The sequence below is a fragment of the Gorilla gorilla genome, chromosome 2, assembly GCF_029281585.2.
Source record: "Gorilla gorilla gorilla isolate KB3781 chromosome 2, NHGRI_mGorGor1-v2.1_pri, whole genome shotgun sequence".
Taxonomy (NCBI): Eukaryota; Metazoa; Chordata; class Mammalia; order Primates; family Hominidae; genus Gorilla; species Gorilla gorilla.
Window position 1 is genome coordinate 46,563,920 of NC_086017.1, and position 144,179 is coordinate 46,708,098.

General features: G+C 41.7%; 1 protein-coding gene and 1 pseudogene across 1 annotated transcript; both read right to left on the reverse strand.

Annotated features, from left to right (window-relative positions):
- Positions 1-44,732: 44,732 nt before the first annotated feature.
- Positions 44,733-94,750, reverse strand: DCLK3 (doublecortin like kinase 3). The gene is made up of 5 exons (XM_055381781.2): positions 94,386-94,750; positions 67,100-68,976; positions 51,345-51,477; positions 47,818-47,985; positions 44,733-45,330 (listed from the first exon to the last, which is right to left on the reverse strand). Exons 1-5 carry the CDS (start codon positions 94,465-94,467, stop codon positions 45,137-45,139), a joined length of 2,454 nt encoding a protein of 817 aa, XP_055237756.2. The 5' UTR covers positions 94,468-94,750; the 3' UTR covers positions 44,733-45,136.
- A 2,938-nt stretch (positions 94,751-97,688) lies between these two features.
- On the reverse strand, positions 97,689-99,019 carry LOC101145765 (60 kDa heat shock protein, mitochondrial-like; annotated as a pseudogene).
- Between the last annotated feature and the right edge of the window lie 45,160 nt (positions 99,020-144,179).

The following is a 144,179-nucleotide window of genomic DNA, read 5'->3' on the forward strand; positions in this document are numbered from 1 at the left end:
ATAATAATATATCAATATTGATTCACAACACCATGATCGAGTGAGTTTTATTCCTGGGTTGCAAGGATGGTTCAACATATGCACATTCAATAGGTGTGATTTACCACATAAACAGAATTAAGAACTGAAACCATATGATCATCTCAACAGATGTGGAAAAAGCAGTTGATAAAATTCAGCATCCCTTTGTAATAAAAACTCTCAACAAACTAGGCTTTGAAGGAACATACCTGAAAATAATAAATCCATGCATGACAAACTCACAGTCAACATCATACTGAATGGGGAAAAGCTGAAAGCATTACACTTAAGAACTGGAATAAGACAAGGATGCCCACTTTCATCACTTTTATTCAACATAGTACTGGAAGTCCTAGCTAGAGCAATCAGACAGGAGAAAGAAATAAAAGGCATTCAAATTGGAAAAGAGGAAGTCAAATCATCTCTGCTGATAATATAATCTTGTACCTAGGAAACCCTAAAATCTCTATCAAAAGACTCCTAATCTTGAGAAATGAATACAGTAAAGTTTCAGGGTACAAAATCAACATACAAAAATCAATAGCATTTCTCTCTCTCTCTTTTTTTTTTTTTTTTTTTTTTTTTGAGATGGAGTTTCACTCTTGTTGCCCAGGCTGGAGTGCAATGGCATGATCTTGGCTCACTGCAACCTCCATCTCTCAGGCTCAAGTGATTCTCCTGCTTTAGCCTCCCGAGTAGCTGGGATTACATGCATGCGCCACCACATCCCGCTAATTTTGTATTTTTAGTAGAGATGGGGTTTCTCCATGTTGGTCAGGCTGCTCTCAAACTCCTGACCTCAGGTGGTCCGCCTGCCTTGGCCTCCCAAACTGTTGGGATTACAGGCATGAGTCACTGCACCCATCAAAAATCAGTAGCATTTCTATACACCAACAACAGTCAAGCTGAGGACAAAATCAAGAGGCAAATCTCATTTAGAATAGCTACAAAAAAAAATTAGATACCTAAGAATATTTTTAACCAAGATAAAAGATCTCTGCAAGGAAAACTACAAACCACTGATGAAAGAAATTGTAGATGACAGAAACAAATGGAAAAATATCCTATGTTTGTGGATCAGAGGAGAAAAATATTGTTAAAATGACCATTCTTCCCAAAGTAAGCTATAGATTCAATGCAATTCCTATAAAAATACCAAAATCATATTTCACAGAGCTAGAAAAAAACTATCCTAAAGTTTATATGGAACTAAAAAGAGCCTGACTAGCCAAAGCCATCTAAAGCAAAAAGGACAAAATTAGAGGCATTTGTACTTTAAATTGTACAACACGGCTATAGTAAACAAAATAACCTGGTGCTGGTGTAAAAATAGACACACTCAACCAATGGAACAGAACAGCGATGCAGAAAGAAAGCCACATACCTACCGATCTTCAACAAAGTTGACAGAAATATACACTGAGGAAAGGACACCCTATTCAATACATGGTGCTGGGAAAATTGAATTACCATATGCAGAACAATGAAACCAGACCCCTTTCTCCCAACATACACAAAAATTAACTCAAGATGTATTGAAACTGAAACTATAAAAATACTCGAAGAAAACCTAGGAAAAATTCTTCTGAACACTGGCCTATGCAAAGAGTTCATTACTAAGACCTTAAAAGCAAATGCAATAAAAACAAAAAAGGACCAAGTGACTTAATTAAACTAAAAATCTTCTGCACAGCAAAATAAATAAATAAAAATAATCAACAGAGTGAACAGATAACCTGCAGAATTCAGAAAAAATTTGCAAACTCTGCACTTGTTTAAAGGACTAATATCCAGAATCTACAAGGAACTCAAACAACTCACCAACAACAACAAAAGCAACAACAAATAGCCCCACTAAAAAGTGGGCAAATGACACGAACAGACATTTTTCAAAAGAATACATACAAATGTTCAACAAGCATATGAAAAAAATCTCAATGTCATTAATCATCAGAGAAACGCAAATTACCACCACAATGAGATACCATCCCACGTCAGAAAGAATGACTATTATTAAAAAGTCAAAAAGTAACAGATGTTGGTGGGGATGCAGAGAAAAGGCAATGCTTATACACCATTGGTGGCAATGTAAACTAGTACAACCTCTATGGAAAACAGTATGGAGATTTCTCAAAGAAATAAAAATTGAACTACCATTAAATTCAGCAATCCCACTACTGGGTATCTACCTGAAGGAAAAGAAATCATTTTATTAAAAAGATACCTGCACTGGTATGTTTATTTCACCCCTATTCACGACAGCAAATATATGGAATCAACCTAAGTGTACATCAACAGATGACTGGATAAAGAAAATGTGATATACATATATATGTGTCTATATACATACAATGAAATATATATAATTTCATTTATATATATATACATACACACACAATGAAATACTACTCAGCCATAAAAAAACAATGAAATCATGTCTTTTGCAACAACATGGATGGATGGAACTGGACGCCATTATCTTAAGTAAAGAAATAAAAATAATCAACAGGGTGAACAGATAACCTGCAGAATGGAGAAGATATTTGCAAACTCTGCATCTGTCAAAGGACTAATATCCAGAATCTACAAGTATAATCCCATTAAAAAGTGGACAAAGGACATGAACAGATTTTTTCAAAAGAACAAATACAAATGTCTTCTTTGCTTCTTCACTGGTAATTTTTGCTTAAATAACTCAGAAACAGAAAGTCAAATACTGCATATTCTCATGTATAAGTGATAGCTAATAATGTGTACACATGGACATAGACAGTGAAATAATAGACCTTGGAGACCCAGAAAGTTAGCAGAGTAGGAGGAGGGTGAGGGATGAGAAATTACTTCATGGGTGATGGCTACACTAAAGCCTAGACTTCACCACTACACAATATATAAAATTTTTAAAGTTTGTTTTTATAGATTTAGGGGGTACAAGTGCAGTAACAAGTAACAAAACTGCACTTGTACCCCCTAAATCTATAAAAACAAACTTTAGGCCTGGCGCAGTGGCTCACGCCTGTAATCCCAGCACTTTGGGAGGCCGAGGTGGGAGGATCACCTGAGGTCAGGAGTTTGAGACCAGCCTGGCCAACATGGCGAAAACCCGTCTCTACTAAAAATACAAAAATTAGTGGGGGCATGGTGGCAAGTGACTGTAATCACAGCTACTTGGGAGGCTGAGGCGGGAGAATCGCTTGAACCTGGAAGGTGGTGGTTGCAGTGAGCCAAGATTGTGCCACTACACTCCAGCCTGGGTGACAGAGTGAGACTCCATCTCAAAAAAAAAAAAAAAAAAACTTTAAAAATAAAAGAATGTGTTTCTTTCTCCATTGGTTGGTACCTATTGGGAGAAGGTGAGAAACCCAGCAATAACAAGCAACTGTAATACTGTTTTTGTAGTTTTTCTGTAAATATAAAACTGTTCTCAAACTTTTTTTTTTTTTTTAGAAAACATGTATTCTGCTTCCAGCATCACTGATGAATCAAGTGATGTGGCAAGACCCAGGTAATTCTCTGGGTATTAGCTTCCCCCCTTCTATAAAATGATATTCTAGGTTCAGCCTTGGTTAATTAAGTCCGTAAGGGGGTGAAAAAAAAGAAAAGAAAAGTTACTGTGTATAAAACAGTGCTGCAGATTCCTTTCCTCTGTGGTATTCTGGATCCTTGCTATTCAAAATACGTTCTATGCACCAGCAGCATCCACACTTGGAGCTTGTTAGAGAGGTAGAATCTCAGGACCTGCTGCAGGTCTGCTGCAGAATCTGCATTTTAACAAGATCCGGGGTAAATAGTGTACAGGTGGGAAGCATTCTTCTAGATGGCAGTAAGGACATGGGCTCCATGCAAATGGGTCATATACCAAGAGTCCATTTGGGATCCCATTCAAAGCTGTGTATCCCCATTTAACTGCACTGGCCACTGCCATCCACCTTACAAACTTCTTTTACCCAACACCTCAAGTTCAAAATCCAAACAAGGGCCTTCATTTTTAGGTGAACTACTGTATACCACAGTTTTTGTAGCAGGAGAAATCATGTAGCTATAACTGAATTTTTGCATCATCCCCACCAACCCAAAAAACACATGGTGTGACTGTAAGCACCCAACTTGTTCACTGTGCCCACAGCCTAGAAAGAAGCCGATTTATCAAGGTAGGGGAATTGCAAAGGAGAAAGATTAATTCATGCAGGACCAGCTACGTGGGAGACCAGAGTTTTATTATTACTCAGATTAGTCTCCCCAAGCATTAGGGGATCAGAGTTTTTAAGGACAACTTGGCGGATGGGGGGAAGCCAGTGAGCTGGGAGTACTGATTGGTCAAGTCAGAGAAGAAATCATAGGGAGTCGAAGTTATCTTCTTGCATTGAGTCAGTTCCTGGGTCAGGGCCACAAGATTAGAAGAGTCATTTTACCGATCTGGGTGGTGCAGGGTCTGCAAAATATCTCAAGCACTGATCTTAGGTTTTACAATAAGTGATTTTATCCCCAGGAGCAATTTGAGAAGGGTCAGAATCTTGTCACTTCTACCTTCATGACTTCTAAACCATAATTTCTAATCTTGTGGCTAACTTATTAGGCCTAGGAAGGTAACCTAGTCCCCAGGCAAGAAGGAGGTTTGTTTTGAGTGAGGGAAGAGAGAGACCCTCTCATATTGTTTTATATTGTTTTATACTCAGTACCTGTTTTAAAAAAACAACAAGGAAGTAAAACCAAAGACAGGCAGCCCGGCACCAGGCCCAAAACCAGGCCTGGGCCTGCCTGGCCTAAACCCAGTAGTTAAAAATCAACTCATAACTCAAAAACCAATGTGATTCATAGATTCCCAACATTGTATAGAAGAACATCGTGAAACTCCTTGCCCTGTTCTGTTTCTCTCTGACCACCGGTGCATGCAGCCCCTGTCACGTACCCCTTGCTTTCTCAAATCAGTCACAACCCTTTCATGTGAAATCCTTAGAGTTGTGAGCCCTTAAAAGGGACAGGAATTGCTCACTCGGGGAGCTTGGATTTTAAAGCAGTAGCTTGCCGATGCTCCCAGATGAATAAAGCCCTTCCTTCTGCAACTCGATGTCTGAGAGGTTTTGTCTGCGGCTCGTCCTGCTACATGGGGAAAGGCTGTTATTGTCTTTGTTTTAAACTACAAACTAAGTTCCTCCCATAGTTCAGCCTACTTTCAGGAATGAACAAGGACAGCTTGGAGGTTAGAAGCAAGTTGGAGTTGGTTAGGTCAGATCTCTTTCACTGTCTCAATTACAATTTTGCAATGGCAGTTTCATGACCAAATTTACAATATACAGACCAAAATGCCTTCATGAGAACCCCAGAAAGCAGTCCTCTAAGCTTTAAGACTGCTGTTTATTGACACCGAAAGGTCATCATAAAATGTATCTTGCTACAGCTGTTGCCACTTCACTAAAGCCTGCTGAGGTCTTGCCCAGGAACTTTCTTCTTAGCCCTGCAAGAGTATCAGGTCTGCTTCTATAAACTCATGCCATCAGCTGGCCTCTCCTGAGTCACTCAAGCTACACACTCCTTCCTGCTTTTACTTACTTGAAAAGCTGGCCTCCCATCAAAACTCAGGGTCTCCTTATGTGTTACTACTCTATAAATCCAGAACCGACTTACCCTTTTCCAAGGGAGTGAAGCTTAAAAGTGTCCCAAGCCCACCAACCAATCTCAGACTATTACATTACATTCACCAAAGACATAAGCTCTCATTAAGCACATCATGGAATGCTGAACATACCAAGGGCAAGTTCAACCATGTATCCTGTCTGCTGTTTTGAAATGTTTTGTGTGTTCCTTAGATATTATTGAATGCTGTAGGAAGAAAAAGAAAAGGGTTTCCACAATCAAATAGGGTTGTGAAACTACTTGCTCCCTCGGAGAGTCACAGTGCTCATTAGCATATTAAAGGTTCTGGGTCTTCTATCAAAATGGAAATCGATTTAACCATGTTTAAACCAGCATTTCCCAAATTTACTTGGTCATTTAACCTTCTTTGGTTAAAATAGCTCAAAAAACTAGTTCAGGGATAACTGGCTTAAAAGAAATTAAAGTACAGTATTATTTTAAAATACTCATCTGACAAAGGGCTAATATCCAGAATCTACAATGAACTCAAACAAATTTACAAGAAAAAAACAACCCCATCAAAAAGTGGGTGAAGGACATGAACATACACTTCTCAAAAGAAGACATTTATGCAGCCAAAAAACACATGAAAAAATGCTCACCATCACTGCCCATCAGAGAAATGCAAATCAAAACCACAATGAGATACCATCTCACAGCAGTGAGAATGGCAATCATTAAAAAGTCAGGATACAACAGGTGCTGGAGAGGATGTGGAGAAATAGGAACACTTTTACACTGTTGGTGGAACTGTAAACTAGTTCAACCATTGTGGAAGTCAGTGTGGTGATTCCTCAGGGATCTAGAACCAGAAATACCATTTGACCTAGCCATCCCATTACTGGGTATATACCCAAAGGACTATAAATCATGCTGCTATAAAGACACATGCACACATATGTTTATTGCGGCATTATTCACAATAGCAAAGACTTGGAACCAAGCCAAATGTCCAACAATGATAGACTGGATTAAGAAAATGTGGCACATATACACCATGGAATACTATGCAGCCATAAAAAATGATGAGTTCATGTCCTTTGTAGGGACATGGATGAAATTGGAAATCATCATTCTCAGTAAACCATCACAAGAACAAAAAACCAAATACTGCATATTCTCACTCATAGGTGGGAACTGAACAATGAGAACACATGGACACAGGAAGGGGAACATCACACTCTGGGGACTGTTGTGGGGTGGGGGGAGGGGGGAGGGATAGCATTAGGAGATATACCTAATGCTAAATGACAAGTTAATGGGTGCAGCACACCAACATGGCACATGTATACATATGTAACTAACCTGCACATTGTGCACATGTACCCTAAAACTTAAAGTATAATAATAATAAAATAAAATCTCAAATTAAATAAAATCTTGGCATAAAAGTAGTTGTTTCAGAGACAAATGGCAGAATAGAAAGTCCCAGCCCTTATTCCCCAGGGAAAATACAATTTAACAATATGCAGACCAAAATGCTTTTATGAGAACTCCAGAAACCAATGAAGACATGCAGCAGCCCCAAGAGAGTGAAAGGCTATGGATAATAAGAGCCTGTTTCGCTTTATTCCTAATTTCCCCTCCCCCAAGCCAACAAAGCTCAGCTTGTCTCACAGCTTCTGGGGGGTGGGTAAGAAGAGTAGAACGTGTATCCAATGTTCTAATATTTTCAGAGAGCTTCCTGAAGGACAGGTTTCAGTCTTGACTAACTTGGAGCACTAACAGAACTGACATAGTTTGCATGCCTGGGAGCCACTAAAGCAAGGAAAAGATGAGGTGTCTTGCTGCAGCACCAAAGAGCCTACAGGACCACATAGAGAAGCTGAGACATCTCAATACAATCAGAAGAAGGCACCAAACTCATGGCTTCTCCCTAGGGATGTAGTGAGAAGAATGAGCATATGTGAGAGCTACCTAAAAGATTAGTGTCTATCTCATCTGATTCTATGTGCATACAGGGAGCTGTCATACTTTGGATGCTTGGGGACCTGAGAACAAAGGAGAAGAGAGTGGCTCATTGCTGCACCAGAGAACCTGCAGTACTGGAGACAGACACTAGAAAAAGCAAGAGATTACAAGCTCCTGAAAAACAAACTAGCAAACCTCTCTAATGGGAAACTATGTGTACAAGCCCAGAAATGTTGCATCCCCCCAAAAAAGGTTTCAAAGGCCCCCAGAATCTATAGCCAGGATGATTAGTGAGTTCTTCCCTCAATGAAGCCAGTCCATAAAGACTGGGAAGTATCACTGTTTTTTCAAATGCATAAAAGTCAGCTCCCATGTCCCCCCCACCCCAAAAATCACAAGGCATACAAAGAAACAGGGAAACATAGCCAAATCAAGAAAAAAAATAAATTTTCAGGAACCAACCCAAAGGAAATAGAGATCTATTGATTACTTGACAAATAATACAAAATAACTGTCTTAAAGAGTCTCAATTATTTATAAGACAGCACAGATAAATAACTAAACAAAATCAGAAAAACAATTCATAAACAAAATGAAAATATCAACAAAGAGGTAGAAACTATACAAAACAACCAAGCAAAAATTATAGAGCTGAAAAGCACAATAACTGAATTGAAAAATATACTAGAGGCATACAACAACAGACTTGATCAAGCAGGAAGAAAGAATTAGCAAATGTGAGAATAGATCATAAAAAATTATTGAGTCACAGAAGAAGAAAGAATAAAGAAAAATGAAGAACTCCTAAGAAACTTATGGGACATCATCAAGCAGAACACCACCTGCATTATGGGAATTCAAGGAGAAGAGAAAGAGAGAAAAGAACAGAGAGCTTATTCAAAGAAATAACTGCTGAAAATCTCCAAAATCTAAGGTAGGAAATGGACATCCAAATGCAAGAAACAGGATCATGACTAACACAAACCCAAAGAGGTCCCCACCAGGATGCATTATAATCACATTGTCAAAAGTCAAAGATAAAGAGAGATTCTTGAAAGCAGCAAGAGAAAAGTGACTCATGATGTTCAATGAAAATTCTATTAAGATTAGCAATGGATTTCTCAGCAGACACCTCACAGGAAAGAAGGGAGTGAGATAATATATTCAAAGAGCTGAAAGAAAAAAAATGCAGGCAATATACTATATCCAGCAAAACTGTCAATTGGAAATGAAGAATAAAGATTTTTCCAGATAAATAAAATGTGAGGAGGTTTATTATCCTAGATCTGCCTTACAAGAAATGCTACAGGAAGTCCTACTAGTTTAAATATAAGATTTCTACAGTAGTCCCCCCTTTTCTGTGGGGAATACATTTCAAGACTCCCAGGGAACATGTGAAACCATGGATAGTAACAAATCTGATTGCTGTTGATCGAACACATTTCTGTTCATGTCCTCTACCTACAAATTTAATGCCTTATGCATCTCAGTTAAGTACTTCTCATGAACTGTGGCCACGATTTTGGCAATTTAAGGTGCTACAGTAAAACTAGCACAGATTTGATTTTCCTTCTTCACAATTTCATGAATAGAAATTTTGTTCTTACTATAGATCTTAGCAATCTCAGTGTACAATATTTTTCTTATTAAGTTGAGAACTTTCACCTTTTCACTTAAAGAAAGCATTTTACAGCTTTTTCGGCAAATCTGAATTGCCAGCATAACTACTCTTGTTCTTCAGGTGATTATTAAGTAAAATAAGAATTACTTGAACATAAGCACTGCAATACAACAGTCATTATCACAACTGAGACAGCTTCTAAGTGACTAAGCAGCAGGGAGCATATACAGTGTAGATATGCTGAAAAAAGGAATGATTCATACCCCAAGCAGGACTGAACAAGATGACACAATATTTCATCATGCTACTCAAAACAGAGTGAAATTTAAAACTTATGAATTGTTCATTTCTAAAATATTCCATTTAATATTTTGGGGCTGTGGTTGACTGCAGGCAACTAAAACTGTAGAGAGTGAAACTGTGGGTAATGGGGGACTACTGTAGAGAGCAACTTGAAGGCATATTAAAATATAAAGCTTCTTGGTAAAGATAAATATATTTTAAAAATACAGAATGCTGTAATACTTTATTAGTGGTTGTATTAGTTCATTCTTGCACTGCTCTAAAGAAATACCTAAGACTGGCTAATTTATAAAGAAAACATGTTTAGTTCGCTCACAGTTCCACAGGCTCTACAGGAAGCATGGTTAGGGAGACTGCAGGAAACTCCACCATGGCAGAAGGCTAAGGGGAAGCAGGCAAATCTTACATGATGAGAACAAGAGGAAGAGAGAGATGGGGGAGGTGCCACACACTTTTAAATAACCAAATCTTATGAGCACTCACTCACTACTATGAGAGCAACACTGAGGGGAAACCGACACCCAGATCCAATCACCTCCCACAATACCCCACCTCCCACATTGGGGATTACAATTTGACATGAGATTTGGGTGGGAACACAGACCAAACCTATATCTTTCTGCCCCTGACTCCTCCAAAATCTCAGGTCCTACTCACATTTGAAAATATAATCATGTCTTCCCAACAGTTCCCCAATGAGTTAATTCATTCCAGCATTAACTCAAAAGTCCAAAGTCTCATCTGAGACAAAACTAGTCCCTTCCTGTAAAATCAAAAACAAGTTAGTTATTTCCAAGACAGAATTAGGGTATAGACAGTTGGTAAATTCTCCCTTTCCAAAAGGAAGAAATTGGAAAAAAGAAAGTCATTACAGGCCCCATGCAAGTCCAATTCAAAGCAGGGTAGTCATTAAATCTTAAAGCTCCAAAATAATCTCCTTTGACTCCATGTCTTACACCTAGGGCACACTGATGCAAGGGGTGGGCTCCCAAGGCCTTGGACAGCCCCTGTGGCTCCGCAGGGTACACCCCCCCATGGCTGCTTTCATGGGCTTCTGTTGAATGCCTGCAGCTTTTCCAGGCACAGGGTGTAAGCTGTCGATGAATCTACCATTCTGGGGCCTGGAGGATAGTGGCCCTCTTCTCACAGATTCACCAGGCAGTATGCCCCCCATGGGGACTCTGTGTGGGGACTCTGTGTGGGAACTCCCACCCCACATTTCCCCTCTGCACTTCTGTAGCAGAGATTCAAAATAAGGGCTCCACTCCTACAGGAGGCTTCTACCTGAACATCCAGGCTTTTCCATGCATCTTCTGAAATATAGGCAGAGGCTCCCAAGCCTCAACTCTTGGACTCTGCACAACCGCAGGCTTAAAACCACATGAAAGCCACCAAGGCTTATGTCATTCACCTTCTGAAGCAGCAGCCCAAGTACTTGGTCCCCCTTGAGCCACGGCTGGAGCTGGAGCAGCCAAGATGCAAAGAGCAATGTCCCAAGGCTGCTCAGGGCAGCAGGGCAGTGCCCTGGCTCACAAAATCATTCTCCTGGGCCTGTGATGGCAGGGGCTGCCATGAAGTTCTCTGAAATGCCTCCAGGGCCTTTTTCCCATTGTCTTGGCTATTAGTAGTTCCCTTCCTTTTAGTTATGCGAATTTCTACAGCCTGCTTCAATTCCACCTCTGAAAATTGGGTTTTTTTCTACTGTATGGCCAGGCTACAAATTTTCCAAACTTTTACTCTCTGCTTCCCTTTTAAATATAATTTCCAGTTTCAGGTCATTTGTTTGTTCATGCATATGAGAATAGGCTTTTAGAAGCAGCCAGGCTACTGTTCGAACACTTCGCTGCTTAGAAATTTCTTCTGCCAAATACCCTAAATCATCTCTCTCAGGCTCAAAGTTCTGCACATCCGTAGAGCAGGGGCACAATGCTGCCAGGTTCTTTGCTAATGCATAACAAAAGGGACCCTTGCTCCAGTTCCCAACGAGTTCCTCATCTCCATCTGAGGCTCCATAAGCCTGGCCATCTCTGTTCATATCACTATCAGCATTTTGTTTGAAACAATTCAACAAGGTTCTAGGAAGTTCCAAACTTTCCCTCATCTTCCTGTCTTCTTCTGAGCCCTCCAAACTGTTCTGACTTCTGCCTGTTACCCAATTCCAAAGCTGCTTTCACATTTTCAGGTATCTTTATATCAATGCCCCTATCCTAGGTACCAATTTTCTGTATTAGCTTGTTCTCACACTGCTATAAAGAAATACCTGAGACTGGGTAATTTATAAAGAAAAAATATTTAATTGGCTCATGGTACCACAAGCTCTACAGGAAGCATGGCTGGGGAGACTTCAGGAAACTTACAATCATAGCAAAAGGGGAAGTAGGCACATCTTACATGGCCAGAGCAGGAGAAAAGAGAGAGGGGGAGGTGCTGCACACTTTTAAACAGCCAAATCTCATGAGCACTCACTCACTGTCACAACAGCAGCACTGAGGGTGAAATCCAGCCCCATGATCCAATCACCTCTCAATAGGCCCCACCTCTCACATGGAGACTACAACTTGACATGAGATTTGGGTGGGGACACAGACCCAAACCATATCAGTGATGCATAAAGCACTTTTAATTCTGGTATAGAAGTTAAAAAACAATAACATTTTTTAAATTATGTTATAAAATTATATTAATGGGTACACAATACATAAAGATGTAATTTATGACATTAATTACATAAAGTGAGGGTAGAGAGATGTGAAAGAGTAGTTTTTGTACACAATTGGAGTTGTTACCAGCTTAAAATAAGAATGTTATAACTATAAGATGTTTTATGTAAAGCCCATGGTAACCACAGAGAAAATGCCTATAGAAAATACACAAAATAAAATGAAAAAGAAATCAAAGCATGACAATCAAAAAATCAACAAAACACAAAGCGTAGTATCAAGAGAGGAAAAGAGGAACAGAACAGCTACAAGACAGATAGAAACAATAGTAATAGTAAGTTTTACTTTCTCAATAGTTTCTTCAAATGTAAATTATTAAACTCCACAATCAAAAGACAGAATAACTGAATGAATTAAAGAAAAACAACAAGATCCATCTATATGCGGTCTACAAGAGACTTACCTTAAATGTAGACATAGGCTGAAAGTGAAAAGTCGAAAAATGATAGTCCATGCAAATAGTAACCACAAGAGAGCAAGGGTAATCATACTTATATCAGACAAAATAGAACTTAAGTCAAAAACTGTCACAAGAGACAATGAACAACACTATATTATTATTTTATTATATAAGAATTAAAGTCTTTCAACAGCAAAATAAAACAATTATAAATATACAGACAACAAATATTACAACATCCAAATATATGAAGCAAAAATTGATGAATGTTTAAGGAAGAAATAGACAGCAACACAATAATAGTAGGAAATTTCAATACCCCACCACTTTTGACAATGACTCAAATAATCAGGTGGATAATCAATAAGGAAACACAAGACTTAAATAAAACTACAGATCAATTGGACCTAACAGACATATATAGAACAGTCCATCCAGCAGCAGAAGAATATACATTCTTGTGAAGCACACATGGAATATTTTCCAGGTTAGATTATATGTCAGACCACAAAGCAAGTCTTAACAAATTAAAGAAGATTGATATCAAATTAAGTATCTTTTCTGACTACAACAAAATAAAACTAGAAATAAAAAGTAGTAGGAAAACTGGAAAATTTACAAATATGTGGAAATTAAGCAATATACTTTAACAACCAAAGGGTCAAAGAAATTACAAGAAAATATCTTGAGGCCAGTGACAACAAAAACACAACGTACAAAAACAAGATACAGCAAAAGCGGCACTAAAAGGGAAGTTTATAACATGTCTACTTTAAACTAGAAAAAAAATCTCAAATCAAAAATTTAACTTTACATCTCAAGAAACTAGAAAAAAAAGAACAAACTAAACCCAAAGTTAGCAAAAGAAAGAAAATGATAAAAATTAGAGCAGAAATAAAGGAGCAAACAGAAAAACAATAGGAAAGAACAAGAAAACTAAGAGTTGGACTTTTATAAGACCAAAAAATTGATAAGTCTTTAGCTAGATTAGCTAAGAAAAGCAGAGAGAGACTCAAATAACTAAAATTAGAAATGAAGAAGGAAACATTACAACTGATACCACAGCAATAAAAAAGATTATAAAGGTTTACTATCAATAATTATACATCAACAAATTGGATAACCTAGAAGAAATGAATTTCTAGAATATACAATCTACCAGGACTGATTTACGAATAAATAAAAAATCTGAACAGAGCTATAACTAATAAGGAAATTTAATCAATAATCGAAAACCTCCAAACATAAAGCCCCGAACTAGATGGCTTCACTGGAAAATTCTATGAAACATTTAAAGAATCAATGTCAATTTTTTTCAAACTCTTCTTGAAAATAAGGAGAAGGGAAGATTTCCAAACTCATTTTATGAGACCAGCATTACCCTGATGCCAAAGTCAGACAAAGATACCACAAGAAAGAAAATTATAGAGCAATATTTCTGATGGATATTAATGCAGAAACTTCAGCAAAATACTAGCAAACTCATCACCTCAATTGATGAATAAAAAGCATTTAACAAAATTAAAAATGATTTCATGATAAAAAATAACCATCAAACTAGGAATAGAAGAAAATTACATCAACATAATAAAGATCATATATGAAAAGCCCACAGCTAACATCATATGCAATGGTGAAAAACATAGCTTTTCCTCTAAGATTAGGAACGAGGCAAGGATGCCCACTTTCACCACTTCTATTTAGCACAGTACTGGAAGTTCTAGCCAGAGCAATTAGACAGAAAAAAGAAATAAAAGACACAGAAATTGGAAAGAAAGAAGTAAATTATCTCTGTTCATAGATGACACGATCTTATATGAAGAAAATCCCAAAGATTCCACACAAAAATACTGTTAGAATTAAAAATTTAAAAATTCAGCAAAGTTGCAGGATACAAAATCAACACTCAATAATCAATTGTGTTTCTATACACTAAAAACGAGCAATTAAAAAAATAAATTTAAAAAGAAATTAGGAAATAAGCACTTCAAGAACAAAATTAGTAAACAGTGTGGACATTCCTCAAAAAATTACAAATAAAACTATCACACGACTAGCAATGCCACCTCTAGGGCACACATCCAAAATTTGATGCAATCAGGTGCAGCAAAATCTCACAAATCACCACTAAAGGACGTACTCATGTAACCAAATACCACCTGTACCCCAACAACTTATGAAAAAACTAAATAAATAAATAAATAAGTTTTTAAAAAATCGATGCAATCCCATTTACAACAGCATCAAAAAGAAATAAAGTTAACAAGGAGACAAAAAGGATGTGAGGGTGATCTCACTGCAACATCTGTCGCATCATTGATTGCCAGGGTTGATTTGGCTGATCCAGCTGGATAGGCGGGTGTCTCTTTTCTCCCTCACTACTCCATGTGCATCTCTCTTGAAGCTGCGCACTGGTCGAAGGGGACGACCATCACCCATAGAGAACTACTGGTCTTCAGTCAAGGGTATACAAGAAGCTGCATTCTCCTGTTAGAACCTCCAAACAAGCTCTCAAGGTCCATTTGTAGGAGAAGGTAGGGTAGTCAAGCTTCCAAGACTCCAGACACTTCCAAATGAGGTGCTGCATATAGCAGTCTGCCTTTCTTTTGAAAAAACAAAAAAAACACAAGGAGACAAAAGACTTGTACAATGAAAACTATAAAACGATGCTAAAATAAATAAAAGAAGACATAAATAAATGGAAAGACATCCTATGTTCATGAATTGGAAGACTTCATTTTGTGAAAATGTCTGTACTGCCCAAAGTAATCTACCGATTCAATCCAATCCCTATTGAAAGCTTAATCACATTTTTTGCAGAAATAAAAGGAATATCCCAAAATTCTATGAAATCTCAAAGGACCCCAAATAGCCAAAATAATCTTGAGAAAGAAGAACAAAGCTGAAGGCTTCACACTTCCTGACTTCAAAGCATATTACAAAGCTACAGTAATCAAATATTTACATAATATTTTAAGTGTATATTATCATAATAACATAATCAAATATTTACATAAAGCCAAACATATAGACCAATGGAACAGAAAACAAAGCCCAAAAATAAATCCATAGGTCAAATCATAGCAAGGGTGCCAAGACAACACAACGGAGAAAGCATATTGTCTTCAACAAATAGTAGTTAAAAAATACTTAGTTAGCCAGGCTAACTAAGAAAAAAAAAATGGAGTGAATACAAGTCACTAATAACAGAAATGAAAGAAAGACATTACTAAAAATCCTATGAACATTAAAATAATAATAAAGGAGTACTATTAATGACTCTATGTCCACAAATTTGATAACCTAATTGAAGTGGATCAATTCATAGAAAGACACAATCTGTCAAAACTCACACAAGAAGAAATAGACCATTGGAATAGGCCTTTATCTATTAAAGAAATTAAATCAATAATTTATAACCTTCCAAAACAGAAAGAACCAGGCCTAGATGGGTTCACTGGTGAATTCTAGCAAGCATTTAGGAAGAAATATCAATTCTCTACAATCTCTTTCAGAAGACAGAAGCAGAGGGAATACTTCCTAGTTCGTTTTATGAGGTCGGCATTACCTTAATGCAAAAACCAAAGATATAAGAAAATAAAACTACAGACCAATATCTGTTATGAACATAGATGCAAAATTCCTCAACAAAATATTAAGAAATCAAACCTAACAGTGTATAAAAAGAATTATACACCACGACCAAGTGAGATTTATTGTAAGTATGCAAACCTTGTTTGGCAGTAGAAAACCAATTAATGCAATACATCATATCAACAGGCTAAAGAAGAAAAAACACACAATAGATGTAGAAAAAGCATTTGACAAAACCCAACACCCATTCATGATTTTTTAAAACCTCTCAGTGAATTAGGAATAGAACTTCCTCAAAAACTCTACAGCTAACATACTTAATGGTGAGAAACTGTCAGTTTTCTCACTAAGATCAGGAACAAGCCAAGGAAGTCCCCTCTCATCATTCTGTTTCAACATTGTACTGAAAGTCCTAACTAGTGTAATAAGAAAAGGAAATAACTAACTACAAATAGTAGTTAAAAAATTCAATTTCTATATTAAAAAGAATGAAGATGAACTCTTATCTTACACCAGGAAATAAAAGCTACACTGATTAAGAGTAAATAAATTAAACTGTCTTGCTGAAATAAATAAAAGAAGACATAAATTAATAGAAAGACATCGTATGTTCATGAATTGGAAGACTTAATTTTGTTAAAATGTCCATACTACCCAAAGTAACCTACAGATTCAATGCAATCCCTATCAAAAGTTCAATCATAATTTTTGCAGGAAAAAAAAGGAATATCCTAAAATTAATATGAACTCTCAAAGGACCCCAAATATCCAAAATAATCTTGAGAAAGAAGAAAAGCTGGAGGCCTCACACTTCCTGTCTTCAAATCATGTTACAAAGCTACAGTAGTCAAACCAGTTCACAGGTAACATGACTGTCTATGAAGAAAATCCAAAAAAACTCACACACAAAAAAAAAAACCCTGGAACCAAAAGGCAATTTTAACAAGGTGGCAGGATACAAGGTTAATATAAAAAAGTCAATCACTTTCCTTTATGTCAGCAATGAACAAGTAAAATTAAAAATTAAAAAATAATGCCATTTACATAAGCACCTCTTAAAAATAAAATACATAGGTATAAATCTAATAAAATATGTATACGATCTATATGAGGAAAACTTCCAAACTCTGATCAAACAAAGCAAAAGAGCTAAAGAAGTGAAGAGATATTTTTTTTTGGAGGGTAGGAAGACCCAATAGTGTCATGATGTCAGTTCTTCTCAAGTTGATCTACAGATTTAATGAAATCACAGTCAAAATTCCAGCAAGTTATTTTGTAGCTATTAACAAACTTATTCTAAAGTTTACATATAGAGGCAAAAGGCACAGAATAACCAACACAATATTAAAGGAAGACTGATACTACCTGACCTCATGACATTATAAAGATTCTGTAATCAAGACAGTGTGGTACTGGTGACAGAATAGATAAATATATCAATTTAACAGAATGGAAAGCCTAGAAATAAGCCCACATAAATATAAGCAACTAATCTTTGACAAAGGAGAAAAGACAGTACAGTGGAGCAAAGATAGTCTTTTCAATAAATGGTGCTGGAAAAATTGAACATCCAAATGCAAAAAAAAAAATAAAATGAATCTACAGACACACCTTACACCCGTCACAAAAATTAACTCAAGATGCCTCATAGACCTAGATTTAAAATGCAAAACTATAAAACTCCTACAAGATTATATAGGAGAAAATCTAGATAACCTTGGGTTTGGTGATGACTTTTTAGATACATCAAAGCCATGATTCATGAAAGGAAGAATTTATAAGCTGGACTTTATTAAAGTTAAAAAATTTTGATATGAAGGACACTGTCAAGACAATGAAAAAACAAGCCAACAGACGGGGAGAAATATTTACAAAAGACGTAGTTGATAAAGGACTGTCGTTCAAAACATAACTAAGATACTCAACAGTAAGAACACAAACAACCCAATTTAAAAATATTGCAAAGACTCTAATAGACACTTCACCAAAGAAGATGCACAGATGGCAAATAAGCATATGAAACGATCCACATCATAAGTCATCAGGGAAATAGAAATTAAAACAACAATGAGATATCCCAATTTAAAAAATAGTTGTTTCCCTGGTAATAGGGGAAGAGATGGTAAAGAGGTGGGGCCTTGAGAAGTTTAGATTCACAACTTATTCTTCCTTGAGTATTTTAATACTTAGTGGCTTTTAGGTAGAAAAATCCAGTTATTTATTTGAACTGAAAATATTTATCATAATCTTATAGCATGTACCAGAAAATAATAAGTTTATTTATTTTTACATCATTCTTTTTGTCCTTTAAAAAAAAAACAGGAAAATAAAATCCAGGAAAAAAAATATACCACAACTTGATATTCCCTTAAATGATTAAGTAGGAGAAAACACTAGGGTGGAGGGTGGCACCTAATAAGTTTTTTTCACAGTTACATCGTATAGCTGCAAAATCAAACATCAGTGAGCACGTGGAAGATTTGATTCCACCTGGCTATTATACAAGACTACTGCATGTTTTCCTTTCACTACTGGCACATTTATTAGGCCTGATCTCCCACACATTCTTATCACCTTTATCCTGCTTATAATCTACTTTGTGCTGCTCCACTTACTCCTCTCCAGCTGTTGTCCACCCTTCTCTGTCCTGCTCTGGGCCCCAGCAGGCTGGACTTTGTGGAATGCATTTCCCAGGTTCATTTGCCCTCTGGCTTCTGATTGGATTTGACAAATGGAGTTACCAGCAAGCAACTGAAGGGCAGAGGGAAGAAATTATGTGTTTATTCCCTGGCTCCGTCCCCACTGGACAATAGTTAGACATGGTCTCTGTTTTTCTACCCAAGGTCACATTGCCTTTTGGGAAGGTCCTCTCCAGCAGCTATAGCTCTTGCCAACTTCACATCACCACTAACCCTTTGCCTGTCAGGAAAGGCAATGTCTTCCCACTGATTTTGATCGTACAGTGCCTTGCTACTCTTTGTTAGTGCCCTTCACCCTATCTACATCTTTGCAAACACCTCTTCGTTAAATTCTCCTAAATTATAATTGCATGCACCATCTGTTCCCTGCAGGACTCCGACCAATCCACCACTGTTAAGATAAACTGAGCACAAAGCCACTTCAACAAAGTATTTGAGTAGCAAACAACAACTTTTTTCATATGTTCATGGAGCAAGCTCCAAGTTAGAATGAATATCTGTCTCCACATTGCATACTAGGCTTCCTAATTAATCTATCGCATCATTTCCAATTTGTGTTATGAAAGCTTGTGCTAAAGGAAACTTTAAAGAGATCTGTGTTGTGAGATCCTGCCACAGACGGCAGAGTCTGCATAAAAGAAGAGCTATTCCAACATAAAAACAGAATAGGGGTGGCAGAGAGGCCCCACTGGAGGGAGCCAGCCTTCAGCAGGTGGTGTCAGGGAGGGTCAGAACCAATTGCGAGAGGTTAATTTGGGTTGTTCTGAATGGCCGACCCCAAGAAGATAGTTCAGGATAGGTGATGCCCACAAGTAATTGGGCAGAGGAGGATTCTCATGGTGATTAATTAAAGTCTTGGCCCCTGACTCCTGTAAACTCACAAGGAAAATTAAATTTCCCACTAGATTCCTCCCCTGCCTGGGGACAGAAAAGCCCGTTGTTCAGCCCCTCAGGATGCAGGCAGGCAAAAGAATTATTACAAAAAAAATTCAATAACCTGGGTTCCAAGGGCTGCCTCAACTTTCTCTCCAACTTCAGAGCCTCCGCTAGCCTGCAATAGAGGCAGGGGGAAGAGGGGTGACTTGCACCAAGCCTCCTGCCTCATGCTGGGCACTTTACACACCTTCTTTCGTGAAAGATGACTCTCTATATTACCCCGAAGGATAGTTATACACAGAGGGAGCCACCGACCTTCCTGATGAAACAGGCATCAAGAGGCAAAGCCATCCTGGTTAATATTCCAGGGTCATAGAAGGTTATCCTGCCTTACTTAATTTATTTAACAAAATACAGCAAGGAGGTTTGGGGGACGGAAGCGGGGAAAGGATAAATAGGTGAATAGGTGAAGCACAGGGGATATTAAGGGCAGTGAAACTATTCTCTATGAAACTGTAATGGGAGATACATGTCTTTATGCATTTGTCAAAACCCATAGAACTATACAACTCAAAGAGTCAACCTTAATGTAATCTATGGGTTATAGTCAATAGTAACGTATTAATAATGGTTTAATTGTAACATATGTACCACACTAATGCAAGGTGTTTCTTGTAGGGAAATTGTGTTCTTTGGGTGGAGGGGAGTGGAAGGATGAGTATATGGAACTCTCTATACTATCTGCTCAATTGTCCTATAAATCTAAAACTGTACTTAAAAACAGCCTATTGATTATAAAATATGATGATGGTGATGATAATGCCACCCACTGAGCACCTACCCATCTTTATTGCCTTGGAGTGCATCTTGCCCTTCTCCCATCGGAGGTATAGGAGGCATTGTAGCTAGGTCTATTTGGCTGATCTGGTCATGCCAAGCATGGGGATGGCCCAATGCTAAAGTGTCCAGCTACAGCTCAGTGTCACAATATACTAAGAACTCAATGAAAAAGGGGGCTTTAGTAAACCTCCTGATGAAACACCTCTAAATTAAGGGCAAAGGCCATGGTAGCAAGAAGACTCCTCCCTGACAATATCACTAGCAGTCAGCAGAAATTGGGAAGGGCTGTGACATGCTCACAGTTATGTTTTTTTTTTTGTCTTTTAATGTGTATGTGTATCATCATGAGTGAATACTTCTGAGGTAAGAAGGAGGTAACTATATCCAGACTTCCATGATGTAATGCTTATCACGGCATTCTAAAAATGCCTTAAGATACTAGGAACCTAAGATTTTCTACGCCATTCCAAGAACCCAAGGAATCAAGCTTCTGAAAAGGGTGTGGGATTACTGTGGGTTCTCAGGAGGGCAAAGCGTGAGACCTGGGAGCATAGTGTTTTAGGGAGGTGATCCCAGGAAGCAGAAGTGAGGGAGCAAGGGAGGCAGGAGAAGGAGGAAGGCCAACAGCAGCAGGGTAAAAGGGCCTGATAGCTGGCAACTGGTAGCTGATGACAATCTCCACGGAATATCAAAAATAATCAGACCAGCCACTTACAGTGGAACAAAATAAAAGGAAGGCACCCACAATCATGACTGAACACAAAGACAAGGACACCGAGGAGCCACAGAAATAATCAAACATCTCCTTCTTTCTAATATGAATGTGTTCTGCCTCTTTATCAACAACAACCCTAGCTCCACTTCATCAGTCCTGCCTCTTAGATAAAAATTATTAAAATATCCAGTCATCAAATTCCCCTAATACCCCATTCAGCACTCAATTCAGGGAATAAAAAAACTTACTGCCTACAATCCTCTTCAAAATCACCCAGCACAAATCTACCTTAACTCTTTATTACAACTCCCCATGGTATGGTTCTCCTTCATTGCAGCAAACTGTAAACCCTTACCTTGTTTGACTTCAGATAGGTCCTGTGGCCTTTCGCTGATGGACATTTATACTACTGTGTATTTGTGAGTATATTAGTGAGTTAATCACCTATGCGGGCAACTGGGGATCAATCCCATGTGGACCACGGAGAAACTGCCTAGAAGACATCCCAGAATTGTGCTACCAGAAGATGGAGAGACTGAAGAATCCATCTGGGACTCCCATTCTCCTTTACTTGAAAGTTTCTCCTGGGGCATTAACTCCTCTACATTTTTGGATTGTGCCTGCCTGAGGCTGAGTGACCTTTCACAGCATAAGAGGACTCCCAGGGACAGGAACACAGAGAAACACCTTGAGTTGTGCTCCTAGTACACTCATTGTGGGTCTTATGAAGTGCATGGAACTGTCCACCAGACATGTCCCAATACTAGGTGGTACAAGGGGGTATGGTGCCGTGCAAACTTCTGCCACAGGTGTCCTGGTACTCATGATAATCATGATTTTACTGACACAAAAAACAAGACTCAAAGAGATTAGAAGTGTTGAACTAGGCCACATAGCTGTTTGCTCAATATTAAAAAAAAACAACATTGCTGAGGTTAGGCATGGTGGTTCACACTTGTAATCCCACCCAGCACATTGGGAGGCAGAGGCAGAAAGATCACTTCAGCCCAGGAGTTTGAGACCAGCCTGGGAAAGATGGCAAAACCCTGTCTCTACAAAAAATATAAAAATTAGCCAGGTGGCTACATGGTGGCATGCACCTGTAGTTCCAGCTACTCCAGAGGCTGAGTGGGGTGGATCACTTGAGCCTGAGAGGTAAAGTCTCCAGCAAGCCATAATCATGCCACTTCACTCCAACCTGGGCAACAGAGTGAAACCCTCTCTTGAAAAAAAAAAATTGTTTGCTAAAATTTTTCTGTCAGAGACACATTTTTGCTCTTTTTGTTAGATGCATTTCTATGATATTGTAAATAAGAGAGAATGTGTTAAGTCCCACTTCTCACCCTGTCAAGTAGTAGAATGGGGTTTGTGAGTTACCTGCTACTGCAAGCCATCTTAAGGAATATGCAGAATCACATGGAGCAATGGTTTGCAAACTCTTTTTTAGTCGCGGAACCCTTTTCTTCTTCAGGGGAAATCTTATGAGAAACACACAGCACAGATGAAAGTCCAGATCTTCCCCTACTTGAGACGTACCCCATGGCCTCAGTCAGCTTCTGAGGCCCCTCCAGGAATGCCCAGGACTCTATAGAGCACAGAAGTAAATCAGGAGTAAATAACAGAATATTGGAGTTCTAGGCACCTACACCAGGCTGACCTCTATCAGCCTGTTACACTGAGCTAGTCATGTCACCATTCAGGGTTTTGCTGCCTTATCTATGAGATGGTGCTCCTTTGGCCCTAGGATTCCAGTTTCTTTATTACATTGTAGAAATACTTCATATATCAACCTCTGATTGAAGGTTAGCCCCAACCCTGCTAACATGATTCACAGCTAATCCTACTCATCCTTCAAATACAAAATTCAACTGTTTCCATAGTCCCCATGCATCAGTAGCACCTGCTGTAACAACTACTCTCCTTTATTGTTTATTTGTTGAAACACATTTTCTTGTCCCCCTGCTACCAGCAGGGGTGCATGGTCCTTGATCCTGGGAGATTTGGGAGAAAGAATTCAGCCAAGAGACAATTAGTAATGCAAGCAAAAGGTTTATTAAAGACATAAGAGTACACTCCCAGAGAGGATTGGGCTGATGCAGCTGGAAAACAGCTTCAGGCTGGCCCAGCTGGAAAAATAACAGTAGCAGTGTCATCAAGAAAGTGTTTAAAGAGACAGTACGAGAAGAAGTCAGAGTGGGCTGCCTGAAAGACAGACTGAGCCAGTAGCAGCTAGTGCCACAGGACTCTCTTTATGAGAATCCTACATGATTATTCATGTAAGGGCATGAGAGGGTGTCACTTGCAAGCACGTTTTAGGAAGTCCCCTTGGACATGCATGCTCTGTGGTTGTCCATGCTAGTACACACATCGCATGTCTCACTAGCATTTAAAATCTCCACCAAGGGTTGTGTTTTTACTACTCTAATGGGCAAAAGGGTACTCTATGGTGAGTTACTGGAGGAGTGTGCATGCTTGACAGCAGGGAAAGTCCCTACCATGGTTATCTCCAGCAAGGGCCAAATAAGTCCCCTTCAGGGTCAGAGGAGCCCAACCACAAGGCCAGAAGCAGCCAGTGTAGCCACTGTCTTTTTTTGCTGTCAGTGGGCAGCATCTCTAGGACTTATTTTCCCAGGGACTCCCTTGCCTGCTCATTTCTGGCTGTCTGCCTATTCTAACACCCCCATGACTCTTATCACATAGCTGAACATAAGGACAAGGCTAAGCAAAATCTTCTGCTCTTGCTTTCAATTTTCCTTGGGAAACAAAGGAAAATCATGACAAAGCTACATGATTAATTGCTAAGTATACCGAGCAGAAACTAGAGAGCTTTAGGAGCCCAAAGACCCATGGACACTGGAAAATACAAGGGGAACATTTTTCAACAGTCTACTACATGGATTCAAGGGTAAAATGATATAATGTTTGGGGTTTGCTTAAAAACTCTCCAAAAACATAAAAAGCGGGAGGACTGATGTCACAAGATTGGCAAAATGTTGCTAGCTATTAAAGCTGGGTCTTAGGTACCTAGAAGTTTATAATGTTCTCTACTTTGGAATATATCTGAAATTTTTCATTATAAAAGGGTAGATTTTTATGTACACTGTGTATGATGCCCATCTTAAACATTTGGCACGTTATATTGTTTAATCTTTAAAAATGAAGAATCCAAGAGTCAGAGTGATTAAGTAATTTACTTAAAGAGTGATGAAGATAGGATTTCCCTTGAGCTCTCTGACTCTAAAAAAGGCCCCAAGGGATGGAATTTGAATTTTTCTTTGACTTCTAGGAAGGTAAAAATATTCCAGGAGGATAGCAACATGAACAAACCCCAGGATAAGACCCACAAGATGGGACCAACAGTATAAGGAGATGGTTTCACAGCTCATAAATATATATATTTTATTATCCAGTTAATACAAGCCAATTGTCTCATCACCTAATCAACCCTGAATAAACTAATAGAGGCAGATCAATGAGGCTGAAAATCAGGTATTGGAATAGAAGAACAATCAGTTTGAGTATCCAGGGAAATGAAAGTAGGACTTGAAAATACCCCATGAATTGCTCTGTCTCAGCTGTGTCCTAACTCCAATGTGAGAATGAAAGGGACAGGGTACCCTGAGGCTGGATGAGGCAGAGGCTCTGGATCCTCTTAACTTTCCTTTCTCCTTCCTTTTTCACTCCCAGCTCCTGGGCAAAAATAGAAATAAAAAATAACTTACTAAGCACTCGACAGCATGCTAGGTGCCAGGCTGGATGCCAGAGATTTGGAGGTACAATAGACCTGTCCAGCCCTCCAAGAGCTGCAAGGAGGAAGCAGACCCTACATTTCACTATGAAGCAAGAATGAAGCTTAGGTAAACAACTAGAGAGGGCTGCCCAAGGAAACGTAGGCATGTTTAAGATGTGTTTGGCTGGGAGGTGAAGGTGGGAGGTATTACTGAAAGGTAGTAGAAAAGAAGGTTATAAAGGAAGGTAAAGGATTGCCTTTAGACTTCAGTGCCAGGCAAAGGGTATTGCAAAGCCATTGAGGTTTTTTGAGCAATACAGAGAAGTATCTCATATGCATTGTGGTAGATTACATTTTGAGGGCCAATTTTTTACACCTCCCTATGTCCACACCCTTTCCCACGTGATTTTCCAGTTCCCTGTGTTGATATCAGTGGAGTGTATTTCACCACCCCTTGATTTTGGGATCAGCTCTCAAAGTTACCAATGGGATCTGAGCAGATATGTCATGAAGCTGAAGCTTGAAATATGCTTTTGTAGTGGAGTATTCCTGTGTACTTCTGCCATTGCCATAATAAGGACATGCCCTGGATAGACTGCTGACCCAGGAAGCATGAGAGACACTGCCCAAGAGACCTACAGACTTGCAGTGAGAAGTAGAGCTTCCCCAGCTATTGCAGTCAAAGCAGATCCACTCAGCCAACTCATGATACATGATACATGGGCAAACCCAGCTGAGATCAACAGACACGTCCACTAACCTGCAGATGAATGTTCCTGTTGTATATTCCTGAGATTTTTGTGGTTGCTCATTACATGTAATAGCTGACTAACACACTACCATATTTCCCTCCAAAAAAATTTAAAAATAATTTGTCAAGGAAACTAGTCACTCTGTGATCAACCATGGGCACTTGTGAGGTTAAGGCTAGGAAGTATTTCCCTCCTCTTTTTGTGGAAGGAAGGGCAGGAGAGTGCTGGAAACAACTGTGGAGAAGTCATGGTTCTGGGTAAGACAGTGTGCTCATACGCCTCCTATGTAACTGACCTAGCCTAACTCTCCCAAACCTTCCAGAAAAAAACAAATTCTTAGAAGTTAGGAGTATTCTAGAAGGTTCTAGGAAATGTTCAACCAATCCTGGAGAGTTGACAAGCAAACTGCCCTAGAAAAGTAAATATTGTAAGTCACCAAAACATTGACAACCTTCCACACAACTTTCAAACCTAAATATTTCTGAGGTTTTGCAGTTTGCATCCATAAAAAACACACTTTCATCATATCAATGGAAATTTGGTTTATAACAAATTGATCTTTTTCAGCATATGAAAACCCACATATCTGAAGTCATAATCAACATGCCCAACATGTCCTGGGTATGTCTAACTCATTTTAGTTCTCTGATTTTAAAATGTTGGCTGACCTCAACTATTTTAAAAGGTTAAAATGGTATAGTCCTCACAACTGTCAGCAACTCTGTTATTAGAAAAAAAAAATTGTACAATTTGAACATTTCAGTCCCAAGACCTTATCTTCTTTTCACGACAGCTAGTTCCAGGCAAGCTTGGGCAAAGCAGCCCTATGCATTTATTACTACCCTGATCGAGAAATTGAGGCTTTTAGCTGGTGAGAGAAAGAGAGAGAGAGAGAGAATTAGTTGTCCCCAGGACTGACATTCAAACCCTAACAAACTTTCTCTTTCTCACAGACAGAGATGAGGCAGAAATGTACCTTGAGTGCTTTGCAACCCTCTAGCGTGGCCACAGCCTCACAGCTGTCTCCAGGCCCCCAGGCCCTGTCCTTCCAGACATCCCTTTACAGCAGATGCAGCTCAGCTCACATCCTGGTTAATCCTGGAAAACATGCTCTCCATGGCTGGCACTGCCCATAGGAAGAATCAGAAGATCTCAAAGCAGCAATTTAACAAAGCCCTTCTGACTTTCAGGACTTTTAATCTAGCTTTTTATAGCATCTATAACAAAATAGACCTTATCAAAGTGTAAAAAGCACTCTTACGCTTTTTTGTAAATGTGCATAAGCCCCTCCCACAACCCCACAGCTTCCCCCAGCGTCACTCAGCATCTGAGCCCTTTCCTATCAACAACCCCATCCTCTGACCCCCGACAGCCTCAGCTCATCCCTCTCCTGCTCCCTGTCAAAGCATCAGTCCATCCCTGGGCCTGGTCCACCCACACTCTCCCTCGCTGACCTCTGGGATGGAGGGAAGCTAAGCCAAGGAGATTGGGTGAAGATCAGGGACCAGGTATGCACATTTAGAGCTTATCCATGAAGCTTGTCATTGCCATGAGCAAGAATATCTTGTTATGATGATATAACCCTTATCTCGTCAGACAGAAATATCCCATTTTGAGAGACTAAACGTAGCATGGCAGAAAATGAGAAAGATACCAAACACAGATTGTCAGGGAAAGCATTTATCAGAAGCCAATACAGTTCCAATCCCTCAGGTTTAGGGTCAGGGAGAAGGATGCAGGCCCAGGCATTGTTGCACCTAACTAAAGTCAGTCGCTCCCTGATCACAGCCAAGCTAGCTCCCCAGGCCAGACACACAGTGTCCCCTGGTGACAAGGATAGATTCTCTCCTCGCCTGGGGTAAGAGGAACATGATACTGCCCACAGCACCATATCCTGGTTCCTTGATGATGTGCCAAAATGCAGAGCCTGAAGACACCAGCAAAACCTAAACCAAAAGGGTATACCCTAAAAGTCAAAGCTTCACCCTGCTTTTAATTCTTTCACTCACCTGCTCACTCTTGTTCAACTGCCAATATTTATCCAGTCCTGGTAATGAGTATAATAAGGAAAAACTCAGACATACCCAAGTTCAATTTGAAATAAAACAATTTATTTATTTTCTTTGTTGGGTTGCATTAGACATCAAATCAGCCAGGACCACTGTTGGAATGTGCCAAGAGGTGTTCTTTCAGCCCAGCTGGGTACAGAAAATGACTATTTCCAGGTAAAAGTATTCATGAAGTCCCTGCCATGATAACTCTTAGTCTTACCAGGGGAACTCCAGCAGACAAAGGGGACACAGAATGTTCTGAAAGTGAGCAAGAAAGAGAACCGTGGAGCATCATAAGCAAAGCAGGCCATCAAGGTACCATAAACACTTGAAAGAGAATACTTCCTTTGAGATATTAACCTGTGTTCTGCTCAGCGCTGTTTTCCTCTCATTGGATTTCATGCAAGCAGCCTTTGTAATTCTTTACCTTAGGGCATTTTTGCAGAGCCAGGGACAGAAGCTACTTGAGGTCAGAAACCTGTTCTCCTGTTCTCTGTAACAACCCTCTGATGAGGAAATACTGGGTGTCCCATAGACAATGGAAAGAGGGATCTTATGCTGGCAATGAGAGAGTGCAGGGCAGAACTCCTGATGGTAAAAATATCTATGAGCCCCATGAGTTTATGGGGACAGTATTCCAAGTAGGTCCTAAGACCTCGAGGGGATACTAGGGTCAGGGGGCTGGACCAGTGACCCAAAGCACCAGGCCTCCTGGCCTCACCAAAGATTATGGTGTCTCAAGTGAAACGTAAACAGGCCTCAGCACTAGCCAGTGTGGACCCATGGCTCATGACTGGAGAGGTTTTCCCCTTTGTGTATCTCCATGAAGGACCCCCAGGACCTTGGCACAACCCCAGGGTGAAGAGATGCCCACAGTTATACCAGAGGTGAAACTTCCTGTCAGCCTAGCAGCATGCGGCTTCTATCTTACAACATAAAAAGGCTGGGCATGGTGGCTCATGCCTGTAATCCCAGCATTTTGAGAGGCCAAGGCGGGTGGATCACCAGAGGTCAGGAGTTCAAGACCAGCCTGACCAATATGGTGAAACCCTGTCTCTACTAAAAATACAAAAAATTAGCTGGGCGTGATGGCGCATGCCTGTAATCCCAGCTACTCGGGAGGCTGAGGCAGGAGCATCGCTTGAACCCGGGAGGCAAAAGTTGCAGTGAGCCAAAATTGTGCCATTGTACTCCAGTCTGGGCAACAAGAGTGAAACTCCATCACAAAAAAACAAAAAACAAAACAATATTACAACATAAAAGAGGTGATCCTCCCCGCCCACCCTACATTAAAGACTCAGGTTTATACCACCCCAAACACTTGGGCAGGACCAGACTTTGCAAAACCTGCTGCTAGAATTATAGGGACCTAGGAGGAAATATAAGATGGAGACTGAGGACAAAGACTCAGAAGTAAGGAATTAAAATCCAAGCATTTAAAACCCATAGCCACACACAGTCCCCATAGTGGACCAAGACAAACCTAGTATTTGACCTGCATTAGTGAAGAGTGACTGGATCCTTAGTGAGGGGCACCTGGAAACACAAATCAGAGCCTCTGATTAGCAACTACAGCTGTTGTGTGTGGTCACTTTGCCCTTTGAGTTCTAAATAAAATTGGCTCAGGCATCTTTCTCACAAGGTATAGGAGGTTTGGTGAATTTCTGGGAATGCATAATCAGAATATTTTTCTTAAGAAGACCAGGAGAACTGGCAGGGTCTCTAAGATTTTTGTCTTTCTTTCCAGACAGGCCTTATGTGAGACTTAGATGTATAGTCAGTTTTGTTCTCAAAAGGCAATTACTCAATTGTCAAAAGTCATCAAACTAAACACTTAAGATCAGTGTGTTTTATTATATGTTAATTAGCCCTCAACTTAAAAAAAAGCCACACTTGTTATGGGAGTCCCTAAAATCTGGAAGCATAGACACATGTATGTCATCAGAGATATCTTCAATCTGATGTTATAATGTCTACAAGTCTCACACTTGACGATGCCCTAGATTGAGTTACATTATTGGAGACTGAATGTATATAATATTGTCAGTCTACAGCATGAGTTCAATCTATTTCAACAATAGGGATTACCTGGGCCAGACAGACCCAGGTGAACAGCCCCTAGCACAATGCCAGCATGACAATGTACATAGGTTTTGCACTATGGTTGGGGGAAAATTCTGGTGTTTTTAAAAACTGGATTGGAAGAGAAAGACCTAAGCTGTGTTACTCATCCACTCAGCTCCCTTGAGCAAGTTTATTTCCCCTTCCTGGGCATTAGATATCCAGATGTAAGAGGAGTAAGGTGAACAAGATGATAGCTACATCTTAAACTTTATGACTCTATGTTGAATATCTCCAGAAAAACTCCAGGTGATTTTCATTATAAATCATATAAGTGAGACATCCTATAAATGAACATCCTTAAGAAGATGCTGTTATTCCAAGATTCCAAATAGAAAAACAAGCCTTAGCGTGGTTGAGGCCACATAGCAAATTGAAAACAAAGTGTCTTATGATCCCACACAATTGAAGAGAAATGTATACTGGGATTTTCATGTTGCTAAGGGTAAAATCACCAGATTTGCATTTTAAAGACCCTTTTGACTGTTTGCAGACTAGAGCAGAAAGGACTTATACCTCTGCCTTAGCATGAGAATTGACCAGCTAGCCTGCAAGTTTGGGGCTCTGGAGTGGACTAGCTTAGAAAGATCCAGTCTGCCTGTATCTAGGGAGGTACAAAGGTCTCCCCAGCAAACCACTGGCTATCAGGCTGGGGCCAGCATTGCTTTTACAGCCCAGGAAAAAAAAAAAATATATATATATATATATGTGTGTATATATATATATAGAGAGAGAGAGAGAGAGAGAGAGAGAGAGAGAGAGAACATAGCCCAAGGACCAAACTGCAGCCCAGCAGTCACTTGCCTGTGCTTTATTAGGCTAAGCTTGGCCGACTCGGCCCAGATAACGTCATCACATAGAGGGTATTTTTTAAAGATTAAAAAGCAACAAACCCACTGCAATGCAACACCAGTAAATTATATCTCATAGACGACCAACGCACCCAGGACTGCAGGCCCTGTGTGATTCCAATGTCAAGAGCACCACCTGCTGCCCAGGCTGTGCAAAGCCTGGTTTGTCCTTCCTTTCCCTTCAACATCAACAAAATGTGCTTCAATGGAGAGGGTCTCAAACTGAATGAGTATGCTATCAAAGTCCAAGATGTGTGATCTGTTGCATTATTTTTCACTTTTATAATAAAATTTTAAAGTTAATCCAAACACATGCCAGGTTGTCAGACTGATAAAGTAAAGGAAAATCATAAAACCAGATTCCAGACCTTTATTTTGCATTGTTAGGATATTGCTAGGAGGTCGTGGCAGGTGCTGTTATTTTAATTGTTGAAGGTTAATGAAACAGAACAGAAGTGGACTAATTCATTAAGGAAGCATTTATACTAACAAAAGCCAGAGGACTCAGCTGCAAGCTCCACAGTGATTACGGAAAAGTGATGTGAGACTTAAGTGATGCAGGGTTCACAAGGGTGTAAACACACCTAACTCAAAAGAACCTGAGACAGAGCAGTTAGGAGCTTGTTTGTAGCATGAAAAATAAGAAAGAAAAGCATCATCTACCCCATTAAGTTGACATAGATTATTGATGTAGTTTTATTTTAACTTAATTTGCAATGTTATTTTGCTTTATGATTATTGATTACAAGGGTAAGAAATGTATACCTAGTATTGTTTGAAATATTTAAGTTTCATTGTATAAAATGATTTAATTACTTCTAACTGGTCTTCCCCTCTCTCTCTCTCTCTCTCTCTCTCTCTCTCTCTCTCGCTGTCTCTCTCTCTCACTCACACACACAGTATTATTTGTTAAATGAATTAGTAAGTAATATCAACACAGAGAGTTTGCCAGAATTTCTTTCCTCTAAAAAAGATCCATACGTGACTCAGTATTAGTCAGGTTTTGGCTGAGATAGTGCCATGCTGCGTAACAACCCCAATGTTTCAATGACTTACAGTAACAACGATTTGTTTTTCTCATTCACGGGTCTGCAGGTCACTTAGGGCCACTCTGCATCAGTCTACAGGCCAGGTTCATGTCTGCTCCATGTGTCTCTCATCTGTGAACCAGAAGTTCTCAGGACATGCAGACGGCAGAAGCACGAGAGGCCAAACAGGCAAATATATGTAAAGCCTCTGCTCATATCTCATTGGCCAAAGCCAGTCACATGGCTAACATCAATGGAGGAGAGAAGCACATTCCCTCCCACGGAGGTTGCCTAGGATGAGGGAGAGGTGGAAAGGTAGAATTATGGGTAAATAATACATCTATTGCAGATCCACATTTTAGAAACACTGCTTTCAAGGAAAGGAATAATTTACATTCCCACTACTTCCTTTAAAAAAATGTAGCACCTCCAATCCAAGTGGTAAATTAAGTCCATGTAATTTATTCTCTTCCCCCATCAAATCTCCATCAAAATAACAAAATAAACTTCAGGGTAAGAAATTCTAAATCAGCCGGGCGCGGTGGCTCACGCCTGTAACCCCAGCACTTTGGGAGGCCGAGGCGGGAGGATCACAAGATCAGGAGATCGAGACCATCCTGGCTAACACCGTGAACCCCTGTCACTACTAAAAATACAAAAAAATTAGCCCGGCGTGATGGCAGGCACCTGCAGCCCCAGCTACCCGGGAGGCTGAGGCAGGAGAATGGCGTGAACCCGGAAGGCGGAGCTTGCAGTGAGCCGAGATGGCACCACCGCACTCCAGCCTGGGCGACAGAGCGAGACTCTGTCTCAAAAAAAAACAACGTTCTAAATCCTAACAGGTTTCTTAACAGGAAGCCAGAGAAGGGCTTTAAGCCTGAAACTTAAAAACTGAAATAGGGGTTAAACTGATAAAGGGAACCTGGAAGAAGTGCTGTCCTTTTCACCATCTGCTACATGGACGTCTAAGAAGGGCTCAACTGAACATGAAGTGATGGGATGCCAGGAACCTGGCTTTCACCTGAGCTTGGGACCAAAGAAGTTAGAGATGGAGGTGGATGGTGCTTGCAGTCAGTGGAGAACAATGCCTTGCAGGAGTGGCCCTGTGGCCTGTTGCCAAGGTCCCATGGAATGGAACTGAGGGTGACCTCAGCTCTCATTGGCGATCATCCTGCGTACACTGTACATGGGGATAGTCAGCCCTAGGGTACATGGGCCCTGCTGGTAATGACTCCTGCCATTGGCCACTGGGCTGGGTGGTGAGAAGACCTTGATCTTGGCAGCCTTGGGCTGCTGACATGGACATGGAAGAGAAAATGCTCAAAGGTGGCACTCCTATGGTAAGATGCCTCCCTCCATGGAGAGGAAGCCCTCCACTGACCCTCAATGGACCTGCCTGAGTGTCCAGTATTATGCAAATGAGACCAGTCTTGTCTATGAAAATAAACAATGGGAATAATCACAGGATGTGAGAAATGACTCCACAGTTTAAAAGAGGCAGCCCATCTGGGCACGGTGGCTCACTCCTATAATCCCAGCACTTTGAGAGGCTGAGGCAGGAGAATCACTTGAGCCCAGGAGTTTGAGCCCAGCCTGGGCAGTGTGGTGTAACCCCACCTCTACAAAAAATACAAAACTTAGCCAGGCATGATGGTGTGTACCTGTAGTCCCAGCTACTGGGGAGACCAAGGCGGGAGGATTGATTGAGTCCAGGTGGTCAGGGCTAGAGTGAGCAGTGATTGTGCCACTGTACTCCAGCCTGAGTGACAAAGTGAGACCCTGTTTCAAAAAAAAAAAAAAGAAGAAGAAGAAGCCCATACTAACTAAACTATTGCAACTCTGGCACATGGATTCACAGGCTAATGAAACAGAATATGGCCTAGATATAGACTTAATGCATAAGAAAATGTAGTATATAATAAATGAGGTATTCTTGAAAATTTTTTTAAAAATGAATAGATAAATAAGAATTGTGTCAGAACAAGTGATTAGCTCCTGGAGGAGAAAAATAGAGCTGGATTCCCTATTTAACTCCTTGCACCAAAAAAAATTCTGGATGGATGAAATATTTACTGTTTAAATATTTAATAAGTGTATACACAGGAGGGTGTTTTAATATTTAATATTGGTGTGAGGAAGACCTCTCTAAGCAATCTACCAACATCAGAACCCAAAACAGAAGGCCAGGGAGTGAGACTATCAGAAGATTATGTTTTCTTGAAAGGAAAGCTTACCGGGCTGTGCTCCAGAGTGATGGGCAGAAAGTAGGGAAGTAGCACTTAGGGATGGCACTAGACACTCTAACCATTTCCTACACACCCAAGACCCTCCTCTTCTTTGAAATCTACCCACACTCACTCTCCTCTAAAAAGGCCAGCCCATGTACCATGTGACCTGCCGCCACTAGCTGACACAGCCAATTGGACTGGAGGTGGACACCTGACCCAGGCTGAGCCAGTTTCTTCCCCAGGAATTTGGATATGGAACCCTGAGAATTTCTTTCCTCTAAAAAAATCCATACATGACTCAGTGTCAATCAGATTAGCTCTAAGGAGACAAGCTGTAAGGTAATGGAGGCTTGGGGGCCAGAGTGGGCTCCATGACACCCATAAATGTGAGTGAGCAAGACCCAGGAAGCCGGTGTGAAGTGCACTGGAGTGCAGCAGAGAAAAGAGAGAACACCCTGTTCCAAGGCCTTGCCGAGAGCTCACTGAGCCTCAGAAGGACAGCAAGGCTGGAGAAGCCAAGCAGGTGACTGACTTATTCTCAGGAAGATCTTTTCCTGGAGATTGCCCCCATGACCCTTCAATAAGCCCCCTTTCCACCTGAGTTGTTTGGGCTGTTCATCTTCCTGGCAACTCCCTGATTCCCGATGAAGACGCAGCTCATAAGGCATGGATCCATTGTCAAGAACAGTGCCATAAGCAGGAAGGAACAAAGCAGAGGTAAGGGGAACCCATCTGCGAGGGACGAGACCCAGCTGCTGTCTCTGTTCTGTCTGAGAGGGATGTGAGCCAGCCATGAAAGCACAACCTGGGAAAACAGAACCATGGAAAACAACACTCAGTCACTCAGAGATTATGGAAGGGAAGAAGTCTGTGTTGGGAAGCCTGGTAAAGGAAAAAACCCTCAGAAGCAGCAAATGTGGGACAAAATGTCCCATGGTGCTTCTGTTTATTTTCAAGGGAGTAGACAAAGCGGAGAAACAGAGTGATGTTCAGCCCTTCAGCGATTTTTATGAGGGCTGAATGAGTCAAGCCAGGCAGCTTGAAAGCGGCTGCCTCGCAGGTACAAAGACCCAGAATCCTCTGATTCCAGGAGGGAGAGCAGCTCCGCTAACTTTTCACAACCTTATATTGTTTCTCTGATTTTGATTTCTTCCTCCCTGAGAGGAAGTTTGAAGCGAGAAGCACAATAAAAGGAATCACCCTCACGTTTGAAGCCTCCTCTCCCCCTACTTAATGATAGTGCTGAGCAGGAGCTACTGGGCAGAAGTTGAGCCTTTTATAAAAATAGAATCAAATTTCACTGATCTCAATTTGGAGAATGGAGGCTCTTCTTGAAAAACTGTTTTTGGTTTTGTTTCTTAACAAGTCCAAAAGTACAGATCAGCCTAGGGCCACAGCCAGAAAGTGAAGAGTTGAGCCTCAAAGAAATAAGGAAAATTGAAACTAAGAGACATCAACAGATCATGGGCCACCGTCATTTCTTTTTTCTTTTTTACTTTTTGGGATGGAGTCTCGCTCTGTCGCCTAGGCTGGAGTGCAGTGGCATGATCTCAAATCACTGCAACCTCCGCCTCCCAGGTTCAAGCAATTCTCCTGCCTCAATCTCCTGAGTAGCTGGGATTACAGGCACCTGCCACCACGCCCAGGTAATTTTTGTATTTTTAGTAGAGATGGGGTTTCACCATGCTGGCCAGGTTGGTCTCGAACTCCTGAGCTCGTGATCTGCCCATCTCGGCCTCAAAGTGCTGGGATTACAGGCGTGAGCCACCACACCCGGCCCCACTGTCATTTCTGTTGTAACTTTAGTAGTAGTGAGACTGTGTCAGTTGGCTATGTCTCCGCAGCCATGAATCTGAGCTGAAAAGCAACTTTAATTCCTGCTGATGATTGAGGTGGATGGGGGAGCAAGTGTCTTCCTTTTTACATACCTATCCAACATATCAGACATGGCCTCGTCCTCCCCCTGGTATTAGAAGCATAGGTAGGAGAGCACTATATATATATACACTCTTGAGGAATGAGCTCTTGAGATAAAGCCCATCCCTCTAATTCTATTTGTGGCTAAATAACATCCCTAGATAGTAATTATACGGTTTTTCCACCTTAAATTTCCCCTCTTTCTCTCATTTCAAGCTGGTTCTTAGGATACATGGCAAGAGAGAAAGAAGGCATGTATTAGTCCATTTGCATTGCTATGAAGGAATACCTGATACTGAATAATTTATAAAGAAAAGAGGTTTATTTTGACTCACAGTTCTGCAGGCTATCCAGAAAATGTTGTGTGGGCATCTTCTTCTGGTGAAGCCTCAGGAAGATTACAATAATGGCAGAAGGCAAGGGGAACCAGCATGTCACATGGTGAGAGAGGGAGCAAGAAAGAGAGAGAAAAAAAAAAGAAGCAAGAGAGAGAGGCAGCGGATTCTTTTCAGCAACCAGATCTCACATGAACTCATTACCAAGTGGAGAGCACCAAGCCATTCATGAGAGATCCACCCCATTACCCAAACACCTCCCATCAGGCCCCATCTCCAACACTGGTAATCACATTTCAACATGAGATTTGGAAGGGACAAACATCCAAACTATATCAATACATAAGCCACAGGATCACTGTGTTTGTTCCCAAAATCCACAACCAGAATTAGGGTGAGGTGAGTGAGGCACTATCCTCAGTTGCAAATTTTTTTTCAGACTGGATCAGGCTCTGTTGCCCAGGCTGGAGTGTAGTGGCATGATCTCAGCTCACTGCAACCTTCACCTCCCAGGCTCAAGCCATCCTCCCACCTCAGCCTCCCGAGTAGCTGGGACTATAGGCACATGCCACCAAGCCTGGCTAATTTTTTACTTTTTTATAGAGATGAGGTCTCACTAAGTTTCCCAGGCTGGTCCCAAACTCCTGAGCTTAAGCAATCCTCCTGCCTCAGCCTCCCAAAGTGTTAGGATTACAGATGGGAGCCACTGCTCCTAGCCTCCTCAGCTGCAAAATTTAAGGAGCTACCAAAACACTCAGTAATCAAGATAAGTAATTTTTTCATGCAATAGTTTAGAAAAACAAAATAGATACCAAAAGAAATCTGATTTTTGAGGCACACACTTAAATGTAGCGGGTAAGGAGGATACCTGATCCACCTCACCTGATCCCAGCCCTGCCCAGAGTAGGATTTGGAGGTCTGTGGAGGATGTAGGAAGAGAGAAAGGGGTTTACAGATAGAAAAGAAGAAAAGGTTCTTCCAAAATCATACAAAGAGAGCCTTCCTAGCTCAAGGAAATTGAGAAAAAAGAATTCTATAGGCTCTGGAAACCCCGGGAACCAAGTGGTGACACGGCAAGGGGTCAGGATGGCAAGGAGGAATCATCAGTGTGGCCATGGAAAGAGGGCCACGGGCAGTTGTACAAAGTATTCTTTGGCCCTAGAGTGACAAGGAAGCAGCAGGGAACCACTGGGCAGGGATGGTGAGTGAGTCAGTAGTAACCCCAGGGGAGCTAGTGACTAAAGGATGCACCCCATGACTTAGCACTTCACAAGATGCAGGGACTGCAGTCCAATGTGAAGTGACAGCTAAGATCACCACCTGCTGGCCAGCAGGATGGAGGTACACACTGAAAACATAATTAGATTTACAGAAAATAAAATTAGGCAATAATTGTTGCATACCTGTGGCTTCAGACAAATTTTAACACCTGCTATATCCAGATAGGGAAACCAAGGTCAATGGGCTAATTAAGCAGCTTGAATTAAGACTGCATGAATCTATATTTGCTGGAAAATCATAAAAATTTAAACATGTCAATTTAAAATAACATCCGAGGTTTAGGAAGAATTCCTATTAAAATCATACTTTCTGTTTCCAGAGTTACCTCCGTGATGCTCATGCATAAATCTCTCACTGTCAAATGCCTGGGAGCCTTGGTGATGACTGACAGGAAATGAGAGCAATCTGAGAGCCATCTGTCTTCCCCTAACCTCACCTCCCACCAAAGTTCTTTTGGGAAGTTAGAGCTGAGAATGTATACGGCATGCTTCTTTCTATCAGATCAGGAGAGAGCCCAAGATCTCACAAGTGAAATTTACTTTCAGATCATGATGAAGTTATTGGCTTCCTGTTGACATAAATTACACAGGTACCACAATAGAAGACACATCATTTTCTCTGTGCTGAACGGCTTTTCTAATAGCAGCTGGATTTCTCAATGTAATTTTTCTTAAGGTCAAGTTTTCCTCTCTGAGTATATTCAGAGATATGAAACTTGTCAGAACAAATCTAGGTATATCTTTATGTTCTTTTATTATTTGATTCCAAGATTCTATCAGGAAGATAGACATGGAAAAAAAACAATATACCATTAACAACAAAATAAATATCTGATGCTACTCTGTACAGTACCTGTGTAAACAGAAAGAATACAACCCAAGGGAAAGAGAGAAATTTCCACTATTTATCTCAACTACCATTGCTTTCTGGGAAACAACTACAGAGTTTTCACCACAGTCTATTTCCAGATTCTAGGATGTTGTCACTGTAAGATACACCCTAGGGTTAATAAGGTCTTTCAAGGTGAAAAGGAAACAATATTAAGCATTCATCAACACTAAAATGCACTCCAACTGAAGAAATTCTAAAATGTGAAAAAATATTCGTTCAGTTAAGGAAAAACAGCAATGGAGATTCTATCTCAGAAACTCAGCCATTAGTATCTGCCATAGAGGAATGACCCTGGGGATTTTACATCGGGACTAATGGCAGGATGCTAAAACTTAGGATCAAGATACAGGAAAGGAGAGACGTGAGTTTTCCAGGTTTCCTAGGCAGGGTGGCAAGGATAGAAGATCCACAGTCTTTGATAATTATGAGTTCAGATCTCAGTTCTGCCAGTTATGACATGTGTGACTTAGAGCCTCAGTTCCCTCACTGATACATTGGGAGTTGCTTCATGCATACAACAAATATTTATTGTGAGCCTACATTTTTCTAGGCATTGACAATACAAAAGGAACAAGACAGAGAAGGTTCCTTCCTGTCCTCCTGAAGCTTACATTCTGAAAGGGGGTGGGGGGAGCAAACAGGCAGACAAACAAAATAAACGAGATTATTTCAGAGGCTGAGGAGTGCACTGGAGGAAACGAAACAAGGGGATGGGACAGCATCTGAGGGAGGCCACCTCTCAGGGGAGGCAGTATTTGTGCTGAGACCTCAAAGAGCTGGAGGAAAATCATTCTGGAGAAAGGAAATGATCAGTACAAAGGCCCCAAAAGGAGATGGCTGTGTTTGAGAAGCCACAGAAGCATCTGTGGGACTACAGCAGAGCTAGCATGTGGAGAGGGTTGGAGATGAAATCATTGAGGTAGGGAGAGCCAGGCCATTTTTCTCCTCTAGGCCATGGTGAGGAGGTAGCCTGAGTTCTAAAATGTAATGGGAAGCCATCTTAAGCTGAGGACGACATGATTAAATTTCTGTTTAAAATTCACTCTAATGATGGTCATTCATGCAAGAGATGCAGGGGTGGGATAATAATGTCTATACAATGAGGTTGTTTGAGGATTCGCTGAGAAAATGTCAAGGACCTGGCGTATACTGGAAGCTTGCCTGGCTTGAAACAGGACAGAAGTGGCAGGGAGTTCATACACCAAGAGAAACTCTCAAAGAACAAAGGACAGTAGTTGATGGATACAACTCCAGTTTTCTTGCCCAGTATGAGACAGTTCTGAAGTGTGTTCGAGAGCGCTCTCAGTGGATGTGAGCTCCAGTTGCCCACAGCGGCCCTCACACGTGAATGCACTCTTTCTTGGCCTTCCTCTCTTCCTGGACTCATTTCCCCATTTCTTCTCCACAGTTCTTGGGTTTGCCTCCCAAATAAACTATCCACCTATGTCCTTGTCTCAGGATCTGCTTGGGAGAACCCCATGTCCCCAGATTTCTCCAGGTAGGCTCAGCTTCCTCCCACTCTGGCCAGCAGCATCCAGCACCACCTGGGTGAGCTGCTCTCCACTCCTCAGCACAGCTATAGAGCTGGACCCTCGTTACTCACACAGGCCCAGCCAGTCTTGCTCACAGACTGGAACTCATTCTAATCCCTCTTTTGAATAAAGAAAACCAGAATTATTTCTGCAAACCCTCTGAGTTTGCTGGTACCCTGGATTACATGGCTAAAAGCTTCCTCAAAGCCAGCAGGGTGCACTCACTCAGAGAGCCCTGGACCCAGAGCCGATCTGTGCCCTGGTCCTCTGGGATCAGCCTCAGTCTGGGCAGCCAAGCATTAGGCAGGTCCATTCCAGTCAAGAGGGGCTAGATGGTCCCCAAGCTCAGTGGCCGCCTGCTTATTCTCACTGGCTGTGAGAAAGTCACAGGCTGGTTTCCCTGGGAAGCAGACACTGAAAGAGAGGCATGTGTGCAGGAAGTTTACTGGGGACTGTTCTGTGTCAGCACTTGCTGGGGAAGAAGGTATGAGTAGCGTGGGACTGAGCAGAAGAAGGAGCTAACTGTGGTCTAGTTGAAACCAAGGCCGTGTCTGATCCCACATGGAGCTACAGCATGTCCCTATGGAGCTGTCCTGAGTTGAAGCAAGGGGACTGGACCTTTTTAACCCAGATCAACCTGTTATTGGATGTGAGCTTCCCTGGAGAAAGATATGACTGAGTGAGGAGACTCAATTCAGCCCAGGGCAGGATCAGAATAGTGGGTGCTTCAGGGATCAATAAGGCAACCAGAGCCTCCACATCAGTGTCACGAGTTTTCAGGGGAAGAGAGAATCAGAAACTCCCGTGCCACCTGGAGCAGGTAAGAAACACAAAGCAGTTGCCTTATGATTGCCCAACTCAGGAGGCACTGGAGCCAAGCCCTAGAAAGAACACAAGTCACTTGACAGTCACCCCTGGGGCTTCTCCACTGCAAGTGTCCCTCTTGGAAGGACCAACCATGATTCCTAAGCCACCTCCACATTCACCATCAACTCCCAACAAATCTATAGGTGATTGGGTTGCATGTGATGCCCCTGGCCCCACAGTACTGGCCACTGGTTTCAAACACAGCCTTCCAGGTCTCATGAAGTGGAAGGACTGGGGCTGGAGTTAAAGGAGCCTCTAGAAAAAGTACCTCTGTTGCAGAAAGGAGTCTTTTTAGTATTGCTCATCCATGGGTATTTGGGATCTGGCCTTGCAGGATCAGACACAGAGCAGAGGCTGGGAACTGAAGGGATGGTGCCACTCTGCACTGCAGGGCTTATCTGGCAGCTGGCATTTTTTGTAAACCAAGTGATGACAGGCAAGTCAGGTTATTTCTCTGAGCCTCAGTCTCCCCATCTGTAAAGCAGGGCTGAGAATCATAGCCAGTGGTGCCATTGTTCTGGGTGGAAATGAGATACACACTGGAATTCACTCCAAGAGCTATATATTAAGTGCTACACAATTGTCAAAGTTTTGAACACAGCTTTGTTGTAATAACAACACAGCTTCTGTGTTATTTCTCAATTATGTTCAAATATTATCATTTGAGTAATAAAAAGCAAAACCATGTGGTAAACCATGAGAGAAAAGAAGCTTTCATCACTCTTTATGGGAGGATAAGTTAATTCAAAATCAAGTTGGCAATATCTGATCAAGTTGGAGATTTTCTATCTAAGAAAAGAAATTCTCCTACACATGTGCAAAGGATGCATATAGGATGGATGGTAAATACAGCATGTTTGTAAGAATAAATAATTACTGAGAAACAGCCTAAACGTCCAATGGAAGAGAAACTAAGGAAGTTTAGTGGACAGATCCAAGCAACACTGAGGAAGTAAATCAATGGGGAGGGACTGATTCAGGAGTCAGAGAGTGAGGTATCAAGGGTGATGCCTGTGTTTTGAACTTGCTGAACAACACCATTCCCTGAGATAGGGAGAAATAGAGGAAGGACAGGTTTGGAGGTGATAATTGTGCATTCTGCTGTAGAGGAACCTCTGATGGCTGTGCAGGGGTATGTTCTGTAGGCAGCTGGAAAGGTGGGCCTAGAACTTAGAGAAGCCTTGGATGGAAACATAACTGGGGGCAGGGAAGGAGAAGCTCATCTGCAAATAGATAGTGAGTGTAAATGAAGTTGCCAGGTGAAATAGAGTGAAAATAGAGTCTAGGACTGAACTTTGAGGACCTGCAACTATATTTTTAACAACTTTATTGAGGTATAATTGACACACAATAAACTGCACATAACAAAAGTGTACAATTTGGTAAGTTTTGACATATATACCCCCATAAATCCATTATTACATTCAAGAAAATGAGCATGTCCCTCATCCCCAAAGTTACCAATTGTTCCCTTGCAATCCTTCTGTCCCTCCTCTCCCCATTTCCATCTCCAGCAAACCCCCTGATCACTTTCTGTCACTATAGATTCACTTGTATTTTCTGGAATAGTATGTAAATGAAATAATCAAAATGTAGTCTTTTTTTTCTTCTTTCATTCAGCCTAATTCTTTGGCGGTCCATCCATGTTGTTGGTGTATGAATAGTTCATCCCTTTTTTGTGGCTGTTATTCATTGTGTGGATATACAATCTGTTTATCCATGCACCAAATCATGCCCATTCAAGATGTTTCCACTTTGGGGCTACTACAAATAAAGCACCTATAAATATTGTGAAGTCTTCATAGGACATATGCTTGAATTTCTGCTGGGTAAACATCTAGAAGTGGAATATCATATGGTAGGTACATGTTTAACTTTTAAAGGAACTACCAAACCATTCTCCAAAGGAGAAGTCCCATTTTATACTCCCAGCAGCAATGTACGGGAAGTTCCAGTCACTCTGCATCCCCGCTAGTAGTTGGTAAGGTCAGTCTTTTCATTTTAGCCATTTAATTTTAGTTATTCTAATGGGTGTATAGTGATATTTCATTGTGATTTTAATTTGCATTACCCTAGCCACTAAGGATGGAACTACAGCTTTTAGCAACTGGAAGAAGACTGAATCTATACAAGAGATCCAAAGGTATAGGAGAAAAAAAAAAAACAGAAAAATGTGACATCATGGTAGTCAACAGGAGAAATTATTCAAAGAGAAAGTGGTCAATAGGGTCAAGTGAGGCTAATTTGACGATTGAAAATTCTCTTTTGGATTTGGTGAAATGAAGGTTACTGGTGTCTTTATCAAAATATGTTCTAGTAGCAACTGAATCCGGCTTCCAGCCTCTTTCACGTGTTCAGAATGAGTCCCATTACACTGCCTGCTGGGCAGCACCCACTCCTCAGGGGTCTGAGTCCCTGCTCCACAGGGCCCCTTCTCCAAGCTTCTGAGGTTAAAGCACCAGCTGGTACTTCTTTCATGTGGTTTCAATTTTCTAGGGGGTGTCAACGGTTTGGTTTCCCGAGAAGCCAACTCTAAAATCCAGATTAGCATCCAAAAGGCTTATTAGGGAGTGGTCTCAGGATCATTACCTCTGGAAGGGAAAGGAAAGAAGCAGGATTGGGCAAGGGAGGAAGTGGGCTATGATGCAGTCTCAACCAACAGTTCAGCCAACCCCCATGGGCAGGTCCGTAGCTGGATGGCCCTTCAGTATTGTCCCTGTTTGGGACAAAGGAGCTGAGCCACCATACCCTACATGGACTAGTCATTTGATATAGCCTGCTTCAGGAGGGAGCTGAAAGGTGTCTCTTCCAGTGGAGGGTAATTCCTGTAGAGGGCTGAAAGCTGAGAGCCATCATCCAGCAGCACCCCAAGCAGCTTATTCCCTTCAGTCTTGGAGGACCTGAGTGGCATACTACAGTGTCCACTACAAGAAATTTCTCCTTCAATCTCTAGGTTCTAATAACCCCAACTTCTTCCCTTGGTTCTCCACCTAAGAACAGGAGCCACTTCCTGCAGTTACTATCTCTAAATTATACCAGAGCCTCCTTTGTGCTTCTTCCATTTTCCAAAACCTGATTAAGCAATTCCTTATGTTGAATTCTCTAGTACTGTTCCTGTTTTCCTAACTAACACACCCCTCCACCCAGATGGCTCCAAAACTGTTAGGGAAGGTAGACGTGAAAAAGCCACACTCTTGACTAGATTTTGTGGCCTACTAACCAGGTCATTCATAACCTAGGAAGGTCAATTTGGGAAATATTAGGATATGTCTTGCTGTCAGCTCACACAGACTCCCAGAATCATCTGCAAAGACCAATATTTCAGCACAGAAATCTGGAATGTGTCCTGGGCGTATGCCCTGCAGGTAGGAATGTGCTTGAACTCTGAGCTCCTTCGAGCCCCAGTGTAATCCATTTACTGCATTTCTGACATATTAATATACTAAATGGCTCCCTCGTGATCTGAAAATGTTAACACAGTCACAGCCTGAGCGCCTGACTTCACATAGAAATGACTCAGGCTCAGGGATAATTGGGGCTGAAAAGCAGTATAACGGTATTGCAGGAGCAAGAATGATTCAATGGTTTGTTTTTTTTCTTTCCATGTCTCAGACTGCACCAAAACTGATTTTTGGTAAGACTGAAATGCAAGAGACCAAGATTAGTACATCCTAAATAAACAGGTCTTGTCAACTAATCAAGTGTCCTTCACATCTATATGTAGTCATATCAGCTTCAGGAGATATGCCTGAACTATAATTCATTCCCTGGCTGTCATCACCAGCACAAAGAAGTAATCAGAATACAGGCCCACTTCTGTTATTCAGAGCACATTTTATTAACACAGAAAGACCACAATGCACCTTATTAATCTCACAGGGGGAGTTTAGACCCTGGTAAGCACCACTCCTGTAGTACAGAATAAACTTGGTTACAAAGGGGAAGCAAAACACATCATTATTACCAAAATTCCTCACTGATGACAATGCTTACCCCCCAAAAATGTATTAAAGGCTTTAAATATACAAATCTAAAAATATGTTGTGACATTTAACATTGACTTAATTTTTTTAATATGCTTTAAAATATACTGAGTGTCTCTCCCTCTGATTCACCAATTATGTGAAGAAGACTCTTTCATTGTTTTTCTCTCAAACTTCTATCCTTTTCTCTGTCCTTGAGCAGAACTGGGGGCTGGACAGATTCCCAAGGCGGTGACTATGATACCTGCTCCACAACCCTCTTGTGCTGGCTCCGGAAGTGACCCTCGCTGCTGGGGGACACCTGCTTCTGTCGTTTCACTGTATTGGTCTTGCCAGCTGTTTCGATCCAGGGGTGCTGAAGAACCTGATGAGCTGTGTAGCGCTTTTTGGGGTCTACCACCAGCAACCGGCTCACCAGATCTTTAGCAGCTGTTGGAATGAGAGAAGGGGAAAATGTGATGAGTGCAGGTGGTTCTGAATTTTTCTTCCCCACACATGAAATAAGAACATAAACATTCACGTCAGCACCACGGCTGGCTGAAAGCCTCCTTCATATTCTAGAGCAGCACAGTCCAATAGAAGACAGGAACATTCTCTATCTGCACTATCTACCTGCGATTATTGAGCATTTGAAATCTGGCTTGTGAAACTGAGGAAGTGAATATTTATATGATTTACTTTGAGTTAATTTACATTTGCATTTAAATAGCCACGTGTGGCAGCAGGGACGGGGGTTACCATGTTGGACAGCACAGCTCGAGAGGACGTTCCTTCATTTCTCTGGAATCGCAGGGCCAGACCCACTCTTACCATCCCTGGCACTCAGGGCAAAGGAACAAATGGAGACCACATGCTATACATCTACATACTTTAAGGTTTCAAATCGAAACTAACACATTGTTAAATAAAATATGTTCAATCTTTCCAAGTCAATACATATGCCTTCACATTGACAAAACTGAAAACCGTGTAAAGAAATCTAAAAAGTAAATAGTGCAAATTCAAAAATAATTTTATTTTCTGCCCAAGACCATGACTGATTTTAGAGAAATGAGGGCCCAACTGGTGGGCCCAGCAGCAGGCAGAAAGCAGAAGAGATTTCCCCCTGGCTTGCTGGCTCTCCCAGCCTGGCTCATTGAGACTGCTCTTCCAATCACTCAAGATATGCACAAGAAGAAAACATCCACTTTTTGTTGTTGTTATTCTTTGCCTTTATTGAAGGCTGTCTCTTACTCAAGACCAGCTGCTTACCCACCAATCACCGCTCCCCTCCCCCGATGTCCAGCCACCTCCCGAGCACAGAAGGCCCAGATTCCTCCTACACCACCCAATTCAAGCTGGGAAAATTCTGCCCCAAAAAGCCCCAGCCCCACCACTGCCACATCACTCCCTCAGGGTCCTCAAATGACTCAGAGGCTGGAAGGTCAGATTTAAGTTGAGAATCCTGACTCTTGTGTACAAGTGTGGACAACCAGACACCCCAGCCAACATGTCCAAGCTCTGTCTACCCCCTCCAGATGGCCACTCCTTGGCCACTTTATGGCATAGTGGGAAGAGGCTGGAAAGAGGTCTCACAAACCTTGGATGTGGGCTTGGGCCATTTGGACAGGGAATTCAGGGGCCCTAAGGAAGTGATCTAGAAGAGGGGACCTGGGCTCTGGGGGCACATCCCCTAGGCCCCATACTCTCCTCACTCTGTAGAGAAGGGTGTGACTACAGCAGGGCCCAGGACAGGGGCCACCCATGCCCAAATCTAAGGAGGGCTGCACAGAACTTTCTAAAATGATTTTTAGTCCCTCAATTCCCAGCTGCCACTGCCTTGTCAGCTCAAGATCCTCATCTACTGTGACAAGCCACCCTCTCCCTACCTTATTTAAAGGGGGGAAAATGAAGATTTTCCCTTCCCTCATCCTCCAATCCCAGTGAGGAAATAGAGGCTAGGGATGGAGGCAGTTCAATAACTAAAATTAAATAGCATGTTTAGGGAAAATTGAAAAACAAAATGTTATCACGCCTATTCTACTTTATTTTTATTTTTATTTTGAACCAGGGTCTCTGTCACCCAGGCTGGAGTGTGGTGGCACAATCATAGCTCACTGCAGCCTCAAACTCCTGGGCTTAAGTGGTCCTCCTGCCTCAGCCTCCAGAGCAGCTGGGACCACCCCTGGCTAATTTGTTTCATTTTTTTGTAGAGAAGGGGTATCGCCAGTTGCCCGGGCTGGTCTCAAACTCCTGGTCTCAAGCAATCCTCCCACCTGGGCCTCCCAAAGTGCTAGGATTATAGGTATGAGCCACCACACCCAGCCTCCTATTCTACTTTTTAAGCTAAAGACTCAAAATCCCCAATTATCTAGCTCCCAGTTTTACAAGGACAGTGAGTAGTACAGACAAATCAGTAGAGACAAGGGGAAGGATTTCATTTGGAATCAAATGGAACAGAGGGCCAAAAGCAGGGAGGACCATGCATGCTCCAAGTCACTAAAAAATAACTGAGATCTTCATTGCAGAGCCCCTGTGCTTCAAGTGTGCTGCTATAGGACCCTTGATTATGCATGTGTAAAATAAGCATTTTCAGTCTGTTCCATTCACAAACACTTCTGCATATAAGATGGCCTTTCTCTTTCCAAAGGGGAGTTACAATGTTTCTGATATTTTTCTGTTCTGAGGTTCTTGAATTGCCTTAAGGAAAAGTACTTGGTGACTGTAACTGGTGGTTGGGCTTTTTCACTAAATCTCAAAGCAAGCCATGTTTTCAGAGTGCTACACAAACCTACATGAAGCTACTGAGGAAGTAAAGGCTGAGACATGACAGGTTGACAGTCCAACTCTGCACCAGGCACAGTGGTGGGTCCTCTACACATCTGACCTGAAAAACCTATCCCCTCCTCTGCTGTGTGAGGAAGCCCCAAATCTCACCATCAGAGATATTGTCCCAGTAAGGGGGGAGGAACTCAAAGTGGCCCAGCTGGATGATGTTAAAGAGCTCGTCCTGGTCCCTCTCAGGGCTGCGGAATGGGGGAAAGCCACACAGCAGGATATAGAGGATCACGCCAGCAGCCCACATGTCCACCTCCAGTCCATAACCTGCGCAGACAGAGGCAGAGACACAAGCAAACCTGAGACCAGGCAGGGTCAAAGGTGATGAAATAAATGATGGAGTATTGTGGTTCTAAATAGATCTAAGTCATAGAGGATCCCAGCTCTCAGCAACCAAGAGCCACTTCCAAACACAGCTCCCTGCTCACTCCTATACATAAGGACTCTACACCATCATTACTCAAAGTGTGGTCCATGGATCACTGCCACTTTGCAATGCCTTATTACTGGTCTGTAATAGAATGAGCACAGAAATTGAAAGCAAGTGTTTGGAAACTCTTACAGCAATTTAACAAGACTGTGACACTCAGTTGCATGATTGAAGGGCACATCTCGTTGAACAGCACATACATCAGTTCAGGCGTTGTCAAACACATGTAGTGAGTCACATGTGGCACAAGATGTGTTCTAGTCACATGCAGCAGGACTGTGAGTCCACACTGTACTGGAAACTTTAAAACTTGACCCTTCACTGGAGGTAGAGAAGCCCCAGTCTACACTAGCAATCTCTGCTTCCTATATATCCATTGCCTTCTCTCTCACTTAAAAAATATCATTTACTGGCTTTTTAAATGATTTTTAAAAGACTGATGTTTACTGGCTGTATCCCCACATGTGCACACACTGGTACACAACACACACACACACACGCACACACCCATATAGAGACATGTATACTTTTCTAAATAAAATTTTTATTTACTTTTCTAAATAAAAATAGGATCACATTGCACCTATACTCTATTTTATTTACTGAATATTATACAATGACATTTCCAACATAACAATTTCCTATGAAAAATAACAAAAATATTTTTTACAAAAATGATTTCTAATAACTATTAGTATCCCCTTTACATAATAAATCCCTATGTTGTAATTTAAGTTTTTACTAATTTTTTTACAACTGTAAGGAATTTTCTGATGAGCATTTATTAAATATTTGTGCACATGTCTGATTATATTCCTAAAATAACCTTCCAGCAATGAAATAGACAAAGCAATATACAGTAAAGGTTTTTGATACATATTACACATTGTCCTCCCAAAACTTATCACAGCAATATAGACATTTTCAAACACTTTCTAACTTTTTACAGTTAGAAAAAGAAAACACTTGACCACTGTAATTTAGAAGTTAGATATTCATAATTAAGCCCCAGAGTAAGTTTGTCAAAACACAAATCTGCAGGAAAATATTAAAAGAATAAGTCACTAATGACCTCTTTTGGTCTTTTCTCAGTTCTCAACCATCTCACTGTTGAGAGGGATTGATTTTCCTGGACCTCATCAATCCTAGAAATGTCCCTTGGCCTCTGTGACAATGCACTTTCCAGATCCTCTCTGGGCTGCTCAGCCTTTTCTCTGCTGACCCCTCCTTCCTTCTCTCATCCCTGAGCTCTTGGCCTCCTCAAGAATCTGTCCTTGGCTCTCATTCCTGGCATCACCAAGGAGCCCATTATCAACCATCTCTGTGTTGAGGAGTCTCAAAGCCACATGTTCTGCTCACAGCTTCACCTCCTTGCCAAGTGGACAACTCCATTATCCATCCTGATATCACTACAAAGTCAGTGTATTCAAAATTAAACTCAGCCCATCCCCCTATCTCCCAAAAGAGCTATCCTTTCCAACACCCTGTTTTAGTTGGTGCTACCACCAATATGTGGTTTTCCCAAGAGTTCGTGTTGCCTATTTGCTTTCTTTTCTTCTCTTATCCAGTTCATCGATGCCACACCAAGTCTAAACATCTCTAACCAGTCTTCCCATTTGTGGAGAATTTAAGCTCAACCTACCCAACTGATACAGTTTGGATATTTGTCCCCTCCAAATCTCATGTTGAAATGTGATTCCCAATGTTGGAGGTGGGGCCTGGCGGGAAGTGATTAGATCATGGGGGTGGATCCTTCATGAATGGTTTAGTACCATCCCCTTGGTGACAAGTGAGTTCTCACTCAGGTAGTTCACTTAGGATCTGGTTGTTTAGAAGTCTGGGACCTCCCTCTCTCTCTCTTGCTCCCAGTCCCACCATGTAACATGCCGGTTCCCTGTCACCTTCCACCATGAGTGTAAGCTTCTTAAGCCCTTATCAGAAGCAGAGCAGATGGCTGGCACCATGCTTGTACAGCCTGCAGAACCCTGAACCAACTAAACCTCTTTTCTTTATAAATTACCCAGCCTTCGTTATTTCTATAGCAACAGAAAAACCTGACTAATATACCAACCAATTGTGTTTCTCTCTGGTCCATTGAGGCTACTCTTCTCCATGTCTCTAACACCTGACCTCATGCATGTTGTCATCTCCTCATCTTTTTTTTTTTTTTTTTTTTTGAGCTGAAGTTTCACTCGTGTTGCCCAGGCTGGAGTGCAATGGCACGATCTTGGCTCACTGCAAACTCCACCTCCCGGGTTCAAGCAATTCTCCTGTCTCAGCCTCCCGAGTAGCTCAGATTACAGGCATGTGCCACCATGCCCAGCTAATTTTTTTGTAGTTTTAGTACAGACAGGGTTTCACCATGTTGGCCAGGATGGTTTCAAACACCTGACCTCAGGTGATCCACCCGCCTCAGCCTCCCAAAGAGCTGGGATTACAGGCATGAGCCACCATCCCTGGCCATCTCCTCATCTTAATTATCCTGATGCTTCTGCTGCTGGGAAACTATCCGTCCATCCCTTCTCCCTGTCACCAACCCTGCAACCCAATGAGAGTCTTCCCAGCTTACCAATGGTGGGTAAATTGGTTTCTCCTGGAGTGCCACAGTAGTCAAATAGTCATTCATATATTTAGAGCCATATCATAACTATTATTTCCTTTTTAAATGTTTTAGAAAGTTTGTCACTAAAACAGCTCATTGGATCCTTGCATAATATATAAGTAGGTAATAAATATTCACAGAGTTCATGGAGAAAAATGGGATCCTTTTCCTTTAAATGCAAGGCTGGTGAAGAAATTTTTAAACCAAGTACCATAAGGACTGCTTCAATTCTCTCCTATTAGAGATAGCCTTGGGTCAGTAGCCCAAACGGCCTTGCTTGCTTGAGTTCCCCACCCAATTCTCCATCATCTTTCATCTCACTGTCCTGCCTAAACACACTAAACACACACACACACACACACACACACACATGCACACACACTGATCCATTGACTGTAACAAGGGCAGCCCTAATGAGGAGAAAGCTCTCATGCTTTGGTGCAGCCTACTTTAAATATTTTCATTGAAGTCCAAATCCAAGCCTAAGTGTCAATTCTCTGAGATTTATTCCATATTGAAAACTAGTAAATATTACAAATGAAACATTTGTTAGTAAGGGAACTAGAGTCCCACAGATCGATGTGTAACACTTACCTTTCTCAGAAAGAATTTCGGGAGCTACGTAAGTTGGGGTCCCACACACAGTAAATATAGGTCTCACCACATGCTTTGCAAGTCCAAAATCAGCCAATTTCAAGGTAGTAGATTTGTCCTCATTTCGCTGAACCTGTAAGAAACCAAAATCCCCAAACCACCAAAATTGTGATTAGAACAAAGAAGGGATACTAATGAAACAACAGGCATGCAAGGTCAAGAAAAGCAAACCATAAACCTATATGAGATTACAGCTTAGCCCAACACTGACAAAGCTAACTTGACCTCAATGACAAGGGCTCACATTTTCAACTAAAGAACCAATGAGTTAGATTTACTAGGCCGTCCAATATGGTAGCACCATATTGTCACAAGTGGCTATTTAAATACATTAAGTAAAATTAAATTTAAAATTTAGCTTCTCAGCTGCATTAGGCACATTTCAAGTGCTCAAAAGCCACTTGTGGCTTGTGGCTACTATATTGGGAAACACAGATAGACACACTTCCATTGTTGCAGAAAGGGCTATTAGACAGCATTGACTTAGAACAAGGATCAAGGATACTTTGAGCACAGACTAGCTTTCATGAGCATTAGAAAATGCCTCTGGGCAATGCAAAGGCTGGGCAGAGGGAAAAAAGAAAGGAAAAAGACTGGGAATTAAAATGAAGAAGTATGGGGCAGGGGTGAGGGGGAGATGGGGACAGTTAATTGGTACAAAAAGAATACTTAGAAAGAATGAATATGACCTATCATTTGATAGAAAAACAGGGTGACTATAGTCAATGATAATTCAATTGTACATTTTTAAATAACTAAAAGGGTATAATTGGATTGTTTGTATTAGGTTGGTGCAAAAGCAATCACACAAGGATAAATGCTTGAGGGGATGAATACCCCATTCTCCATGATGTAATGATTATGCATTGCATGCCTGTATCAAAACATCTCATGTACCCCAAAAATATATGCACCTAGTATGTACCCTGATATGGTTTGGTTGTGTCCCTACCCAAATCTCATCTTGAATTGTAACTCCCACAATTCCCACATGTTGTGAGGGGAACCTGGTGGGCAGTAATTGAATCATGGGAGTGGGTCTTTCCCATGCTGTTCTCATGACAGTGAATCAATCTCATGAGATCTGACAGTTTTAAAAATGGGAGTTTGCCTGCACAAGCTCTCTCTTTGCCTGATGCCATCCATGTAAGATGTGACTTGCTCCTCCTTGCCTTCCACCGTAATTGTGGGAAGGCCTCCCCAGCCATGTGGAACCATAGTCCATTAAACTCCTTTTTCTTCCTGGTCTCAGGTATGACTTTAACAGCAGCACGAAAATGGACTAATACAGTAAACTGGTACCAGTCGAGTGGGGCACTGCTGAAAAGATACCCAAAAATGTGGAAGTGACTTTGGAACTTGGTAACAGGCAGAGACTGGTACAGTTTGGAGGGCTCAGAAGAAGACAGAAAAATGTGGGAAAGTTTGTAACTTCCTAGAGACTTGTTGAATGGCATTGCCCAAAATGCTGATAGTGATATGGACAATAAAGTCCAGACTGAGATGGTCTCAGATGGAAATGAGGAACTTGTTGGGAACTGGGACAAAGGTGACTCTTGCCACATTTTAGCAGAGACTGGTGGCATTTTGCCTCTGCCCTAGAGATTTATGGAACTTTGAACTTAAGAGAGATGATTTAGGATATCTGGTGGAAGAAATTTCTAAGCAGTAAAGCATTCAAGAGGTGACTTGGGTGCTGTTAAAGACATTCAGTTTTATAAGGGAAACAGAGCACAAAAGTTTGGAAAATTTGCAGCCTGACAATGCAATAGAAAAGAAAATCCCATTTTCTAAGGATAAATTAAAGCCGGCTGCAGAAATTTGCCTAAGTAATGAGGACCCAAATGTTAATCCCCTAGACAATGGGGAAAATGTCTCCAGGGCATGTCAGAGGTCTTCATGGCACCCCATCCTATCACAGGCGTAGAGACCTACAAGGAAAAAGTGGTTTTGTGGGCTGGGCCCAGGATCCCCATGCTGTGTGCAGCCTAGGGACTTGGTACCCTGCCTCCCAGCCGCTCCAGCCATGGCTGAAAGGGGCAAACATAGAGCTCGAGTTGTGGCTTCAGAGGAAGCAAGCCTTGGTCGATTCCAAGTGGTAGTGAGCCTGCCATTGCACAGAAGTCAAGAATTGGGGTTTAGGAACCTCTGCCAGATTTCAGAGGATGTATGGAAACGCCTGGATGTCCAGGCAAAAGTTTGCTGCAGGGGAGGGGTTCTCATGGAGACTCTCTGCTAGGGCAGTGCAGAAGGGAAATGTGGGGTCGGATCCCCCAAACAGAGTCCCTACTGGGGCACTGCCTAATGGAGCTGTGAGAAGAAGGCCACTGTCCTCTAGCCTTCAGAATGGTAGACCAATGACAACTTGTACCATGCACCTAGAAAAGCCACAGACTTTCAATGCCAGCCTGTGAAAGAAGCCAGGAGAGAGGCTGTGCCCTGCAAAACCACAGGAGTGGAGCTGCCCAAGACCACGGGAACCCACCTTTTGCATTAGCATGACCTGGATGTGAGACCTGGAGTCAAAAGAGATCATTTTGGAGCTTTAAGATTTGACTGCCCCGCTAGATTTCAGACTTTCATGGGGCCTGTGGCCCCTTTGTTTTGGCCAATTCCTCCCAGTTGAAATGGCTGTATTTACCCAATACCTGTACCCCGACTGTATCTAGGAAGTAACTAACTTGCTTTTGATTCTACAGGCTCATAGGAGGAAGGGACTTTACTTGTCTTGGATGAGACTTTGGACTGTGGACTCTTAAGTTAATGCTGAAATGAGTTAAGACTTTGGGGAACTATTGAGAAGACATGATTGGTTTTGAAATGTGAGGACATGAGATCTGGGAGGGGCCAGGGCAGAATGATATGGTTTGGCTGTGTCCCCACCCAAATCTCATCTTGAATTGTAACTCCCACAATTCCCACATGTTGTGGGAGGAACCCAGTAGGAGGTAATTGAATTATGGGGGTGGGTCTTTCCTGTGCTGTTCTCTTGATAGCGAATCAGTCTCACGAGATCTGACAGTTTCAAAAATGGGAGTTTGCCTGCACAAGCTCTCTATTTGCCTGCTGCCATCCATGTAAGATATGACTTGCTCCTCCTTGCCTTCCACCATGATTGTGGGAAGGCCTCCCCAGCCATGTGGAACCATAAGTCCATTAAAACCTCTTTTTCTTCCCAGTCTCAGGTATCTCTTTATCAGCAGCATAAAAACAGACTAATACCCACAAAAATTAAAAATTACGAAAAATGAGGAAGTAAACTAATAAGCAGGAGAGATATGTTAAATACAGGCCCTCATTTGGAGGGGTGGGGGATTAAGAATCAAACAGGCCAGGAGTCTTTGAACAATTCCAACTCCAAGACTTGCGGCTGGATGGTCTTGGACAAATTTCTTTACTCATCTGAGCCTCTGTTTTCTCATTTGTTAAAAAAAAAAAAAAAATGGGCCGGGCTCGGTGGCTCATGCCTGTAATCCCAGCACTTTCGGAGGCCAAGATGGGCGGATCATGAGGTCAGGAGATCAAGACCGTCCTGGCTAACACGGTGAAACCCGTCTCTACTAAAAATACAAAAAATTAGCCAGACTGGTGGCGGGCGCCTGTAGTCCCAGCTACTCTGAAGGCTGAGGCAGAAGAATAGCGTGAACTCAGGAGGCAGAGCTTGCAGTGAGCTGAGCTCGCGCCACTGCACTCCAGCCTGGGCGACAGAGCGAGACTCCGTCTCAAAAAAAAAAAAAAAAACGGGGTGGGGCAGGTGCAGTGGCTTACATCTGTAATCCCAGCTCTTTGGGAGGCCAAGGTGGAAGGATCACTTGAGGCCAGGAGTTCAAGACCAGCCTGGGCAACACGAGGAGACCCCACCTCTACAAACAGTAAAAATATTAGCCAGGCATGGTGGTGCATGCCTGTGGTCCCAGCTACTTGGGAGGCTGAGGTAGGAGGATCACTTGAGCCTGAGAAGTCGAGGCTGCAGTGTGCCATGATTGCACCACTGCACTCCAGCCTGAGCAACAGAGTAAGACCCTGTCTCAAAATAAAAGAGGGGAGAATGGGAGTGACAGTTTCCAGCAAATAGGCTTATGTCACGAGTTTCATTCAATGTCTGTAATCTGCCTAGCAAAGTAATAGCTCTAGAGTGACCAAAAGGCCCAGTTTGCCTTGGACCTCCACCAGGTTTTAGAAAAGGGTAGAATTGGTCAATTTTTAAAATAGAGAAAAGGCACACTCACCTTCACTCTGAATGAATACAGAATCTCAAATGCTCCTTCCTTTTTCCCATTCAAAACTTATCCCACCTGTCTCACTCTTTCAAACAAGTCCAAGTGACTGGCTTTCTCATCTCTGGTAAGCCAAATCCCATTGCCAAGTTAGTATGTCCTGTCCTCCTTCCCCAACAAGGGATTTGATACAAGATTATGACTGTTGGATCTTAACCTAAAAGAAACTAATCACAAGAGGTAAGCGTGGCAAGTATTTAGGTCACTATGCTAGAAAAAATAAAACTAAATTTCACATGAAAAACCAAACCATGAGGGCACAAACCCAGCATATCTTGCAGCAAGTAAAAGATGCATCGGTGCCGCCTGCCATTAAATAAGTTTTCCAGTTTGAGGGAAGGTTAAATAATCAGACACAAGTCAATACTCCAGCCTCCTTCCAAACTAGCTTGTGCCCACACACGCAAGGCCCTGTTTCTCATGATAGAAGCTGATTGCTCAGACCAAAGGTGAACTAAGCAGTTAATTAGACCACTGTGTGAAAACTTACTAGAATAAATTTGGGCAATCTTATCCAAGCAGGAGACTCATTAGTGCCACCACGGCTGTAGGAGAAATTATCAACTTGTCTGCAGGCATACAGCCTCACATCTCTCCTGGAACTGGGGCAAAGGCTCTCAATGCTCCTACCAGTGCCTGGACAGGTGGGCAGTAGAGGAACTCCGCCTCTCCCTGGGACCCATCACAGCCATGGGCAACACCTAGAATGGCAGGGTGGAGCCGCCTTTCTCCTGTCTCTCCAGACCAGAATAAATTCTCCCCACTTGCTTTGGTTTCTGCCAGTGAGCTTACATCTCCATAAGCAGCATGTGTCTTAATTGCTGAGCCCCAGTCACCACCAGACAATCTAATCAATGTCTCCATAATTAACCTCACCAAATGGAAAGTCATAAATTTAGAACTAAAATGAAATTCTGCTCAGTCTGCATATAGAAACTGACATAGCCCAAAAGGAGACAACAGGGTAATTACCAGAATAATTTAAGAAAACCTTGTTTGGAAGGGAAGGAAAACAAAATAATGTGATACCTAGAATGACCAGATGGATCACATACATTAATCGTAGTTGCTGGGTGACTGCTGGAAAAAATATGTCTCTCACAAATATTTATAAATTAGTGGCATAAAAGCATTTGGCTGACTGGCCAGGCACGATGGCTCATGTAATCCTAGTACTTTGGGAGGCTTAGGCATGTGGATCACTTGAGGTCAGGAGTTTGAGACCAGCCTGGCCAACATGGTGAAACCCCATCTCTACTAAAAATACAAAAAAAAAAAAAAAAAAAAAAACAGCTGGGCATGGTGGCGGGCCCCTGTAATCCCAGCTACTCAGGAAGGTGAGGCAGGAGAATCACTTGAACCCCAGAGATGGAGGTTGCAGTGAGCTGAGGTCGAGCCACTGCACTCCAGCCTGGGTGAAAGGATGAAGCTCCATCTTAAAATAATTAGTCTTAAAAATAAATAAAGCATTTGGCTGACTTAGTATACCAAAGTAAGAAGTGTGTTCCTATTGTGAAATAAGTGAAACATTACCTTCCTCATGGAAGCCCCCAATTCCAAAACCTGGCTCCACTGAGCTTGTAGCAGATTAAATGTTTTGGAAACTCACACTTTGCTTTGAAAATTTATTATGTTAACTATCCAGAGACTGAAGGATATATTTTCAAAATGCCAAATCTGTTTTTAGAGTATGATATGGACCTATGTGAGATATATTATGCCTCTTCTAGTTCCTTCACGCTATAGCTTTTCTCTTTCAATCTCAGGATCATCCCCTGAGCATCAACAATTGCATAAGCAGAACTTGGCGGGGAGGTGGCGGTTAAGATCAGTGGTGCCACTTGTCTCTTCCAGAAAGTGGCCCCAGATGGCCCGATGTTTTTAATTCTTCTGTCTCCAGCTTCTGCTGTCAAGAGTTATTTAATATTCTTCAGTGTTGTCATTTATTTCCTCTACCTAAGCAGCTTAATTACATTTAAGGTCGCACACTGTCTGCAAGTTTTTTGGCTTATTTTTGCAACAAGCACCTCACATATTTGGCTTCAGAACAGTTCCTATCTTAAACCTTGAAATTAAATGAGTGATGTTGTCCTAGAATAATTCTTCTTCCCAGAATCTGTGGGACATCTGATACCATCAAACCCAAACCTCCACCCAAACAAAAAACGTGTCTCAAACATCCTCCCACCAGACTATCGTTCATGTCTGAATGAAATCTCAAAATGGAAAAGACTCCACAACTCTATGCTGTAGTCCATCCCATTTATGGCAAGCTTAGCTTGTGAGGAGATTCACCCCTATGTTGATTCAGAATTCCTTTCCCACTCCTGTTTTCTAAATCTGCCCTCTCCAGTGATGCTGAATAAGAACGCATCCCTCCAAAGATGGGAAGCAAGTATCGTGATCCCCAGCTCGCCTCTGGCTTCTCCAAGCTAGCATCTGTGATGATTAATTTTAGATGACAACTTGACTGGATTAAGGAATACCCAGTAGTGATAAAGTATCATTGGTGGGGGGCGGGGGGATGGTGTCTGTTAGGTATTTCCAGAGGAGATTGGTGTGTGAATCCAGGTGGACCAAGTGCAGAAGATCTGCCCTCAATATGGATGAGCAGCATCCAGCCGGCTGGGGGCTTGGATAGAACGAAAGTAGGGAAAAGGCAATTGGTGTCTCTCTGTCTCTCTCTCTCTGCACTCCCTCCTCCCCCTCCTCCTGGGACATCAGAACTGCAGGCTTTCTAGCCTTTGGGCTCCAAGACTTATACCAGTAACCCCTGGGTTCTCAGGCCTTCAGACTTGGGCTGAGCCACGCTACTGGTATCCCAGGGTCTCCAGCTTGTGGACAGCCAGTCACGGGACTTCTCAGTCTCCATAATCATGTGAGCCAAGTCCCCTAATAAATCCCCTCTCATACATCTCTATAAACATATATCCTATTGGTTCTGTCTCTCTAGAGAACTCTGGCTAATACAATAACCAAGGATGCTCTGGTGAATCCTTACAGGACCTGGTCTCCTGGTCACCCTCCCTCATTCATCCCTATTCCAAGTGCAGCCCCTGGACCCTGGACCAGCACCATCAGCATCTCCTGTGAGCTGGTTACAGCTCTCAGCTGCCCCAGAGCCCCTGAAACAGAATCTGCATTTCCTCACAACCTCAGAGAGGTCTGTGTGCACAGTAAAGTTCTGGATGGCCCCCATGATGCCTTTCTTAACCAAGAATGCCCAGCACCAAACGCCACACACCAGGTGTGATTCGATCAGAGCAGAGGACCTCAGGACTCTCGGCTGACCAGGCACTGGGTGGTCATCAAGACAGCCAAAGACCCCATCAAATGACCCACTTCAGTGTCCCTGCCTGAGAAAACCTTTCAGGGTTTTCCCGGGTTGTGTGGTGGGGGGGGTACAAAAGCCCCCTTTACACACATCTCACTTTGCCCTCACCCCACATCTCCCTGTATCTCTTTTGCAGCCTAGCTAAACTCGCTGCTCTGGGCCATGTTCTTGCTGGGGCTCATTTTCGGTTGTTCCCTAACTGAAAGGGTGTAAGAGGTTACTTTACACGGCACTGTAATGACTGTTATCTGTCTGCATCTATCATCCTTTTCCAGCCACGCCAAAGTGTCATGCTTGGAATTCAAGTGGTCTACATTATTTACATAGGCATTCAGATAGCATCTGGATAATCTCAAAGCTTCAAGAAGAATCTTTATTTTTCTGAACAATTAACTCTGCGCTCTCCTTCAATGGTACCTCAATTTAAATGTGATCTTGCAATTCTCATCTCTGAACAGAAGATGGAAGCAGAGTACAGACCAAACAACAAGTGACTCCCTTAAGGATTAAGACATGGATAAAGTTTATTTATCTTTGCCACCTTCTTACTTGATCCTTCATGGTTTCTCATACTTTTTCCCTCCAAGGTCCATTTTCAACTGGCTGTGAAGAATGAAATGATCTTAGAAACCAATTCACATTAAAATGCCAATACCTAAAATCCGTTTATATTTCAACGACAGCAAAATATACCATAACACAGGCCAGGTGCAGTGGCTCAGGCCTGTAATTCCAGCACTTTGGGAGGCCAAGGCAGGTGGATCACTTGAGTCCAGGAGTTTGAAGTGAGCCAACACAACATGGCGAAACCTCATCTCTACAAAAAATACCAAAATATTAGCCAGTTGTGGTGGTTTATACCTGTGGTCCCAGCTATTTGGGAGGCTAAGGTGGGGGGAGTCTGGAAGGCGGATGTTGCAGTGAGCTGAGATCACACCACTGCACCCAGCCTGGGTGACAGAGTGAGACTGTCTCAAAATATATGTACATACACCATATATATATATACACACACACACACACACACACACACACACACACACACACATAAACATACCATAATACAAAAGTATGACTGAAAAAAAAAAATCAGTGAGGACAAAGTCTTCCCTGGGACCTGTCACATGGCATGTTCACAAGATAAGATGCTTTTGGTGTCTGTTTATTGTATCTGCTTATTTCTACTTAATTAAAATCTCATATTCATTCGACAAATATTTACACACTTACCATCTGCCAGGCAGTGTTTGCAATATTAAGAATAAAGTAGTGAAGGAAACAGACAAAGTTCTTTTTCTTATGAAGCCTCCTTTCTATTAATGAACAATATTCAAATAAATATGTAATCTCAGGCAGTGAAAAGCGTTATGAAAAAGTAAAAGTGGGATAAGGGCTGCGTTGTCTAGTACAGTATCCACTAAGTACACATGGCTATTGATTTTTACATGAAACTTAAAATGCAATTCCTTAGACAGGAGGAACTGCCCATGTGGCTAGAGGCTACCACATTGGGCTATGCAGATACAGGAAATCTGTATCTCCATCATCACAGAAAATTCTACTGGCAATGCTGGCACAGTGGCAGGAGTTCTTTTTTTTTTTAATAAGGTGGTTAAGGAAGGACTCACTGAGGAAGTAACATCTGAAAGAAGGCAGGGGTGAGCCATATTAAGACGTGAGGAGCAAGTTTTCAGGTAGAAGAAACAGCAAATGCGAAGGCCGAGGGGCATGCATGGTTTGATGTAGCAAGCGGGCAGGAGCAGGGCGAGTGAGGAGCTGAGTGGCTGGAGAGTGGCTTTGAGAGGAAGATGGAGTCCACATCATATAAGACCTTCCAGGCCATGGAAATGACCTTGGCTTTTATTCTGAATGTGAATGTGAAGGGAAGCTAATGGCAGCTCTGAGCAAAGAAGTCACTGTAATGCGCTGTCTTTTTAACCCAGTGTCTGGTCAGAGGTGGCCAGCCCAGCTGATGAAGGAATGGACTTTGGACTGTAGGTGTTTCCTGAACTTGATAGCCTCATATTTCACAGTACACTTTACTTCACCACCTAGTCATCCAATCAGATGATCATCTCAAATTCAACATGCCGGAAACTGATTTCACCTCCACCCTGCTTCTCTCCCACAGTTCCTCAACCCAGAGAATGGCTCCATTATCACATAAAGATACTGTCATATCTCCCAACTTAAAAAAAAGACAACCCTTATTTTCTCTGCATCCCTCTTTAGCTACTGTCCATTTCTATGATCTCCTTTGTGGGTGCACACACACACACACACACACACACACACACACACACACCCTTGAAAGAGGTGTCTATACACACTGTCTACAGTATTCCACCTTCCATTCTGTCCTAACTCAGTCAGACTCTTATCCCCATAACTACACAGAAACCACCCTCCTCCATTAGAAAGATGGGGCCACGACTGATCCAGCTTCAGGTCATAAACATCTGTTACCCTTGAGTCTTCTCTTTCCTCATCCACAGCATTCAATCCACTCACAAGTCTTGTCTTTACCCTTAGGATGACCACTTCTCCCCATCTTTACTGCAGTCCCCAAGACCAAGCCACCATCATCTCTTGCTGGGACCATGGCTGCGGACTCCTCACTCCTTCTTTTCTCCCTCCCCTCTCATAACCCCTAACATGTGGGACTTCCACAAGATGAACCAGAACCTGAGGGTTTCTGTTGCAATTAGACAACTAGACCTGAGACCTCAGAAACTTGAAGAGATTTACTAAGCTGTTTCCTCAGCTTAAGAGCATTTTCTGAATACCCTTAAAGACTTTTAAGAAAGTTAATCTTAGACCCTCAAATGGCTCACAAGAATATACTCTTTTAGACAGGTGATAACATACATGAACACAGGGATTAAGCGGACTAAAGGAAGGTGCTGTTATGTTCATTTACCAAACGACCTGAACTTCAGGCCTCCTTGATGAAATGAGGTCACAGTTTTAGAAGATATCCACCAAGTTGATAAATAGGAACCATGCTTTAAAATTGTTTTTGTTGTTGAAAATTTACTACAGACAGTAACTTATTAGACACCTATCCTTTTAGGTGGATGTTTCGAAAGTAACTTACAGAGGAAAGAAAACCTCAATCCTCAAGATGATCCAGTATCTACAATTTTGAAGACTTTGAGAAATTTCCTGTAACCTCTGCCTATGTGGCCAAACCCTGGAAATACATAAGTTCACTGAGTGTACAGATACTATTATTGTCCTGGAAATTGCTGAAATGGATACTGAGAGCCTCTCTTACCAATGTAAACCTACAGTCATAACTGCAATGATTTCTGACAAGAATATACCCCGTAGTTCTCCAGAGGAGTTCAATCTCTTACATAACAGCATTCTCACTGACTCGATCAAAATTGGCCAGTGACCTAAAGACTTGTGTCACTGTACTTTTTCTTTGGTAATTTCATGTTATTGCTGAAATTCACATTTATTTATTTTATTAAGTAGAGCTTAAGTATACTTCATAGTTGTTACTAGTTTTTTTAATTAATGTGATTGGGGTATAAATGCATTCATGAATACTTGGACTATTAATGAGAAGACATGAATACCTCTGTCTTGGAAGCTAAGGGAAAGGAGATTGAAATTGAAGCTGTTAGAAGAGAAATCTTGCTGATCAAGGAGAATTATGCATTGCAGAACCAGTGACTACCATAGCAATAATCAGTGAGTCCTTGTATAGCAAAATAGAAGAGAAAAAGAACTTACAGAATTCAGACCAAGAAAATGATTGAACAGGTTCACGGTAAAGGGAGAATGAGCAGGAAGTGTGGCCGGCTACTCTTTATCCTTCTGGATTTTCCCTGCCACCCTTAGGGACACCAGTCACTGCCCTGTCCTAGTCATATTCACCAGTAAATATACAGACAAGCCCGTTTCTTCCTAGAACCAGCAGGAGGCCAGAAAGAGGGTACAACCTTTGTCCTTGACCAAGCTGAGACCTGTTCCCACCATCACCACCACCATCTCTCCTGGATTTCAGGGATCTCTGCTCCCAGCACTCCAGGGCTGTAACAGCTAGTCTGGGGGCAGTAGCAGAATTGGAGACATGAACATCCTATATGCTAGTGGAGGTGTAGCAGCATGCCCACCCTGCTGATTCCTTTCCACTCTGTTTCCAGTGCAAGAACACATCCTTCTCTTCCCCTTATTCTGGAAGAAATGTTCTCAAATGACAGTGCTCAGTGTTCATGTCTGACACCTCTTCAGTCCCTTCCCCCATCCTGCTCACCCAGCTTCCTTTGCTGGATATAATCTCTCAGCCATCAGCTATAAATAACCTGGCCTTTGCCCTTCCACCCTGTGTGAGCTGGTCTAATCATCATCATCACTATTCCAGCTCCTGTTTGCTTCCCCACTTCCTTCCCCAGAGCCCAGCCACCACCACCCAGCATATTCCAACTCCTCCAAGGAGCACACACTGGCAGAAGCAGCAATTAACACTGGTATTTCTGCAAGCTGGAAATTCTTATAATTAAAACTTATTTTGTAAGATCTCAGGAGTCTAAATAACCCTAAGGGAAGAAGAGCACCATCATCTTATCAGGAAATGTAATCAGTAGAAATAGATAAACTCAATAATATAGGCCTAAAATTTTACTCTAGGGCACAGTTATCAGATATAAATATTTCTGTTGATTAAAACATGAAAGCTTACTATATTCATTAGGAGCTTTTAGCACATACAGATAGTCTCTAAAAGCAGCAACACTTACAATCAGCCATGTAATCAAAAGTTAGTTCTGACATAATCACTTCCCAAAGCTTAACAAAGACAGGTCTTAACAGACACAGCAGCCATCCATTAAAGGAAGAAACAATTAGTTTGACAATATAAAGCTCAACACAAGTGCAAAACATTAAATTAAAGGCAACTGAAGAACACCAACTTATGGACAGTAGTCACCAATGTGATAATTATTAATATTTTAAATCTTAGAAGGCCAAACAAATTTGCAATGTAATTATATCAGCAACTTTAGAGATAACACCTTGCTAAACCCAGACAATGAGTCAACTGTCAATCCAACATTATCTCTACCTCTGTCTGAAAAACCAAAAAGCGCTGACATCAGATAGCATTTAGACTTCTGACATAACAATATGTTAAACTTTACTCACCCAGAAAAAGGATAAACATGTTTTATAAATGTGCCAGACCTGTCCACTTTGATAAATGCAAGCTGACAAATTATCCACAGGAAAACAAATATATTAACCTATTCCACATAAGATGGCTCAAATATGTAGCTTTCTACAGTTTCTGAAGAAGCCATACCACCACAAAAAAAGTTTTTTTATTTGAAATATATATATATATGGACTATATACATATATATACATATATGTATATATGTATATATACGTATATATACGTGTATATACGTATATACGTATATATGGACTTTCTTCAAAATCAGAAAAAAGAAAGGGTCTACATATCAATTGGGATCAATTCCAATAAACAAAAGCTCATGCATTTAGACTGAAAAAATTATAACCACTCTGTAGTTTGCCTTCTCTCTCTCTCTTTCTCTCTCTGTCTCTCTCTCTCTCTCACACACACACAATTCCATTGCCCCAGAGCACTAAAACATGCATGTACTGACATTTAAACCATGAAGAACTACCCAGAGGCAAGTAGCTTGTCCATATTAAACATATTCCTTGCTGTTTTCCTACTTCCTCAAACCACCCTCCATGTGATCTATAACAGTGCTGACTTTCTCCATCTCAAAAATAGCTGATAAATCCCTTCACACAAATGAGAGCTTCTATTGCCCAAGAGATGGGTCGACTCAACCGACTGGTTCCAGGATCTTGTTAGAAAATGCAAACTAAGCTAACTGTCTCCAAAAGAAAATCATCTCATTCCACATAGCTGAGAACTTGTATAACTGTTTTAATGCTATAGTAGGCACATGACTGAAATGTTCAGCTCGTGGGACCTCCTCAGGCCTCGAAAGGGATCTCTCCTGCTTAGACAATTCAGTGAAAGAAGCAGAGAGTTGTTAAAGAACACTGCTCTGTTGCAATTCCAAAGTGTCCATAATAAAGAGTGTACAGTACATTGCACATGGAAGACATCTGGGCTCAGACCCAAATGACAGGAAGAATCAAAAAGTGAGTAAAGAAAGGAAAAAGACATCCAGCTAATGCAAAAAATGAAATTGTTCAAAGAGAGTTATTTGATGGTAATTCAGACCACTCATCCAACCAGTCAAACTGCTTCTGTAATTCTATGAGTTAGGACAAAAACACAAAAACGAGGTTGCTCGACTTAGTGGTCAATGTAGACCTCATTTCACTGGATAATTAGCTTGACTCACTCAGTGTTTCACCTGCTTGTGAGAGCAGTTTACAGACAGGCGAATGCAACTGGGATGGTGTCCCCAGGCTGAGTCTACAGCCATGGAAATTAAAGAAAACAGCGTAAATCCCTTCCCCCACCTTCCCAGCTTCCCGCCAAAATATGGCCCATCAAAATCACTGTGTTCATTCACTATTGCTTTATCTGCAATGATGTGACTTTGAATGCTTACTCATGATACTCACCTTGATATCAGGGTTGTTTTTAATGTAATAATAGTGATAGTCTCTGCCACTGATGGAGTTCTTGCTGTTTCCCAGGCAGCATGGTGTGGCCTTTAGGCATTCATACAACTCACATGTATTAAATGTCGACCAAGTGACAGAACTGTTCTAGGTTTGGGAGCACAATCTGAATGAAACAAAGTCCATGCTGTCATGGAACTTTCTCTCCAATAAGAGGAGGGAGACAGAAAGGCAAATATAGACTCTATCAAGTGGTGATTGGGGCGATAAAGAAGAAAGTGGGTGAACGTGCCAGAGGGTGACAGTGTCACCCTGACAAAGACCTCCTGGCACACACTTGTACTCAAACACACTAAGTTTACCGACTCATTGTAATAAGGGAGAACACGTACTGTTGGGATCTGGGAATCAAAGTAAGAGAGTGTTTAAAGGACTCATGATAATATGTGGGCTGTGTTAGATGATTTTGGGGGAGGATTCATGAAAGCAGGGTTTTGCTCTGGGCTGGATAGTGTCAGCACGTGGCGGTAATTCTATAATCAGGTATCTTAATAATTCTTACATGAAGGTAGGAAGGATGAAGCAACGCAGTCAGTCACTCATAGCAGCCGCAAAGGGGACATGTGACCTTATATGTGGTTTGGACAATATTCTTATTTTTATCTGCATTTGGACATCGGTATAAAGGGGTTTTGCTTTTGTCTTGATCCATTATGGTCAGAGTGGCCTTATCTGATGCTGTGATCTGTGAAATTGCTTATGCTCAACAGAAGAATGGCATAGCTGAGATAAGAGTGTCAGGCCAGCTCCCAGCTGTCAGGGGCTGCTTTTCTTTTTCCCATACTCAAACCGCAGGCAACCTTCCAAAACAGGCACCATTACCATCTCTCTTTTACAAAATGATGAAACTAAGGTCCAGCAAGATAAAGGACTTATCTAAGAGCAAACAACTAAGAAAGCCAGGATTCAAACCCAAGTTATCTGACCACAGAGCCAGCCTCATTGGCACTCCTTACACAGACCCTTACAGTGCTGCACCTTTTCACCTTTTGAGCTGCGTAGCAAAGCGTTATCTTCAAAAAGACCAAAGTGGCATCTCAGTGGGAAGGTGATGCCACTGAGGCATGGGTGGATGATGCACACAAAGCCTCGAGGGATAGCTGCCATCAGTAGGCATCCCAGTACCTAAGTGCCAAGAAATTAAGTCCACGTAGTCACTATCAAGACAAAAGCATTTTTCTCCCAGAGATGAAGAGACATTTTCCATTTTATTTAAATTGGAAGGTTTCTTTTCCCGTAAGTTAATCAAAACTAATTTATCTCAGCAACTTATGACCTATAACCATAGTTTTAAATACTGGAACAAGTATATTATAATAACATAAAAGTAAAATTCTAGTGTGTAAAGGTGACAGAGTATAAAACAATTAATATCAATTTTATCCCATATTCTAAAAACACCCTCTCCCATATCATCAAAAGTCAAGGCTTACCAAAAGGTTTTCCGGCTTCAGGTCCCGGTGGACAATGCTCTTGTCGTGCATGTGGACGAGGGCTTTGCATAAGTCCATGATCATGAGGGCAGCATCGGGCTCCGGGAACTTCACACTTTCTATGATGGCGTCAAAAAGGTCTCCTCCCTGCACGTACTCCAGGATCAGGTAGATTTCCATGTCTGTTTCATAGACTTCATGCAATTTCACGATGTTGGGGTGAGAGAGGCTCTGGATGATCAAGATCTCACTGTCCACCATGTCCTCCTTGCCCTTGAGTCTGGACTTGTCAATGATCTTCATCGCATAGGCCTGCCTGGTCTCGCGGTGTCTGCACTCCTTCACGACAGCAAAGTTCCCATCCCCGATGACCCGGCCAGTCTCATAATGCTTTTCCACATTGGCGGCAATGATGCCCATGGGCCGTGGCTTCCGACCGCTGGGCCGCTCTGGCTTGTTTTCTTCTGGCCTCGTCTTGGGCTCCTTTTCTAGCTTTGCAGGTTGGTCATCTCTGAGAGTCATCCTTCTGCCTCCAGACATAAATGGCTTTTTCTCCTTCTCTGCCTCCTTCTCTTCTCCTCGGGTCCTGCGGAGCTTCTCAAAGCCCGCCTGGTGCTCTCTCAGGAGCCAGCCACCATGTTTGCTCCTGCTCATGGGCCTGGTGTCCTTCTTCACCTCCCTCAGCCCCTCCTCTGTGACAGGAAGAACTTCCACAAGGTCCTTCTTGGCCTTGGCTGCTCCCTGAGCATGGCTTTCTTGATCCTCTGGGCCTCTGTCCTCTTTCTTGTCCGTGCTCTTGCTGGGTCTCCTCAGCTCTTGAGTGGGATTCCTGGGGCTGCTCCTGTGGCTGTCACCCTTCCACCCTTCCTCCCCACTTGCAGAATTTGCCTCGGGAGACCTCCTGCAGCTTCTGGTCCTCACCAGCTTCTCCATATCATACATTGGGCCCTTCCCCATATCCAGCTCACTGGTCCCCAGAGAAAGCCTCTCACGCTCCAGGCTCTGCTGGAGCTCCCTCTCTCTCTTGCACTTCTCGCATCTGATAATTTCACCCGAGGTCTTTTCAATCTCCACCCCAAGGTGCTTCTCTCCCCTTGCGTGCCTCTCTTCCAGAGTGGCTTCCCTGGGGGGCTTGCTACTGGGTTCTGGCTCCCATTTCCCCCTCCCCCACTTCTTCTGGGTCCTCGCTCTGTCATCTAGTGAAAGCTCCTCGGGGATCTTCCCCTGGTGCCTCATGGCTGCCTTGCATCCTGCAACTTCGCTGCAGCTCTTGGGGGTCTCGGTCTCCCCACAGCGGTGGTCTCCTTTCAGAGCCTTGCTAAACAGCCTGCTCCTCAGCCTTGGAGAAGGGGCACGGCTGTGCTGGGCCAGTGTCAGGGCCCGGGCTTTGTTGGGGTACAGTTCTTCTACAGCCACCTGAATGCTCTTCAGTGTCAGTGGTTCTTTGCCCATAGCTATGAAAGCATCCCCTTCCCTGAAGAAATCAGAGATGCTCCTGATTTCCCTGCCCTTGAGGTTAAACAGTTTCCTCACACGGTCATTCTTCCATCTGGGAGAGCTCAAGGCTTCTGAGATGTCAGCTAAGAGCTGCTCGAATGTCTGCACTGATCGCCTGTTGAGGAGCAGGGTGATCTTTCGGGGGCGCTGCCCACCCAGCTTCACTACGGTCACGACCCTGGGCTTCAGAGGGCTGTTCTCAGGATGTGCTGAGTGAAGGCCATTCCGAGGGCAGAACAAGGGCACGACGGGGCCACGCGGCCCCAGGAATGGTTTCTCCAGATTCCCTCGGCTGGCAGGCAGCCAGGAGCCTTGCAGCTTCCGCTCTGTGATTCTCGAGCTTAAATATTTTAGAGAATGGTCACATAGGCCTTGCTGTCCTGCAACAAGAAAAGGACAACAGAGTATTAGTTAAGATGGGTTCAGAGAGCCCTCAGCCTTCACCAAAACTTTACTAAAGATGACTGATTCTAGTATTACAGTTTATAAGTGTGGTTCCTGAGAGTCTGTTAGAAATGACAGAGCCTTTATATTTAGGTCTAATTCCCAGTCTCCTCTACACCAAGAGTGCAGAATAGAGTAAGCATTGGGCTCGCAGTGATTCCTGTAGGCCTCACAGGGGCCCCCAGGATGGGCCACACCTCAGGAGCTGATACAGTTTGGCTCTGTGTCCCCACCCAAATCTCATCTTGAATTGTACTCCCATAATTCCCACATATTGTGGGAGAAACCTAGTGGGAGATAATTGAATCATGGGGGCAGTTTCCCCAATACTGTTCTCATGGTAGTGAATAAATCTCATCAGATCTGATGGTTACATCAGGGGTTTCCGCTTTTGCATCTTCCTCATTCTCTCTTTGCCTGCTGCCATCCATGTAAGATGGGACTTGCCCTTCCTTGCCTTCCGCCATGATTGTGAGGCTTCCCCAGCCACGTGGAACTAACTGTAAGTCCAAGAAAACCTTTCTCTGTAAATTGCCCAGTCTCAGGTATGTCTTTATAAGCAGCATGAAAAGGGACTAATACAGGAGCCCTCTCACGGTGAGGCCTGACTCTGTAAACACAACTCCAGCTACCCCAAAGTGAACTGACCTTCAAGGATCTACAGCTGAGATAAAAAGGGCCAGTTTTGCTGCCCATGAAACACCAACAAGAGTCAGGAACATTCTAGAACTTTGAAGGGCCAGGTTTGCTGCCCATGAAACGCCAACAAGAGGCAGGAACATTCCAGAACTTTGAAAAACCCGATCTTACCCATCTCTTTGCCAAGAACATTTTTTTTCAGCTTGACTTTGAACTCACTCAAGGTGGAGCAGTATGCGAAGAGGTTATGGTCACAGGATTTGAGACAGATCTGGATTTAAATCCTGGCATGGCCACGGACTGCTTGTGTGAACCTGGACAAATTATTTGCACTTCTTTTTTTTTTTTTTTTTCATTTATAAAGTAAGAATGCTACACCTCCCTCCCAGGGTTTTTGTGAAGAATAAATGATCAAATTACAACTTACCTAAGAGAGTGCCTGACACATAGTAAGGACATAATAGTTGCTAGTTATTAACACCGTCATTGTGATCTTAATATCTATTTTATATTATAATTTCACTGTATTAGTAGTATAATCTATCAATAAGGTAGAAGTCTACTGTGCACAGCTTCATCTGGCATCACAAGAACTCATGGACCAACATGATGTGGTAGGTATTTCTTAAAGCTCTGACTGAGATTCACTTGCATTAGAGTTAGTATAGGAAAATTGAAGAAGGTTTCAATCTAGGTGTAAAAACTTGCTTGTCCAGATGGTTTTCCCTCTTCTTATTAAAAAAAATGTAAAGAAACCAAGGTTCAGAGCTTAAGTAATGAGAATGTACATGAATAAAACAAGACTTTTGTATTTCCTGATTGACTATACCCAGCCAGAGTAAAACAGGTGAGGCAGGAGTGGTTTAATTTCCTCAATTTCTATCCAGGTCAGGAAGAGAAATTGGAAAACAACAGAAAGTATAACTCAGTTAAGCCACAAGGATAGGATGACAATTATTAAAGTTACCCTGCAGGACCCATATGTCATATCCTACATGGAAGAATCTGCTGTTTATGCTTCCTTTAAAAAGAAATTTAAAATAATCATTTATACGTGTATTTGAATCAACTGTAGCAGAAACTCCAGTTGTGCCAGGATGAGATTTTGGCCCAGCAAATCTACACAGAATGTTTTTTGTTTTTTAATTATAATGTACAATCTGTTCTGAGATGATTTCCATCTAGACGCAGGTGTCAGATGAGATGACAAGGTAGTGGCTGATACTGATCTTCCCACACACCACAAATTTATGAGCTTAACAATCACATTTACAGTTAAACTACATATGGACATCTGTTATCCCTTTCTTCTCACAGCCTCTTTAATTAATCTGCCTCCATTTTTGTCTGAGATAGCTGATGTTGAGAGAAAGAAAGAGAGCTACAGAAGGAATACTAGTTTGTATTTCCTGTATTGGGGAACTGAGGAACGGTGTCAAGGAAGGTGACTGTCAAACGCATGTGCACAAAAGGGCGGGTGTTCTTGTTGGTTTTTCTTATGTGCTTCACACACAGTAGGATCCTTGATACATACTGTCAGACTAAGTAAATGAAGTCCTGATTATTTTCTCGGAAGACTCAGTATAGGGACAGAGAAAGAGATTTTAGCCTATATCCTGGACTGAGGCTTTTCCAAGCAGATGTGGGAAAAGGATAGGCAGGCCCAAAGGATCAACTGCTGGCTGTGGTCACAAGAGGGCAGACCTACCAGGAAAACCTAGAGGCATAAAGAGGATGTAATGAAATCCAATGGAAGTACCAGGAGAATGAGCAACCAAGAGTGCTAGGAAGACAAGATTTGAGTTGGGTTTTCAACACCTAATGAGGTAGAGGCCACCCAGTACATAGCAAAGGAACCATGACATAGGGCTGGACCAGTTGTCCACACGGCCACTGAGGTCAGCACAGATGAAGGTAAGACTCAGTGTGGAGAGGAAGACACTGGTAACATGGAGAAATGAATGGTCAGCCACTATATGACAGTGGCAAAGCAAGGGTGTATATTGTATCATGGGATGATATAAGCCTCAGCTAAGGAAAGGTGTTATAGGAGGGAAGAAAAATAATAGCTCTGAAGCAGACCTGGGGAGCTAAATTCTGAGCTCTACCTTCAAAATCTATAGTCCCTGGAAAGGAAGAATTATCCATTACAGGGAAGAAATAGGAGAGGGATCCTCAGGGGAGAACCGATAGGACAAAGGAACATTCAGTGAATACCTTAAGGATGTTTGAACATTTAGCATAGAAGGAGGTTCAGGAAAGCCCCTGAACCCTCCTAAAAGGTCCAAGATGGGATGTCAGGGAGGCATAAAGCAGTGCTCATGAAACAGGACTGACAGTAATGGGCTTTATGTATTGAGTGTTGACATAGAGTGACAAAGAGGCCCAAATTACAATAGGACCAGTGGCCTCAAGTTCCCAAACATTGGAACTGTAGAGTCTGAGGGTGGTAATGGATGACTTGGCACAATGGTACCCAGAGCTGGGTAGGGAGAAGAGGGGATGTGCTCTCTGGGATTTCTGTGCTCAGCCAATTTCAGCAGACCCTACCTCAAAACTTGCCCTGATCCCTAGTGGTTAGGAGAACAATCTGGGAACATCCCATCCCTGAACAAAGAATAAGCTCCATAAGAACAGCCTCCATCCCAGGGCATGGCGTAAAAGGATGTAAAGAGAGAACAGCTCAGGCTCCATCACACCAACATCAGACATGCTCATTCCACTGCCTGGGCATTCACAAGCTTATTCAAAAGCTCCTTGGTCTGCAGCAAAAGTGACAATTCAGTCTCCACCTCCTCAGCATAACTGGGTCCTACTGAAATAGCACTTCTTCTAGCTATGACTGCTTCAAGCGACTGGGAAGCACCAGGAAAATGCAACCTTCGGATGCACTGATTTTTATCTTCTCTTCCACAAGACCTCTTTCCTCTTTTAAAGTAGTCTAGAGCAAAATTTTCTTCTTTACAGGTAAGAGAAAAAAAATAAGAAGACTATGAATGCTTGGTCCATGGGCAGGGAGAGCAAACATCAGAGAGAGCACAGCATATCCTTTAGGCCTGGGGCTCAGTCTCTGGGAACGTGCTCATGCCCCAGGACAACTGCACACAGAGTACTTTCAGTCTCCCACTAAGCACCACTGTCCAGAACCTACCCCAATCAACCTTACTAGAAAGCCACAGGCCTGCCCGAGTCCACTCAGCTCCAGCAACACCTTTACTTACAAAATCAGTAAAGTGGAACCATATGAAATTGCTAGTAGTTCTACCAATTTTGAACCATAAAAAAACAAATTTCATGTGGCTCACCCTCATACCGGTTGAGTATCCCAAAACCAAAAATACAAAATCTAAAATGCTCCAAAGTCTGCAAACTTTTTGAGCACTGACATTCCTACCAAAGGAAATGATCATTGGAGCATTTCAGACTTCAGATTTTCAGATCTGGGATGCTCAACTGGTAAGTATAATGCAAATATCCCAAAATCCAAAAAAAAAAAAAAAAAAAAAAGTCCTTGAAATAAAAAAAAAAAACAAAATAAAATAAAATAAAATAATAAAAAACCACTTTCGGTCCCAAGCATTTTGGATAAGGGAGACTTACTCAACCTGTATAATCTAGGATAATAATCCATATTCTGTCCCTATATCAACAGTAAATTGTTTATGAAGCCATAGATAGTAAAAATTAAACATGCTAATTCTGTCTTCAGCCACCAAGCCAACCACATCCCAGGAAGTAACGCAGGGAGAATATGTTCTTATTAACATCTTATTTTTTTCTTATTAACACCTTATTTTTCTGTTAACTTGCTACAGCAAAATAAATTGACCTGGACTTGACAAAACTGCTTCTTCTACTTCATTACACCAAAATACAAATGTTTACAGGGTCTCTCCTCAATGCTAATCTAACCCCACATATACAGAAGAGCAAGCACTACTTTTGATAAGCCATCCATCTGCTCAATAACCTACAGTAGCTCCTTATTAGCCTCCTTGAGTTCCAAACCCAAATTCCTCTGCTTGACACATAAGGCCCTTCACAATTCCAACCCACTCCACCTCCACTCCCCCACCAATCCAAGCCTCACCATCTTGTAAAGCCTAAGACCCATCTCTACTCCCAAACCTTCTCTGTCCTCGTAAGTTCGCAGTGATAGCTCCCTCCCCTGAAGACCTGCTCATTCATTAAAGCAAAATTTAGCACGAATGCCTGAGACCAACACCTAGCACAGAATGTGGAACATATGGTTTTGCCTGCTGCACATCTCAGCTAATTGTTACTTCATCTTAGTAGGTGTAAACATTCTCCCTCTCAACTAAACTGTAAGCTCTCCAAAAGCAGAGACCAGGGTTTATGCAAACCCCCCAACTCTGCCCCAGTACAGAGAGCAAGCACACAAGATTTGGAGAACAAATTCCCAACCCTAACATCAAACACAAATATCTAGCTTCAGTCTTCCAGCTCTCACTGTAAATAACTGAGCACTGCTAATTGCAGCACCAGCAAACATCACACAAAAGACCTCCTGAGGCCGGGCGCGGTGGCTCACGCCTGTAATCCCAGCACTTTGGGAGGCCGAGGTGGGCGGATCACGAGGTCAGGAGATCGAGACCACGGTGAAACCCCATCTCTACTAAAAACACAAAAAATTAGCCGGGCGCAGTGGCGGGCGCCTGTAGTCCCAGCTACTCGGGAGGCTGAGGCAGGAGAATGGCGTGAACCCGGGAGGCGGAGCTTGCAGTGAGCCGAGATTGCACCACTGCACTCCAGCCTGGGCGACAGAGCGAGACTCCGTCTCAAAAAAAAAAAAAAAAAAAAAAAAAAAAAAAAAAAACCTCCTGAATACATTAGATAAGTGAGGTGAAAAGAAAATATAATCACAAACATCCATCTGCGACAGGAAATTTGACAAAGTAGCATTTCTGAAGAACAACTCATAGAGGTAGGGGACAGCAGTACATTGCTTCAGGTTGAGAAAGCTTTGTTTTAGCGCAAAGAACACTGACCATGGGTCAGAGGACTTCTGCCAAGCTGTTATTAGCTGTGTGACCATGGGAACATTAATTAATCCCTACGAACCTCAGTTTCACTACCTGCCAAATGGCATTAATGTCTTACTTATTGCTGAGGATGTCCAGTGCATTGCTCTGCCTAGAGTGAGCACTCAACTTGTGCTTATTTTTCACATGTTCATAAAGAAAATAAGTCCTGTAACCTTGAGTTTCCTCCAAGTACATGTACATCTCAAGGCCAAAGAGAATATGATGCTAAATGTGACTCAGCAGGATGCATTTGTCATTCGCATAGTGATTGAAATAAAAAACCAGTAGGGATGGGATAATAAAAGAAACACTCCAGCAAACCTAAGCAAACAGGTCTGCTGGGGAGATAAACGGAATTTCTGCTCATCGATCCTAGGATGTTCTGATTCTGGGGTGAGCCAATAAACTCAGTAACTGCACCGGCATGGCATGCCGTTATTGCCTCTAATCGGTTTGATGCTCAGAAAGTGGGTCTCTTATCTGCTGCCACAATTCAGATAAAGTAACATAACCTGATTCCACGATGATCAGCTCTCCACCTTATTAGGCTGGAAAGGCTACCAGAGTGACTGTAAGTCACATTAACCCAGTTTCCTGTCTAATTTACTTATAATTACTTTTCTCTGTTATAAGATTAGCTGCTAATCAAGTTTAGCATCAAGAAAAAAATAAAAGATTTCTCTTTTATATTGTCTTTTTAAATCACAATTAAAGAGATTTTACCTTTTCCAAGTCATTTTAAAATAACTCACATGTCTAATTAAAATGCAAAGAAACCTATGTCTGTGGTCAGTATCAACTTCAGGGTTTTCATCTTGGCTCCTAGAAAGCTATAATAACACAAGAAAAATAATGAGAGATAATCAAAATTGCTATAGGACTCAAGTAATACATACTTTCTCTATAAACATTTACAAATTATGTGAACTCAACAAAATGAATTAGGTGTTTTAAACTATCTGGTAATATTCAATACAACAAAAAGATGACTAAAAAAGAAAGGTCAATGCATCTAACACCACATTATTAACCCCCTCCTCCTAGCAGAAAGGTGCCCCTGAAAATACTTTCCCTTTTATCAACTTTTTATTTCTTTGTGGTTTCAGCAGATTAATCACTTGTGGCCTCAGTATGCAGGGCTGAGAGAGTATTCATGTCTATTCTTCTGTGGAAGATAGAGAAAGACTGGCTGAAATAATTTTACTTTTCACTGCGTAATCATTTGTCCTGGGCATTTTCCAGGGGCTGTTTGGGAATAAACTCATTTTGCTCATATGCAGAGATGAGGCAGGAGAAACATTTGTGAACTTACATTTGATTATACCAACACCCCAAGGAAGGTTTTGTAAACGAATAAAAAATTGGAATGAAGCCTCTCTCACTAAGCCTCAAAAATGCTACTGTTTCGTAACTCAGAAGCCTGGCCAATGTCTACATTGATCAGAGCTGTAGAAATTAATAAGAGCAAGGTAATAAAATGAAACTGCCATGCTGTTTATTGGCTGTCATCACTGATGACACTCCAATCTCTAATTAACATCCTCACTACCTATCCTCTTTATTACCAACATGACATTGACTGAGACATCAGAAACAAAGTAATTAAAGAGACTTTTTCCTGCTCTTATCTCAGAAGTGCCTCTGTCCAGGGTTGGCTTTTATCTGCGGACTTACCCATGACAATTTCCCTTAGTGCCTCCCAGCATACTGGCTTAGAACTCTGTATGGTCTCTGACTGAGAGATATTTGCCAGGCCTTGTTCTAACCCACCTAACAGATGCCTGATACTTTTTTCTAAGCTACTCGCAAATTTAAAGATGGGATTGACTGCTCCATCTCATGATAACTTTGGAGTTATCATGAGTTTTATGTACTGCATCAGTTGTTTACAAGAGTGTTTTTAAGTGGACATTCCTTTTCTCACTTTTAAAGTTTATCCCTGACCTACACGATAATCCTCATCCCTCATCCCTCAGTTTTCCTACTTACCCTTGTCTAGTATATGCCACCCATCTCATCATTGTATCACAGTTCACACTTCCTCCACTGCTGGCTTTATTATGTCTGAAAAACCCTCATGCTTCATGCAAACCAGAGAGCATTTTCCTCTCTTTCCAGAGATCCCAGGACATTGGGTTATACCCTACAGACACCCCATGACAACAAAGAGGACTAACAGACAAGGTCTGAGTTTTTCCCTGCTGTCACTGACGTGTCTCCTCAGAGGATCCTGCTGAAGTGGTTAAACTGGAAGTCCCATTTCCAATTTACTATGTGCTACAGAGCAGAGCTTCTCAAATGTTCATGTGCACACAAATCACTTGTAAGTCCTGTTGAAGTGCAGGTCCTGATTTAGACAGCCTGGGTGGGGCCTGACAGTCTGTATTTCTAACCAGGTCCCAGATGACGCTGATGCTGATGCTGTTGGGCCCTGGACGCACTCTGAGCACCAAAGATATATAGTGAAATTCCAGAGTATCCTTTTGGGAGTGCAAGCTGCCTATAAGTAGTTATTTTCATAAAGTTAATAAGTAATTTGTGATATGTTATAAAAACATGGCATCAGTGCAGTGAAACACAAAGTCCAGTCATGGTTCCTTTGACAAAAGATTTTCTGTACAGTATACAGAAGTGGCAAAGGAAATGATCTAGAATTTGCCCACTGTTAGAGAGGGGAAAAACCCTTTTTCCTCTACTCTTTAGGTTAAATGATTGGGGTCCTGCAAAATAAATTGACAAAAGACATATTGACAGGAGAAAAATGTTTCTTTCATATGCATATAAGGGCCTCACAGAAATGAAGTGAAAATCCCAAAAAGGTAGTCAGACTCAGAGACTTATATACCATTTTAACAAAGAATGATAAACTTGTAGAAGTAATAAAACAAAGGGAAAAGTTTTGAGCTTATATGGGGGAAAAAGGTATATATATATATGTATATTTCTCATATATATATATGAGAAACTAGTGGAAGATAAAGATTATTTTAGTAAGGTTTGTTGTGCATATTCCTCTCAGAGCCATCTCTGGGCTGATATGAGTCTAGAGTCCTCTCTGGTGATTAACAGTTGTTCAGCCCTTCCTGTTACAAGGCAAGTGAAAGGAACAACTTCACAAAGGGAAATTTATGTCCGCTTTTACATAAATAGGGGGAGGACAGAGATCTTTTCTTGCATCTTCTGTTCCTCAAATACCTTCAGCTTAAAATAATTCTTGTGACAAAGTGTCATATTTGGGGGTAGCATATTTTGATCCCCTTTACGACCCAAAGTGGACCAGCAGCATCAGTATCACCTGGGAGCATCTTAGAAATGCAGAATTTCAGGCCCCACCCCCAATTTACAAAAACAGATTCTGCATTTTAACAAGACCCTCAGGTGGTGTGATGCACGTTTGCTTGAAATGCACTGCCATATAATATCTCTTGCTTTGCCAAAGTGGTTAGTGAAACCAAAATATGCAGCCCTCAGTGGGGTGAGGGGATCATAAAGCCCTTGGACTTGCATGTATCTATTTCATTAGCCCTTAAAGTATGGCAGCATGACCCAACTAAACCCAAACTGAGACCCAGGATCACATTCAGCTCAGCAGTGGGTTTATTTTTCCAGGATCTGTTTATTTGTACAAGTTGCCAAATGTGCAGACAAGGGTGTGGGTGAATGGGGAAGGAGGTGTTTTGTGCACAGGCATTTGCAGCCCCCAAGGAGGAGATAACAGGACTGGGGAGCAATGAGAAAGAGGGGACAGTATGGCCTCTCCCCCTGTGCTGCCAATCCCAGAACAGCTGGTTTAAGTGTTGTTGGGACACAGGGTTGAGTGAGAATGCTGAAGGAGCTGTGTTTCAAAGACTGTGTGAAGCTCTGGGACCCAGGTGACAAGGCACAGCAGAGTGAGAGGAGGACCAGCCACCTGCCTTCCCCAGAACAGGCCCCAGGACCCAGGGCAGCCTCAGCAGAGGAGGGTGATGAGGGGCCTTGGGGAGACAGCAACAGCAGGAGAGCCACAGGGGCAGGGAACAGGAGGAAGGATTCAGAACAGGAGCCACGGTGCACATGAGCACAGATAACATCCTGCCCTGGGGACTCTGAGGACACTGGCGGAGGGCACACCAGGCATTAATATTAACTTGGCCTCATTTGCTCCCAGGGCCCGTGAGGCCTCGGACCTGCCAGCGACCATAACACTAACCTTTCTCTCTAACCACCTGACCACTTTTCCTCCAGGTGAACCCTTCTGCTTTCCAGTCATTTTGTCACATTGTGCCTTTGGGCTTTTCTTTTCTTCCATAAATTCTGAAGCAGGTTGACCCTCTTTCCTTTTCCAACAGGATTCTCTTCACATGCAGCTCTTTGTGCCAATGCATGGGGAGCCTCTCCAGATGCTGCCACCCTGTCCCCTGCGTTGTCTTTCTCTGAGACATCTGATGCTGGTTGGCTTTGACCAGACCTCCCCCTGGGGACACCTTCTCTTTCAGTCTCACCCTAGGTTTCATGTTTCCTCCCAACTCTCCCAACTCACCCGTGATCACATCCCTTGGGCTTCATCGCTCACTCAGTAAAATCCCAAGAGGGCATGGCTCCCAGGCCAGGCTGCTGTTTCCTACGGCCTGAATATTTAATCCCAATTGTCTGTTGCGGTGAGGAGATTCATAGTAACCTTGACTGGGGCTGAGTTTCGCTTTTCTCAGTGCTATATACAGAGCGGCTCTTCGGATGTGCTCATTTGGAAGGGGAGCCTTCAAGTACTCTGGGGCTACTTTCCCTTCAGCTGACTGGATGCTCACAAGACTTCATAGTTTCCTTTCCCTCCTTGGTTATCAAACCCTAGGGGCCCTCCCCGCCCCACTAATGTCCACTGACCTGTGTCACGCAATACTTTAAAACACACTAGGCTAGACAGACCCTCACTACATTCCATTCCTACTGGTGAGGTTGCAGAAATCATTCTAAAAGCATACTCCATCTCCTTTTTTTCTAGAGATGAAGCAGATCGATCTCATTTCTACATCTTCGCGCTTTGGCTTGAATGGATCTTAGATAGGTGTAAGGATACTTGGAATATTTGAACCATCTGTCAGTGCCTGGATCTGAAGACTCTCACACCTCGTTTATCAGATGAGGGGTCAGTCTAATAAATGAGATCTGAGGTGGAAACTTCCATGATCCATTCATCTACAGGAATGAGGAGGCAAACAGTCTGCAGATTCTTCAGAAAGTGGTTTTTAAATGATTTTGACTTCTTGATAAGACAACCTCCATGTCCAACACATAATTAAATGGCAAGCCAGTAAAATAATTTGAAAAGAAATGTTTTTTAAAATATATAGCCTTCATTCATATTCAGGAGAGATGATACAGTTGCAAAACACTGGAGCTGTTTATGTAAAATAATAATAAGGGAATAGTATGAATAATTTTATGCCAGCAAAGGAGACAACTTAAATGAAATGGATGGATCCCATGAAAGACACATTACCCAAGTTTCTCAAGAAGAAATAAATTTCTTTTACTTCTTAATTTAATTATTTTAACATTTAATTCTTCTTTATTTATTTTCATTTACTTATTTGAGACAGAGTCTTGATCTGTCACTCAGGCTGAAGTACAGTGGCGCAATCTTGGCTCACTGCAACCTCTGCTTCCCGGGTTCAAGCAACTCTCCTGCCTCACCCTCCCAAGTAGCTAGGATTACAGGCATGTACTACCATGCCCAGTTAATTTTTTGTATTTTTAGTCAAGACAGGGTTCTGCTGTGTTGGCCAGCCTGGTCTCAAACTCCTGTCCTCAAGTGATCCACCCACCTGGGCCTCCCAAAGCACTGGGATTACAGGCATGAGCCACCACACCCGGCCTTCTTAAGTTCTTTTCCATTTATTTCTCAAGAAGAAATAAATAAGCTAAATAGCTCCACTGTGTTGTTTATTGGAGGTTTACATCCACCAGACTAAGGAAGGACTTTCCATAAATAGTTAAGACATGATCATTTATACGATGATTAGACTTGCTGGTAAAAATTCTCACAAACTGCTTGTGTTGAAATATGCATCTTTTGTAAACAAAAGTAACACCACAGATCCAATCTAAAGAGGACATGTGAGTGGGATGCAAAAGCTGTGTGGGCGCAGATCTTTGCATTTTAGAACTGCAAGGATAGTAGCCCAGTTTCCGCAACTGTAAGATATAACTGTAGGCCAGAGAAGGTAAGCAACTAGCCCAAGGCCACACAGCTAGTTAGTAAGAACTGAAACAGACCTTCCGCAGATCGTGAATGTTTTTGAACAATGACATGGACAGATTTAGAGGTGTCATTTATAACATGTAATGTTAAACTCATGGGGTCATCCAGAGAAAACAGAGCAGCACTCAGAGGCGTCAACAGGCACCAACACTGAAGCAAAACAGCCTCAGCTTAGTTCTGCCCTAGTTGTTAAGCCAGCCAACATCCAACTGGGCAAAATTAAGTCACACAGTGTTCCTGCAGCTGGCAATAAACAGATGAGCTTTTCCCTGATATCCCTGTAGATGGGATGATCTAAAAAAAAAAAAAAAACTCCCCGAAGTGTATTAAGATTCCAAACAAAGAAGAGTGATGTTGGAGTAAAGCACATTAAAGTGAAAACTTTTCTTCTTTTTGGGAATTCAGACTGGGTTTGGTTTTCCCCTAATTCAAAAGAAGAGAAGGCATGGTACCAACACCCTGATGAAGCCAGGCATCCAACCGGACCCACAAAGCTTCAGCAGTGGCCCTAATACCCACCCTGAGTACAACACATCTCTGCTGGTGGAGCACCAAGCAGTCCTCACTGCTGTGGGAATCTGCATGGCCCCCACTAGCCCGTCCTCCCAGGATAGCTGTAAAGATTGTAATGAGATGACAGGCATAAGGTTGCCCACATATGGTCAGCACTCAGATTAAACCAGATTGACAGTGGTGGCACTAAAGCAGAACTGCTTCTCTGCTGAGAAGCCAACCTCATGGGCAGAAACTGACACAGTTCCCTCTAACAGCCCAACTGCTGCATCTAAGCCTTTTGAAAGCATCAGACACAAATGTTTCAACACAGACTGTTGCCTTCAGAGCCTTTATAAGGATAAACCTTAGCAGCTTTTAGCTTCTGCAGGAGTTGTGGTTAAGCTTCTTTGGGATTTCTTATGATGTTATATCATGGCATTTGCCAAATATATATAATTTGTTGGGATGGAGTCTACTAAATAAATGGGCCTTGCGTGGCAAGATTCTAAACACAGAGCCCTAGTGCCAGGTATGTGGTAGGCTGGCAATGAACAGGTGTTACACGGAAGAACCCAATAAATCCACAGTAGTGTTCAATGAAAACAGACTATTGGTTGGGTCATCAGAATGCGCTGGGTGATCATCCAAGCATGCAGTCAGGATTTTTCATCTATTTCTGCCTCCAAATTTATCTAAAGCTACACAGCCATCAACATTCTATAGGGCCAGCACACTGTCATGGATTCCACTGGTACCCACCCAGATTCCTTTACCAGGGCTGCCCCTCTCCTCCAGCTCTTACACGTGTTGGCAGCCGATCGCTGCCCAAGTCTCCCAAGAGTTACTTTGGCTGACTGGAGCCACTTTACCCAGGAGGTCACACATCCAACTCTGCCTTCACAAGGACAGCCCATAATCAATGACTGATGGACAGGGGTGTGGGGAGGGGTACAAAAGACCCAGCCTTTACCCCAGGGTGGGACAATCCATGGTACAATGCATGTTCCAGAGCTTCTCATGGCTGGGGCTGAGATGTGACTCCAGCTGAGACCACTTCCTTGCTTGGCCGCACTCCCCACCCACCTGATTCCCTTCTCCTGAGAGCTGTCCCAGAATAATTATATGCACAAGAATCCACATCTCAGGTTCTGCTTCTAGGGAAACCAGACCCTCACCATTGCCCAAAATTATGAAAGGTATTTATATTTTACAGTAAGAATGAGCACTGATGGTTTTGTGGAATTTTTAGAATTCATAAGTAGAAGACATTCCTTCTCTCCTGTTTCATTAAAAACAAAAGGCATATAATTACCCAGAGGTGCCTGGAGTGTCTTGAAACTATTTCCCTCATGAACATCCTTCCTGCCTTTGTTCAGGTCTGTGATGGATCTAATATCATTACTCCAAGAGGCCTTACCTGAAAGACCCTCAAATTGCTCCATCCCCCTCCCTCACCAGTCTGGTTTCTTTCTGCATAGCACATATCACCATTGATATGACAATTTACTTGATGCTTTAACCTGTTTCCCCAACTCTCTAGAGCTCTGCAATGCTTAATACCATAACCACTAGACACATATGGCTATTTTCCACTTAAATTTAAATTAATTAGAAGTATTGAGCCTACCACAGTGGCATGTAGCAGACAACAAATATATGTGAGCCAATGAACAAATAGTTCATGGTAATCATCAGTGATGTCCCTGGTATCTAATTTTGTAGCTTTTATACTAAAAATTGATATTGTCAAGGGTAGGAAAAGAACTGTAAGAACATTTAAGAAAAAATTCTTAAGAAGCTATGAAAGGATATGACTATTACTGGCTGAATTTTTAGCGGATGGTAGTTAATTGTAGGTTAAAAAAACACAATGCCAACCTCCAGATGGAGACAGCTAGCTAGCCAGAAACTGCTGAGAGTTTTTTGACAGTTATTCAAGGCAGCATAGAAAATATAAAACTTTCCTTTTTTTCCCCTCTGAGATGGGCAGATATTTAAAGTCCCACTCCCTCCTCCCAATAGAATAAAAATCCAACATGTATGTTTTTTCTTTGATTGTTAACATGCTCACTGAAGACTAAAAGCCCACACATCGCGTTTGTGGCCAGATGAACATGTTGGAAGCAAAATACAAAGACCCCACTTTGTCTCCTTACCTAGCCCTCTGCACCTCAACACTAACACCACTTTCCTTTCTAAGGAAACAGCTTAATAAAGACATCACTTTGTACTCATGATGAAAAAAGAGCAAGAAAGGAAACATAAAGAGAACGAAGAAGCCTCTGCCGTTTTTGCCTTGTAATGCAGACAAAGCAATTGGAAAAAAGCAAGTAATTAACAAGCATTCCTGAGAACATAGGAATTCCAGAGGTCTTTCAGTTGGTTCTCAGATGCTTTATTTTATTTTATTTATTTATTTATTTTGAGATAGGGTCTTCTGCCTAGACTGGAGTACAGTGGTGCCATCATGGCTCACTGCAGCTTCAAACTCTCCAGCTCAAGCAATTCTCCCACCTCTGCCTCCCAAGTGGCTGACACTACAGGCATGAGCCACCACACTCAGCTAATTTTTGTTGTTATTGTTGTTGTTAAAGAGATAGGGTCTCACTATGTTGCCCAGGGTGGTCTCAAGCTCCTGGGCTCAAGTGACCTCTCCCGCCTCGGCCTCCCAAATTGCTGGGATTATAGGTGTGAGTCACGACGCCCAGCCTGTTCCCCACTTCTTAATATGAGTATGTATTCCTGTCTTTCATTCATGTTACAGAACGTCTTTGGAAAATATAATCTTCAAAACCAGTAAAACATCTTCAGTTATGCAGTCTTTGTAGAAAATTGTCAGTTCTTTGGATTCTAAGTTAATATTATCAATGGCATTAAAGAAAAAGCACTAAAAGTTCCCAGCAGCCAATGTATGGCTTTTATGCTTATAGCAAACTTATATGCTAATACTAGGAGCTTCCTTATAAATCAGATGACTTGGAGATCTACAATCCTTGGACATCAGTTGACTCCAAGAAAAAGGAGCTTCAACCTAATGTATTTCATTTCTTTCTGTTTCTCTTTTCTTTTTAAATTAATAAGCCCACTGATTTTGGTTTTCTTAACTTGAACACAAGGTAAGACCCCTGTTAGGGATGTAGTCACCTTTTATTTTACATTAAACAGTCTGACCTGCCAGGACTGTCTTTAACATTACTGAAGAGGTGGCATCCTCTGACATCATCTTTTCTTATCCAGACCGAAAACGTAAACACATTATTACTGACAAGTTTCAATCATCTAGGAGAAGACTTTGATTTGGTGCTAGTAGTGTCTAGGACCAGTCAGAGACACTTACAGGTAAGTTTTAAATGTGTGAGAGATTATATCTCAAAGAGAAAACCCACAATGAACCCAAGCTATTTGTTTTCATGGCTCCTGTAACTCTGCACATGTTCTGTGATGGAGAAAACCTATGATTGCTACCACATAGCCAACTCCTTCATGTATCTTTTCTCTCCATCTTTCCCTGTCTCCATGAACTTATTTCAATTCTAGGACATACCTATGTGTTTGTTCTGAGCCACCTGGAAAGGCAATTAGAGTACATGGACTCTCATGAAATAGTTTTTATATGTTTTTACTTCCAAATATAATTAGAAAGTAGTCAGCTATAAGGCAAAAAAAATCATTAATTACATATATTAACTATATATGAATTTTCTATATGTATAGTGAAGCTTATATGTACATACAAGCTTTTGACATAACTGCAATAAATTGAAAAACACATGAAAAAATTTATACATTTATATGTCAACATATAGAAAATTGCTAGGAATAACTAACAAAAAATGTGTATGAGCAACATAAGGAAAACTACAAAACTGTGAGAGGAATTAGAAAAGCCGTTTAAATGACTGTCCATTCCAGAATGTAAAAGCCTAATAGACATATCAGTTCTTCCCATTTGTAATTTGTAGGTTTTGTGCAACTGAAGCACTAATACAATTTTTGAGGGAGGACAGGAAGGAGATGAGTAGTGAGTAATGAAGATAGTAAAATATATTACAGAGCTACAATTACAATGTCTTGGTACTTGCACAAGAACTTAAGAAAAAAAACTATAGTTCCAAAATAGATACTACTTTATATGAGAATTTAATGTATAATGAAAGGTGATTACAAACTAGCCAGGAAGGTTAGAATGATTTTTATTCAATATTGGAACAACTGGTTAATAATTTGGAAATAAAATGAATTTAGATTCTTATTTTACAAATAATAACAAAATAACTTCCAGATGAATTAAAAACCATAGAGAAACATAAATTTTACTTTAATATTAATCAAACTACTGAAGAGGAGGGGAGTTTGGAAATGAGAAGCATTAAAGGAGGTCATGGGTAGCAGATCCCAAGAGTTCTTATGGACCAGTGTAGGATGGAGAAGTGGAGGATGGGCTGACATCAGTGGTGGCACCCAAAAAACGACAGTGTGACACTGTTTATCAGATAGATAGGTGCCCCAACTGATAAATATCAAAAAGCTCTAGGGCTACCACAATAAAAGACTCTTGCTCGTATGAATCCCAGTGTAAACCTAGCAGCTTTCTCCATCTCTGATCCTCCATTCAAAGCACATGGCCTCCAAGGTGGCCCCAGCAGCAGATGAGAAAGACAACAGTGGTATCCTGGCTTTCAACTGCCTGGAATGAGAAGTGACACATGGCACTTCCACCTACAGTCCAGTGGCCAGAGCTGGTCACATAACCCCAACCACCCCAAAAGATTCTTGGGTTGGTCTCTCTCAAAAGCACAGCCTGGGGCAAGGATATGGGTTGATTTAGGAGGTGATCTCAGACAGCACTAGAGGAGAGTGGAAAAGTGAAGTAGGACAGTGGCATGAAAGAGTAGGTTACTGCTATGGCCAACCTGGGCTCAGTTCTGCTGGGAACCTCTGGAGAGATTGAGTAGAACATGCCTCAGAGTTATCCTTCCAGAGGGGCAAGGAAACTGTGATATTCACCCATCCATTCCCTTCCATTGGTGGCTGAGGGCTGCTCCCAGGACATTAGCTGCCCAGCACTTCTGGGTGTGTGCACCAGATGGGGGCCAACCATGCCCCTGCAACCAAAGAAAGTCATCCAACAGTGTTGCAGTGGCTTGCAGTGGGAACCACCAGAACAGGAAAGATGTGTGCTCAGGGACCATGGACAGGGACTGATAGCATCTGCTAAAGAAGGGGAGCACATGGGTTATCTGGCAAGAACCACTGCCTCTGACACAAATGGAGAGACCCAAGCTCCAGGGGACTTTGGTTGTAGCCCTCTGAAACCGAAACAACATCTGAACTAAAATGAATAACCAGCCTTGTCTAACCCATTCCTGGAAGAGACATTCCCAAAAAGTTATGGCTGTTATTGCTAGGAAATCTGCTCCTCCTACCAACCCTGAGACCCAAAGATACTTCCTGTAGGGTGCCTTGGACTAGCTTGTGGGTATGTAAACTGCTGTTAGGGGAAATGCCCTGCTAGTCTGGGGGGGATTCTGGGATGAAAAAACATGGTGCCATCCTCAAGTGGCATGTGGTGTCTGGGGGTGACAGGTATGCCTTCGCTCACAGAACCTTTATCACAAGTTCCAGATAGACTCAGAGGCCCTCCAGGGGAGGCTACACATCTCCCTGGAGGGCCTCAGAGGCTCTGCTATGAAAACAGTGCCTGAGACCAGGAGAGAGCAGAAGTTTCTCAAGTGGGAACAGGAAAGTAAAAGCCACTTCTGGCAGCCTGCTCCTGTTGCTTCCCTCCATCAGTTGGTGCATTAGGTTAATTATTTATACAAAAAGTAAATACCAAGTTACATTTTAAAATATGTAATGCCAAAATTTTAATTAACATGAGATTTTACTCTAGAAACCACAGGGGTTTATTTTCGGTTTGTGAAATTTTTGTCTGTTTGTGTGGCTTTGTGTTCTCTGCCCTCCACTTCCCCAAAGTGCAGTGTTTCCATTTTACTTCTTATGTAATTACCTAGAGATCATTTAACCTCTACTCATTCCTCAAAGAATTTTCAGTATCTCCATCCAAAAACACAGAGTGGAAAGTTGATCGTTTGTGCTCTTAAAATAAAAACCGAAGGCAGAAAACTAATCTCACATTATATGGCAATGACAGCTTCTAGCTCAGAACCATCCACAATTTTCTCAATTTTTTTCACCTCCTTTGAACATACAGAAAACAAAACAAAAAAAAAGTGTGTGCTTAATCAGGTAATATTGCCAGAATCTGCTCCTACAGGACAGAAGCAGCAAGCGCAATAGAAAAGCTAATAAAGCCATTCAAATCATCTTAATGAGCACTAATTAATGTCCCATAGAAGAAAAATAGACACTGCAAGATGTAGCAGTTTCTCAGAAACTGGTTCAGGAAAAGTCACATCAGTGAGAAAAGATGGGATGGTGAATACGGCAGAACACAGTTCTGGTCTTGAGCTCTTCTGTTCTTGCCATGGACATCTGACACCTGCGGTCCTCATCCTGGTCAGTGGTACCACCAACCACCCTTGACCTCCAAGACCAAGAGTCATCCCTGACTCCTCTTCCCTTCCATCCCCTCCCACATCGCAGTCAACCTCAAAGTCCTGTGGATTCCAGCTCCTACATGTCTCTCAAATCCATGCTTCCTCTCTCCCATTACCTTAACTACATCTGAGCACCTGCCCTCATCACATCTTAGCTCAGCTACCTGCAAGCCACCCCAGATTCTGCTGTCTCAGCCTTCCTCTCTCCCCCTCAGCCACCCCATACACCCTGGGAAAAGTGATGTCTCTAAACCGTAAAGCTGGTCATCTATGTCCCCTTCATTAAACACTCCAGTAGTTTTCCAGCTGTTTCTCAAATTCCAGGAGATCCTCAAACCTATCTTAGGAGGGTGCATGAGTTCTCAAAATTGTGTTTTGTTTAACTTTCTGTTTTCACTTTCATGATCACCTTTTTTTAAGAATCAATAGAAACATATTCTGGATCATCTGAATGGCCATGTTATGACTAAGTGCTACCACATAATTTCACCATATATACTCTTACATTTATACTGTAGTTGATGCTTTGGTCTGAATATCCCGGGAAATTCATATGTTAAAACTTAGTCCCCATTGTGGTGATATTGAAGGGTGGGGGCTTTGGGGAAGTGATTAAGTCACGAGGGCTCTGCCTTAAAGAATGGATGAGTGACTGACAAAAGGGCTGAAAAGAAATAGCTTAGGCCCTTTGTTGGTTCCTGTTCCTTCCACTGTGTGAAGACACAAGGTCCATCCCCTTTGGAGTGTGTAGCAACAAGCAGAGAATAAGCCTTCACCACACATCAAGCTTGCAGGTGCCCTAATCATGGCCTGCCAGTCTCCAGAACTGTTGGGAATGAATCTCTGTTCTTTACAAATTACCCAGGCTCAGGTGTTTTCCTATGGCAGCACAAACAGACAGACAGTTGGCATCAAGAAACATTATTTTAATTATCACAGGCTAATGAGAAAATAACAAATCAGGTTTAGTGTATAGAAAGGAAACTGATGAGAAAATTGAGCCATCATAAAACCTTGTGGCATGGCACACTGCACACCAAATTCACAAGAACCTGAACAACAGCTGTTATAACCAGAAATAGGGATTTCATTTTAGCAAAAATAACTTCATCCAGAACATTAAATTCATGAGGTTAATCCACATGTATTTGACTTGTAGCTGTGTTGATATTTTATTTATATATTTGTTTTGGTTATGTGGTCATATGAAAGCTCTAAGTATAAAGAGTTTAGACCCATGTAAAACTACTACATATCTGAACTGCACTATAATAAAAATAATTTAAGCAACACTAGGAATCTACAAGAATTTTTTTCCTTTAAAGGAATTCCCATATTACTCTTATTTGAGAAACTGTGGCCTCAGAATGAGGCTTAAGCTTCATAACAAGACATATGTGGGAGAGTTGATATTCTCTGACTTTTTCTTCCATCCCAGCCCCCATCCCCTATTTCCCAGCCCCCCGCCCCCACAATTAGTTCTGACCAATGGGCTGTGGACAAAAGCAACATCGCATTCATTCCAGAGGAGCCAGAGAGACACTCTCCCTCTATCTCTTCCTGCACTGGTGACTATAGTGGCCACATTTTCCAGATGGCAAGGCTGAAAACTAGGAGAAGCTCTGTCTACCTGGCTATCAATTGACCTGTGAGGGACACACATTGTGTGTGAGAAGTAACCTTTGTTGAGTTAAACTACCAAGATGATGAAGTTGATTTGTTACTGCAGCAAAGCTTAGAAAACCCTCCTGACTAATACGCTTCATGAACTGAGCTCTCTGCTCCCTGATCAAGTCCTCCCCATCACACTCCATGCTCCAAACAACTCTTAGTTCAGTGACCTGAACACACCAAGCTGTTTCATCATGGCAGCCTACTTTTGCACATGCTGTTCCTCAGTCTTAGAATACTATTCCACACACTCTTCTGCCCTCCTCCAATCCCAGACACAGTGATTTATCCATCAAAACCCAGTTCAGATTTAATTACCACCAGGAAGTGTTTCTCCCTTTCTTAACTCTCTTACCTGCCTCTCCATTACCCTAACGCCACAGAGTGCTCATCTCACCATATCATAATCATACATTTCTATGTCTCACACCTCCTCACCCACTCCCCACAATCACACTGTGGCAGGGGCAGTGATGGGCCAATGGCTTATTCATCTCTACATCCTCACGGCCAGCATGCAAGAGCAGGCAGTATTTGGCCATTTGGCCAGGAAGAATTTCCTCCAGGAGGCTGGTCCTAGGGCATTTGAAGGAAGCTGGGTTTGATCCATTACCTACCCAGTAGGAACATCCTACTCAACAGCAGCAATTCCTAGCTCTCTCTACCCCAGCTCCAGGCCAAACCTGCCTAGGAGGCCTGAACCCTCCCCATCATCTCTCCAAACACAGTGCTCTTCAGGTCCCACAAAGGACTCAGGCTTTACCCAAGAGGGAGTAGCCTAGGGCCTTGTACTCAAAATGTGGTCCCTAAAGAAACAACATCTACATAGTATTCCATGGTGTATATGTGCCACATTTTCATTCTCAGCAAACTATCTCAAGGACAAAAAACCAAACACCGCATGTTCTCACTCATAGTTGGGAATTGAACAATGAGAATACATGGACACAGGAAGGGGAACATCACACACCAGGACCTGTTGTGGGGTGGGGGGAGGGGGGAGGGATAGCATTAGGAGATATACCTAATGTTAAATAACGAGTTAATGGGTGCAGCACACCAACATGGCACATGTATACATATGTAACTAACCTGCACGTTGTGCACATGTACCCTAAAACTTAAAGTATAATTAAAAAAAAAAAGAAAGAAACAACATCTACAGAACTTAGGAGCTAGGGAGAAAAGCAGAATCTTAGGCCCCACCCTAGACCTCCTGAATCAGAATCTATATTTTAATAAGATCCCCAGATGATTCATATGTCCAGTAATATTCGAAAAGTATTGGCCCCAGGCAGCCAAACAGAATCCATTCAGCTAAAAGGTAACTTTAATAACAATACTTTTCATTTGTAATAATATCTGGTAATTGCTTTACATCACTAAATCCTCAGAGCAATTTGAATATGCCCATTTTACCAATAAGGAAACCGAGGCTCAGAGTAGTTGGGTATCTCACTCAGGATCACATGGGTTTGAGGGGTCAGAGCCCAAATGTGAAAGCAATTCTGATGGACTCACCCCCATAACTACACACTACATGACACCCTGCCCGTTGCAAATTCTGTCAACATTTAGCCTTCAAAACCAGCCCAAGCAGCTCTGGAGACTTCCCTGTCCCTTCACGCAGCCACTGATCTGGTGATTATCTCTATTCTACCACTTGCTATCCACATCATGATGCCTCTACATACACCACTGTCCCCAAGAGATTGCCAGTTGTCTCTGTATAAAGATTTTATGGGCTTCCCCTATAATCATTGGATGAGTCCATGAAAATATTTCCCCTTTGACCATCAAAGAACACTCTGAGGCTGGCTGAACAATTGCTATTAAATGAATGGTGAAGATACGGAGGTTCCTAGAGAAGTTCAGTGACTTGCCCCAGGTCACCAGGAGGCTTCAGAACTCTGGGGATGCAGCCAAACTCCCCTCCCCAATTCCCAGGACAGATGTCTTCTTCCCACTCTTTCACGTTCCCTAGATTTCTCTCTTCTGACCTACATTACCAAGCAGTTAACAAAAACATTCTTTTCAAAGAACTCCCCCACATATGCATCTTCAAAAGGGGCTCTGCTCCACCAGCAGACAGGCAAAATTTAGACATTATCAAGAGACCACCAAAGGAAAAGGTGAGGAAACTCAGGATGCCAGATCAGATACAATGACCCTCCTGGATCCAAGGAAAGGAAAACGTCTTCAAGCAAGAGCCTCCAACTAAAGCATCCCATCCAAGCCCCTACCCAGTAACCTCACCGTCAAGACAAGACCCCTCTGAGAGCTTCTGGAGGCTGGTAGAGACCTACCCACCCTCCCTGACCAGGCACCACCACCCGCCTGAAGGCTGCAGGATTGAGATTCTAGTAGCCAAAGCAGCCCTTTTCCTCCCCTTTGTTGGCTTTAGAAAGAAACTAAGACCGGCTTGTCCAAAGAAAACCAAAACATCTGCCTGAAATATTCAAATATTTAGGGGAAAAAAGGGGAAAATCCCTCTTTGGGGGACTTTTTCTTGGGAAAAAGAGAAGCCAAGAAATGAGATCCTGGGACAACTAAGCAACTCTGTTTTTTGCTTTTCTGAGCACCACGCCACCATGATCATTGAGTACTGTGTGCACTGCCAAAGATGCACTGATCAGGGGGCTAGTGGACACTGAACACCTGTCTGCCAATCCGTTGCCTGGGCATGGGGATCCATCTGCCCAGAAGGGAACACCTTTTGTGAATTCATACAAAGGCACCCTACAGGTTAGCATGGGCTACCTATTACCGATGTTAGTCATGTTTGGATAACATAGGAAGAATAAAAACATTGACAGTGAGAAGGGTCCATGTTTTTATCTGGATTCCTTAGAATCAGATCCTGAGATAAGAATTCCTATGAAAGTGTATTAGGAGATATTCCTAGGAAAAAAATGGTAGGGATGTGAAGAAGTAAAACAAGAAAAAGTAGCAAGCCAAGCGAGGGAAACAAGCCAAGCAAAGAACCATAGAGGTCAATTTGACACAACTCCACATTGGATCTCTGGAAACAAAGGATGTCATGCTTCAGAGTGTCCCAATCAAGGGCAAAGAAGCTGGACTATTTATGCTCCAGCACCCATCAGTCATTGAGGAGGGGCTGCCCCAGGGGAGATGTAAATTCCCAGGCACTCCCTCTTCTGAGTCCCTACAAACATAGGCTCTGCCGCCCAAGAGTCATCCTCCAACAAAGAGATGGAGGGACTGGCAATTGGAAGTGAAGGCACCCAGGGTACCAATATGCACCAAGATGGCAAAGCTCACCATAAAAGAACATGACTCAAAAATCTTTCAAACCTAAATGAAAGGAGTTACAGAACATCTTTCAGAAAACACTTTCTGCCCCTCTTTGTTCTTTCTTCAGTGAAGCAATTTAAATATTAAATTGAAATGCTTTTCTAAAGTTGGGCTGTGAGGCAAACCCAATACTCTTTTCTTTTTTTTTTTTCCTTCCTGAGGGTCTTGCTTCTTGCTACTTTATCCTAAGGATAAGCACAATGCTTGCCTATTGCTGTAGATGCCTCATTGATCGAGATCATTAGCTCAACATCAGCCCAACAGATCTCCTCTGTAAGCAGTAACACAGACACTTCACAACTCCTAATACAATCATCAAAGTGCAGGGCCACCTAATTAATGCCAAGAGGTATTATGACAGCCAATGATGAAGGTGGGACCCTGCTTCAATTTGACAGCTGTCATCTTGGACAATACATCAAGGAAAGGAAATGGAATCAACTAGGAGGGGGTGAGGTGGAGGAATGACTAACTGTTAGGAATGAATAACAACCGAGTTCCCTCCACAACTTCTCACACACTTCCCCCCTCCCAGCAGGCAGATACTCTGAAAAGGTGTCCCCAGACGCCTCTGCCAAGCACTGGCACAGCCTTCTCCCTTCCTCACCACACCTCGCCCCCAGGGCCAGACATGGAAAGGAGTGTAAATGTGATCCTATATTTGAAATTAATTGATAGGATATTTCACGAGCTCAGATTTTTTTATATTAATTCCCAAATGCTCTGCCTGTATCCTTTTTCCTAATCATCTTTGGTTCTTCTGTGTTTCTTTAGTTCTAAGGAGGGTTTCTTGTCATTTAGGTGGGTCAGAGACCTCTAGAGACCTGGATCCAACTCCAGCTCCGCTGCTATGGAGCCGTGTGACCCTGGGCAAGGCACGAGCTCTGTGGGCCTCAGTTTTCTCATCTGAGAAATGGGGATAATTCCATTCTTTACAGATTTGTGGAGAGGATGAAATAAGCTTAACTCTAGGTGAAGCGCTTGGCATGTTGAGTTGCACAATAAATGTCAGCTCCCTCCCTGCGCCTTCTCCCTTCTGCAGTCTCACCGCACCTGCACCTTGAAAGACACCCAGTGCCTTTCCCAGGAAGGGCCCCCCTGCTGGCGAGGGAAATAAAATCAGCTCCGGAGAGCGTTATTCCCCTAGCAAGCGAGTTTCAGGTGGTGTACACCCGCACGCGCGCGCGTTTACACACACGTACACACACATACACACGTACACACACATACGCACACACACAGTACTCCGTACACCCACGCGGGGTCTGGCACTGCTGCTCCATCCCGCACGGAGCGGGGCCCAGAGTTAGGGCGAATGAGTCCTCCCGCCCCCGCCAAGGTGGCGCCCAGAACGGGTCGGTGCCGGAGCGCACGGTACTCACCCGGGGCAGGCCGCGCCGGGCAGGCTGGGGCTGGCCGGGCCGGGGGCGGCGGCGGCTGCGGGGCTGGAGTGGCGGCGGGCATGGCGCGGCGGCGGGCTCGGGGAGAACCTGGAGCAGAGGTGGCAGCGCGGAGACGCGGCTCGACGGTCGAGCAGGCGCGGGAAGGCGGGGCGCGACGAGCAGCCACGAGCCCGCGCCGACTCTCCCTCTTCTCTCCCTCCCGCCGCCCGCCTGCCAGCCCCGCGCCGCGCAGCGCCCGGCGACAGCCACCGGGAACGTCTCCGGGGGCGCGGGGCTTAGCAACCGCGCACCAGCTGCAGCCGCCCTCTCTGCGCCGGTCCCGCCATGCGCGCCGCTCCTGGCCCTGGAGGCCGGGCGGGGCCGGGCTTTGAACTTGCTCCCACACCCCCTGCTTCTCCAGTGAGCGCCCAAAGGCGGTCCCGCCTCTCCCCGGTCCGCGGAGTCCAGCCTTTCTGCTCTCCTTCCCCGCGCAGTTCCGCGGTGGAACCTGGCTGCGCTGGGTTTTGAACGTGCGCTTTGCCCCTGTTTTCTGTGGGTGTGTGGCAGCCCAAAGGCGACCCCAGGACCACCAGCCATCCTCGTGCCTCCCTGCAGGGCAGGGGCCAGACTTTCCACACCACTTCCTTCCTCCTATCCCATTCCCGCTCCTTGGATACACTGACCGTAGGTCCCAGGGCCGTCCTACTCTAACACCCTTGTTGCCCCCCAGATTCAGAGACCTGCTTACACTCTGGTCCACACCCATGGTCTCAAAGACTTAGGCTGCAAAACGTTCCTCCAGCCTAGTGGCTTCTTGGTACCATCTGAAGGCAGCTCGATGGCCCCTTGCTTTGTTGTACCTCTTCCCAGCACCACACACCTGTTCCTCATATTTGCAGGTCCCTCAGGTCTGCAGTGCGGGGTCTGGGGACCCATATTCCCGGGTACTGACTCCCAGATCTCTCCTGCGTCAGATAATAAATTCACTGGATCAGCCATACCCTTCTCTCCACAGGGCCGTTGACATGATTACAGAGTGGTCTGGCTTTTGCCTTTATCAATCAAGTCACAAAGTGGTCTTGTCTGTTGGGTCTGATGTTGCTGTTCTGTGAAATTGTTTATGCTCAACAGAACGCCAAGGCCGAGCTGATAGAACCAGACCAGCTCCCAGATGGCAGGGGCTGTCTTTCTCTTTATCACACATAACAAGAAGCCTGGAAGAAGGCTCCTCTGTGTGTGTTCAGCTGCTCAGGGATGACGTTAAGGACTCAGTCTCTTTCCATGATTCCACATGGCCACCTTCAACATCTTGCCTTTTCTCCTCAGACTTGTTGCCTCAAGGTTCCAAAATGGCTGCAACAGCCCCATGATGCTGCTGTGCAAAAAATAACTCCTGGTTCTAGCTGGTTTGTTGGCCAGGTACTCTGAAGTCATCATCAAGGACAGTTTTCAGCAATCCAGTTCACCAGTGGTGAACACAACAAATGCCCTGCCTTCAAGTCACTCACCTTCTAGTAGGGGGAGACAGATAATAAAATAAATAAGCATGGTGATAAATAGTATGAAGAAAAATGAACCAAGAAAAAGGGAATGTGATTATGTAAGTTGAGTGGTTGGGAAAGGTAACATTTGAGTAAAAACTGGAAGGAAGAACCTATTGGAAATCTCTCTGGGAGACAAGTGTCCTTGAGATACTTACACACTTTCTTTTTAAAATCACTTACTTTTCTCTTTAACGGCCACTCTTCCTGGCCCTATCACCTATATTTTAGGAGAAAATAAAAGTTAAATAAACTGACTTTTAGTAAAAAGGTTTAAGCTTTGTAAAGGAGAGATCAAATGACTTGTGTTTTCTTCCTTGCAAAAGCAGCAATCTCACAGTGTTTAATTATTGGCTGGGTTATCATGATTTAAATATGAACTAGATATATACATATCAAGCAATCACAATGAACACCTTAAGTTATCAGATTACTTCACAAGAGTGAGGGATATATCTTGTTGAATATTGGCAAAGAAATTGCTAATTGCCTACTCAACACCTATTTTCATTTCTGATCTCGTATTTAAAAAAATATATTTTTTAGCTAAGCATACTACCACCTGCAATTTAAAAAAATACATTTTCTAGCCTCCCTTGCAGCAAGGAGTGACCATATGAAAAGTTTCTGGCCAATGAAATATAATTGCAAGTGTTTTATTGGATTTTCAGTAGATGCCTTAAAGATGCTGATTTGGCTGACAGATGCACTCCTCTGTCCCTTTTCCTTCGTCCTGGAATCCAGGCATAATGATGTGGTAGGTGAGATTATTAATTTCAGTTATTCACTCCATTCCTCAATTGAATTGGAAAATCCACCCTTTATGGTACTTGGAGTGTGTTTCCCTGTACCTTGACTTTAGGCTTGGCCATCTTTCTTTTTCTTTCTTTTCTTTTTTGTTTTGTTTTGTTTTTAACTTTAAACAATTTTTTATTACACAAAGGTTGTCACATAATTGGATATTTCTCTACTTTGTACATAATTATTCTCACTCTCCACAGAAAGGCTGCTTAACTTCTCATCTGGTGGTGGCAAGCACTAAAATCCTGATTTTAACAGAATAGTAGTAAAAATGCCTCAGTTATTTAAGTTGAAGGCAGTACATTGGTATATGACTCTTGTACCCAATATCAGGAATGTACAAATGTCTTTTTATTCAAAAATACAAAATAAAGTATTGATAGGCATGGACAATGACAGCAGTAAACCATTATATATTTTGTCAACTGAAACCAGTAACCGATGGTTATAATGATTTCTTAAACATCAGCCAGCCTTTTCTTCATTTTCTCCAACCGACTTCTCTGAAGTTATTGGTGAGGAACACTGCCTTGACTTCCTGTCACAGTTCATTAATAAAGGTAAAGCACTATTCTAGGAGTTACAACATGCCCCCTCCCATACCACATCCCATTCCACCCATTGCACCCATTCCAGGGTCGTTCTCTTCTTTAGGAATTTCTGTGACTACAACTTCTGCTGTAGTTAACAGAGAGGCCACACCAGCAGCATCCAATAAAGCAGTTCTCACAACCTTTCTTGGGTCAATAATTCCTTTTCCCACCATATTCACAAAATCTCCGACCCTAGTAGCATCATAACCAACTTCTGAGGAACGTTGCATAATTTTCTCAACTATCAAAGATCCTTCAACACCTGCATTCTTAGCAATGGTCATTGCTGGAATTTTGAGTGTTGTTTTGATTGTTTATATACCAATTATTTTATCTTCATTAGCTGGAGTCAATGAGTCCAGGGCTGGAATGCACCAAAGCAGGGCACAACCCCCTCCCAAAACAATGCCTTCTTCAACAGCAGCTCTTGTAGCATTAAGGGCATCTGTAACTCTGTCTTTCTTTTCATTCACTTCAACATCACTTGTCCCACCAACCTTTAGCATAGCTATTCCATCTGAAAGTTTTGCCAGTCATTCAGTTTTTCCTTTTCATATTCACTAGTTGTGACATCTAACTGCTCAATGATTTCTTGAATATGTTTTTCAATTTGAGCATTGTCACCTTTTCCTTTTAAAAGCATGGCATCATCTTTGGTCACAATGACCTCTCCAACTTTTCCTAAGTCATGAGGCTGAACATCTTCAAGATTTAGGATCAACCCCTCTTTTCCAAACACTGCACCAACAGTAGTAACAGCCATATCTTTGAGCTGGTTCTTTGTCACCAAACCCTGGAGCCTTGACTGCCACAACCTGAAAATCAATCTTTAGGCTGTTCAAGACAAGTGTACTTAGAGCTTCTCCACCAACATCTTCAGTGATTATGACCAAAGGCTTACGGTGAGCACTGGCAGTTTCAAGAGCAGGTACAATGGACTGGGCACTAGAAATTTTCTTTTCACTCAACAGAACATATGCCTCCTGGAATTCACATTTCTGACCTTTTGATGTATTAATAAAGTATGGAGAAACATAGCCTCGATCAAACTTCAAGCTTTCAATAATTTCTAATTCATCATTCAGTGTTTTCCCATCCTTTACTGTTATGACACCCTTTCTTCCCACCTTTTTCACTGCATCAGAGAGGATATGGCCAATTTCTTTGTCTCCGCTTGCAGAAATTGTAGCAACCTGCGCAATTTCTTCAGGGGTGGTCACAGGTTTAGACTGCTTTTTAAGTTCAGCTATTGCAGCATCAACAGCTAACATCACACTTCTCCTGATTTCCACTGGATTAGCACCTTTGCTAATCTTCTCAAAGCCTTCCTTGGCAATAGAGCATGCCAGTACAGTAGCAGTGGTAGGGCCATCCCCAGCCTTTTCATTTGTGTTATTGGCAACATCTCGAACAAGTTTAGCTTCAATATTTTTATATTTATTCTTTAAGTCAATTGACTTTGCAACAGTCACACCATCTTTTGTTACTTTGGGACTTCCCCAGCTCTTCTCAATAATCACTATTCTTCCCTTTGGCCCCATTGTAATGGCTACAGCATCGGCTAAAAGGTCTATACCTTGAAGCATTAAGGCTCAGGCATCTGCACTGAATTTTACATCTTTGGCATAAGCCCGAGTGAGATGAGGAACCAATACCCTGGACAATCATCTTATCTAAAGACTGTGGGGAACCAAAGCATTTCTGTGAGGTGGTGGCATGGCATGCCCAGGGCGTGGCGAGGCTGGTCGGCAGTGAGTGAGGCCTTTTTTTTTTTAAGACTTAGTTTCGCTCTTGTTGCCCAGGCTGGAGTCCAATGGCACAATCTCGGCTTGCTGCAACCTCTGCCTCCCAGGTTCAAGTGATTCTCCTGCCTCAGCCTCCTGAGTAGCTGGGACTACAGGCGCATGCCACCACACCTGGCTAAGTGACCATCTTTCTTACTTAGGCCAGAAGGACGTTATTGAACACAATGTGAACAGGGGGTTAGAAAGTACTCCCATGGTTTGGTTTGCCCGGGTATGCTTCTGCCAATAGCCTAGATATCTGCTGGTCCAAGATAAATGTGGAGAAATATGATGCAGACCTAAACTTCAACAGGTAGCTAAGTTCGGCCAACCTGCAGCCTGAAGCAGACCTGTAGGAAGGAGACAAAAAAAAATGCCCATTGTTGTAAGCTACTGAGTTTTGGGCTGGTTTGTTACTCAGGATTATTGCAGCAAAAGTTAGCTAACATGATGGTTGATGATGACTGGAGCCCCAGCAGCCTACTTAGGTCATGTGGTGGCCTTAAAAGTGGAAGCCAAGCCCTAAGGATCACTGAGGAGAAACATAGAAAAACCCGTAGTCCCTTGACATCACGAAGCTACCACACCACCCCAAAGTATTAAATTTGAACTTCCTTTTTAAGAGAGAATAAATCCCTATATGATTAAGCTGCTACAGTAGGAGTCATCCCCTGTTATTACCTGTCAAATGATTATTTGTATCAATTCACTCGAAAAAGAAAACACTTTGTTTCATATTAAGAGAAACATTGAACACACACAGTATCAACATTTAAATGTAAAATAGAAGACAGAAAAGGATCATCCTGTTTACAGTAAGCCACTTAACTAGGAACTCATTTAGCATAGCTAAAAAGAATGGAACAATAGCCATTGTGGTCTAGCCAAGGTGTCAGGGCTATTTTGGTTGCAGGTGAGCAAAATTCACTCAAGCAGCTTATTTTAAGTGGCAGGGAGCACAGGGCATTTTAAAGATATCTGAAAAAGTCTCAAACACATCCAAGAGCTGATTGGTGACCACCTCAGGACCTTACTCTCAAATGTCCCCCACAATAGCTGTTTCAGAATCCAGTTTCTCCAAGGAGAGAATATAGTTGGCCCAGACTATTTATTCTAACCAGGCCACTTAAATCATTAGCCAGCACTGGATTGGCTGCTTTGGGATGGGTGTTCATCCCTGGTCCAAACAATTGTGGCTCAGTGGGAAAGAAGATAGAGGAAGAAGCATTGAATGACAGTCATTCTGAAGCTCTGCATGGGACATTTTAAGCCAGGAGGGGAAGTTATATGTGGCAGGCAAATTGACTGGCACATCCAAGACACCCAGTAAGCTTTGTTGAGGAAAGAAAGAAAACATTTCCAGGAATTCAAGCCTGGGTAGGATACCATTGTCTTTGTAGGAGTGGTTGGAGGAGAGAGCTAGACAAGAGGCATGATGAAGCCTCTAAGAAAAATGTCCCTACCTCATGGCATCAGCCAGGATGACTCCAGATTGAAATTCAAGAAAAGAGAAAAATTCTTAATTTTCTATAAATTGATATTCTAACAAATTTGCAATGTGTTTCTTCAGTCTTGTCATCATGTTGATAGAACATCTTTACGTGCCTCCCCACCCCAAGATGTCACCATCTCTTTCCTTCCCTCCCCAGGTAAACTTCTTGAGAGATTACTTTATGTTCCCTAACTATACTCCCTAACCTCTGTTGAGCTCCTCAGACCAGCTACAATGTGACAAATTTCTCTATCTCTCCACATTGCTGCGTTAACTGGATTGCTAAAGACCTTTCATCTGCCAAACTCAGTAAACACAATTCAGTCTTATTTTATTTCATCTCACTGCACCTGTGACCAGTCTTGAAACTCTTTCCTGTCCTGATCTTTATAGCACCAGTCATTTTTGATTCTACCCCTTTTTCCCAAGGCAACCATTTTTCCTGCTTTGTGGTTCTTCCTTCGTTTGTCCTTACATGTTATCTCTCAGTTTTATTCTTGACTTTGCTAGACTCAACCTGGGTGATCTTATCTAATCCCTCAGCTGTAAATTCAGAGGGATCTCATCTCATCTCTCCCAAATCCAATTCAGTTGCCTACTAGAAAATTCCCATAGATATCTCATAGGTACCCTTTACAATACAGCCGAAACAAAACTCATCATCTTTCCCCCATATCTGTCCCTCCTACTGGATTCTCAGTCTTATATAACTTAGTTTTCCAAGCCACAAATCCAGGAATTACTGTCAACCCCACATTCAGTCACCAAATCCTCTGTTCTCTACTCTTCCTTCCTACCTCCCCCGATTGCCTTGTTGAAACTCCCATTGCATCCCTCTAGACCACCCCAAGCATCTCCTCTCTTACATTGCTGCATCCTCTCCATCCTTTTTTCCAGATTATCAGCCCTACTAGAGTCAAGGAAATCTTTCTCCATACTGATCTATATAATTATATAATTTCCCTGTTTAAAAATCCTCCAGTGGCCTTATGTCTCCTGAGAGTTAAAAGCTAGACTCCTTAGTAGGATCTTCAAGGCTTTTCAACCTCGAGTCCTATCTACCACTCAACCTTCATCTCCTGCCATTTTCCCACAGATACTCTGGGCTCCAGCTAGTACAAATTCCTTGCTTGATCTTGGCCACTATCTCTTCCATACCCTGCTCCATACTCTGCCACTGTGCAGCCCTCACTCAAGCATTACTTCCTCTCGGTAAGTAAACTGCCAAGCCATGATTCAAGCTCATGATCTTCACCATTAACTATTCTGTCCCCCTGCCCCACCACCACCACCAGCAGAAGGATGGGAAAATAGGGTGGGCCAATGTGCTTAATATGTCTACATCATGGCCAATCTGATCTCTCCCCAGTGCTGACAACTGACCCAGACAGTGGTACATTCTCTCCAGCAGTGATTCTTACCTACCTTGAAGTCAGCCAAAATCCCTCAGTCTGGTTTGGCAGACTCTTCATGTTTGACTTGAGTTTACTCTAGTGAAAGGTTTCAAAAGGAAAAAGTCAAATCTCCTACCTGAGATAAAATGTGGGATTTCCTGTGGATATCACTGATCCATGTAATCTCTCCTCTTACTTTTTTTCAGATAACTGTGTGTCAGCCTGTGTGTAGATGTGGTTTATGAAATATATCTAAAAATGTTACCACTTTTCCTGGATGCAAGCTCCTGCTTTTAAACAAATCAGTTTATCTCCAGTGTCTGGTAAAGTTGCCATCTGGACCCTCCTGATGCCCACAAATATGGCACTCCATGCTGTAAAAGCAAGAGGCAGATAATTGTTTCTGTATTATAGCAATAAAAACAAAATCCTTTGCAAAACTACTGATCAATTTTCAAATGCAGAATAGTAATAAGAGGAAAGTCTGAAATATTCTCAAGTCCTTAAGTACAGTAATAGATTCAAGGCAAGATTTCAAGTATCATAGGATATTATAACACTTTAAAAACTGCATAAGCATTTCTCAAAACACTTCCTATACTTAGACATACAGTTAGAAAACTGAACTGGACTTAAATATGAAAAAGCTAGACCATAGTATAACAATATATGTGATCTCCATTGAATTACCAAGCCTGCCTTCAAAAAAAAAAAAAGAAGAAGAAGAGGGCCAGGTATGGTGGCTGTCACCTGAAATCCTAGTGCTTTGAGAGGCCAAGGCAGGAGGATCACTTGAGGAGTTTGAGGCTACAGTGAGCTGTGATCCTGCCTGGGCAACAGAGGCTGTCTCTAAAACAAAACACAAAACAAAGAAGAGATAATAAGTAAACAATAAGAATAAGGCATGTGTGCATACAAAGTTAAGAGTCATGCATATGTACATGCCCATTTTCAAAATATATATGTATGGTTCATGACTATATATGGGACACACTGAAACTCAAAGTGCTATGAAGAAATGTTTATCTTAGGGGCTCAAATTCTCTTATATAAAAATTCAAAATAAATTTATCTATGATTCAGTTGGCCTTGGACAAATTCTTTCTGTTCATCTTAATGTCAAAGGATAGGAAGTCACCTCAGATATGGGTGGTGTTCTCAACAACAGAGAGAAAGTGAACAGAGCTTTCCTGGTTCTTGAATTTAGCTTAAGGACTTGCTGCTCTAGGGCAGGGGTCTGCAAACTATATGACCCTTGCAGCCAAATCTGGCTCACTGACAATTTTGAGAAATAAAGTTTTATTGGAATACAGTGCTCCTTATTTACTGGAATGCCCATGCTCCTTCTACCACAGCTTGCTGCCTGATCAGTTATTCATTTATTCATCAAATAAATAATTATTGAGGGCTTCAGGAGCGTCTTCTATTTTCTAGATGCTATGCCAGGCACCAAGGACACAAAGATCATTAAAAATAATGGAGACTGACACCAGAGTAAGATCAATTTTTTTTTTTTTTTTTGAGACAGGGTCTTACTCTGTCACCCAGGCTGGTAGCTCACTGCAACCTCGACCTTCTGGGCTCCAGAAATCCTTCCGCTTCAGCCTCCCAAGTAGCTGGTAGCACAGGTGCACACCACTGCACATAGCTAATTTTTGTATTTTTTGTAGATATAGGGTTCCATCACGCTGCCCAGGCTGGTCTTGGAATTCCTAGGCTCAAGCAATCTGCCTGCCTCCACCTCCCAAAGTGCTGGGATTACAGGCATGAGCCACCATGCCCAGCCAGATAAATTTTAAATAAGATTTATGTGACCCCCACCCCAGAAATCCTTACCCACAAGCTAATTAAAAAATTAAGAATAAGCTGGGCACGGTGGCTCATGCCTGTAATCCCAGAACTTTGGGAGGCTGAGGCGGACGGATCATGAGTTCAAGAGATAGAGACCATCTTAGCTAACATGGTGAAACCCCGTCTCTACTAAAAATACAAAAATTAGATGGGCATGGTGGTGCGCGCCTGTAGTCCCAGCTACTCGGGAGGCTGAGGCAGGAGGATCACTTGAACCTGGGAGGCAGAGGCTGCAGTGAGCCGAGATCATGCCACTGCAATCCAGCCTGGTGACAGAGCGAGACTGTCTCAAAAAAAAAAAATTAAGAATAACAGTATCTTTATCAAAGATTATTCTATGATTTTATTTTTCTAAAAGATGTAGTGTTGATTAATTAGACTATAACCTTAAAGTATATGTGGGATATATAGAATGTTGATATGATATCAGAGAAGTTACCTGGCTCATAAAATTTAAGGCAATTTCTCAAGCCAATTTAGTTTTTATTTTATCTTTATTCTATTTTTAAATTGTGTTAGCCACCATACCAGATGTAATTCCGGCATCACATTGGCATGGAACCCACAGATTGTGATTAGTCACACTCAGTCACTATGCTATAGTCTCTAACTTGGATGTTATGACTTTTTAATATAATCTTGAGTAATCTTTTTTGCCTAAGTTTTAAAAATTGGAAGTTTGCCATCTTGACAGAGCATCTCAAATTTCCAACAGAGCTCTGTTTATTTAAGGGATGATTATATTATTATTTCTACTAAATTTTCACAGCCACCTGAAGTCTTTTCTAGAAACCTGAAAGTAGTAAAGAAAATAGTATTATAAACATTGCAACTCTAAATAATGTTTTAAATGTACATAGTGAAGAAGATTCCAGTAGAAGTAGTAAATGTTAATCTGTCTGTGCCAGAACAAGTGAATAATGCTAGAACTAATGTGTGATTTCACATAGTTATAAGATTTTGTTTTTGTTTTTGTTTTTTTTAAAGCCAACTGGAAGTTCAACAGATAAGAAATAAAATCTGACGATCCCTGGATCAGCAGTCTCCTAACCCTGATCCTCAAGAGCTGTCTATCTTGAAACTCTGTCAAAAACTTGCAGGAAATCACCTATACTTTTTGTCATTTTTCAGACTAAGCACATTGACACAGCCATAGTTATAGACAATCCAATGACTTCCCCAACCCCCAGAATAAAGCATGTGTTCCAGCATAAAACTGATAAATTAATAATTAATGGACAAAAAAAAAAGACTAAAGCAACGGGTGCATCACTCCAAGTTATACTCCTCACAGCAAAAACAGAAGAAGGTATCCCATAAAACCAGTCACAACCATCATGAAAGAATCACGCTTGGAGAGAAAGCAGAAAATGCTATTGGCAAAAGTCCCCTATGACTTCCAATGACAATATGGGGAGTCACATAAAATCAGTGGAATACAATAGGAAAGAGCAATCTGTATTATGAGTGTGTGTGACAGAAGTGACTTCAGCTTAGATTTGAACGAAGCATTGCAAAATATAATCCTACACTTGACATGTATGCCACAGGTATAAGGGAGAAGTGCTGAATGACTTTTGTGCTCCACAAGAAAAGATTGGGGTGTTGTGTTGTAAGCTGGAAAATAAGTGTTAACGTCAGGGCTGATGGAACATCAGCCACACAAAAAGCAAAAAAGAATATTCCTATACAGTTAAGAGTCTGCTCCTGCAGGCCCACCCATATACAGCTTTAGTGACAGAGAACAGTCAGTGGTCAAAAGCGTGACCTCTTGGCCATAGTATAATATCAAAGGAGCCAGCAAAAATCCTGGATCAAATCACAGCAAGTGTCTGCCTTCTCAGTTGCTCCAAGAAGAAATGGGCAACAAGAATAGCTCTGGTTTCCCCACACTCGAGTATGATTACAGTCAGAAGTGTGTTTACATAAACTATGGAGACAAAGATGAGCTTATAAAAATGGTGTTCCCATGCCATAAGAAAAGACTTCTTTTATGATTCCAAGTGGCAAGTGTCAGTGATATATTCAGTATCTTAGAAAGGCTAAGCTTTTAACTTCAGGGCTAAAATATCACAGTTGTAAATATCAAAGATAAGTTATCAGAGTTTCATAAGGAGGTTGAGCTGTGGTGCAAATGAATCTATCACTGAGTAGAATTTTTTTTCTAACACTTTATTTTCTCCATTCATCACAGAAAGAAGTCAATATCATATTATTGGGCATGTTTAAAAGTCACATTCAAACGCTGTACCAGACCATGAAGAAATTCTTTCCCAGGCCAAATTAATCAAGTACGAGATAAGGGAAGCAAGTAGTATTCTCTTCCAAAATCAAACATTCACCCTTCTGAACTCTGAGTGCAATGCAACTGTCGATCTAACAGACTTTGAGTGAGTGTGGTCTTCAGCAAGAAATTGCTCCATAACTTCTATGTGATAGTGCAATTCCAATATCCAAACCAACTAGCAGAGCTAGATCCTGGACCTGTGTCCTGAGTGCCTAAAGAGTAGGAAGAAAACAGCTAGTCAGATAGCCTGATCTGTTGCTCAAGCTGACAGATATAGATAGTTTAGAAAACAAAAAACAAAAAAAAAATGTATACTCTTTTCCCTCTTGGTGCTGATCTATTTTATTTATTATCAGTCTTGATTTTAATATCATGCTTTGTAATATTTAAAAATTGTGATTATTTATTTAACCTAAAGTTGGTAAATTGCTTGGTCCAAATCCCCATGAGTGGTTTAAATTGAAAAACAGAATAAATTCCTGAATAAGCATGTTAAAAAGAAAAACAACTGAAGCACAGCTCTTTTTGCAATCTGAGAGCAAGGCAGTCATGGCTCCGTCTTAATATCCATTGTCTTTTGTATGAGTCCTTGTCTTTGTCTTTTACACTTGCATAGAATCTTCCTAGTTTGAAATTTCAAAAATTCTGCAAGTGTTGCATGAATCTTTAGACCATCCCACTTACACTGAGAGTGGGTGGAGAACATGAGACCCAGGGAAATGAAACAGCCTCTTCTGTGTCAGAGAAGAGAATAAGGAAGAAAAAAAAATGTCCTAACTTTTTTCTGGTTCACTTTTAGTAATGTCGTTTTTCACAGTATTTTAGCAATAAGAAAATGTGGACAAATCCCCCTCGAATTATACTTAAGTCAGAGAAGGTAGCAAATGTAGATTTTAAAGGGCTATTTTCAGGAAAGCATTTAAAAAGCACAATTATCTAACAAGCAAAACTGATAATTATGTAATTCCACAGCATTTGGCAAGATGATAACTTTTGTTTTAAAGAATGGGTAGGATTTACTTTATGCCTTTGTGCATACAGAACTTTGTGCCCCAGATCTCTAGAGATCTCTAGTGCAGAACAACAAGGTTATCGTCAATCAAATGTCTTGCAGAGATAGACACTATTTATCTTAGTCTTTAGGAAAACAGAAGTTGAAGAGCGCAAAGTGAAATTGCTGGTAATGAAAATAGTCAAGGTATAGTTTAAAGAATATTTTCTCTGACAAATCAAAGCAAATGACACACAATCAGTGACAGAAGACTTGGTTCCCAGAAGAATGGTACCTCCTACACCTTGAATTTTAAGAAGGTATCACCTTGGTTCTTAGACAGAACCTCAATTATACAGCATCTATTATGTGCTAAGCTCTGTGTTGCTAGCTTTATTCAAATTGTCTTAGTTATTCTGATCTTTGTGTAGAAATTGTTATGCCTATTTCAAAAATGAATCAGATGGAGTGAGTCCCCCAAAGCACACAACTAATAACAAAGGTAGGTCTGCTTGACACCAAAGTCTATGTTCATTTACTACACCATACTGTTGCAGGCTGGAACGCAAGTGTATTCGTTTTTGCTGTGTAATAACCCCAGAACTTAGTGACTTATAATCAAAACCACTTACTTAGGTAATGAGTTGGTGTTAATGATTTAGGCAGGGCTCAGATGGGCAGTTCTTCTTGTCTTGACTGTGTTCACTCATGCACCTGCAGCCAGCTGATAGGTTGGCTGGGGGTTGTCTGGTCTAAGACAGCCTTGGCTGGCAGACTTGCCTCTGCTCCATGCAGTCTCTAGTCATTTAACAGGTGAGCCCAAGCCTGAACACATGGTAGCTGGGCAGTATCCCAAGAGAACAAGCAGCAGTGTGTAAGACCATTTGAGATCTAGGCTCTGAATTAACACAACATCCTTTCCATCACATTCTATTGTCCAAAGCAAGTCTCAATTCTAGCTCAGATTTAAGTAGAAGATACAGACTTCATTTCTTGAAGAGAGGAACTGCAAACCACATTGCAATTACCTCTGTGATTTTCTTCCTGAAACCCATGGTCTCTCTTTAACCATGAGAAAGCACCAGAGAAACCCAATTTGAGACATATTCTACAAGGTACCTGCCAGTGCTCTTCAAAAGTGTCAAGGTCATGAAAGACAAAGAAAGCCTGAGGAACTGTTACAGATTGAAGGGGAAAACCAAGCAGACATGACAACTAACGCAGCATAAGGTTATGAATTGAATCCTGAAACAGAAGGACACTGGTAGAAAAACTGGCTAAATCTAAACCAAGTCTATAGTTTTATTAAAAAATAAAGTGCCCTGGTTTGGATAAATTATAAGGTTACTTTACTCCTGTCTAACCGAAAGGAATGCTTTCCACGTTACATTTTTAAGCATGATATTTGCTGTAGTTTTAATTGATGATATTTATTGAGGTTAAATAAATTCCTGTCTATTCTTAGTTTGCTAAGAGCTTTGCATAATAAATTTATGTTGACTTTTAGTAAATCTTTTTCTTTATCTGCTGGAACAATCATATGGTTTTCATCCCTTGATATGGTAATAATTAACCATATGTCAATGTATGTAATTGGTTTTCTGGAATTAAAACAATCTTATGTTCTTAGAGTAACCGAACTGGATTATAATTTATTGTGGTTTTCATGCATTGCTGAATTTGGTTTGATAACATTTTCTTTAGGATGTTTGAATCTCTAATTATGAGTAAAAGTGGTCTATAATTTACCTTACTCATCCTCTCCTTTTATATTAAGTTTTTAATATGTTGAGATTTTTATATCAAATTTATGACAGCCTGCTTCTTAAAATAAACAAAATTATTACATTTTCTTATATTGTTTGGAACAGTAAATTTAAGATTAAAATTAGTTGTTCTATGTTTTATAAAACTTACCTGTAAAGCCGTCTGGGCCTAGTATTTTCTTAGTGGGAAGATTTCGAACACCTGATTCAATTTATTATGTCACTATAAGACTACTCAGTTCAAGCACTTTGGAAGGCTGAGGAGGGCGGATCACTTGAGGTCAGGAGTTCGAGACCAGCCTGACCAACATGGCAAAACCCCATCTCTACTAAGAATACAAAACTTAGCTGGGCATGGTGGTTCACGGCTGTAATCCCAGCTACTCAGGAGGCTGAGGCAGGAGAATCACTTGAACGCTGGAGGCATAGGTTGCAGATCAATGCAAGATCACACTACCACACTCCAGCCTGGGCAACAGAGGGAGACTTCATCTCAAAACAAAACAAAACAAAACAAAATAAACAAACAAAAAACTATTCAGACTCTCTGGTTCTTCTAGAGTTGATTTTCACAAGCCATGTGTCTCCAAGAATTCTCTCATTCATCTAAATTTTAAATTTTATTGATGAAAAGTAATTCATAATGTCCTTTTAGTTTCTGTTTAATTTCTGCAGCACAATAATCTATTGATTATTGAGAGTTATATTTTTAATGTCTCACTGCAATAGATTTGCCTACTTTTCCTTATTGATCTGTCCATTTTTACTTTATATATTCTGATATCATGTTATTAGCTGCATACAAGTTTTTTTATTTATTTGTTTGTTTGTTTGTTTGTTTTGAGATGGAGTCTCGCACTGTCGCCCGGGCTGGAGTTCAGTGGCGCGATCTCGGCTCACTGCAACCTCTACCTCCCAGGTTCAAACGATTCTCCTGCCTCAGCCTCCCAAGTAGCTGGAATTACAGGTGCCCACCACCATGCCCAGCTAATTTTTTGTATTTTTAGTAGAGACAGGGTTTCACTATGTTGGTCAGGCTGGTCTCAAACTCCTGACTTCGTGATCCACCCGCCTCGGCCTCCCAAAGTGCTGGAACTACAGGCGTGAGTCACTGTGCCTGGCCTAGCTGCATACAAGTTTTAAAGGATTGTTTTCCTAGTGAATTATACATTTGGCCATTACATAGTGGCTCCTTTTATCTGTGATAGTGCTTTTAATTTAAAGTGTACTTTTGCCTGATATTAACACACCTATTACAGCTTTCTTTTGATCAATATTTGCTTTTTACTATCCTTAACTTTAAATTTCTCTATGTTCCTATGTTTCAAAGTTTATTATAAATATCAGACAGCCAGGTTTTGAGATTTTTATTTTATCTGAAAATCTTTTAAACTATAAAATACACTGTGTTTCCTCTTATATTTAAATCTATTTCCACTTTCTCATTATGTGTTTTCTACTTGTCCCATTTTAAGTTTATTTTTCCCTCCTTTCTTGCTCTATTTGGATTGATGTCTTCTTTTTTTCTTTTTCTTATTCCATTTTCTCTGTACTTGTTTGTGAGTTATGGGCTTTATGCTTACACTTAAAGTTTATACTTTAGTATTTTCAAGTTATCCTTATAACTTGAATATGCATGCATTTTTAACAGCCTAAATTTAGTCAATACTTTACCTTTCTCCTGATTAATATAAAGAATTTAGACTGCTTTAACTCTGATCACCCGCTCTTGGCTTACATTGTTTTCCAGTATTTTAGTTATAGCCTATTGTCCCTATGATTTAGTCAATATTGTTATTTTACACGGTCACATCTAGATAGATAGATAGATAGATAGATAGATAGATAGATAGATAGATAGATAGATGATAGATAGATGATAGATAGATGATAGATAGAAAGATGATAGATAGATAGATAGATAGATAGATAGATAGATAGATAGATGATAGATAGATAGATAGATAGATGATAGATAGATAGATAGATAGATAGATAGATAGATAGATAGATGATAGATAGATAATAGATAGATAGATAGATGATAGATAGATAGATGATAGATAGATAGTAGATAGATAGATGATAGATGATAGATAGATAGATGATAGATATAGGTAGATAATAGATAGATAGATAGATAGATGATAGATAGATAGATGATAGATAGATGATAGATAGATAGATAGATAATAGATAGATAGATGATAGATAGATAGATGATAGATGATAGATAGATGATAGATGATAGATAGATAGATGATAGATAGGTAGATGATAGATAGATAGATAGATGATAGATGATAGATAGATGATAGATAGATAGATAGATAGATGATAGATAGATAGATGATAGATAGATGATAGATAGATAGATAGATAGATAGATAGATAGATAATAGATAGATGATAGATAGATAGATGACAGATGATAGATAGATGATAGATAGATAGATAGATGATAGATAGATAGATGATAGATAGATGGTAGATAGATAGATAGATGATAGATAGATAGATAATAGATAGATAGATGATAGATAGATAGATAGATGATAGATAGATGATAGATAAATAGATAATAGATAGATAGATGATAGATAGATAGATAATAGATAGATGATAGATAATAGATAGATAGATGATAGATAGATGATAGATAGATAGATAGATAGATAGATAGATAGACAGACTAGTATCTTGGTTTACCTTTGTTGGGGTTATAGACCTTCTTTCTGGTTTTTTTTTTCTTTGGACCTTCTTTCTGAAGCACATCCTTTAGGATTTCCTTCAACAAACGTCTTTTAGTTACAAAGTCATCTGCTTTTGTTTTTCAGAAGTGTCATATTTTATTCTCATTCTTGAATAATAGTTTCACTGGGTAAAATTTTAGGTTGATAGTTTTTCTCCCTCAGTATATTAAATACAAAGATATTAGTATGTTTGTCTGGTGTCTTCTGGCTTCATTGTTGCTACTGAAAAGTCAGTAGTCATACTAATTGCCATTATTTTAAGATAATTTACTTTCTTTCTCTGACTATAAGATCTATTTTTCTTCAATGTTCAGTAGTTTCACTATGATGGGTCTAGGCATGAATTTCTTTTTAATTGTCTTGCTTGAGATCCACTGGTCTTCTTAGAGAAGTAAAAGGAAGATGATATTCAGCCAACATACCCCTAAACCATGAGCTCTGAGTCAGGGCCATATCCAACCAAAGAAAATTATTATTTCTTGCACATAAATGTTTAATGAGCTGACCCAACTACAAGCTCTTGGGCTGCATCTGCTCAGTGTCTTCTTCTAATTCATCTTCTTAGAAGGAGGATCTTTTTGTAAACACACTAAGACATCGTAATGTTCCAAACTGCTAGAGGTGAGTATTCATCAATATGTATAGGGCACACAGCAGTGGTTTAGTGGTTTAGATGTCACTTTACCATTCTCTTTGCCACAAAGAATTTGTATGCAAAACTGGGTCTCTTTAGAAAGAAATAAATATGTATTTTTGACTTTCAGTTAAATTTGGCAAAATTAAGCCTTTTCTATCCCACTCTCTCTTCTGAAGCCAAAAAAAAAAATAGTAAGTAAAATAGCTCTGCCTTTGGTGAAACTAGGAAACAATAAATATCAAAATCCTCAATCTAAAAAGATCAGCTGCCAAGTGCAATGAAAGCTGAACCAAAAAGAGGGGAGATACTGGAAAATGACTTATGTCTTTGCAGACCCATAGCAGAAAACAGGGAAATGGTCTGAAAAACTAAACCATTATGCCCTTGCTTAGAGCAGAGGGGGCTGGGAACATCCCTGTGCTATACTCTTCACGGAGTGGTTGGAGAGGAAGGGAGCTGACAAGAAGGCTCACAGACCATAATCTTTGTAGGATCTTTGGAGTCAATGTGACAGGGCAAAAATTAGCTCTGCAAGTGCTGATATTCAACAGCTAAAATTGAAGGCAAATGCTAAATCTCTATACATGAGTTTCTAAATGAGCCAAGTAGGCCCGCTGCTCAGCCCTGGCGGAAGTATTTCCTTGGGACATGGTAAGGTTTGTGAAAAAAATGTTCTAAGCCAGTATCTTCAATCTAAGGTGCATACAGTTTTAGTTCACTTCTCAAATCTCTTAGCCTTGCTCTTCTTTAGAGGGTAGAAACCAGAAAAGAACAGTCTACATTCACAGATGAGCAATAATGAGAAACAAACCACTTTAGGATCTAGCCTAGGTAATATAGGAGAAAAAGAAGAAGAAGCAGATGAAGAATAGGCATCAGAAGCTCACCATGAATTACAGGGAAATTTTGAACAAATGATTGTCCATCATATCAACCAAATTGAAGAATCTATGGTTTTTCTAAAGCAAATGCTCAGGGAATACATGATGATATAATAGAAAGAAGTAAAAGAGAAGCTGGCAGAACTCAGGAGATATGTGAAAGTGGAAACTAAATTTTTTATAAAAATAAAAGCCATATTAGAAGGAGCAAAACCACAAACAGACATTAATGGAAACATAGTTAAGCATGTAGAATTCAGACAGACTTGAGAAAGAAAGTTAAACCAAAAAATGTTAAAGAGTATTAGAAAAACGATAAATAATAAAAGCCATGCATAGGAAATCCATCATGAAAATAATTTACATCTCTGAAGTGAACTGAGCAAATGAAGCAAGAAGATAATATCCAGAGATACAATGGAAGAAAACGTTCCTATTTTTCAAAAACCTCAAATCTTTAGATTGAAAAAGTTCAGAAACACTAACACTGAGCCATATCTTGGTAAAGTTACTGGCCCTGAAATGTAAAGAAAGAATGGACATATGAAAGAAAATTAAATGACTCATAATGAAGGGAAGCAAATCAGATAACACTTTCCCACTGCAACATTCTAAGCTTGAGAAAGTGGAACAAAACTTCCAAAGTCTTCAGAGAAAGAAGACATGACCACTTGACAATGTTCACTCCAAATGACATTTATGCATATAGGCAATGACATTTTCAAACATGTAGGATCTCAAGAAATATATTAATAGTATCTATGAGCCCTTCTTGGTGGAGGTACATGGTGATAAATCCAACAACAGGACATGAATGAAAGACTTGTAATAAAAAAACTGATGGAAAACATTTAAACCATTTCAATACAAAGCCAAGGCTAGATAGCCATCCAAAATGTAGACTCTAAAGAATAATTGCCAAAAAGAATGTAAACATTATGAAAAATGCATATACTTAATCTGTCTCAGTAATTGGTTTCCATAGACATGGAAATAACACATCTTTGGATCTCACTGTTTAGATGTTTTTTGCTTTGAGTATGTGAGTATGTAATCCTTGTTTTTTTAATCAAAGTAAATATCTTTTTGTTGTTGTTGTTTATGGAAATACTACTTACTTGGCTCCTTCTCATTTTACTGTGAGCCTGGACTTAAGGAAACTATTCACAAGAAATCAGAGATATTATTTGTGAGTCTACTCTTTACCTAGCAGCAGTAGAATTTCCAATCTAAAGGCAGAGAAAAATAAGTGAATCAGGTTAACATTCATACCTATCTTATTGACTTAAAGGAAATTTCTAAATGCAATGCCTGGAACCTAAAAAAATGGCACTGGAATGCAAAACGTGGGACTAATAAATTTAATTTGAGGATTAAGAGTTTTCAAATAATTCACCATATTTCACAGTCCAGTTGGTAATGATCTGAAGGTAAAGCCAGCCTCAGTCATGATTCTTATTTGAGGAGTCCTTCACAGAGCAAGTTCCCAGATATTAGCTCATTTCATCCTCAAAACAAACATGTAAAGCAGAGAGAGATGTTATTATCACCATTTTACATGTTTAAAAAAAAAATCAGACACTCCAAGTGGTTAAGTGACTTACCCAAGGTTATTCAACTAAATCAGTCATAACGGCTATGAGAAGTTAAGTGGGAATTTGGGGCTTTAAGAGACACATCTTGGGGGGGAGGAGCCAAGATGGCCGAATAGGAACAGCTCCGGTCTACAGCTCCCAGCGTGAGCGACGCAGAAGACGGGTGATTTCTGCATTTCCATCTGAGGAACGCAGTTCCTCACCAGCAACGGAACAAAGCTGGATGGAGAATGACTTTGACGAGCTGAGAGAAGAAGGCTTCAGACGATCAAATTACTCTGAGCTATGGGAGGACATTCAAACCAAAGGCAAAGAAGTTGAAAACTTTGAAAAAAATTTAGAAGAATGTATAACTAGAATAACCAATACAGAGAAGTGCTTAAAGGAGATGATGGAGCTGAAAACCAAGGCTCGAGAACTACGTGAAGAATGCAGAAACCTCAGGAGCCGATGTGATCAACTGGAAGAAAGGGTATCAGCAATGGAAGATGAAATGAATGAAATGAAGCGAGAAGGAAGTTTAGAGAAAAAAGAATAAAAAGAAATGAGCAAAGCCTCCAAGAAATAAGGGACTATGTGAAAAGACCAAATCTACGTCTGATTGGTGTACCTGAAAGTGACGGGGAGAATGGAACCAAGTTGGAAAACACTCTGCAGGATATTATCCAGGAGAACTTCCCCAATCTAGCAAGGCAGGCTAACGTTCAGATTCAGGAAATACAGAGAACGCCACAGAGATACTCCTCGAGAAGAGCAACTCCAAGACACATAATTGTCAGATTCACCAAAGTTGAAATGAAGGAAAAAATGTTAAGGGCAGCCAGAGAGAAAGGTCGGGTTACCCTCAAAGGGAAGCCCATCAGACTAACAGCGGATCTCTCGGCAGAAACCCTACAAGCCAGAAGAGAGTGGGGGCCAATATTCAACATTCTTAAAGAAAAGAATTTTCAACCCAGAATTTCATATCCAGCCAAACTAAGCTTCATAAGTGGAGGAGAAATAAAATCCTTTACAGACAAGCAAATGCTGAGAGATTTTGTCACCACCAGGCCTGCCCTAAAAGAGCTCCTGAAGGAAGCGCTAAACATGGAAAGGAACAACCGGTACCAGCCGCTGCAAAATCATGCCAAAATGTAAAGACCGTCGAGACTAGGAAGAAACTGCATCAACTAACGAGCAAAATCACCAGCTAACATCATAATGACAGGATCAAATTCACACATAACAATATTAACTTTAAATGTAAATGGACTAAATGCTCCAATTAAAAGACACAGACTGGCAAGTTGGATAAAGAGTCAAGACCCATCAGTGTGCTGTATTCAGGAAACCCATCTCACGTGCAGAGACACACATAGGCTCAAAATAAAAGGATGGAGGAAGATCTACCAAGCAAATGGAATACAAAAAAAGGCAGGGGTTGCAATCCTAGTCTCTGATAAAACAGACTTTAAACCAACAAAGATCAAAAGAGACAAAGAAGGCCATTACATAATGGTAAAGGGATCAATTCAACAAGAAGAGCTAACTATCCTAAATATATATGCACCCAATACAGGAGCACCCAGATTCATAAAGCAAGTCCTGAGTGACCTGCAAAGAGACTTAGACTCCCACACATTAATAATGGGAGACTTTAACACCCCACTGTCAACATTAGACAGATCAACGAGACAGAAAGTTAACAAGGATACCCAGGAATTGAACTCAGCTCTGCACCAAGCGGACCTAATAGACATCTACAGAACTCTCCACCCCAAATCAACAGAATATACATTTTTTTCAGCACCACACCACACCTATTCCAAAATTGACCACATAGTTGGAAGTAAAGCTCTCCTCAGCAAATGTAAAAGAACAGAAATTATAACAAACTATCTCTCAGACCACAGTGCAATCAAACTAGAACTCAGGATTAAGAATCTCACTCAAAGCCACTCAACTACATGGAAATTGAACAACCTGCTCCTGAATGACTACTGGGTACATAACGAAATGAAGGCAGAAATAAAGATGTTCTTTGAAACCAATGAGAACAAAGACACAACATACCAGAATCTCTGGGATGCATTCAAAGCCGTGTGTAGAGGGAAATTTATAGCACTAAATGCCCACAAGAGAAAGCAGGAAAGATCCAAAATTGACACCCTAACATCACAATTAAAAGAACTAGAAAAGCAAGAGCAAACACATTCAAAAGCTAGCAGAAGGCAAGAAATAACTAAAATCAGAGCAGAACTGAAGGAAATAGAGACACAAAAAACCCTTCAAAAAATTAATGAATCCAGGAGCTGGTTTTTTGAAAGGATCAACAAAACTGATAGACCGCTAGCAAGACTAATAAAGAAAAAAAGAGAGAAGAATCAAATAGACACAATAAAAAATGATAAAGGGGATATCACCACCGATCCCACAGAAATACAAACTACCATCAGAGAATACTACAAACACCTCTATGCAAATAAACTAGAAAATCTAGAAGAAATGGATAAATTCCTCGACACATACACTCTCCCAAGACTAAACCAGGAAGAAGTTGAATCTCTGAATAGACCAATAACAGGAGCTGAAATTGTGGCAATAATCAATAGTTTACCAACCAAAAAGAGTCCAGGACCAGATGGATTCACAGCCGAATTCTACCAGAGGTAGAAGGAGGAACTGGTACCATTCCTTCTGAAACTATTCCAATCAATAGAAAAAGAGGGAATCCTCCCTAACTCATTTTATGAGGCCAGCATCATTCTGATACCAAAGCCGGGCAGAGACACAACCAAAAAAGAGAATTTTAGACCAATATCCTTGATGAACATTGATGCAAAAATCCTCAATAAAATACTGGCAAACCGAATCCAGCAGCACATCAAAAAGCTTATCCACCATGATCAAGTGGGCTTCATCCCTGGGATGCAAGGCTGGTTCAATATATGCAAATCAATAAACGTAATCCAGCATATAAACAGAGCCAAAGACAAAAACCACATGATTATCTCAATAGATGCAGAAAAAGCCTTTGACAAAATTCAACAACCCTTCATGCTAAAAAAACTCTCAATAAATTAGGTATTGATGGGACGTATTTCAAAATAATAAGAGCTATCTATGACAAACCCACAGCCAATATCATACTGAATGGGCAAAAACTGGAAGCATTCCCTTTGAAAACTGGCACAAGACAGGGATGCCCTCTCTCACCACTCCTATTCAACATAGTGTTGGAAGTTCTGGCCAGGGCAATTAGGCAGGAGAAGGAAATAAAGGGTATTCAATTAGGAAAAGAGGAAGTCAAATTGTCCCTATTTGCAGACGACATGATTGTATATCTAGAAAACCCCATTGTCTCAGCCCAAAATCTCCTTAAGCTGATAAGCAACTTCAGCAAAGTCTCAGGATACAAAATCAATGTACAAAAATCACAAGCATTCTTATACACCAACAACAGACAAACAGAGAGCCAAATCATGAGTGAACTCCCATTCACAATTGCTTCAAAGAGAATAAAATACCTAGGAATCCAACTTACAAGGGATGTAAAGGACCTCTTCAAGGAGAACTACAAACCACTGCTCAAGGAAATAAAAGAGGATACAAACAAATGGAAGAACATTCCATGCTCATGGGTAGGAAGAATCAATATCATGAAAATGGCCATATAGCCCAAGGTAATTTACAGATTCAATGCCATCCCCATCAAGCTACCAATGACTTTCTTCACAGAATTGGAAAAAACTACTTTAAAGTTTATATGGAACCAAAAAAGAGCCCGCATCGCCAAGTCAATCCTAAGCCAAAAGAACAAAGCTGGAGGCATCACACTACCTGACTTCAAACTATACTACAAGGCTACAGTAACCAAAACAGCATGGTACTGGTACCAAAACAGAGATATAGATCAATGGAACAGAACAGAGCCCTCAGAAATAACGCCGCATACCTACAACTATCTGATCTTTGACAAACCTGAGAAAAACAAGCAATGGGGAAAGGATTCCCTATTTAATAAATGGTGCTAGGAAAACTGGCTAGCCATATGTAGAAAGCTGAAACTGGATCCCTTCCTTACACCTTATACAAAAATCAATTCAAGATGGATTAAAGATTTAAACGTTAGACCTAAAGCCATAAAAACCCTAGAAGAAAACCTAGGCATTACCATTCAGGACATAGGTATGGGCAAGGACTTCATGTCCAAAACACCAAAAGCAATGGCAACAGAAGACAAAATTGACAAATGGGATCTAATTAAACTAAAGAGCTTCTGCACAGCAAAAGAAACTACCATCAGAGTGAACAGGCAACCTACAAAATGGGAGAAAATTTTCGCAACCTACTCATCTGACAAAGGGCTAATATCCAGAATCTACGATGAACTCAAACAAATTTACAAGAAAAAAACAAACAACCCCATCAAAAAGTGGGCGAAGGACATGAACAGACACTTCTCAAAAGAAGACATTTATCCAGCCAAAAAACACATGAAAAAATGCTCATCATCACTGGCCATCAGAGAAATGCAAATCAAAACCACTATGAGATACCATCTCACACCAGTTAGAATGGCAATCATTAAAAAGTCAGGAAACAACAGGTGCTGGAGAGGATGTGGAGAAATAGGAACACTTTTACACTGTTGGTGGGACTGTAAACTAGTTCAACCATTGTGGAAGTCAGTGTGGCAATTCCTCAGGGATCTAGAACTAGAAATACCATTTGACCCAGCCATCCCATTACTGGGTATATACCCAAATGACTATAAATCATGCTGCTATAAAGACACATGCACACGTATGTTTATTGCGGCATTATTCACAATAGCAAAGACTTGGAACCAACCCAAATGTCCAACGATGATAGACTGGATTAAGAAAATGTGGCACATATACACCATGGAATACTATGCAGCCATAAAAAATGATGAGTTCATATCCTTTGTAGGGACATGGATGAAATTGGAAATCATCATTCTCAGTAAACTATCGCAAGAACAAAAAACCAAACACCGCATATTCTCACTCATAGGTGGGAATTGAACAATGAGATCACATGGACACAGGAAGGGGAATATTGCACTCTGGGGACTGTGGTGGGGTGGGGGGAGGGGGGAGGGATAGCATCGGGAGATATACCTAATGCTAGATGACGAGTTAGTGGGTGCAGTGCACCAGCATGGCACATGTATACATATGTAACTAACCTGCACAATGTGCACATGTACCCTAAAACTTAAAGTATAATAAAAAAAAAAGAGACACATCTTGAGCCCTCAGCTGAAGAATACTGATTAAATTCTAAGCAAATGTCATCAGATGAAATTTGGTTATCTTTACATCTGGGAAATTGTTAGAGGAAAACATCTGGATCAGACAGGAAATTCCAAGAAAATCCCAAGAGTGTAAGTGTAGGAGTTTATTGTAAACTTCCCAATACTCAATGAAATTTTTCTTCTTTAAGTGTGTTAGAGACAGAGTCAGTGCATCATGGGAATTGCCCAAAGGAAATCAGCTCCATGGAAAAAAACGTGTTCTAGAGACATAAAATTGATGCTTCTCTGTTAGTAGATGCCAATGACTCTTGTGAGACTTAAATCATGGAACATTCAACATGACTCAGGGACATTCCGGGGACCAGCTAATGAGACTCCCAAGATACCTGCTTTCTGTTCAGCCTACACCACCCAGAGGAAGCTAGCTAATGTGAGTGAGAGTTGCTGAAGTGTTCTGGGTAGTTAGGCCAGGGTAACAAGGAGCTCCCTTAAAAAAAAAGAACTCAAGAAAGAATTCATAGATGTGGCTGCTGTGCCACAGTCTCCATTCTAATATGGACTCTGTGGACAAGACCACCGTGAATCACAGCTGATGCCTGCCATGCTGATCTAGAGATGAAGGCCCACGATCGCTTAGGTTCCTACTTCCCTTGTTGAAAGCCAGAGATAGGGCTTTCTGCCCTGGTTAAGAACTTGCTTTATGCCATGAAAAGAAACAGTAATTTTTGGCTTATTTAAAAGAATAAAAAATGTTAAAGAAATTGATGGCCACTCGTGGCCATAGCCTCCTTGAGCTTTGGCCAGGAATTAGGCTGTAGCTCTCCTCTCCCTGGTTGCTCCTCAGGCCTCAAGAGATCTTTCAGAGGAATCCATCTCAGTCCCTGCCAGTTTTGGGGAGGGCTTTCCGAGCATGGGTCTAGTTAAGATCCTGGGTGACTCTTTTGATTTCCACAGGATTTGCATCCTTCCCAGAAGCTGCATGGAAATAAGCCACAGAAAGAGCAGGTCATAAAAAATGTCTCAAAACTCTTTACCTCACCAGCCAGACCAGCAGTCTCTAAAGGGCCCTATGCTTCTGAGAATTTTCTCACAACCAATATAATACTTACCTAGGTTCTTATGATTATTTCATTTCTGAGCCATCTGGAACAAGAATTCAGAAACCTGAGAGAATAAGAAAGAAATGTCAAATAAAAATGAATAATAAAAAGGTCATATTCAATTACCATATTCGATGTGTTTCTTTTTTCCAATTAAAATTTTCTTCTCCAGGCTTTTGAAAGTAACAAAAAAATCCTAAAGAAAATATATGAAATGATCTCAAACCTAAAATTCAGAATAGGAAGAAATGGTGTGTTAACCAGAAATTTTGCAGCCACAATTTTTATACCTTCTTCTCTCTCAGTCCCTGCATCTAATCCACCTTCAGGTCCTGACAATTTTACCTCCAAAATGGCCTTCAAATTCATCTACATCTTTCCAACTCAACTACCTCTGCCCTAGTCCAAGCTATCATCACATTTGGCCTTGACCACTGCCACAATCTCCTAACTCAAATCCCTGTTTGGATTCCTGCTCCATCCACAAATAGATATTCCACACCAAAAGCCAGAGAGGATTACTTAGAATGCAAATATGATCATTTTATGCTCTTGGAAAAGTCTACAATGGCCAATAAAATTTTGAAAAGATGCTCCCCTGTTCACTCATTAGGAAAATGAAAATTAAAACCCCAGCGATATATCTCTACAAAACAACCAGAATAGCTAAAAAATTAAAAATTTTCAGTGCAGAATATCAAGTGTAGGTGAGTGTGAGAAGAGATTGGAACTCTCATACCTTGTTAGTGAGAATGTGAAATGGTATCATCATTTTGGAAAATGATTCTATAATATCTGCTAAAGCTGCATATACAACCATCCTGTGACCCTGCAATTATACCATTAAGCATATTCATCCAACAGAAATGCATATTTATCAAGACATGTTCATAAATGTTCAGAGCAGCACAATTCATAACAGCCCACAACTGAAAACATCCCAAATGCTTATTCACAACCCAATTGTGTATTCATATCGTGAGAATGGACAATCTACAACTACTACAGACAAATTTCATAGACATTACTTTGAGTGAAAGAGGCGAGATAACAGATAATTCCATATACATAAAATAGAAAAACAGGCAAACAAATATATGTTGTGGAAAGTCAAAATAGTGCTTACTGGATAGGTGTGGACTGGCAGGGGGTACAAAGTGAGTCCTTCCTGGCTTCTGATAATATTCCGTTTCTTGGTCTGGGTGCTGTTTACGTGGGTATTCAGTTTGTGGAAATTCAGTAAACTATGCACTTATCATATGTGCATTTTTCTGTATATGTTTATAGCTAAATTGAAAGTGTTTAAATTACTCAATGACTTCCCATTAAGGTAAAATACAAAACCGTTAACATGGGCTACAAGACTGTAAAATCATCTAGCACCTGCCCTTAACTCCATACTTCTTCTGAGCTGCTAACCCCCTTGCTTAATAACTCCAGCCACATTGTCCATGAATCAGTTCCCTAAATATACCTCATTCCTTTCCATCTCAGGGCCTTTGTACCTGCTGTCCCCTGGCCTAAAACAGCAGCTGGCAAACTATGGCCCACAGGGCATTTCTGCCAATCCTGCCTGCCATTTGTTTCTGTAAGTAAAGTTTTATTGGAATCCAGCCATGTCCATTCACTTCTATATTGTCTACAGTTGCTTTGGTACTATAACAGCCACAGAGATCATATGGTCCACAGAATGAAAATATTTGCTATCTGGCCCATTATAGAAAAGCCTTGCCAACCCCTGGCCTAGAACATTCTCACACGCCTGCTCTACCCCCATCTGTCTAACTCCTACTCACTTTTCGGAATTGAGAAAAAACAAACATGTCCTTTGTTGAAAGAAGCCTAAGTCCGTATGTTGATTGTACACTCCTGGACTTTTCTTCTAGGGCTCTCCCCTGCTTCAGATCAGCAGAGCAATGGCTTTCCTTGCTCTTCGAGTGAAATGCAAAATTCCCCACAGCCTACGAGCCTCTGTATGATTTGGTCTACTGTGTACCTCTTGGCCTTTTCTCCTACACTTGCTCTGATCTGTTAACTATAGCCTCATTCTAAGACCTGGTTAAGTTCTTCTGCACCTCAGAGACTTTGCCATGCTGTACCATATGCCTCAAATGCTCTTTCCCAGTTCCTCATCCAGCCAGCATTTGCTCACTCTTCACATGTCAGCTAAAAGACGGCTTAATAAAAAAGAGGCCACTCCCATAGAGGGTTACCACAGCCAAGTGCTGGAGGCTCCTCCCTCAGCTTGGGGTCTTGAGGCTGCTGCTTCTTTCAAAAAGAGACTCTTCTTGACCCTGCCCACAACCACCCCTGCATCTTGCTTCCACTTTTCCTTCCACAGAGGAAGGACACTTCTCAGACACCACAACCGCCTCATAGAGCCCACCACAGGCTCCTCAGAATGGACTTCTCCCCTCACCATCTCCCAGCTGATGACTGTTACAGACATAGCTCCCATAATATCCTGCCGTCTGCCTTTTGCCCTCTGCCCTCTGCCCTACTCAGAACTGGTGGTGCCTGTCACTGGGAAGGGAATAGTCAGGTCCAGGAGAAGTCTCAAATCTTCATGGTGCTTCAGGCATAGAGATGAGTCACCCAGAGCCCCCACCAATGCAGGATTTGTTGCCTCCAGCTGCCAGTTCCTTCAGGATCAGGCTCAACTGCAGAAAGCCACCTTGGTGGAAGTCATGCCCTTCTGGGGGCAGCCCACATCAGAGACTGAGTGAGGTGGGGGCAGTAAGGCCCAGGCATTTCAGCACATGTGGAGATAGCTCTTCTTGCTCCAGAACACCCTGCCACGTAGGGCAAGGCCTTGTCAGGCCTGCATCGTAATTTTTTTGTTTTGTTTTGTTGAAATGGCGTCTCACTCCCATCTGGAGTGCAGTGGCGTGATCTCAGCTCACTGCAGGCTCAACTTCCTGGGCTCAGGTGATCCTCCCACCTCAGCCTCCAGAATAGCTGAGACTACTAGTGATGGGGTTTCGCCATGTTGCCCAAGCTGGTGTTGAACTTCTGCGCTCAAGCAATCTGCCTGTCTAGGCCTCCCAAAGTGCTGGGCTTACAGGCATGAGCCACTGTGCCTAGCCTGCATTGCAGTTTGACTTCTCTGTCTTCCCAATCTTGTTTCCTGTCCCTTCCCTTTACATATTTTGACTCCTAATAAACACCATGAACCCTGCATTCTGTCTCAGCATCTGCTTCTAGAGAACCCAACCTGCAACATTTATTTTGTATTATGGATTCAACACAGAATTTGGAGTCAGACAGGCCTGGGCTGGAATCCTAGCACTGGTGCTCACCAACTTGGTGGCCTTGGGAAAGTAATTTGAACTCCTAGCTTCCTAGCCTCTGGCTCAGGAAGTCTCCTCATCAAATGAAGATGAAAATATCTTTATTGCAGAGTTTTAGGATTAGTTGAAGTAATGTTATATGGCAGCATGTTAAAATGGAAGTTGGGAATGAGTGCCCAAGCTATGAAATGGAATTGAGGGACAGACCACCCCTTTCAAAGTAGATATCCCACAGTGGAACACATGACCTTTGTAAGTCCTCACCTACTTCGATTTATAAACAGTATGATTGAGTACGTCTTAGAGAGTGGTTTTGAAACTCATATCTGGCTCCTGGAGGTAAAGGTGAATTGCAATTTTTACTTTGCTTCAAGACAAGAAAGAGGACTTCAGAAAGCTGACTATCCTAAAATTAGGGAGATACAATGGGCTCTTATCTGATTCCCACCAGGGAAATCAAAAGGGCAGGACACAGGCTGAATGGAGATGATTTAGCCATTCCACAATGTGTACATATATTAAAACATCATGTTGTACACCAGAAATATACATAACTTTTGCCCATTAAAAATTAAAGAAAAAACACAATATTGAGCAAAATAAGTCAGATGCAAACTATTTTACACCATATGATTACATTTATATAAAGAACAAGAACAGGCAAAAGAAACATAAGTTAGAAGTCATGGTAGCATTTACCCTTGGGGACATTGTGACTAACAGAAGGCAAAAGGGTGGATTCTAGGTGCTTGTCACGTTCTGATTCTTGATCTGGGGTGCTGGTTACAGGAAGTGCTCAGTTTGTGGAACTTCACTGAGTTGTCCTCTTATGTTCACTTCTCTGTATGGTAAATTCAAAATAGCCCCATTTCTTTACATAAGCAAAAATCCATCAGATAATCTTGTAGGGGATAAAATACTATTCATACTAGCAACAGAAACACTCAAGAATCAGAGTGAACAACAAGGAATGACCACGTTACCTGCAGAGAAAATTTTACAATGCTATGAAGAACATAAAAGAAGTATCTAAAAGGAGAGCTACGCAATCTTCATCGCTAGGGTGACTTAACATGGCAAAGCTGCCAATTCTTACCCAATAATGTATAAACCCAATAAAATACTTAGAACAGTGATTCTCAAAGAGGGTTCCAGACCAGCGGTTCTCAAATTTTGGTGTGCATCAGAATCATCAGGAGGGTTTATAAAAACAGATTCCTAGGTCTCCCCCAGAGTTCTGATGCAGAATTCCTCAGGATGAGGCTGAGGCTTGGCATTTACATCAAGTTTCCAGGTGATGTTGATGCTACTGGTTCAGCACTTAGACACTGTGAGAACCACTGCACTGGAATCAAGTCCCTCCTCCTCACGCTGTAGAAGACTCACCTCCCACAGACACACTGACACTTCATGCTTTATTACAGGACCTGCACTCCACGAACTTAAAGTAAAGCAAGTTTTGCCCTTATCAAAATGCTAATTTGTCCAGGATGGTGAGAAGGACTAGCTGTTGCCAGCTTTTCATCAGTCCTTTGAAAGCAGTTGTTGACACTGCTCAGGGCCACCTTCTCTACTCCAAGTTACTCTTCAACCCAATTGCTTCTGCTCTTCTGCTAAAACAATTCCTGCTAAGTGTTTCAAGACCTTCTAACTGTTGAACCCAGTGGGAATGTTCCAATCACTGTGCCTCATACACTCCTACATTTGGCACAGGTGACCTCTCTCACCTCCTAAAATCCCTCCATACCCTTGACATTTGTAGGTACCTACCTTTCTAGCCATTCTTTCTTTACCTCCTTTACAGAATTTATTTCCTTGTCCATCCTTTAAGTGCTGCTTGCTCCATGGCTCTGTCCCGCAGTCATGCTCCTCAGGCCGCCTTCTCATGCCCTTACCTGCATCTCACCCCTTCCCCCAAGCTGAATACTCATCCTTCAGCTTATCACCCATAGGGTCTCCATCTAGTTGTCACACAAGCATCTCAAATCTAACATGCTCCTTCTCCAGTGCTCCCTGGCTCAGTGAATGGAACTAATATCAACTCAATTGCCTAAATCAAAAATTTGGGAGTCAATTTTGATGCCTCCCTCTTCCTTAGCCCCCATAGCCTATGAATTGCTCACTTGTGGGCCTTTGCTTATATGGTCCTCAATAAGGAATGCTCTTCCCCTTCGCCTCAGACTTCTCACAAGTCACTCTGACTCATTTTTTTTAAGAGACAGGATCTCACTATGTTGCCGAGGCTGGATTCAAACTCCTGAGCTCAAGTCATCCTCCCATCCCAGTCTCTCAAGTAGCTGGGACTGCAGGTGCACAGCACTGTGCCCAGCTCCACTCTGACTCATTCGTTAAGATTCAACCTAATCATCTCCTCCTCGTGAAGCCCTTCCTAACAAGCTCCTACTAGGCAGCCGGAATTCCATAATCCCCAATCCTTACAACGTCTGTGTATTTGCCACAGTGTGGCAGTTAGTGCAGAGTCCTAATTAGGGAAAAGGAGTCAGGCTAGAGGGAGCAGCGGAAAGCAGGAAAGAGAAAGCAGATAAGGGGCAAGTCTGCCTTTCTTCCTGGTCCAGGATATGCAGCCCTCCTGCACCCAACTTGCCACCAGGCACCTGCAAATTACCCATTGCAACCTTGGCATCATCGGTACTGCACAAAGCCCTCTTCAGCACACAGCATAAACACTCTTCTATAAAATCCCCAGCAAGCTTTTGTTTCCTGGCAGTCCACTCCTCTTCTGCTGATTCTGCCCGTTGCCTCATCACAACAAAGTATTTTCCTACTTTCTCTCACAAATCTGCCATTCTTTATCCACAATTGTCTTGGTACATTATTTTACCCCCGCTCCACCAGCCCAAATAGTTGTTGCTCCCTTGCAACAGTTAGCTCTTTGTATATCTGTATCCCATAGTTCTTTTATGTCTTTTCATTTAACAGATACTTATAGACCTCCTTCTATATGGCTGGCACTGATCTAGCCCCTTAGGAGTCATCAGTGAACAGAACAGTGAATATCTCTGCCTCCATGGACTGCAAAGCTGGCTCACTGTGCACTGGTTACCACTTTAGCCCACTGCATCTTGGGCTGCAATTTCTACTACTTGCTTGAGTCCAGTGAGACAGAACACTCATGCAAGTTAAGTGAAGCAACGTTTTTACTCACAGATAGACAGCAAGAAAGAGTAAAAGCCTAGAATTCATAGCAAGTCAGTTCCCAAGGCTCAGAAAAGCCGTCCTGAGTGGATGGAATCCTATCTTCACGTGCCCCACTTGCCCAACAGCTGAAGGGCAGGGAAAGAAGTCCTCCTGGGTTTTATACCCTGGGAACAACATGATATGCTGGGCTAAGGCATTGAAGGACACCTTGTTCTAGGAGGGACAAGATCAGAGCCCAGGGTACTCTGGCCACTTCCTCCTTATTTCAGGATGTTATATTTCCAGCACATGCCAGTTATTCTTGAGAACTGCAAGTGAGAAAGGAGGAAGAACTAGGTCAGTCCTAGGAGAACTGTACTGCATGGTCCTTACATTCTAGAGCATCTGTGCCCCCAGGATTTAGCCAGGATATGGAATGCATTCAATAAACACTCCTTGAATGAATATACTTACATTGCAGTGTGGATGAGACAATTATAGTCTTTTTCCAGAGCACACTTAAAAAAAGAGAAGTAAGAGCAAAAACGGAGGGAGGCAGAAGAGGGCAGATCCAGGGCATAGCCAGAGGAGGAAGGGAGATGGCTCCCAGCTGGATCCAGACAACAGTTTCCAAACTAAAACCTGGGAAGCTTAAGAAATAACTCGCCTGCAGGCTCAGTTCCCTGCACCATCTGCATTGATTTGTAGAGGGGCCCTTCTAGATCAGCCTGGGAATCTTCTTCTCCCACAGGGGGAGCTCAAGACCTGCTGACCAAGAGGCATCTCCCCAGGCTACGGATACCTTGGTATCCATAGGGATACCCATAGCTCAAGGGAGGGGGAGTGATAGGCAGACCCTGAGCACCACCACCCCCACCCCGCCAGCCAAGCAACAGGGCCGGTGTCAGTCCCCAGGAAGCAAGAGACCTATAAGGGGCCTAGGGATCCTAGGGGATGAGGATAATGGAGATGCACTTCTATTAGTAACCAACAAACGACTATGTTGATCAGGATACTTCAATCTAAAAAGATGGCTCCTAGAAAGGGAAGATATTGAAGCAAAGAAAGCAGCAGGGTCCTTTCTTAATGTCACTTTCTGACATGGTTTAGTGATTTCACAGCATTCAGGCCTACATATCAGTCCCTGACCATATTAATCTTCCTCAACGGTGATCTCCCATAGCATGGGGAACACCTCTCCATCACTTTCTTGGTTCTGCCCAGCACCCCTTGTTAATAAGGCAGGCTGGGAATGGGGAGGTACATATGAGTGACAGCCAGGCTAGGCTCCACTAATGACTAGGTCTCAGTTTCTTCTTCTCTAATTTCATCAACATCGTCATCACTCAGTACTCGCTATGTGCCAGGCATTGTTGTAAGTACTCTATATATCTAACTCACTTAATCCTCACAACAACCCTAGGAAGTACACACTAGCACCATTCCCATTTTACAAAGAAGGAAGCACAGAGAGGCTAAGTAACTCACTCAACTCACATAGCTCACACAAGAGTGTGCAGTGAAGCCTGAATGTGAAATCAGAGCACTGGCCTCAAAGTCCGTGCTCTTAGCAAATGGATTCAATCTTGCTTGAAACACTGATTAACATGTGGTGCTACTGAGAAGGATTCTGAACCTTCCCATGAGCACTCAGTAGGAAAAGTGCCATAGCTGATTAGCAATGTCTGCAATGGTGATGTAGATGCTGTCTTTTTTATTCTTGTATTATATAATGGCAAAGACACTCTCCCTCACCAAACTTTAGTTAGTCTCTTCTGAGACATCTTTTCAACTAGGCCCTTTGCCTTGGCCCCATCCTGTCTTTGGCCTGCCTAGCCCACTCTTAGGAATAATCAGCGTTGGTTAAGTTATATGCTGTGATTTTTTTAAAAAATAAAAGAAAATCTCAAAATGTCAGTGGCTTACAGCAGCAAAGGATTGTTACTTGTTCATATTACATGTGGGCCATTAGTCAACTACAGATCTGCTCCATGTGTCTTTTTTTTTTTTTTAGACGGAGTCTAGCTCTGTTGTCCAGGCTGGAGTGTAGTGGCACAGTCTTGGCTCACTGCAACCTCTACTTCCTGAGTTCAAGTGATTCTCTTGCCTCAGCCTCCCGAGTAGATGAGATAACAGGCATGTGCCACCATGCCCGGCTAATTTTTGTATTTTTAGTAGAGACAAGATTTCACCATGTTGGCCAGGCTGGTCTCAAACTCCCGACCTCAATTGATCTGCCCGCCTCAACATCCCAAAGTGCTGGGATTATAGGTGTGAGCCACTACACCCGGCCCACATGTCTTCTTCATTCTGAGATCTAGGCTAAATGTGCAGCCCCTCTCTGAGATGAACACCAATCTCATGGCAGAGGGGAAAGAGCAATGGTGGGCCTTCTGATGCACTTAGAGCTTATATTTACATATGGTAAATAGAACAGTGTATTGGCCAAAGCAAGTCAAAATGGCCAACCCTGATGTCCTTGGCAGAAATATAATCCATCCACAGACAGGGGCACCTGCGAGGGACACTGTGGCTATAAACCCAGTGGAGAGCAGCAGCCAACAGTTGGGAATGATCATCTGATTTACCACAATGGGTGTAAAGTTTTGGCTCAGCTCTTTCTTCTCTGGCCTCAGTTTCTCAGCTGTAAAGTGTGTGTGTGTGTGTGTTTGTGTGTGTGTGTGTGTCAGGGTGCAGGGCTAAAAGGAGTCAACCTCTAAGGCTCTTTCCAGTTTTATACAGTCCCACTCCAATACCTGAATTCTCCTGTTGCCTGTCCAGCTGGGTTTTAGAACCATAGATTTCAATCCCTCTTCACACACTAATCTGAACAGTTAACATATACCACCTATTTTCAGTTTTTTCCCCTTACACCTAAGACTGATAGTTCCCATGTACAACATATCCTGTAACCATTCCCAGCTTTACAAAGATAAGTCATTGGTTCTACATGTGACTTGAAATAGCAGAGTGCCCCCTGCTTGTCTCCCATCTCTTACTGACTCAAAAGTAGTCCTGCTCACCTAAGGAGTCAACTAGGAAATTCAGGCTTACTGCCCCTCACACATCAGCATCTGCTAACACAACCAGCTCCTGGTTTCATCCATTGTTGCTAATAATTACTGGTGACTCCGCTTGAGATCCTCACAGCCATGAGGATATGACTAGGACAGATTCTATCCATCCTTTCTTAAGCCATCCAACTTTGCTAACCCCACCCAGACCAAACCACAGCATCACAACACACATGTAAGTTTCTGTACCAAATGGTCTGAACAACCTCAGAGTAATAGAAACTCGAGGGAGAAACAAAGGAGGAGCTCCATCTGAAAGGGTTTTTGGCCTTTTCAAGAGGAATGACCACTGTGGATGAACCTCCCTCCCTTCCTCATTCAGTCTCTTTTTCTAATGGATCCTCACTTTCCATATTCATTCACTTCAGTGTCTTTCAATTTGGTGCACCCAACTGCTACCTTATTCAAGTAACCCCACCCTTCCCAAAGAAGGCGACAGTTCCTAATCTTTCAAACATCTACTGTGCCTTAAGCAGGTGACCATTGCAACAGTTTGTGAGCAAGGCTCCGGTTCCACGAGGGAGGGTGAATGTGGGAGCTCCTCACCTGGAAATGCTGTTCTCTTTGCTACCCAGCAAGAATGGCCCCAGCTTCCAAAAGAGCCTTTTGATTTCATTCTTCCCTGAAAGAGGGGATGGTAGTGTTAGCAGTTCCTGCCCTTACCTGCACAATTCCTCCACTTCCTTATCTTTCCTACTGATCCTGAAACCCCCATATTTTGTGATGGAGACTGTGATGCCCTGCCCAGAAGCCCCTCCAGGGAATAACTTATTGCCCCAACTGCTGGGGGAGCCTGTCAGTGGATAGCCCTGAGCCCTCAGCCCCTTCAGATACTGCTTCAGCTTCAGAGTCCCCTCAACCAAGGTCACACTCTTCCCAAGATAGCCAACATTCAATGACAAATCAAGATAGGGTATAAAAGGCCTGGACTTCTTGACCCAACTTTGGACAACTTTGAAGCATCGTTCTAGTTAGAGAGCCATGGCTGTCATTGGACCTTCCTTTGGCTCACTTCTGCTTTCTGCCTCTCCCTTTCTTAAGCATTGATCCCCAGGGCTCTACTTAATAAATATCCTGCAAGCTAAACTCTATCTCAGAGTCAGTTTCTCATGGAACCCAACCTGCAACAGAAACTAACTTGGAAAACCAGTGATACATGTATATAATAGAATTAATAGATGATTCCTCTTGATCTTACTGCCCCCTGTCACTCAAAACCAAGACTATCAAAAGGTTTTCTCAACCTGAACACTATTGACAATTTGAGCTGGACACTTCTTTGTTGTGGAGGCTGTCCTGGGCATTGCAGTATGTTTAACAGCATTGCTGGCCTCCACCCACAAGATTCCAGTAACGCCTTCCCAGTTATGACAACCAAAAATGTCTCCAGACATAGTCCTCCGTGGAGCAAATCAGCCCTCCGTGAAAACTACTGATTTATAAGAAGCATCCCAGCAGGCAGATTCAGTAAGTGTGTAAAAGCATTTGGACCCTGAACATAAATATTTTTTACTTAAAATGTAATGCCTCTTCTGAGGCACTTGCCAGAAAACTCTTTCTCCAATTGCCTTCTCAGACTTGCTTGTCAAAAGCACAGTTGAGACAACAGATGTTTGAGAAAACTGGCCCAAGGAACTTCTTAGCTCTCCATTTCTCTAAATATTTCTCATCTCTTTCTCTGTAATTATTTAGATCCAAGAAAACAGTATGCTTGGACTACATTCCTTTAATTAAAAATAATAATAGCAATTTTTTTAAAAAACCTCCCTGGAATGAGTTAAATAGTGGTTTTATCATGGGTAATTATAAAATGGCCCATGAACATGCCTGCATGTTTTATGATTGATGAAGGCATTACATTCAGCATGAACCACAGATTTTTCTAAGCCATATTCTTCCTTTCCTTCTATATTTTCTTTTGTGGGTCAAAAAGACTTTATTAAATATCCTCATTTCCTTTCACCATAGTGATGGGAGAGTCATACATTATGGCCATTAAGATAAAAATACTCTTATCAAAGTCATGTAATTGCTCAGGTCCTGGGAAGTGGAGAGAGAGAAGGGAAAAAGTGGATCTTCTTAGAAATCCCACACAGTATTGATATAATGTTTTAGTCCACCAACATCACTTCCTCTAGGGACACCCACCTTTCTCCACTGCAGTTGGTTCTTGTGAATTGCCAGTCACAGGACCTTGCCTTTATGACCATAGAACAGGGCAAATGACTCATGCTTGGACAACCAGATTCTCTCTCCTGGGTATTTGACTCTTAACTGGAAAAGCACAATGCCTGAAGCTTGTTGAAGCTGAATCATCTGATATTAATACCTCAAATAGTCCATGAATTCTTGCTGCTAAGATCCCTGGTGCTGCACAAGTTTCTGTCTCTCCTTTGAACTTTTCTGCATGTATACCCCTAAAAGAATTTTGAAAAATTATATACATCTTCATACATTTTTAATGTCATCTAAAATTTTTCAACGTGAGTCTGTTTTACTGTAAGGAATGTCGTTTTTAGTGTATTATAGATACTGACTTTCAAAATAAAACTATCACATTGGTCTTTTAAATATCCAAAAGAGTGTAAGTACAAAAGCAATTTAAGACCCATCATCAACATTTAAAAATATATATATATGAACAAATGTCTTGTTAACAATTGGAAATCATATCATTCCTTTTTCTCCTTGAACTTATACTTCCATCGCATATCCTCAGAGAATTCCATTCTACCTTTATACTAGGAAACCTTTAACTGATCATTCCATCATAGTTTTCTGCAATAAAAATATATAATATGAAATCAGTCTTTTAAATTTAATTATGTTAATGATTCATGTAATATGTAACTAGTGATCTAATATGTAATTTAATGGTTAATATAATATTATTTTGCAATTTTATTATATTAGATAGTTACATTATATGGACACAGTTGTTTAAAACTGCATAAATGTGGTCCTATTAGTTTTGATAAGCAATTATTAAACTAAAAAATTAAACTTTTATTGAGAATGCATCTCTTAATGAGATTCAAGGGGAAATGGCGAATTAACCTTTTGTTTGATGCCCTAAACATATTTTTGTTTTTTTTATTTTTTTTATTATACTTTAAGCTCTAGGGTACATGTGCACAACGTGCAGGTTTGTTACATATGTATACATGTGCCATGTTGGTGTGCTGCACCCATTAACTCATCATTTACATTAGGTATATCTCCTAATGCTATCCCTCCCCCCTCCCTCCACCCCACAAAAGGCCCTGGTGTGTGATGTCCCCCTTCCTCCAAGTGTTCCCATTGTTCAATTCCCACTTATAAGTGAGAACATGCGGTGTTTGGTTTTTTGTCCTTGCAATAGTTTGCTGAGAATGATGGTTTCCAGCTTCATCCATGTCCCTGCAAAGGACATGAACTCATCATTTTTTACGGCTGCATAGTATTCCATGGTGTATATATGCCACATTTTCTTAATCCAGTCTATCATTGTTGGACATTTGGATGGGTTCCAAGTCTTTGCTATTGTGAGTAGTACCGCAATAAACATACGTGTGCATGTGTCTTTATAGCAGCATGATTTATATTCCTTTGGGTATATATCCAGTAATGGGATGGCTGGGTCAAATGGTATTTCTAGTTCTAGATCCCTGAGGAATCGCCACACTGACTTCCACAATGGTTGAACTAGTTTACAGTCCCACCAACAGTGTAAAACTGTTCCTATTTCTCCACATCCTCTCCTGTTGTTTCCTGACTTTTTAATGATCACCATTCTAACTGGCGTGAGATAATATCTCATTGTAGTTTTGATTTGCATTTCTCTGATGGCCAGTGATGATGAGCATTTTTTCATATGTCTGTTGGCTGCATAAATGTCTTCTTTTGAGAAGTGTCTGTTCGTATCCTTTGCCCACTTTTTGATGGGGTTGTTTGTTTTTTTCTTGTAAATTTGTTGGAGTTCTTTGTAGATTCTGGATGTTAGCCCTTTGTCAGATGAGTAGATTGCAAAAATTTTCTCCCATTCTATAGGTTGCCTGTTCACTCTGATGGCAGTTTCTTTTGCTGTGCAGAAGCTCTTTAGTTTAATTAGATCCCATTTGTCAATTTTGGCTTTTGTTGCCATTGCTTTTGGTGTTTTAGACATGAAGTCCTTGCCCATGCCTATGTCCTGAATGGTATTGCCTAGGTTTTCTTCTAGGGTTGTTATGGTTTTAGGTCTAACATTTAAGTCTTTAATCCATCTTGAATTAATTTTTGTATAAGGTGTAAGGAAGGGATCCAGTCTCAGCTTTCTACATATGGCTAGCCAGTTTTCCCAGCACCATTTGTTAAATAGGGGATCCTTCCCCCATTTATTGTTTTTGTCAGGTTTGTCAAAGATCAGATAGTTGTAGATGTGTTGTATTGTTTCTGAGGGCTCTGTTCTGTTCCATTGGTCTATATCTCTGTTTTGGTACCAGTACCATGCTGTTTTGGTTACTGTAGCCTTGTTGTATAGTTTGAAATCCGGTAGCATGATGCCTCCAGCTTTGTTCTTTTGGCTTAGGATTGACTTGGCAATGTGGACTCTTTTTTGGTTCCATATGAACTCTAAAGTAGTTTTTTCCAATTCTGTGAAGAAAGTCATTGGTAGCTTGATGGGGATGGCATGAATCTATACATTACCTTGGGCAGTATGGCCATTTTCACAATATTGATTCTTCCTATCCATGAGCATGGAATGTTCTTCCATTTGTTTGTGTCCTCTTTTATTTCATTGAGCAATGGTTTGTAGTTCTCCTTGAAGAGGTCCTTCACGTCCCTTGTAAGTTGGATTCCTAGGTATTTGATTCTCTTTGAAGCAATTGTGAATGGGAGTTCACTCATGATTTGGCTCTCTGTTTGTCTGTTATTGGTGTATAAGAATGCTTGTGATTTTTGTACATTGATTTTGTATCCTGAGACTTTGCTGAAGTTGCTTATCAGCTTAAGGAGATTTTGGGCTGAGACGATGAGGTTTTCTAGATATACAATCATGTCGTCTGCAAACAGGGACAATTTGACTTCCTCTTTTCCTAATTGAATACCCTTTATTTCTTTCTCCTGCCTGATTGCCCTGGCCAGAACTTCCAACACTATATTGAATAGGAGTAGTGAGAGAGGGCATCCTTGTCTTGTGCTGGTTTTCAACGGGAATGCTTCCAGTTTTTGCCCATTCAGTATGATATTGTCTGTGGGTTTGTCATAAATAGCTCTTATTATTTTGAGATACGACCCATCAATACCTAATTTATTGAGAGTTTTTAGCACGAATGGCTGTTGAATTTTTCAAAGGCCTTTTCTGTATCTATTGAGATAATCATGTGGTTTTTGTCTTTGGTTCTGTTTATATGCTGGATTACGTTTATCGATTTGCGTATGTTGAACCAGCCTTGCTTCCCAGGGATGAAGCTGACTTGATTGTGGTGGATAAGCTTTTTGATGTGCTGCTGGATTCGGTTTGCCAGTATTTTATTGAGGATTTTTGCATCGACGTTCATTAGGGATATTGGTCTAAAATTCTCTTTTTTTGTTGTGTCTCTGCCAGTGATGCCCTAAATATTTTTACACCTTAGGGCAATGCAGCAGAACAAGACACAGGATGAGTGAGAGGTAAGCTTTGTTAAAGTGGGAGAAGGGCATGTTTTGATTATACCTGGGATTTAATTTATAAAAGTGACCAAGTGATAACCTGGAGAGGTCAATGTCATTGAAAGAAGTTTTATGGTTCCTACAAGACGAGGTCACACCATGCCATGCAGGGCCATATGGGGAAGTACCAGGATCAGTCAGGAGACAGGAGGAGAAAAGGGAAAAATGTGGCCCCAAGGCTTTACTGTTATGCCTGTGTGAAGGAATGGGAGCAGCTAGGGCAGGCAAGCTTGAACAAGTTTAGGATTAGATAGTATGAGTATTTCCAGGGTTCTGGGCTGTAGGGGCAGTCTCTAGTTGTATGGTACCTGGCCCAGAGGTGATTTAAGATGGGAGAAATATTGGCTTGGTGTATGAGAGTTAGATAAATGAGGTGCTGAGGATGTGGGCCTTGGACTGGTTGGTTTGCATACGAAAGGTGTGCTCACAGACAAGTTTTTTGCCATCTCTAGGAATTAGCAAGTCTTGGGAGGGGCAGTCTCTCTCCATTTAGCAAGGCCCTCAAGATGTCAAAGCATCATAAAATATAGGAAAAAATTTTAAATATGATTAACAAGGGCAATTATGAAAGAGACAGAGCCAGAGCAGTATTTTGAATTTTTATCATGTGCATATATTACTTTTTCAAAAATTAAAAATTGTTTTAAAGTCAAATGAGGGTTTCGTTTTCCTCTTTTATTTCTCTTCCCATCACTTATCTTCCCTCTCTGAATAATTAAATACAAAAATCATTAGATGGAGCCAAGCAAGATGGGAGTTTGCATGTGTGTGTCAGGGTTGGGGGTAAGGCATGTTGACCCAGAAAGAAACCATGGAGGAAGCTGGGGCTGGGGGGTCTCTCATGGAGCTCAAGCAGAAGGAAGAAAGGTGTCTGTGTAAGGGAGTAGGGAGCGGGTGCAGGAAGGGGTAACTCGGTGCCAGGGGTCAGCTGGGAGTAGGGTCTATCCACATTGGGAATAGTTCATTACAGGATTTCAGAGCTCAAACTGGCCAAGGAGAGTATCTGAATGGGTTGGTGGCAGCAGCGTTTGGTGATTTGAATGAGATGAGAGGATTAGATGGTAGTAATGTATCAATTTAATTTTCTGATTTTGATGGCTATATTGAGGTCATGTAGGAAAATGTCCTCTTTGTGGTAGATACACGCTAAAGTTTTTGGAAAATGATGGGCAGTAGTCAGCAACTTATTCTCAAATGGTTCAGGAAAAGAAGTTCTTTACACAGTTGTTACAGCTCTTCAGTGAATTTGAGGTTGTTCAAAATAAAAGTGTTAAAAATAAAACCAGAGTGAGGGAAGCTGGGAAAAAAATCTCAGCATGCTGATTTACAAAGGGGGTAAAAGAGGAACAAGATCTGCTTTTAGCGGTCATCTCTGTGTTCAATGGTTTGGCTAAAATAGATGTCTAAATGGATGACATTAATTCTTTCCTACAACAAATATTCACCATGTCCAAATATATGCTATGTAAAGGCTGTGCCCTGAGGATATAAGAGTGAGCAAAGTAGGCATGATCCCCAATCCACAGAAATCAATGGATGAGCTAAGGCTATAGACAAGTAAGAGGCAGTGACAGCATGTCTTATGGGCACAGACAAGTGCTCAAACCCAGACTTGAGTATGGAGTAGTCTTCCCAGAGGATGTAATATCCAGAGACTGAGCAAAATGTCAGAAAGGAGGGTGATTTAAAGTGTTCATAACTATGTATTTTATGTGTTGTCTGACTCAGGGATAGTTAATATTAAAATCTAAGCACCTTCTGGAGTCATCAATCTGATTTGGCAAGTATCTGACCAGAGCAACAATGTTTACTTTACAGATGTCCCTCCAGGTGCTGTAGATCAAATGTGCCCTCCACAAATGCATATGTTAAAATCCAATTTCCCATGTAATAGCATTTGGAATTGGGGCCTTTGGGAGATGACTAGGTGGTATATGGAGGTGGAGACTTTGGGATTACTGCCTTTATGAAAGAGGCCCCAGAGAGCTCCCTTGCCCTTTCTACCATATTAGAACACCATGAAATGACAGCAGTCTATGAACCAGGATGCAAACCCTCACCAGACAACAAATCTGCTAGCACCTTGATCTTGGACTTCCCAGCCTCCAGGACTGTAAGAAATACATTCCTGTTGTTTATAAGCCACCCAGTCTACAGTATTCTTGTCATAGCAGCCCAGGACACCAGGTATTGTTGGGTTTGGGGGAGGTTTTGTTGTTGTTGTTGTTGTTGTTTTTGAGACACAGTCTCCATCTGTCGCCCAGGAGTGCAGTGGCACTCTCTCTGCTCACTGGAACCTCTGCCTCCCAGGTTCAAGCGATTCTCCTGCCTCAGCCTCCTAAGTAGCTGGGACTATAGGCGCCCGCCACCACTCCCAGCTAATTTTTGTATTTTTAGTAGAGACGGGGTTTCGCCATATTGGCCAGGCTGGTCTCAAACTCCTAACCTCAGGTGATCCGCCCACCTTGGCCTCCCAAAGTGCTGGGATTACAGGCAGGAGCCACCACACCCAGTTGACACCAGGTATTGTTTAATTATCAGTAAAGCAGACTCATTCTTCTTTCCCCATCCTATGGAGTGGGCACAGATGTTAGGCTAAAAGCCATCTTCTAAAAGTAACAAAGTAATGCTCTGGGGATCTATCTGCGCTGTCTTACAAACAGTTGCTAAGACAACACTACAGGCATTTGCCAACCGTGTGCATCTCGGCAGGCTTTTCCAAAGCCGCTTGCTATGCACCCATGCTGTCCAGAATGTTGCCCCCATGGGGGCTGTGCTGGGATCAGACACCTGCAGAGGTCTGTGCTGAGATGGTGGTTATGGAGACTTGATATGTCGTGTGTGAGACAAGAAAAAGAGGAAGAGCCAGAGAATTTGGGAAAGAAACTTATAATATACAGGGATAAGCTTTTGTCTTAAATTAACAAGTTAAAGCTTAATGAGTCTAAGGAGTAATTGTGCATGAATCAGCATGAACTCAAGACTTTGAGGCTTCCTACATGTGAAATTGCTGCACAGCTTGTGCTTGGAGCCTACCCAGTGCAGTCTTGCAACCCAGGTTACATGGTTTCATTTAGCAAGAGGAGCAGAGTCAGCAGTTCTAACTCTTGGTCCATATAAGAAAAAGACAGAAACATTCTTTCCACAGCAACAATGTCTTCCCAGTTTTCTTGTTAGGAACAGCATGCCAGTCATGGGGCACTAAATTCTCTATGGGACCTTGTTCAGAAAAAAAATGTAGACATGTGTCTATGATCATGGGGGCTATACCCAATCTATTCCAGTGGAAGGTAATTAGGAAGGGCATGAGGAGACCAAATAGAACTGGGAATGTTAGAAAAGTAAGCTGTGTGAGCAGCCAACACCGAGCTATTTGCTGGGACTGTCAACTGCCATCATTCTGACCCTTGTGCCTACTGGTCATCACATCCTGGCCAATCCAGACCCCTCTACCTGACCTGGCATCCTCTCCCCAGCTTCTGCCTCCTCCTCTTCTTTGATATGGCCTCTCATTCTTAAGCCTTGACAACCCAGCCTCTCTGCACACTTGGAAAAGGAGGAAGGGTCATCTAGACAGGCTCCAGGTGCTGAGGATGTGGAGGTAAATAAAATAGACAAAAGTCTAATGCCCAAGGAATTTGCATTCCAGTGGAAGAATACAGACAATAAAGAATAAAACAAATAAATAATTTCTAATTGTAGTAAACGGTATAAGATTTGATAAAGCAGATTCTGTGACAGAGTGACTGAGGGACTAGGAAGGGGAGCCCTTCAATTGCCCCTGGCCCAGCGTGGTCTCAGCAGCTGAGGATGGTAATCCTCATCCTCCAAGGGAAGAAGAGAAACACCTTGGGGAAGTGGGGGTGGAGTGGGGGTGGATCCCTCTGTCATTTCAGCAGATTGTTGTCATCTGAGCCCTGTTGCCAGGCAACCCAGCCATGCCACAGGAAAACCTGGTGGAGAGCTTAGAGCCCAGGTGAACAAAGCCAATTTCTGCTGAGCAGGAAAGTGCTCACCTAGAGGATCTTTGTGCCTAGGTGGTCTTGGCCAGTAGGTCCTTGAAGGAGAGAGAGGAGGAAAAGCACTTGTGAGTGGGCAGAGTCAGCTGTTCTAACTCTTGGTACCTGGAAGAAGACAAGACTAAAAGCAACAACGCCAACAGCAACTATGCTTAACACTAGACTAAGCAAATCTTAACCAGAAAAATAACTGGATGTCTCTTATTCATAGTCTGTCTTTCAGCTGATCAGCCCTTGTGTCTTCACTGAGCTCCCCAGCCCCACACCCTGCCTGACAAACTGACACACAGTCACAGAAGCACCTAGCAGCAGGGGCTCTCACTGGCTGTCTCTGTTTATTGGCCTGAGACATGGAGACCTGTTTTGAGTAAAGGGGATGCCTCTCCTGCCCCTTTTTAATTCTGACACACCCTCAACCACAAGCCTCTCAGGTAGCTTCTTCAGCTTCAGTAAAGGAACACATGAGAGGTGCTACTCAGAGAATCTCTTGCTACTGATGATAAATCAACATCCTAGACGCTGCCACCCTGGCCAGCCTGAGGGTGTGTTTGCCGACTGCCTGGGCCTTCTCAGAGATCAAGGGGCAACATTTCTTTATTTTCTTATTCAAGAGTTATAGTTCTGATGTCATGTGGCCATCAGCCTTAGATCTTTATGTAGAAAAAAAATCTCTATCTATCCCTCCTGGTTGTCCAGAACTGTTAAAGTATGAAAGCAGAAGGGAGCTAAGAAGTTAGTGGAGAATACTTGGCAAGAGACTAGAGAAAACAGAGGGGAACCCAGAATTTGGGACCGCTCTTCTTCTGGTAGCACATGCCAGTTCCAAAAGAGCCTATCAATAGGGTAAGCTGTATTTTGGCACCTTCATGGATGTAGGGGCACAAAATAGAGTCTAGAGCCCACCAAGGGTGAGGTCCCTGATAAACTCCCACACTTTAAGTTGGGGCTCCAAAAGGTTAGATCCCAGGATTAAGAGTGAATCAGAAGTAAAACATTCATTGTGCAGAAGTCATCTGAGTGATCCAGAAAAATTCAATCCCTTATGGCAGATTAAGGTGATCTTGGATTTTTAGTGCCCCAAGCCAAAACAAATTAAAATCCACACTGGAGGAAACTTTCATTATTCTAGGCTTCACCTATTTCTACAAACAATTTTTCAAATGTTTTTTCTTGTATACAATCAAAGATAATCAGTCAGAAGAGAAGATAAGAAAGCAAGGATGAGAACTAGCAGAAAGAACAAATAATAGAAATAGACCCACAGGAGTTCCAGATTCTGGAATATCAAACACAGACTTTAGAATGACTTTGCTTACTATGTTTACATTAAAAACAAGATGAAAATTCTGGGTGCTATAAAAAGCACCTGAGAACTTTTTCCAGGCAGGGAGCTGGGGCAATCATAGGGCTCACCTCATTTGTTTTTCATCTCTCAAGGATCACTCTCTTGATTTTTAGTATGGTATACCATTGTGTCTTTTACTTTGTTCATGTTTTTTGGTTAAAGTAGGAAAGTAAATTCAGTTCCTCTTACTCCATCCTGATCAGAAGCAGAAATCGTACCCTAAATACTCTTCATTATACCACCTTGTTTGTTTCTTCACAAACCACACCACACTCAAACCATTTTGCTCATTGTCTCTCTGCTTAGCTATTACTTATCTTATTCATCAGAATACAAACTACATGGAGCAGGAAACTTTTTCTCCTATATCTACTGGATGCACATATATTATCTGGCATATGTCTGGCACATAGTGAATTATCAATAAATATGTGTTGACTAAATAAATAAATGAGCTCATAGCACCCAATGTGTACCTTCCAACTAAGCCAACAGAAGTCCAGACACCTTCTATATATGGCTCTTTGGGAATGGAATACATCCCCTCACTAAGAGAGCCCCTCATCATCCCTCCCAACTTGAGCCAGCAAGCTTCCCTCTCTGTCTTCTTGCTGTCCCTCTCTTTCTCCCATAGGACAAAAGGCCAGATTCATCCCTCTGACATCTTTTGTCTGGAATGTACAATGAATTTTTTTCAATTAGTGCCAAGATTTTATAATTGAGAGATTTCACTGACAAATATGAATTTCTGGCTTCTTTTCATCAACCAGAGCTGGCAACACTGGTTACTACTTGGAAACAGATTGCCAGAACACAGCCATGGTTACTCTTCTTAGGAGGGTCACATGCTGTCCTGTTCACCACAATCCCCACTCAACCAGCCTCACTGACTCTACCTATACAGCTGGAATAGGCATTGAAACCTAGGACCTGTTTTGGCATTTGAAAACACGACCTTTTCCAATCCAAAGGAGACCCTCAATTTCCAAGACAAAAGATCTACTTGCCTTCGTGGTAAGCCTGGAAGAAATAAAGATATTTAATTTTCCCGTTAGCTTCCCTGGTACATAATAATTGTGCCCTTCACAGAAGGACCTAGGAAGGAGACTGATAAAGGCTAAAAGTTTGATTCCAATATAATAATTAAGAGTAAGTTCAGCTGCGAATAACACATCACTCAAAAGCGTATTTAAATTAACTAGACAGAAGTTTATTTCTCTCTTTCCCGGAAGTTCAGAAGCAGACACTCCAGAGCTGGTATGACACTCCTCATGGTGAGTCTCCAGTTTCCTTCTATCTAAAACTCTGCCATGCCACTTTATGATCCAAGATGTCCCCCTGTCTCTAGCAATCTTGTCCATATCCCAGACAGTAAGAAGGAGGAAAAGAAGAACATTAGGTTTTTATTTTCTTAAACAACTTCTAGAAGTTAAACAAACACACTAATCCTGTTTCCATCCAGTTCTGATCAGAACGTAACCACTTGGCTACCCTTAGATAAAAGGAAGGCATAAATATACTCTTTATTAGCAATGTTGACCAGGTTACTACTACTTGGAAACGGGCTGCCAGAATGTGGCCATAGCTATCCTTCTTAGAAGGGTCACATGCTGTCCTGTTTATCACACTCCCCACCCAACCAGCTTCACTGACCTTACCTATGCAGCTGGAATAGGCATTTGAACTTAGGATACCAGAATGTTAAACACCAGGGATTCTTTTTTTTATTATTATTATTATACTTTAAGTTTTAGGGTACATGTGCACAACGTGCAGTTTAGTTACATATGTATACATGTGCCATGTTGGTGTGCTGCACCCATTAACTCATCATTTAACATTAGGTATATCTCCTAATGCTATCTCTCTCCACTCCCCGCACTCCACGACAGGCCCCGGTGTGTGATGTTCCCCTTCCTGTGTCCATGTGTTCTCATTGTTCAATTCCCATCTATAGTGAGAACATGCGTAAACACCAGGGATTCTATTGCTGTAACAGAAGGGGAAAATGAATACTGAGGAATCACTTGTACTCTCTGATGCTCCGGTATATAAAAATACAGAAGAAGAAGAAGACCTCAGAAGAATACAGCTTGCTTCATGGATGATTTTCACTTGCTCTAAAGTTTCTTCTCGCCACTCCACTCCTAGGACTCTTTCTAATAAGGATTGAGACTCAGTAAGTGTTGCTGGAGCATCTAACATCAGCATAACTCCAAACATTGACATAATCTCAGGAAAATGTGGAGAAACATGCAAAAAGAACTGAAGTTGAATTTTCCTACTAACTGGTTGGATAGGGGATTGTGCTGGCCATTAAATTACAATACAGAAAGTAAATGAAGTTCTATTTTTCTTACACCAGGAAGACACTGAGCAAAAACACCTGCTATTGCTTTCCCAGACAAATCCTACAAAACAGAGATCTAATGCTGGTGGCATATCCCTGAAAGCAGAATCAACACTCTGTCCCTGGAACAGTGGGATCAGCTTATAGGCTGGCTGTAGGAGATTCCCTGGGTTCTGTTT

Coding starts and splice junctions, on each gene's coding strand:
- DCLK3 (XM_055381781.2), bottom strand. CDS start 94,467: ATGCCCGCCGCCACTCCAGCCCCGCAGCCGCCGCCGCCCCCGGCCCGG. Junction 51,478..67,099: donor TGAAGCCGGAAAACCTTTTG/GTAAGCCTTGAC, acceptor GGTTTCTTACAG/GTTCAGCGAAATGAGGACAA. Junction 45,331..47,817: donor CTGGGACAATATCTCTGATG/GTGAGATTTGGG, acceptor TCATTCCAACAG/CTGCTAAAGATCTGGTGAGC.